The sequence below is a fragment of the Ursus maritimus genome, unplaced genomic scaffold (genome assembly GCF_017311325.1).
Source record: "Ursus maritimus isolate PB19 unplaced genomic scaffold, ASM1731132v1 scaffold_13, whole genome shotgun sequence".
Classification (NCBI taxonomy): Eukaryota; Metazoa; Chordata; class Mammalia; order Carnivora; family Ursidae; genus Ursus; species Ursus maritimus.
The window spans coordinates 35377207-35515607 of NW_024423675.1; the positions used below are offsets into that span (position 1 = coordinate 35377207).

Sequence of the window (138401 nt, forward strand, 5' to 3'; positions counted from 1 at the left end):
CGTTCAATAGACCTAGCTTTTTTTTTTCTTTTTTTTTTCCCCCCTTTTGCACATATTCCCCTGTGGAAGGCCTGCAGCACCCTATGCGTTAGAAAAAGGAAAAGCAGAGCTGTTCTTCCTTCAAAAGCAGTAACACTTGGTTCTTTTAAGGACCTGCTTCTCTGATCTTCCCATATTTAGTAAAGCAAGGAATAACAGAGGATGATGCATTAATAACACTGGCAGGTTTATGTAGCAATGCCTAAAGGTAAAAAAGAAAGAAATTTGGATATACTGTGCATTTTAGCCAGATCAGAGGAAACTTTCCAGATGTTTTTTCTGGACTATTTAGGTAGTTTTTAAAAAATGTACTCCTGAATTTCCGTCATATGGGACTTGTGACTTGATCTGTCTCTGATCCGTGTGGCAGGCTTGGGTTTACTCTGGCATCCTCAAATGGCTTCAGATCATGGGGTAAACATTCTTCTTGCCCCCCTCTTGAGCACGGTGGATGGGGGGAAGGAAGCATGCCCTGCTTTATTTCAATGAAGTACATGCCTTATATTTCCTCTTGTTTGAGTAGAAAGACTTGGAGCCATCATGCAAGAGTATCCAGGTGGGATTCAGAAGGGAACTCAGAGGACCTCACCTCATAGCCCAGAGCCAAATAACTCAGCAATATCATTGTAGTGCATATCTGATGCGCTTTGGAATTTTTATCAGCTTTTCTAGCTCTTCTTGGTAAGAGGGCTAGTCTACAATGAAATTCTTTGTCAATACCAGAAATGGGAATACTATATAGATATTAATAAATATGGACAAAAATAACTTTTTATTGTGAAGAGTCTTTCAGCAGGAATGGATATTGAACTTTATTGAATTTTGTGTTGGTTTCTAGTGAGATAATTACATATTTTTTGGCTTTGACTTATTGATTGAATTAATTATATGAATATATATTCTAATATTAACTTATTCTAGTATTTCTTAATAAGAGCCACTTAAAATAAGTGTTACTTTTGGCATATGACCGAATTAATTTTGCTTAATTTTTATTTAGGGGTTTAAGAATGTATGTTTATAAAGAATTACGGCTTTAATTTTTAAGTGCAAGTTTGATTTCTTCTTGGATGAAAATGTGATGAAACCCCCCTGAGTTTTAAATTTTTAAGTGATATTTTTGTTCATACTTTTATTATTACATTGGTTTTATTGCATTATATTCAGAGAATATGGCCTATGCCATTTATGTTTTTTTTGTAATTTGAAACTTCCTTTGTGGCCCCATAATCAATTTTTGCAAATTTTCCATTGTTATTAAGAAATAAGTTGTATTGTTTATAAGGCACAAATTTGGGGAAATTAATAAATTCTATTAATTATATCATCAGATTATCTAGAGTTATAATTTCTGCCTACTTTTTCTTTCTTTTTTTTTTTTTAAAGATTTTATTTATTCGACAGGATAAATACAGCCAGCGAGAGAGGGAACACAAGCAGGGGGAGTGGGAGAGGAAGAAGCAGGCTCATAGTAGAGGAGCCTGATGTGGGGCTCGATCCCATAGCGCCGGGATCACGCCCTGAGCCGAAGGCAGACGCTTAACCGCTGTGCCACCCAGGCGCCCCTCTGCCTACTTTTTCTATCAAGGACTGACAAGTAATGTTTGTATTTTCTATTAATATAGTGCTTTGGGTGGTTTTCCTTTCAATTAAAATAGTTTTGAGGTTTTGTTGTTTGTTTGTTTGGTGGGGGGGTGCCTGGTGGCTTACTTTTCAAATATGATGCTTTGGTTAATTTTGTCTCTATTTCTTTCATTTGTCTAGCTGATTCCTATGGTTTTCTTCATGTTATTCAATATGCTGATGATAGCATTGTTGAGATCAATTCTGATCTTAATGTGAATTAATCAGACATTTCGCTAGTAGGTGTGGTAAATTTCCGTAAGTTTATAGTAGATTCTTTTTATGAGTAAAGAAGTTTTCTCCTATTCCTAAGTTGCTATGAATTGTGATAGTAAATGCTGAATTTCACTAATGCATTTAATGAGATGATCAGAAAACTTTTCTTCTTCAAGATATTAACATACTGAACTCATAGTAAACTTTTAAATGCTAAAGTGTTCTTGCATTCCTGCCTGGTATTAATCCAATTTGATCATGATGTATAATTTTTAAATGCATAGTTAATTCAGTTTCCTGATACTTCTTTTTAAAAAAAGATTTTATTTATTTATTTGAGGGAGAGTGAGAGAGAGAGAGAGAACACAAGCAGGTGGAGTGGCAGGCAGAGGGAGAGGGAGAAGCAGGCTCTCTGCTGAGCAGAGAACCAGACAAGGGGCTCAGTCCCAGAACCCTGGGATCATGACCCAAGCTAAAGGCAGCCACTTAACCAACTGAGCCACCCAAGTGCCCCAGTGTCCTGATACAATGATTTTTGCATCTATGACTCATGAAAGGCCAGAAGATTTCCTTTCTTGTTCTGTCCTTCACTAGTTTTCATATCAAATTTTTCCTATTTTCTGCTTTCTGTATATCTTGATTTTTATGTTTCTCTTTTTTCACCATTCTGAATTTCTTTTGGATTACTGTAGTTTTTTAAAACACTTCTACTGCCCTCCCACACACACACTGACTTGGTAATTATAAATTCTATTTCTCTTGGTTTTTCCTTTGAAAATTATAATAAATATTACACATAGTTCTGACTAATTCCATCTTACTATGTAATTGTCCACTATTTTTTATCAGATCTTCTTTTCTTGCTCCCTGAGTTAGACATTGATATTATTGTTCAAATTTTTAAGAAAAATATATCTTTTTCTTTATTTTTATCAATTACTTCATCATTATTCCTTCTCATTTTTCTGGGACGGTTTTCTCTTTTTTGAAATATACTTTGGAATTTCCTTTATTGAGGGTTTATTGGAGAAGAATGAATCTATTTTTGGTTGTTGTTCTAATATGTTTTTATTTTGTCTACATCCCTGAATAATAACTTATCTGTATATATAATGACAGGTTGAAATTAATCTGTATCAGTACTTTGAAATGTTCTGGTTTCCACTGTTGAGATTGAGAAGTCTGCAGTGAATCTAATTATTATTACCTACAAAGGTCATCTTTTTCTTCTGACTGCTTTTAATATCATCTCTCTGTCTTTGCTTTTATTTTTACTATGTATGTTGTGGAAGAATTTTCCTTTATTTATTCTGATTATGAGGATTTGTCCTTTATTAATTATAAACATTTATTAACTATTATCTCTTGAAATATTGCCTCTTCCTTTTTCTATTTGCTTCTGTCTTCTAGAACATCATATAAATACATATATATAAATGTGTGTATATATGTATGTGTACATATATAATATACATATACACACATATGTACATGTATATACATACATATATTTTATCCTTCATGTGTCTTAATCTCTCTCATATTTGTTCTTTATTTTTGTGTGCAATTTTTTAGAAAATTAATTTGGATCTGTCTTCCAATTTCCCAATTTTTCTTATAAGTTACATGTAGTCCATTATTTAAAGCACATTGAATATTTAAATTCAATGATTACATTTTTTCCTACAACTTCTATTTGTTTACTTTTCAGATCTGCCAATATTTGGAAACAAAATATCTGGTTAATTGCTTCATTTCTATTTATTTCTACTTCTTCAAGCATTTAAACATTTTAATTTTGTGACTTTCATAATTCTGAGATGTGAGATCATGTTTGGCCTGATTTTATCTGCTTGACTTAGACTTCTGAGAGCTTAGATTAAATGTATGCCCTTTAAGGAGAATGTTCTGCCAGGTACCCAGAACTCTGCCCATGAGGACAGCTGCAAATTTATTTCTCAAGCTTGGCACTTCCCATGCCATAAAAGTAGTTTAAATTAAATCCCTAAAGCTGCCCAAATCATGCCTGTGTTTACAAATCCCCAAAGGAGAATTTTTCCTTACTCACAGCACAAATTAAGACAGATATAGTTTCTGATTGTACAGATTTTGCCTTATTTATCATTTTACAGAAGGCATAGGCCTTCAAAAACCACAGATTTGTGTGGGGGTAGGAGGGCTGGATTTAATTTTAACTCTACCTGGAATGGTTCCAGGCCTTATTTGTTTTTTCTGTGTGTCATTAAACCCTGATCCTCTAGATAACTCAGATCAGAAAATACCCTGAGGGCTACTTCAACTCACCAATATAAAGCACAAAGAAGAGTAATCTGTAGATAGAAAGCATTATGTATAAATACACATTAAATAAATAATGGAAAATGTCACATAGGAAATGGTTGGTGGGGCACCTGGGTGGCTCAGTCCATTAAACGTCTGCCTTTGGCTCAGGTCATGATCCCAGGGTCCTGGGATAGAGCCCTGCATTGGGCTCTCTGCCCAGCGGGGAGCCTGCTTCCCCCCACCCCCCATTGTGGTCTCTCTTTCTCTCTCTCTGTCAAATAAATAAATCAATAAATCTTGAAAGAAAAAAAAAGAAAAGGAAAGAAAGAAAGAAAGAAAGAAAGAAAGAAAGAAAGAAAGAAAGAAAGAAAGAAAAAGAGAGAGAAAAAGAAGAAAGAAAAGAAATGGTTGGTGGTACCAGAAATGTTTAATTTCGACAAGTTGTGACATTTTGTTAGGGTTGAGGATGAGTGGGCAGATCATTTGGTAGCTTTCCATACTTGTTTCAAGTATTCAAATGTTAGAGAAGTTGAAAGAGATTTGCTCTGTATGACCTAAAAGAACAGTATTGTATTTAGATTGATCAATCAATAAATATAGCAACCATTGCTGTCTGGCACTAGAAACTATAAAGAACTGAAATAGCATCATTTGATTTGTTTTCTTACTCATTTTTCAAAAATTTAACATTAAATCATAAAACTTTAAAAATAATTGAAAGTTTTCAAAACATGATTATTGGCTCCACAATATCTTGTAATTTGGAAATGACATGATTTATGTAATCATTCTCTTGTAGAGTTAATTTTTGCTCTCAAGAGTACCGTAAAAAACATCCATACTACCTTTTTAAAAGATCTCTGATAATCCTTGGATAGATTGCTAAAAGTGTCCAAAGGTCATGAATAAGTTTTAAAGGCATTTGATATTTGTTTTCCAAATTGTTTTCTGGGAAGGTTCTGGAAAGTTTAGACCAAGTTACACTCCACCAGCAGTACATGATCGTATTTGTCTCATTTCTGTAATTTCTTTTCTGGGTGTATTTACTACAATTTTAAAACCAGGATCTCATGTTTGCAATCTGTAATACTTAAACTACAAGTGTTTCTCAGAAATTATTCACCAGATTTGTAATGATAAACAGTTGCCAAATTGATGGCTATGCAGGTATTATAGTTATAATAACTTGACATAGCCTCTTTCTGCTGCTTCTGTTGAACAGTCCCCTTGTTTCTTTTGCCCAAAGGAGTCTACCTATAGTTCCATATGGGATATGTTTGAAACCTTCATGGTTTTAGATGCCAACTGTTAACTACCATTAATTGCTTTATTAAATTTCATAATATCTAATACAAATCTGGATATAATAGGCCCTTTGTTTTAGATGCTAACTGTAACTACTTTTGTGGCAATAGACATAGAATCTAAAAGTAAATCCATTTTAGATTCCTTCTTATATGACATTTTCTCTTCCTACAATAGCATGAAGTCCTTGATAGCAAAGAAATGATGTTTATTAAAGGTCAGAAACTATCATCTTTAGAATATAAATGTTTTTATTTTTTAAACTTTGAAGGTATCAAGGTTGCAATGTAAATTTTACTCAATACAAAATTATATTGTTATGGGTGGTGTGAAAACTGAAGCTACATTGGCTAACGTGTTTCAGTAAGTTGTTTAAATAAGTAAATCAGTGATCCAGAATATTTATTGCTATTCCACACTGAGATATACTATGCAAATTTTCCCTGGGCAAAGAGAGTTGGGATGACATGATCAACTTATTGCATTAGATCAAAAGTAAGTATTCTACTGGCATGACTGAATCAACCTCATTCATTTAAACCTTGAAGTAAACTTAAACCAACTCCTTATGTTCACAAAACATCTTCGTTTAGAATTTCTTTCTCTTCTTTTCTTTTCTTTTTTTTTTTTTTTTTTTTTTTTTTAGGATGAAAGCTTTCATCCCTTGTAAATGTGTCAGGAGTCAGTCAATAGAAAAGGAAGTTGATTTGGGTGGCAGGCAGCCTTCGTGTTCTCCCCAAAGAAACATTGCATAGGGGCTCCTGGGTGGCACAGTGGTTAAGCGTCTGCCTTCGGCTCAGGGCGTGATCCCGGCGTTATGGGATCGAGCCCCACATCAGGCTCCTCCACTAGGAGCCTGCTTCTTCCTCTCCCACTCCCCCTGCTTGTGTTCCCTCTCTCACTGGCTGTCTCTATCTCTGTCAAATAAAATAAAATAAAATCTTTAAAAAAAAAAAAAAAGAAACATTGCATAAATAGCGATGACTCATTGGACAGGTATCTCAAGGCTTCTTGACCTGGTGGCTATATCATATTTGGAAATACAAGCCATATGCAACTGGAACTCTTCCTGTGAAATCTTTAAAAATTGAATTTCAGGAAAGAAAATATCATAACTGGAAAAAAAAAAGCCATACTTGTAGGAAAACTGTGTCTGTGCCATCTGCCTTTAAATTAATCACCAACTGGTTTTGTCTAGGTGAATATAGCAACTTATATTTTAAAAGACAGGACAGCAAGACGCAAACAGAAAACATAATAGCCACCTACTTTGAAAATTAATTAAATGGAATATTATCCTTTATGATCTTTCAGAAGCTGAAGTTTATGGTCTTTTGTTCATCAGCCTCAAGACTTGTAACTCAAGTTACATGGCTGCAGAACTGGGGCTGTTCACCACTGTGTAATGCCACTGCCCACTTTCCCTCCCTGTTGCCTCATCTATAATGGCTTCTGATTCCTTGTTCCATGACGTACTTCTCAGGAAGACCTCTCTCTTTCTTTACTCTCCCCTGTACAATCTTCGTTCATCCTGTTCTCCTACTCAGAGAAGTCTCCCATCTTTTCACTGTCAGTTGAAATGCTACACTGTCTGACTAATGTCAAGTGGCACACTGAAATTTTACCTTACATGTATACAGAAACTTACCTCTCTATCTTGCGTATATCACATAATTTACCTTTAGAATTATATTCAGGCTGTTAATTTTGTTTACTTTCTGTCTTTATTGTTTTGAACTTATTTATTAATTGCTTTATTAAATTTCATAATATCTAATACAAATCTGTATATAATAGACCCTTAATAAGTACTTGTTGCCTAAAAATAGATCATTGTAGTTCATCCTAAAATATGTACATTTTGCAATGATGTAAGAGCTTAACCATTATGAAGATGAACTTAGCCAAAATTGCCTAAAATATGTACATTTTGCAATGATGTAAGAGCTTAACCATTATGAAGATGAACTTAGCCAAAATTGCCAAGTGCAACATGGTAAGGATGACAAGATGTCTATCTCATTAACTGCTTTACTCAGAAATATCGGCACAACTCCTAAATATCAGGCCTTGTGCTAAATGTATGGGATTCATTAGTGTGCAAATCACTAATGTTCCATTTCTTCATAAAGCTTACAGTCTAGGGGGGGATCTGATAGTGAAACAATTAAAATATTGTGTGTGGTTAGGTGCTCTGATGGAATAGTACACAATGACTGGTTCATGCTTTCACTGAAAAACAGAGAATGTTAATTCTACCATGCAACCTCCAAAGAATGTGTTTTTCTTTCACTTCAAGTTATTTCAATTGTAACATCATTCATAGAATTTTTTTGGTTGGGAGCAGTAGGAACCAATTGTGACTAGCATAAGCAAACCAGGGAATGTGTTGGAAGACAATGAACATATCTCAGAAAATCAAAAGAAAAAATCAGAATACAAGAAAGGAGGGAAGAAGGCAGATGCAGGGATCCAGTAGCAGGATACCATTAACATTTTTTTCCAGATATTCCCTGCCATTTAAAGCATTCAGGTGAACTAACTCTTCTGGTTAACCAGTTGTCCTGTGCCAGTCCCAGCCTATCAATAACCAATGTGTGGCTGGACCAGCCCTGTGTTTCTTACTATCATTGTGAGATGCCTTTCAGCAATAACCACCAAGAAACTTTGGGTAGGGGAACAAAAGTTTATTGTTCATATATCCTGGAAAGCACATGGCATCCCTGGGGCCACACAGTGAGATTTTGCGGGAAGAGAAAGAGAAGGAGAGAGAGAGAGAGAGAGAGAATTCACAGGCTGGAGTTCTGGTTTTATAGTCATTAAGGGTGGAGGACTAGGGTTTCACTGACTCACTCTGACTCACTCTTTATTGGTAAAAATAAAAGTTAAGAATGGAGAATTTATTTTTTTTTAAGATTTTATTTATTTATTTGACAGAGAGAGACAGCCAGCAAGAGAGGGAACACAAGCAGGGGGAGTGGGACAGGAAGAAGCAGGCTCCTAGCGGAGGAGCCCAATGCAGGGCTCGATCCCAGAACGCCGGGATCATGCCCTGAGCCCAAGGCAGACACTTAAAGACTGCGCCACCCAGGTGCCCCAAGAATGGAGAATTTAAAGCATGCGAAGAGAAAAAACAAGTGGCCTAGATGGATAGTTATTGAAACCAGCCAAGATCTGTAAAACAAAGGAGGTTCAGTTGGGGGGTAGGCAGCCTGACTCATTTTCTAGTTGTGTAGCTGGAGATAGGTATATTTGAGATAGCTATCTTTGAAATGGATGCCTCTTTGAACTGGATGCTTCAGTAATCAAAGCTTAAATTAGGCACTTGCATTACAAAAAAGGGGAAAAAAAACCCCACAACTATCAGAGTTTACACCACAGTCCACCTTGTGCTGTCACAACATCAGAGTTTACGATGAGGACACTAACTGCCTGGGTAGATGATATACTAAAAGTCAGGTGTAGGGCTCTGTTGTAACCCAGACATTGCACACCGAAACAGGATCAGAATAGCAAATTCTATAATAATTCTATAGGCAAGAGCCTGAAATCCAGTCCATAGTTACTGTCCAAATTTAAAGGTCCAAACATAAAAAGGGGTCAGTGATCTCAGAAGTCTTGGGAATCTGTTCAAGGATTTGGATAATATTGTGAAATATTTTAACACCTTGGGCCAAAGGTGTAAATAGTATTAAGTAGGTTTGAACATGTCCTGCGTTGGTAGATTACTCATCTAAGGAACAACTAAGGGAACCAAACTCTTAATCCTGAGGATAAGTCAGTTCAGTTAAAGGGTTGCGTCTCATTTTAGGAGGTGACAATGCAGGTTTCTCAAGTTAGGCCTATATGGTACAACAATTTGCATCAGACATTTAATAAGAGGCACCAGGTATTTAATAAGAGTTTCTATGGAAACAAACAAACAGGAAACAAAGGTTAGTGATTGGAGCACATTATAAACCCAGTTTTAGACTTTCTGAAGGCAGCCTGTTGATAAGATTTCTAGACATTGGGCTCAAAGTGCCTTCAGATGGGGTGAGGGTAGACAGTGGCAATCTGATAGACTTTCTTGGCTTGCAGTTTGAATGTCTCTGGTGATCTTTCTGAGTGGTCCACACAGCAACAGGCATGAAGACTGTCCATATATGAGCTATTTTGGTGATTTCTCTGAGGTTTATATAAAGTTACCCCATTTTAGCTTGCATGGCTTCAGGAAAAGGGAAGTTCTAGTTCTCAATGATTCCAAGTCAGAAGGTGGGAGAAAAGAATGGAAATGTTAGTTTGGAGAGTTATAGCCAGATATTGGAGGAAATGAGAAGAATTCAGCATTCATTTTAGTTTACAAGGAGAAAATAAAACTTCAAAGACAATTAAGAGGATTAGAATCTGATATTCACAAGGGTGTACTATAGTTTCCATTGACACATAATTTTTTTCTCTCTGTAGTCATCCCTACTTCTAGCTATCAAAGAAGCCACACCAAGGACTGGCCATCAGATTTCACTGGCAATACCTAAAGATTTGGATAAAGTCTTCTCTTTCCGAGCTCTCCAAAATATCCTGAGTTTCCTGGGCCCACAAGGAAATGACCTTCCTTGCTCATCTGATAAGGCCGTCTGGAACCCTGTAAGTAAGGTCCCAGGCTGGTTTTTCCAAGGGGCTTTCCCCGCTCCATAAAGTCAACCTTAGATCCTTAAAGATGTCTGGTCATATCTGAGTCTATGCACATTTTTCTCAAATATGACATTCCACGCAAAGCCTTATGAATTTAACCAATGCTTCTAATTGTGTCCTGTTACAAGGGAAACAATTGTTATTGAATTTATACAAATAACTATATTGTCATTAAAATAAGAATACTTATGGAGAATTTTTTAATTCTGGGATCAGGTGGGGAGAAAAAGTAATGGTTTCATCTTTGTTCACAGAGATATAGTTTACCAAATTGCTGTACATTATAGATAATTAAAGAGAAATATGTAAAAAAACAAAACATGAAGAATCAACAATGTTTCAAACAAAAAATCATAAAAATTATAAACACCCTCATCAGTTCATTCACCCTCATGTAATTAACTGTTGTTGATCTTGATCTTTTGTCAGTTCTATGAAGTCATCGATTTCTCTGTTTGTGTCCTGTAAATTCATACCCAGTTTAGTGGTATGACCTGAAAACTATAAGAAACCTGTACTTATCAGAGTTCTTTCCATGAATCTCCTTGAAGACAAGCACTTTTGCCAAAGCATCAGAGTAAGACAATAACTGTGAATGGCAAATGTCTTAAAAATGTCTATGGCTAAAGATCTTGTGAGATTCATTATAATGCAATTGACAAAGAAATTCAGCTATTTCTTTGACCCACATTTTAAGATAATGGAATTATGAGTGATAACATTACATATCAGATTTTTAGAAATTTCATATAATTTCCAAGAGACTTATATTAATAACATATATTCATACAAGGATAGCCATAAAGAAGGTTTCCATTATTTTTTAAAATAGATTTTATTTAATGGGGCGCCTGGGTGGCTCGGTCTTAAGCGTCTGCCTTCGGCTCAGGGCGTGATCCCAACGTTCTGGGATCCAGCCCGGCATCTGGCTCCTCTGCTGGGAGCCTGCTTCTTCCTCTCCCACTCCCCCTGCTTGTGTTCCCTCTCTCGCTGGCTATCTCTCTCTCAAATAAATAAATAAAATCTTTTAAAAAAATAGATTTTATTTATTTGAGAGGGAAAAAGGGACCACGAGCAGGGAGGGAGGGGTAAAGGGAAAGGGAGAAGCAAACTCCCTGCTGAGCAGGGAGCCTACCTGGGGCTCCTGACCTGAGCTGAAGGCAGCTGCTGAACCAATTGAGCCACCCAGGTGCCCCTTCATCAATTTTTCCATTATTTTTATGTGACAATGATTCCCACATAATTTAAGATATTAAAGAAGCCTAATTGGTTTAATGTTTCTCTTTTTATAAGAAAAGAGAACAAATCTTTTGAGATGTTTTAGGAACTCTCTGGAAAATCCTAAAGGTAGTTCCAGTTAGAGTAGTTCAAAAATATTTCATTTAGAATTTGAAATATTGGGAAGTTTGTAAAAAAAAAAAATCAAAAGGTTTTAAAACACTTGATTAAAAAGAATCAAAGGTCACTGGGAAACAATACTTAGTTATCTGTTCAACAAAGTGGTACTTAAAGACTTTGCAGGCAAATACAGAAAGTTACATAGTTGTAAAAAACCAAACAAAAAACTTTAGCTCATAGTAGGGAAGACTCAGTTTTCATAAATAAACCTGATAAAGAGTGATGCACAAAGATTATTTTGATAAAACAGAATCTTTGTTTTTGAGGCAGATTACTTTAAAGACAAATAAAAGCCTTTTATAGTTCATCAGTATTGGGATCACAGAGGCCCAATAATGAATTGGGCCCAATAATGAAACTGGACCAAGGCAGGCAGTTTTATACATTTCAGACAAAGAGACAATAGATTTGTGAGGAATTTATAGGATAAGCAAAACAAGTGTTTGGGAGCTTTAATTAGCAAGAAATTTTAAGTGGAATTTGGGCTGATGTAGTAGATTAATAAATATGTAACAAGGCTTGTTTTTAAAGCTTTCTCAACTTTAAAGTCTCTTATCGCTGATGATTTTTGATGAGGTTGGGGAATGTAAGTGAGGTTCAGTGGGGTGGAGTCCAGAGCCGACGACCGAGAAAGAATTCTTGAGACGTCTTTGGTGCAAAATGGTGGTTTATTAAAGCACGGGGACAGGACCCATGGGCAGAAAGAGCTGCTGCCCTGAGGTTGTGAGGAATGGCCATTATATACCCTCAAGTTGGCAGGGGGTTAGGGATAGCGTAAGTCTCTAAGGAATTTTGGAAGCAAGGTTTCCAGGACCTTGAGGGGGCTAGCTGCTGTTGGGAAAAGGTCATTTACTACTGTCTAATAACACCTTAGTCATGAGACCCTTCAGATGTATATCGGTGGGCCATAAGCTTGGGGTATGATTGCCAACACGTATCCTGGGGAATGTCACCATGCCTGTTTCAAGGACTTGTCAATGGGCTGTGGGTAGTAAGGAAATTTCATTGTGTCTACATACATTCCGTCTTGGAAGCTAGGTTACTGAATGCTTTGTTCTTGTAAACTGCTAAGACATTTGTAAAGTGAAGGAGACTCAAGTCTTGCAAGATTGTGGTATCTATAGGTTAACTGTTTCTTTGTCCTTTAGGGCAGCCAGGAGTGCCTGAGGAATGTCACACACTTCCCATGGAGGGGGGGAGTGGGAGTGTTGTTGCAGGGTGTCAGCTTCTGCTTTGTCTTCAGCTTGCCTTCCGTTCCCTCATCAATTTTTACTTCTTAGTATAGGAAGGATGCCTTTTACATGGGAGATATATTTCCTGCTTTTGATGAGGGATGTGCAGATGATGAGGAGCAGAGGGCGGGCTGGGGACAAAGCGGTAACAGACGCCCCACAACTCCCACCATGGGATGTACGTGGCATCCCTTGGGCACTCCTGGCTGCCCTGAAGGACAAAGAAATAGTTGACCTATAGAGACCACAATCCTGCAAGACTTGAGTCTCCTTTAGTGTACAAATGCCTAGCAGTCTACAAGAACAAAGCATCTCTGTCAGTAACCTAGCTTCCAGGAGGGAATGTAGATACAATTGAATGTCCTTGTAGTCTGCAGCCTCCAGGAAGTTCCCGACTATCTTCATGTTGATGCCTTACAAGAGGGGTACAGGGCCTTGACTTGACAATGGCAAGGCCTCGGTATCCTGTGAGTCTTCTTTAACATATGAAAGTCCTTTCTCAATCTCCCTTTTTCCTTTCCTCCCCCAACCCTGTGGTATATAATCAGCCACCCCTCACAACCTGGGGCAGTATCTCTTTCTGCCCACTGGTCCCATCCCCATGCTTTAATAAACCACCATTTTGCACCAAAGACGTCTCAAGAATTCTTTCTCAGTTGTCGGCTCCGGACTTCACCCCACTGAACCTCACCTGTCCCTCATCACTTTCAGGGGGACAAAGGAAGTTCTCGGTGACCTTCTTGCATAAGTTGTCTCCTAAGTAACTTATAATTAAAATAACTGTTGAGGAGGAAGAATTTCCTATGCCCTTCAAAGTCCTTCTAGCTGGACAAGAGTCGAATTGACATGAGACAGATTAACAGGAGAAAATCAGATGTAATAGTGTACGTATGGGGAATCCACAGACATGGAAATTCCAATGACAGTGAAGCATCATGATGCTTATATGAACTAAGGTGAGGGGTAGTGGTCTAAGGATAAAGGGAAGCAAGATCATTAGTAAGAAGATGAAAGATGTTTGCAAAGCAAAGATTGTCCTGTTATGTAGATAAGCTTCTTAGGTAAAGGGTAGTCTCTGTTAATAGCTCTTTTCCTGGTACAAGCAGGCAGTTGGTGGGGAGAGAAAAGAACTTTTTTTCTGAATCTACTGGCTGTGGATTGCTTTTAACTCAAAATAATGTTCTTGTCATAGTGACCCATCTTGGTGCAGCCTGAACTTGGCCAGCACAGAAAGCAACTGTAAATTGTTACACCAGCACTTTTTAGATTGGCAAATTTATGAATACATTTCGCAATTTCAGAAATGTACATTTACTCATAGCACAATTTCTCAGCATGGCATAGACATTTTTACTGTCAGACCCAAATATCTTTCTTTCCTCAGTAATAAGAGGTCAACTTAAACTTGTGTGACAATTACTGTTTTAATATTGTATCTTATTTAGAGATGATCTAGATAAGTCAGTAAATTTTTAACATTTAACTTAACCCAGCAGAACTCTAAGGATGGGGGCGCCTGGGTAGCTCAGTCGTTAAAGCGTCTGCCTTTGGCTCAGGGCGTGATCCCCGGCGTTCCGGGATCGAGTTCCACATCGGGTTCCTCCTCTGGGAGCCTGCTTCTTCCTCTCTCACTCCCCTGCTGTGTTCCCTCTCTCGCTGGCTGTCTCTCTGTCACATAAATAAATAAAATCTTAAAAAAAAAAAAAAAAAAAACTCTAAGGATGTAAATCACCAAAGAGGTTTAGGAAACAATTTAAGTAGATGTATCATAAAACGTTATTGTTGAAAATTTCACTTAAAAACATTTATCACACTTATATTTATTTACTTGTTCCTAAAATCCTATCTAGATTACTTATGAAAATTTTTATGAGACATTAACATAGCTAGCCAGAATTTTATAACAGGTATCAATGAGTTTATTTGACTAATAAACCCAGATAGAATATAAGTTGTAAGTCTACATTATATTTAATGCTGATAACTCTGAAGACATGCTTATTTTAATTAAACTAACAAACTTAAGCTAGCTTTTATTTACCAAAGATTATCTTGGCTCTCATGAAATTGAAACACGTTTGGGTTAGTTTCTATTATATTTCTGAGAGTTTAGAAATATTTAATTTGATAAGCACTTATTTTTCTTTAAGCCAATTAAATAGAGCTTTTTCATAAGTTAGTTTTGGCAATACCATCCAGAGGTAGAGAAGGGGGGAAAAAAGGCACATACATATAACATAAATCTACAGACATACAGAAACACACAGACAGACACAGACACTCTGTAACTTCTACCTCCAAATTTCAGCCAGGAATCAGGTATAACAACATAAAACTCACTAGTTTATAAGTAACAGTTGAATTCAAATTTTGTCTCCAGCTAATGGAACAAGTTAAGGTTACCTGCTCCAATGGCTAGAGCTTTTAAGAAATATCTGTGCACACAACTTTTGTATCTGTCCTTGACAACTAATCTTTAAAAACAAAACAAAAAAAAAGATTTTATTTATCTGAGAGAGAGATGGAGGGGGCCGGGGGGAGGACAGAGGGAGAGGGAGAAACAGGAGCAGGGAGCCAGCACAGGTCTCCGTCCCAGGAGCCTGAGATCGTGACCTGAACCGAAGGCAAATGCTTAACCCACTGAGCCACCCAGGCACCCCTGTCCTTGACCAAAAATCTTAAGGAGTCTGCAAACTAGATTTGGGGCACGAGCTTTTACAACACTTTGTATTTTAACAGCCCTCTTCCCACCACTTCCTACCCCTCTTTTCTTCCTTTAGTCTCAGGAGATAGAGGGCAGTGTTTTAGTTTGCTCCTGGGACGTTTACATTTCAAAGACTTGGTAAGATTTACATATTCAAGAGACAGAAAAAGAATGTGAGTTTTCTGTGGGAGTTCTATTGCCTCTAGGTTGGTTTCGTCAGTCCCCATGAGATGTAATTGTGCTGCCCTGTAATTGGGAGGAACAGCTTGTGAAAATAGTTTTCTGGGTCAGAGGGGGCCTCTTCGGAGTTAGAAATGAATAATGTGGGGCGCCTGGGTGGCACAGCGGTTGAGCGTCTGCCTTCAGCTCAGGGCGTGATCCCGGCATTATGGGATTGAGCCCCACATCAGGCTCTTCCGCTATGAGCCTGTTTCTTCCTCTCCCACTCCCCCTGCTTGTGTTCCCTCTCTCGCTGGCTGTCTCTATCTCTGTCGAATAAATAAATAAAATCTTAAAAAAAAAAAAAGAAATGAATAATGTGTCCTTTGGGTCACTGTGGTCATGGAAATGTGCCACTGGACTGTGCCAGTTTTGTGGCACAAGATACGGGTCTCATCTTAATGTCTTCCATGCATTGTGAGCCTTAGCAGGGACTGTGATGGAAGGATGGGCTCAAACATTGCCCTAGGGCCTTTTGCCTTTCCATTTCCTCCTTCTTCTCCCCTGGAGAGCCTCGATAACCCTGTCAGCTTTTCCCTTGCTTGCTCGGACACTTTTTGAGGCATGTTGCTTAGCTCTGCCCCTTTCAGAGGAAAGGGGGGGGGGATTGAGGAGCTCTGGTATGTTGGAGGAAATGAGCATATAGCCTGGGTAGATCTTTAAGGAGGCTATGGATTTTAGGGTCTTTAGAGATCCTGGCCGGTGGAGACATTTTGGCAGCCATGTGCAAAGGTTCCCAACCAATTGAACAAAATCCCACAAAGGCCAGGTAGCTCCTCACCTCCTTCCTGCTGCATAAAATCTTTAAGAAAAATTTGAATTTCAGTTAAGAAATAGTTTCTGATCTCACTTCCTACTTCTTGATTTTCTTCTGTTGCCTTATTTCTTATGGTTATCAGAAAATTTTGACTGATGCCCCCTTGTAGGTGGCCACTTTCCAGAGCATCCCAGCTAACCTCTCTAGAACTGAGGTCTGCTGTGCTACCGGGATACACACATGGTCTCTGGGAAAAGCCCCGAGCCCTCAGGACTGCAATAGCAGAGATCTAGCACGTTTTCATGCCGAGGCACTACAACACCCAGGAAGCTCCTATGGGGGTCCGCTTCTTTAAGGAGCTGGTACACCTCCACAGGGCTCTTAGGAGGCACTAGCACCAGAAGTTCAGAACATTTATATTTGTCCATTAAGCTTTTCTTAGCAACACTGTGCCAGAGATTAGACCCACAATATTCCATTGGATCAGAGGACAAAGAGTGACAGTGTTAGGTGAAACAGGGACCATAAACCTCTGTTTTATTTTTCCTCTGGTTGTGCCAGTAGTTTCCAGGTGCAGGATTATTTTCACTCTTATGGGTTAGGACACATAGTCTCGGTACAGCCCGCTGACTCAGTAGTTACAGATAAAGATCTTCTATTCCCTTTAAAGGAAATCCTTTCCTGTGCCTTTAGCCCAGAGCCTTTCCATAGGTGGTGACAATAGACTAGCAATCCAGTCTGCCTTCCTTAGCTGTCCTTGGCCTTGAGGTATGGACATTAATCATGCACATTAATCATCAATTAAACCTTTTATAATTAGTGGTCTTATTAGATAGTTCTTATTCTCATTGGACCATGTGGCCTTGATCACGCCACTCTGGGAGAAATTGTTGGATTATTAAGGCAATCAACCCTTTGGGCAGACAATGCACAACAGGGGCAACATGCCAAAGTACATAGCAGCATGACAGGCTCCCAGCAAGAGGTAGTTCTTTCCCAGGTGGTGATTCCCACTTGAGTTGGGTGGTTAGTAGCAAGCTGCAGGTAAAGGACATTCCCCTCAGTTAATCGCAAGGGCAAGCATGCAGTCCTGCTGACTGCGCCAATTGTTTTGTGCCAGGCTCAGCCTAATAATAAACTATGTTCTGGCTGGACCAGTCCTTGGTTCTCATCATGACTGCAAAACCCCTTCAGCAATAACCATCAGGAAACTTGGAAAAAGAAGTTAGGACTGGCAAGTCCTGATGGCACACTTCGGGTCACACAGTGAGGTTGGAGAGCGAAAGAGGGAAAGGGAGAGAGAATGTATGGGATAGGCCTGGGATTCTGGTTTCATTGGGGTGAGGGGTGGAGGCCTAGAGTTTCATAAGCTTACTATTTGGTGAATTTAAAACAGAAGAGTGGGAATTTAAAGCATGGGAAGCAAAATAAACGAACAAACAAATAAATAAATAAAAAGTGGCCCAAATGGTTAGTTATTGAAATCAACCAAGGTCTCTAAAATAAAGGAGGCTCAGGCTGGGTAGGTGGCCTGACTCATTATCTAGTTGTATGGTTAGCAGTGTGCTTATTTGAGATAGCCATCTTTGAAGTGGATGCCTCAGCGAACAAAGCTTAAACCAGGCATCTGCATTACACAAAGGAAGAAAAATACCCAACTGTCAGGGTTTACACTACCCCACTTTGGCTCTAGAATACATCTTTGGATCAAATAGTCTTGGCTGTGGTCGTAACCTAGGGGCTACTAGTCTGTACAGCTTGGTATTGCATCAGTCCCGTTACCTAATAGAAAGGAGTTATTAGCTTGCATATAATACTCATATTTTATTTTATATTATTTTAAAGATTTTATTTAGTTATTTGAAAAAGAGAGAGAGTGAGCAAGCTTGTGCCAGGGGAGAGGCAGAGGGAGAGGGAGAAGCAGACTCCCTGCTGCCTGCAGAGCCCAACGTGGGACTCTGCACAGGGCTCAATCCCAGGACCCTGAAACCATGACCTGAGCCAAAGTCAGCCGCTTAACTGACTGAACCACCTGGGCGCCCCTGTAATGCTCAGGTTTTAAGTAACATCTCAAGATACAACATTCAAAGGCAAGCAACATTTTCAACTTTTTTACCCCTATTAAATTAAATATAAATAATTACTTCGGCTTGTTAGTGTGCCCTATCCGTGGGTACAAATTAGCTACGATTTGGCAGAAAACTGTGAAATGATCATTTTCCGTATATGTTTTATATCACATACAGATATTTTTGGATTTATAGATTTTTATTTTCTATGCCCATTCAATGGATATAAATACACTTGAAAGAGAATTTACTTCAGAGTGAGTTAGAGTTCCCCCTGTTGTTCAGAAAGTGATCAGAGCGTTAAGGAGTTAATTGTGAAGTCCTACAGAGAGGTCTTGCGTCCTGCCTTGACATGATGGATTACTGGAACAGCCAGCCTGTCTTATTCTCTGAATTGCATCAAGAACAGTTGGTTGCAAAACAAAATGAAGCAAAAAGAATAGTGTTAACAGCAGAAAGAATAGTAATAGTCTCTCTTCTACCGCTATCTCTCCATTCTGTTGGGAGGCTCATGACTACTCTTTCCCTATAGAGCTGAGTGTATCTGTTTAGACAAACAACATGTTTCATATTCTATCTTTTCCAGGTCAAAGGTAAATTAAAGGCAAATTTGTACAAAGAACATATTGTATGGAAGGCTAAATGAATAACTTTTGAAACACGTTCTCACTTAATAAGGCGATTAAGTATTAATAAATTGGTTTTACCGAGCTCTTGGCCAGAAAAGAATAACAACAACTTTGCAGGGAAAGCCTCTGGCAATGTTCCCAGTTAGAGGGATTCTAATTGTCTCTCATTCTCCGTATTGTTCAGCTACTCGATAGGACTGTGCAAGTAGAAGCCCTAGGTTCAGTTCCATTTGTGAACTGGTCCAGAGGCAGTTCTCAACAGAATGATGACCCAATGTTCTCTAGGGGCAACTTCTTGGCACCCTGCTCCAAACTAGTTTTTTTTGTGAAATACTTTGGAACTCAATGAAAGAATGGGTAAAACCTAACATCCCACTGGATGCAGAAATTAAAAGGGATAGAGAGATTTCTTTTAACAAAATCAAAGGCTACTAAGAAGAAAGTAGGTGGGGAACAAATATTTACTGGTGCCTGGTCTGTGGCTGACTGTGCTAGGAGCTTGACAGTCTATTACATTAAAACTTCAAAAAGATTATACCCATACAAAGTATTTTAACATTTCAAAAATGATGAAACAGAGTTTCCTATAAGTGATATAATGAAATAATCCCTCCCATTCCTAGTAAGGAGCAAGCTTAGAATTCAAAGCCAGACATAACTGATTTTAAATATCATGCTCTTTTACCATGTGCCTTTATTTAGTTTTCGTTTTAGGTTCTTTTTTATTTTATTTTATTTTATTATTTTTAAGTAAGCTCTACACCCAATGTGGGGCTTGAACTCATGACCCCAAGATCAAGAGTCACATGCTTTACGGACTGAGTCAGCCAGGAGCCCTGTTTTTGGTTTCTTTAAAAAACTTAAAAGCTCACTTAAAATTAATTCTCAGCATTTATAAATTACCACCCGTATGAAGCAAAGGAAAATGAATAAAGCACTATTTCTAAGAGCTGCGTTCTGATGTCACCAGTGGCATACCTTGTTGAAAACAGAGAGGAAACTTGAATCGATCAGTTTTTTAAGATGTTGTAGAAAGGCATATACAGCAGAAAACATATTCCTAACTTATTTAATATTTCCATTATATAAAAATGTACTAACAACACCTCTCTTATAGTTTAATTCAACACATCAGACAGATTGTAAAATTCTGTTCTCCACTAGAACTAATAAGATAAATTACTTGAAATACCTTTTGTGAAAAGAGGACAGAGACAAGCCAGAAATTGTCTTTGAATGAGAACACACACTTTATAGGGCCAAGAAATCTCTGGACACTTCAATGTGACTGAATAAGGAATACAAGGCACTAACTATAGTGCAGGGTGGAGAGTATCACACATTTTTGCAATGCTGCAGCTATTTCCATGACCAAGAATGTGATGTGTCGGAGCCATCGTGCAGCCAGAAACCCCTCATGCACAGACTAATTGGCAGGACAAGTGTGTACTGCATCACAGTGACTGCATGCTAACAAGTTTTAGGTGGAACTTTCTAGCAGGAGGGGAAGGGCAGTGCCACCCTTGTCACAGACAAACAGTTCACCACCCTGTCTCCCAAAGCTCATAATTACCTATGAGTGGTTCATCTCTGACAAAGCCTGGACCACATGTGTGTAATGTCAATAATGCTCCCTGTTGATGTGCAACGTTCTGTCAAATAGATAACTATTTTGCCTGTATAACATCAAGCCAATAGGCATTCATTCATTTTCCTCTTCATTTATCACATAAAGTTATCTTTTTTTCATTTGGATGCTTGATATCCTTTAAATATGATCCAGAACTTAGTCAGAAATGAAAAGCGCTCCTTTCTTATACAGCTCAAATTACCAGCATGATATCACCACCACCTGGCTATACATAATGGGCCTATCAATTATCCTGCTGCTTCCCTCACACAAAGCGGATGACAAACTCCTACCCCTTTACTCCGGAGGAAGATCTAATCCACAATGTTCTTCTATTTTTACATCTATAAAAACCGAGACTAGGAGACGTAGGAGCAATTTAGGATATGTTAGTTTTGTTGTCCACGTTGACTCAAGGACATTTGAGAGGCCTAGTCTCCAGCAGTCAAGCTGGGCACACAGCTTATTTCTGACACAGCTGTCTACTTAAGCCAGGTGGCTCACTAGGAGCATGGCTTCTCTCAGCTCAACCACCGTCAAAGTTATCTTGAGTCATTACGTCGCTATCAATCTCAGAGTCCATCATCCATGGTACAGACTAGTGATTTTTAGCTGGCAACTCACCAGCTAACTTGTGTTACCAGCATAACCTGATATTACCATTATTAATATTAGAATCACAGACTTTTAGAGCTAGAAAGAAGCTTCTGGATCATTGGTGTTCCTCTCCCTTATTTTAGAGAAAGAGACCAGATTAGGTGTTGATAGAGATAAAAGGCTCTCCCATGAACCAAGGTGAGGTTGTAGGATTTTATACACAATAAGGACATGAAATTCTTCAGTACATGACTCACAGTGGTAGGCAAGGAAAGATAAAAGACAGAGACAGGTTGTCTGCACTATAAAAATGTATGAAAACTAAGAATTGCTATTGGCCAAAAGGCAGCTCACAGTGAGATGCTGAGCAAGAGGGGTATCATCTCTGCGAGGAAGGCCTTTCCTGCCAGGACCTGGCTGACTGGCTTTGCTTGGTAAACCAAGACTCTCAGGCCTTCTTTCTGCCATTGAATTGAGTCATTCCTAAGTTTGATCTAAGAACTCATCTTCTAGACCTCAGGGAACTTCTATTCGAAAACAAGAACAATACACACATATATATCTATATTCTGTAAATTTGAAATGGGCGAAGATTGCTAGCTCTTATTTCCTTAATTTCTTAACTCCTCCCCTATGCCCCCATAGTGGCATAGGGGAGGTTAGCTTTTAAATTTCATTCTACTGTTATTCATTCATTTGTTTGTTTGTGTGCCTTCTTACATTCATTCATTCCAGATTTATTAAATACGTGCCTTGTATGGTGTACCTTCCACATCCTGGATGAGATACAAAGATGTTTAAGTTATGTTTCCTGTTCTGAAGGATTTCACAGGCATATGGAATTATGAAAGCAGAATACCACAACAATGACAGAATTGCTGTGGGAGCATAGAATACAGTGTTACCTACTATTCATGAGAACATCTGAGACAGAATTTGAAAGAGGAGAGAAGTTGTCATTGGTCAGATGGAAAGAAGGAAGATCCTTGCAAGTAATAGCATGTACAAAAACACAAAGTTATACAAGGAACCTGTGATGTTTGCGAATTGATAAGCAGTTTCATGGGGGCAGAATAAAGAGTAGATCTGATGTAATATTTCCAGAAGTTGTTTGACTGGATGGATGTGGGAAAAAGGAAGTGCCAAGGTTTCTAGTTTAGGAAACAGAATAAATAGTGCATATAGTAGAAACATCTTTGTGCAAGTCCAAGATGGCACGGAGTTCAGTTTGGGATACGTAAAAACGTGTAAAACCAGGCCATTTGCAAAACGATTATTATTCTGCCTGTTCAGTAGTTTTAGAAAACCGGTTTTCACCAATATAAATGGTCTTGTTTTGTTCTCAGTAATCAGGAGATAAAAGAATACATAAATATAGTGGCGAATACTAACTTAAAAAAAAAGACTTTATTTCCTGCAATTGATAATAATCCTGAAAAACTGGACCACATTTCTACTGCATGTAATTTATTAACATTAGAGATTTAGTTAGAAGTGGGGCCCACCTTTCCAGTATTGTCCATTTTCTAATTAATTAAAACAGTTACACGTGTAACTTGCAATACTAGTTTTTAAAATAATTGAAATTAGAATGGAAGCAGATGTATAAGACCTAAAGAAAGTGGGAAAATACATATCACAAATACATTAGATCACGATGAAGGAAATAAAGCCAATATATTTTTTAAAAGGTAACTGATACACATCAGTAAGTGATTTGGTTTCCGTTTCTTCTTTTTTATTTTGAGAAGTAAGTGATTTGGTTTTCTGCTAATTTGTTTCAAATGTTTATTGTTCTATGAATATATCTACAGATTATCTACATAATCTATAATAGAGTGCTGTGAATTATTGGAATAGAATAATGTAGTATATTTCTCATATGTTCTTTTCTTTTTTTAACTTTTTATTTTATTTATTTATTTATTTTTATTTTTTTTAAAGATTTTTTATTTATTTATTTTGACAGAGACAGAGACAGCCAGTGAGAGAGGGAACACAAGCAGGGGGAGTGGGAGAGGAAGAAGCAGGCTCATAGTGGAGGAGCCCGATGTGGGGCTCGATCCCACAACGCCGGGATCACGCCCTGAGCCAAAGGCAGACGCTCAACCGCTGTGCCACCCAGGCGCCCCTGACTTTTTATTTTAAAATATTTTCAAATTTGGGGTGCCTGGGTGGCTAAGTCAGTTGGACATCTGTTTCTTGATTTCAGCTGGGTCATGATCTCAGGTGGTGGGATTGAGCCCTGCATCAGGCTCCACGCTTGGCGAGGAGTCTGCTTCTTTCTTTCTCCCTCTCCTTTTACCCCACATGCTCTCTCTCTCTCTCTAAAGTAAATGGATGGATCTTTAAAAAATAATAAAATAAACTAAAATCTTTTCAGATTTATACAAAAGTTATAAGAAAAATTTAAATAACTTAAATTAACACAGTACAGTTAACAAAGTCAGTAAATTGAGCTTTGATACAATAGTTTTATCAAACGCACAATCTGTATTACAATTGACAATTTTCTCATAAAGTTTGGAGTATTTTTTTTCCTTTAGTGCAAGACCGGTCTAGGTCACACATTGCAGGAAGTTGTCATGTCTCTGGAAGAGTTCTCCAGCCAATGACAGTGGTATTTGAAGGAATACAGGCAAGTTATTCCACAGAATATTCCTGAATTTTTAATTGTTTGATATTTCCTCATAGTTAGATTTAGGTAAAGCCTTCCTGGCCAGAATGCCACAGAAGTGATGTTGTGTCTTTTCCAGGGTGTTGTATCTGGAGGCACACGATGCCTTACCTACGCTCCTTGGTGATGTTTTTTGATCACTGGTCAGTGGGTTGTCTGGTTTCTTCACTATGTAGTTATTAATTTCCCCCTTGAAGCTAATAAACAATATGTGGAGAGACACTGTGAAACCATGCAAACACTGATGTTCTTTATCAAATCATCCCCTACCCCCTGCCTCCATATCTATCCATTGATTATTTTTGGCCCAAACCAGTGTATACTACAATAGAAGCAAAATGACCATTTTACAACTCCAGGATCCTTTTCAAGGTTACTGCTTCTTGTTTGACTCTAAGGAAGAGTCCTTTACTCTCCTCTACCTATCGCCATGTGGACCCATCGATTCCTATTTTATTTGATTTTACTGTCCTTATTTACTGAAAGAATTAAAATATCTCAGATTGCCAAAGTGGCAGTTTAATTTCTGGGACAACAATGGGTTCCAGGCACATCTTGTACCTTCCTTGCCCCAACCCTGGAATCAATCATCTCCTTTTATTAGCTTTATGAAGCCATTTAAAAGAGTTTACATTTTAACATTTAACACAAAACCCAAAGACATTCTGGCATTCTGGATATATTCCCTGTTATTGCTTGCTGTGCTAATGAGAAAAAAATATTAAAACATTCTCTTTTTAACAAATATGCAGCTCATTAAAAAAAATCTAATCAAACTTCTGTGGACTAAAAAATAATCAACACTAAGAAATTTGTAATAGAGGGGCACCTGGGTGGCACAGCGGTTAAGCGTCTGCCTTCGGCTCAGGGCGTGATCCCGGCGTCCTGGGATCGAGCCCCACATCAGGCTCTTCCGCTATGAGCCTGCTTCTTCCTCTTCCACTCCCGCTGCTTGTGTTCCCTCTCTCACTGGCTGTCTCTATCTCTGTCAAATATATAAATAAAATCTTAAAAAAAAAAAAGAAATTTGTAATAGAACTTGTAAATCAGAGCATACGATGCTAGATGAGAATATTTTCCCCGACATGTAGGGCATGTTAATAAGGACAGAGGTGCTAGTTATGCAATAAAGTATTATTGAAATGATTGGAACTTGTCCAATCAGTGTCTACTGTCACTTAGTACATCGATCACTTCTGGCAACAGTTCTTGATGTTCTGCCACGATAAAAATTTGCTTTTCATCATGGATTATTAAGCAATCTGAAGTGACACATGTTGTTTTTCTTAATATGACATTTTTGTCATATGATTCAATAATGACTTTCTGTTTCTCAAAATGAAATACTATATATTCATTGATCAAGAATATTTTGTTAAGTTACATTAGAATACAAAGATGGAGTAAGTTTAGGAATCTATTAATAGACCCTGATTCTGAGACAAGCTATTACACAATGAAATGAAATTGCAGTCTTCTCCAGTTTTCTTTCTTTAGTGCATTTGTAGGTTATAGAGGTCACACTGTAGTACTTTAAGTAATATAAGTTATATAGCTTAAGATGCACATCTGAATAAAGTCCTATGATGAACAAAGAGCAATTTTTAAATGAATGTTGAGTTTTTCCATGAGTACTATTTTTTTCTTTTTTAAGATTTTATTTATTTATTCGACAGGATAGAGAGAGCCAGCGAGAGAGGGAACACAAGCAGGGGGAGTGGGAGAAGAAGAAGCAGGCTCATAGTGGAGGAGCCTGATGTGGGGCTCCATCCCAGAACGCTGGGATCACGCCCTGAGCCAAAGGCAGACGCTTAACCGCTGTGCCACCCAGGCGCCCCAATGAGTACTATTTTTCATTCTAGAAGACTTTTTGTCTTTCTGGACCCGTTTCAGGAAAGCAAAGGTCAAGAATTATCTTATTTCCTTTGTAGTATTTTCACCAGTATTTCTAGAGAAACAAATATGATCTGGTATGGTATGGTGTGATATGATAAATATCGTATACTCTTCAAAGCCTTTTCCACGATTTTGATGTGGCATCAGCATCTCTGGGGACAGTTTAGAAGACCCAAGGCTTCTACCTAATCAGTTGAGTTATAAGTTAAGCGAGGGCTGACTGGTGGTTTATACAGTGGTTTTCAGGGTTACCTTCCAGATTATTCCAACGAGTGAGAACTTGTTTTGTGGTAGTAGAGGATGTCCCAGCATGCTACTGGGCAAAGAACACAGAATTGGGAGCCAAATGGGTCTCTGTTTGAGTTTTGACCACTCCAAAGATGTGTGAATTTAAAACATTTAAACTCACAAATTTTACCCTCCTAGAGTATTAAATGGGGGCTGATAATAACCACTTCATAGGATTATTTTTAGGTTTAACTGAGATAAAACAATAAAAGTGCTTTGAATTTTGAAGTGTTACACATGCTTCGTCTTCTTACTATAATAAGATATAACTATATATATAACTATATAAACTTATATAACTATAATGTTAGCATTATAGGCTTGTCTTCATCTTTTCTGGATGACCAGTAAATAACTTGGAATCAATGTACTTGGATAAATACTAAACAAATGAAAACCATAACAGGGGCACCTGGGTAGCGCAGTCGTTAAGCGTCTGCCTTCGGCTCAGGGCGTGATCTCGGCGTTGCGGGATAGAGCCCCACATCGGGCTCCTCGGCTAGGAGACTGCTTCTTCCTCTCCCACTCCCCTGCTGTGTTCCCTCTCTCGCTGTCTGTCTCTCTGTCACATAAATAAATAAAATCTTAAAAAAAAAAAAAGAAAACCACAACAAAATACCCCTATTAAGAACCTTATTACATCAAGCATTATCAAAATACTTTTATAAATAGAAATTTATTCTTAACAATCCTATAAATTATAACTTATAACTCATTTTGCAAATGAGAAGAATTAGGAATGGAAATGTTAAATAATGTGCCCAAAGTCTTTAAGTTATAAAGCTGGGATTTGAAGTTAGATCTGCTGGACTTCAGTCTTCATCAAATGTTGTGTTCAATATTAACTTTTTTATGTGTCTTGCTAATTTTCATTCACAACAGGAAGAAAGCTGAGTTGTTACAAGAGGAAAGAATTTTCCATGGGCTATAATAAACTGTGAGTGGGACCGGGAGTGCTCATCAGGTAAACTTGGTTGTGAACAACTGAGAATATTGTCAAAGATGATCACAATGAAAGGTGAAAGGCAAAAGAGAGCCTGAAAAAGAAAATTTGCTTTTTGTTTTTTCAGATGGAGGACTGAACCTAGAAAGAAGTATGGGAGGAAGATCTGGAAAGGTTTTTTTTTTTTTTTTTTTTTTTTTTTTTTTTAAGATCACTGAAGAAGTACAGCTCCTCTTTTTTCATTTTGTAAATTAAAACAAAACAAACACACCAACCAACAACACAACCTAGAACCAAACAGGTACAAGTTACTCTGAAAACAAAAAAATTGAATTGATCTGTTCTACTGTTTTTCTGGTTTGTATTTCATTGATCTCTTCTCTAATCTTCATTATTTCTCTTCTCCTACTTGGTTTAGGTTTTATTTGCTGTTCTTTCTCCAGCTCCTTTACGTATAAGGTTAGCTTGTGCATTTGGGATTTTTCTAATTTTCTGAGAGATGCTTGGATGGCTATGTATTTCCCTCTTAGGACCGCATTGCAGTATCCCATAGATTTTGGACTGAAGTGTTTTCATTCTCATTAGTTTCCATGAATTGTTTAAGTTCTTCTTTAATTTCCTGTTTGACCCAATCATTCTTTAGCAGGATGCTCTTTAACTTCCAAGAGTTTGAATTCCTTCCAATTTTTTTTTCTTGCGATTGAGTCCCAGTTTCAAGGCAATGTGGTCTGATAACATGCAGGGAATAATCTCAGTCTTTTAGTATTGGCTAAGACCTGATTTGTGACCCAGTATGTGGTCTATTTTGGAGAAAGCTCTGTGTGCATTTGAGAAGAATGAGTATTCTGTTGTTTTAGGGTGGAATGTTCTGTATATATCTATAAAGTCCATCTAGTCCAATGTGTCATTCAAAGCTCTTGTTTCTTTGTTGAACTTCTGTTTAGAAGATCTGTCCAACGCTGAGAGTGGAGTGTTAAAATCTTCTACTATTGATGTATTATTGTCAATCTAATTCTTTATTTTGGTTAGCACCTGGCTTATATAGGTGGCTGCTCCCATGTTGGGGGCATAGATATTTAAAATTGTTAGATTTTCTTGTTGGATAGACCCTTTAAGAATGATATAGTGTCCCTCTAGATCTCTTATTACAGTCTTTGGTTTAAATTCTAATTTGTCTAATATAAGCATTGCCATCCTATTTATTGCCATCCTATTTTCTGTACAGTCCCTGTTTCTATGGATTATCTCTGTAAATTTCTGGTCTATATTACTCTTGGAGTCTTTCTTCTTTTATAGAATCCTCCTGAGTATTTCTTGCAGGGCTGACTTGGTGGTCACACATTCTTTCAGTTTCTCCTGGTCCTAGAGGCTCTTTATCTTTCCATCCATTCTGAATGACAGCCTTGCTGGATTAAGTGTTCTTGGCTGCATGTTCTTCTCATTTAGTACGTTGAATAGTTTAGTACGTTGCCAGCCCTTTCTGGCTTGCCAGGTGTCTGTGGACAGGTCTGATGTTGTTCTGATGTTCCTCCCTCTGTACATAAGAAATCTCATCCCCCTAGCTGCTCTCAAGATGGCTTCCTTGGTTCTAAGATTTGCGAATTTTACTATTACATGCCAGGGCATTGGTCTGTTCTCCTTGATCTTGGAAGGGTCCTCTCTGCCTCTAGGACACGAATGCTCATTTCATTCGCCAGATTAGGGAAGTTCTCGGCTATGATTTGCTCAAATATACCTTCTAGTCCTCTCTCTCTCTCTCTCTCCACCCCCTCAGGGATCCCAATAATTCTGACATTGGAAAGCTTCATGGCATCATTAATCTCTCTAAGTCTGTTCTCATGGATTTTAAGCTGTTTGTCCCTCCTGTTCAGGCCTCCTCCTGTTCCTTTCTATCAGTTTATCTTCTAGATCTCTTCTGCCTCATTTACCCTAGCCGTTAGAGTATCCAGTTTAGACTGCATCTTATTCATAGCATTTTTAAGTTCAGCCTGATTAGCTCTCATTTCTGCCCTTAGAGATTCTATATTGCCACTAATCGTTTTCTCAAGCCTAGCTATTGACTTCATAATGCTACGCTGAAGTCTATTTCTGACATTTTGCTTATATCCATAACCATTAAGTCTGCAGGAAAGGCCATTTTCTCCAGTTCTTTTCTTGGTTGGGAGTTCCTCCTCCTAGTCATTCTGTTGAAGGGTGGTTGAGGGGATGTACAGAGTCCAAAATATCAACCACAATTCAGGCAAGATGCACTCTGAGAAAATTCAGAATGGTTGGAAGCCACCACCAAAAAAACAGCCAAAATGAAACCCAAGAATAAAATTTATAAAATTGAAAAATAAAAAAAAATTTTAAGATTAAATTTTAAAAAGGGGGGTAAGGAGGTGGCTATAATCTCTCAATGTGGGCAAGGTAGGGTGTTTCAGTTCTTCCTGGGTGTATTTTGTTCTCTTTGTTAGAAGATACTACTTCTCAGAGTTACAGAGAAAATAAAACTGGTATATATATAAAGGTAATATTGAACAGGGAAAAAAGGACTACATTGAAGCTTATATCTATATATATAAAGTATATATATATAATTGTGTGTGTGAAAAGTACAAGTTAGAAAGCTACTATGAAATATGTTTTATTAAACATCTAGTTGAAATGAGAAATAGGTAAAAAGAAAAAAACAGAGAAGAAACATGAGAAAGAATAAAAAGAAAAAAAAAAGCTGTATCTGAGAAATACACAAGCTGTGAGGCAGCACCTGGAGCTCAATAAACTATTTTCCCCTGGTGTTGGGGTTTTACAGTTTTATGGGGACCCTAAAATCCTAGTTATAGGGTTGTCATACTCTTGTTCTTCCAGCTTGTTTTCTGGGGGAGGGGCTTGCCTCCCTGTTTTTCAGGCAACCCTGTTTGAGCAGAGTTGCCCTGCCCCCTATCAGGGCTGGGCTCAATGCAAGCTGGGATTTTTGGCTTTTGTTCTCTGGTGACTTTTGCTCTCTGGTGGCTTTTCATGCCATTTTGGAGGCTCAGAGCCAAGGAAAATGTCTGCACCGAGACCTCTGCCCCAGGGCAGAGAAGTCACAGTCTGCTCTTCTCTGAACCCTCCAGAACACACAGTCTTCCTTTCTGTGAGCATCGCTGAAAACCCCAGCCTCCCACGGTGGTGCACACCTCCGGCAGCCCTCTCAGTGGTGACTCAGGCTCCCCCTTGTCTCTGCCCTTTGTGCTTCTAAAATTTTAAGTGATCCGGTCTGTGCAGGTGGTGGCCACCGGCCCCAGATCCGTGGACGCAGGTCCACTCAAGCAGCCTCCCCGGGTACGTAAATGCACCCCCTCTGCTCCTGGATCCTCTTTGAGTGCTGTTACCAGGCCCTTCCCAACCTGCCACTACTGCTCTGCAAGTAATCACGGGTCACCAGCGCAGGACGCTTTTGCGCTCGGGTGTTAAATCAAGGTCCAGGGGCCGGCTTATGGCAGCTCCCTCCCCCTTCTGTTTATCTTCCAATATCCACCTGCAGAATCACTACTCTGTCCTTCATAACTGGCGACTGCAGATTTTCTGCTTTTAGAGATCCAGATAGATATTCTTACATCTCAGGCTGATTTCGTGGGTGTTCAGAATGGTTTGGTAGATACCCAGCTAAATTCAGTGGACTGGTTGAAATGGAGTCCCCTACTCCTCCACCATCTTACCCCCTTGACCTAAACATTTATATCTTAAGGAAATAAACATACTTATTTAAGTTTGCTAGAATTTAAGTTTTTTTTTCAGCCACTCTATGCTTAATAATAAATTAATATAACTCATTCCATAACCTCACTAAAGCAGTACATTCTTCCATTCAACAAATATCTACTGAGCACCAGCCATGGCCAGGCCCTGTTTCATGTGATTAGGATATACCAGTGGACATAGCAGACAGGAATCCCTGTCCTCCTAGAGCTAACATTCTGGCAGGAGATTATACCATTGCAATGTCTCTAAGAATTTATGAAGATGTAGGTCACTGAGCCCTAAAATGTTCAAGGAAGGCTTCATGGAGGAAGTAATGGTGAGCGGTGTATTCAACTGAGTACGATTTAGATAGAAGACACAAGGCTACAGTAAATGTATTCCTGGAATTTGGTCTGCATTTTTATGAATTAAAATACTAATATTTTAGTTGGTATTGGTAACCAAAAAAATCTGAAATCTGCAATTTAAAAATGCAAATAAGGCCAATCTTGATTTAAATCTTTCAAATGGCTTCCCATTGCTTACAGGATAAGATCCAACATTATTAACAGGCTTCTTCAAGATCTGTTTCAAGCCTACCTATAAAGCTCCTTCTTTACCCTTTCTTCTCTTTTGTCAATAAACTCTAGACACACTGATCTACATTTAATTTTTATAGCTGATTAAGCTTCATGCCAAGCTTTATGATCACTTTGCCTAGAAAACACTTTTCCCATCAATCTTGCTTAACTAACTCCCACTCACCCTCCATTTCTCAATCCAATGACATTGTTTTCAGGAAGGCTTTTCTGATGCCACAGTTATGCAAGATTCCCTGTTATATACTCTCAACATCCTACACTTTTCCTTCAGAGCAGTTAATAGAATATAATTAAATAATTATCTGTGTAATTACTGGTTGAACATGTGTTCTCCCACTTGATTGTAAACATTTTTTAGGGCATTTAATATTCATTAAATAAGTTAATGAATAACATGAAGGTGCTGTACCTGTTGAGACCTTTTCTTGTTCCAGGGACCATTTATTGTAGGCACTGCTCATGTCTGGGAACAAATGACACTAGACAGTCTCATGGTTGGATTTTCTAACAAGAGACTTTCCAGCAGAAAGTATCATCTTTTCAATCTCCTTGGAGGCATGGGGCAAGAGAGGATGCTTTCTTAGGGTACCAGTGAAAGATCTCCTTTTCTCTGTCCCCTCTCATGGGATGACTAGCATAAACCTACCCAGTTGGATGTTTGCTGAGTTGCAGGATATGCTGTCCCATTCTGTGCCTCTGGTGTATACAAAAATATTTGCAGGGTAAGGTGGACTAGTGGATATATAGGGAGCAATCAAAAATAAACTGATTTAAAGACATCAATCAAATCTATAGTGGTGAGTGAGATTTCCTGGGAAAAATATAAAAAAGTTTAAAAAGAAGAGAACTAAAAACCCCAGGACATTTACACTTAAGGGAAGATTAAAGGAAGAGAAAAAGCATACTGAATGGGAGAAGGTTCCAGAAGTCTGGAAGGAAAATAGGGAAGCTGTATGTCATGGAGGCCAAGGGCAGAGAATCTTTCAAGATGAAGGACCAAGTCAGTGCTTTAAATGCTGCAAAAGAGGTTGAGTATAATTTTAGAACTTTTCAGATGATTTCCAACAAGAAAATCATTGATGACTCTGGGAAAAGATAATTTTATGGAGTTAATGTGGCTTGTAGGCATGGGGCATTTTGAATTGGGGGCGTGTTTTAGACAGTATATCTAAAGACTTGTGAGAAAGAGATTATAGAGATAGAAAGATTTAAATACATCAATAAGGGAGGGAAAGTCCCTAAAGGGGACTCCCTAAAGGGAGTAGGCAGAGATTGCATCTAGGGCACTGGAGAAAGAGCCAGTCTTTGAGATAGGAGGGGGTCAAAGTTGGGTGGCTAGCATGGACATAGGGGGAAAGATGATCCTGTTCTTGCCAAATGACCTCTTCCCCCCCTTTTTTTCTTTTTTCAGTTAAAAATGAGGTGAGACAAATTGTTGAGAACAAGGAGGGTTTGGGAAGAGTGGAGGACTGAAATGCTCATAGGGCAATGGAAGGAAAATAAGAAGAAAACCGGACTAGTGCCAGGCACTGAGGCCCAAGTGAACTTGATGGTTAACCTATGTGACAACATACAAACACGTTCAGGTGTAGGATTTCCTTTCATTTGCTCAGCTGTCCCAACAGACTTGAGAAAGGAAACTACTGTGTTGGTATAAATCTTGATTTTTCCAGGTGAATGACATGGCTAGGCATAATGACATGGCCACTTCTCGCTGATCCTGTGATTGTTATTTAAATCATAGAAGAAATTCCAAAATTTAGAAAACAGAAGAAAGAGGAAAGATCATACCACATTGCATAAATAAACACAACAGTGGCACTTTGATATAATTGTCTTTTTAATACATGTTTTCATTTTTCACATAATGAAAATCAATGACTGTACAATGAGGTATGTTCTCTTTTTTTTTTTTTTTCAAATTTAAAATAATATTTTAGGTCACCTGGGTGGCTCAGTGGGTTAAGCATCTGACTCTTGGTTTCGGCTCAGGTCATGATCTCAGGGTTGTGAGACTGAGCCCCAAGGTGGGCTCTGAGTTGGGTATGCTGGGTGTGGAGTTTGCTTGAGATTCACCCTCTCCCTCTCCTTCTGTCTCTCCCCACCACCCCCACTTGCTCGAGCTCTCTCTTTAAAATAAGTAAACAAATAATTAAATTACTTAATCTTTTACAATGAAAATTATGTCTCAGGGGTGCGGAAAGGTCAAGTTAGAGATTTAAATTACTGGAAATGATTGGCAAGTGGCTCTGAACTCTGATCTTTTTTTCATAATGTGCTGAGTGGCCTATATTCTCAATTACATACCTCTCTTAAAACCACTTCAATAATCATCAAATGTCTTTTGCCCAAACACAATCCTGTAAATGCTTTTAGCAGTTTTATAAATTGTTCTGTTAGACTAGAATTTAAAAGCAAAATAAATATTCTCCATATTCAAAGGCTACTAAGTGTTCATGCAAATATCACCTCTTTTAGAAATGTTTAGAAGAATTATTTTTACATTATAGAGTAAAAAAGATGAGTCAAAAAATTAGAAAGCTTGCAGTTTAAGTTTTTCATTGTGATCTAGTAAGAAAAAGGCCTATAAACATTTGTTGATGTTTTTGTTAGACTTAACTCAAATTTGGACAAGGTTCTTAAGTCCTTCCTGATCTGAGCTTTTCCTCTCAATGGTCTCTCTACCTGCCTAGTGCAGCATATTAAATTTAACAGCTCAGGAAGAGGAGTCCTGTATCCTATCTTTTAGAAGACAAATTGTATTATTTCTTTGTCTCCCACTTGCACCAACAACATTCTCTTATACATTTGGTCAACCACTCAATGCCAACAGGGTTTCTCTCTCTCTGTCTGACACATCTTTGGCTGTTTGACCTCCTGGCCTCTGACTTGGCCTGTTACAAATCCCTGCCTGACACCCCTGGGTCTTGAATCTGATAAGTCTGCTTTCAACATCCCTGGTCACCTCCGTGCACTCCACCATGAGCTTTTCTTTAAGTACCTCATTACCACGTTGTTAAGGAAAATGGGAAGTCCTCCCAGCTATATCCCTTTAGACGAAAATAAAATCATGTCTTGGATACAATCCTGGCATTTAAACTCTCAGGAAGGACCTCTCCCACAACGTGTGTGTGTATATGTGTTTATGAGTTGGAAGGGGGGAGGGAAGACATTGAGAAATACATTGGCTTCTTTTCTCTTGTTATGATTTTACCTTCACCCCACTCAATGCTATTCTTGCTCTGCTCCGAAGCCATGTGGAGAAGCGAACATTGACCTTTTTTCTCCTTGTTTCCTAGCCTGCTCCATGAAAAAAGCAGACCCCACACAGGTACCTTAGCATGTCTCTCTAAAACTCTCCATTTTCAAAAAATCAACAAACAAACAAAAAAGAAACTCTTCATTTCTGGCAGGAAGGAAATTAACTTTACTTGCCTCTGTGATCAAACTCCCAGCTCTATTCTATGCCCACATGTCCCAAATGTTCTACATCTCTGGGTTACTTCCATACTCTAAAGAACCCAGATTAAAAAGAGAGATTTACTTTTTTAAAGCTAGATTTACTGAATCTGCTCTCTTTACTTGAATTAGCAAAATAATAATTCCTATCAGTGCAAAGCTTACAGATAGAATATACCTGACAGACACAATTTGCTTCTAATTACATTTCAGTTTCAGGGTTATCTGGGAACTCTGAAGTCCTTGATTTCATAAGATACTCATTGACTTATATAAAATCTGAAATACAGTTTTATGGGAGGTGACTTGGATGCTGTCCTTTTCTTCCTGTGACTTTAGAAAGCAATTCTTTCTGGTATCTCAAGTTTCTGTGAGGAGGGATGTTTTTCTGGGTATGGTTTTCTGGGGGCTCTGAGATCATGCCATGTTCAGGTGCTATGGACTCTTCCTGTTCACGGAGGCAATGTTGATTCCAAGTGCTCCCCACTTCGCATTTACACAGTCTAAGAGTCAGGCTCATGGTAACTCTGATAGGGAAAAATCAGGGCACAGCAAGAAAAAGGTGGACTTCGACTTAACGCCTCCCACTCCTCAGCCAGATTCTTGACTTCCAGCACTTGCTCCTGACATACTCCTCTTATGTTAGTTCAAGAAAAAGACTGAAGAAGCAATGATCACTAAGAATGTTCTATCATCTTTCCTGTCTCAGAAATAAAATGAAAAGGAAGTTATATCATATTAGTTTTAGACGGCTTAGTACCTAGTTTTGTCTAAAATATGTGAAAGTAAATGCGAGCTATATATTTTTTTAAAATTTCACTAATGTCTTATTTAATCTGGTATGTTACCATATCAATAAGTGATCAATGCCAAACTTATTAATGAGGTATTTTACATTCTTTTTTTGGTAACAGATCTTCAAAGTTTGTGTATATTCTGTGTGCACATCATTAGTGGTTTTGCCAAAATGAAGGCAAGAAAATTAAGTGTAATGGAATGTATGATAATTTATTAATTGGTGTTTGTCTCTATTTTATCACTCATCACAACACTGGTCTATAAGCAGAACACTAGACATGTAATTTAAGTCAGCCAACTTTAATATTTCTCATCGTTCAAGTTGTTTAAAAAACCATAGTTATAGGGGCACCTGGGTGGCTCAGTCAGTTAAACATCTGACTCTTGATTTTGGCTCAGATCATGATCTCAGGGTTCTGAGACTGAGTGTGTCGACACACTTATGCTCTGTCTCTCTCTCTTTCGGAAAGAAAAAACATAGTTATACACGTATTTTACAATTTTATTGTTATAAAGGTATCTGACATGCAGAATATGGGGCTCCATTTGTGCTCTTGGCCCAAGCCCCATAAATGTTAGGGGCGGGATTGATTACTTTCTCTCCACCATATGTATGACCAGGTACCTTGAAAACAGGAGAATCCATGAGTAGACTATAGACCCCTCTGTGATAGCACTTACCGCTGTGCTTCTTATTCCTAAATACCTTCCCATGTTCCCTCTATTCTCCCCAACCTTCCCCTTTCAATGAAATAAATGCTTATTGACTGCATAAATTAATGTGGTGTTTTGCAATCTGCAAGGACCTTCACATACATTATGTCTAGTTGGTATATAACATACTCTGTGAGGTAGGTAATAGCAGATAAGGAAACAGGTTGAGAAAGTTTAAGTGGCGTGACCAAAGTTTAGCAATTACTCACCCAGGGCTTCTCGCTTTACATTCTTGATCTTTCCACTTCATATTGTTTCTTCCTTTTGGGCCTTTTAGGAACCAGGAGAAGGGGGAATTCTGGAAGCATTTTAGGCAGAGCAAACAGCACAAGCAAAGAAATAGAAAACAGCTGTTCAGTTTGGCTAAAGCTCACTGTCCATGTTCAGGAAAAATAGAAAATGTGGGAAAGAAGAGCACTGTGTAGATGAAGCCTTGGATGTCAGGTTTGGGATTTTATGTGTTACTCTGATAGGTATATATAGATTTTTTGAAGTAAGTTCTATGCCCAATGTGGGCTTGAACTCTTGACCCTGAGATCTAGAGTTCTGAATATGTGTTATCTTTTTTAAAGAAAGTAATTGAAGAAAAGAAGTCTTACTTTTTATTAATAAAAATACTGTTTACTTGCTCTTGAGAGCAAGCTGACTTTCATCTTAGTAGGAGTAGGAGGAGAAATACATAGTGCAACTTGCATTTGCCAATAATAAGTTCCTGAGCCCACATCTTCCTTTCATTCTCCAGTGTGGGAAGGACGCACGTAATCCTGACCAGCTGGCTCCTCAGCGTGTACACCCGGTCATGAGGGCACCAAAGATAGAGAGGGTGGATGGATCGGTTCCAAGTTCGCCACCATTTTTTAGCCACATACCTAAATGAGGACGAATCAGCCACATCTTTGTGCAAAGGACAAGACATTTTCTGTTTCAATTCATATGTAATACTTTTACGGACTCCTTATTCCTAATGCTAGGGAGAATTATAGGTTTAGATTTTTAATTCTCAGCACAGCGGTTAGAGCACTCCCTTTGAAACGTGTAAGATCATATTATTCTTTTGCTTAAAACCCTGAAATAGCTTTCTGTTCTACTTGGAATGAAAGCATAATTCTTTAAAACATTTCAGAGGGCCTTAAACAATCTGGTTCCCCATTACCCTCCTAGTCTCTCTTCTCTCTCTCTCCTCCTCACTCTTCTCTAGCCACATTGGCCTTTTTGGTGTGCCTCCAACACACTAGACGCACTGCTGGCTCAGGACATTTGCATTTGCTATTGCCTCTGCTTAGACAACTCTTCTTCCAGAAGCCTACAAGTTCACCTCCTCACCTCCTTATGATCTTTGCTCAAACATCCTCTTCCCAATGGGGCCTCCCTAGTCACTCTATTTAAATAGAGTCCCCTTTCCATCATACCCTTTCCTCTTTCTGTTTCATTTTTCAACACACTACTTATAACCTAGCATCCTATGTCTTTTAGTTATAGGTTTGTTTCTGGTCTCTCTTCAGCCACTAGACTGTTAGCATGAAGCAAAGAAATTTGATCAGTTTTGCTCATGGTTAGATTTTCCAATACCTATAACAGTGCCTGACACATACATGTGCTAACAGATATTTGTTGAATGAAAAACTGAGGTCTTTTATTCTCTGGTGATTGAGCATAGAATTTCTTTGGATCTTTTAGTTTGTTAAAGAAACTATTAATCTTCTTTTTTTTTTTTTTAAGATTTTATTTATTTATTTGACAGAGAGACAGCCAGCGAGAGAGGGAACACAAGCAGGGGGAGTGGCAGAGGAAGAAGCAGGCTCCCAGCAGAGGAGCCTGATGTGGGGCTTGATCCCAGAACGCCGGGATCACGCCCTGAGCCAAAGGCAGACGCTTAACGACTGCGCCACCCAGGTGCCCCGAAACTATTAATCTTCTGATGAATTTCTATAAACCTAGATAAATTTCCTCATCCTGCTGAGTATTTGGGGTTATAGTGATAGAGGCTTCATTCCCCCCCCCCCCACCCCTTTTAAAGACTGGCAATGTCAGCAGGGTTTTAGTCTGGCTGAACAAAATGACCTATTTCTTCTAGGTCAGAGAATGGGCTTGTCAAAGCCTGAAAAAAAATCTCCATCTGCTGAGTGGAATGTGGGCACCATCTGTGGTCAGAAATATTATTCCCCAATCTGTCTAGTTTGTTATTTTCTTCTGATTCTGTTTTATATGTATGTGCTTAATTTGTGCTATTACAATATTGTTTTATGCTCACTGACTGCTAACTTTGGAAATGCTTTAAAGCATGTACGTTTTGGGGCGCCTGGGTAGCGCAGTCGTTAAAGCGTCTGCCTTCGGCTCAGGGCGTGATCCCGGTGTTCCGGGATCGAGTCCCACATCGGGCTCCTCCGCTGGGAGCCTGCTTCTTCCTCTCTCACTCGCCTGCTGTGTTCCCTCTCTCGCTGGCTGTCTCTCTGTCACATAAATAAATAAAATCTTTAAAAAAAAAAAATAAATAAAGCATGTACGTTTTTCTTTATAACCAAGTTTTAATAGTTGGGGAGGAAGGACGAGGTTTCTGTGATGTCTAAAGTGGTGGTGTGCACAGAAGTTCAATAAATATAGATTGACTGGGTACAGTAATGACAATCCTTTAATTATGAGAGTCAAATAATGCCATAGAAATTATAATCATAACCCATGCATATCAATTATACCAAGTTTTTCAAGATCTGTATCACAAATAAATCGTGTTTGTTCTTAAAATATCATGATATGTGAGATCAGAGAATGGAAGAAAAGGAATAAATGGAAGGATAACTTTCTATTATATTGTTTTCAGTGTTTTTCTTCAATTATTTAAGAATTGAGAGCATCTTTAGAATGTTCACTAATTTTATTCATCCTGGTATGTCTTGCATCCATATTGTTTTCTTTTTTAAAGATTTTATTTATTTATTTATTTGACAAAGAGAGACAGCCAGTGAGAGAAGGAACACAAGCAGGGGGAGTGGGAGAGGAAGAAGCAGGCTCCTAGCAGAGGAGCCTGATGTGGGGCTCGATCCCAAACCGCCGGGATCACTCCCTGAGCCGAAGGCAGACACTCAACAACTGAGCCACCCAGGTGCCCCTGCATCCATATATTGTTACAACATTAATTGGGATGGTATTCATAAGAAAAGTTTTAGTGAATCCTTCAAACCCATAGATTCTCTCCATGCTTTGCCAATAACGAACTTTGTAAAAAGGACAGAGTTCTACTGGAGAAAGTACTAGTGGTGTAGGCCTTTATTTTGTTGTCTCAGCAAAATGAAAGCTAACTCTTCAGCTCTGATCTGGAAGGAAAAGACAAAGAAGCAATGTTCCCTAATCCTAGATCTGAATCTATCCTTAGGTCTTAAAACTTCACTCCATATAGATTCCAGACCAGTGTCACTATTATGCCATTCACTTCCTCTCTGCCATTTCTCTTAGTTTCTAGGGAATCTCAAGGCTTTTGAGAGGCAACACTGTGCCAAAATGTTCAAAGGCCTTGAAACAAAGGCTGCTTATTAGAGATGATAATGACCCCAGTTTCTTATTCAAAAAATGATTCTTAGAATTTCTGGGCATTCTAACAAAGAAACGGTTGACATAAATGAATATCCTTTAGCTACTATCAAACAGAATGGAAGCATCTGTGAAAGGATTTTGACAGCCCAGTGATATCTGTAAAGTTTTTGCCAAGATTAGTGGTCTGAAAATTGATTTTGTCATAGTATGGCAGTCCGAGTTCCTAGAAATAATTAAGGCTTAATTAATTAATTAACCATTATGTATTAATAATTAATTAATAATCAATTAATTTAAATAATTTTTTATTTGAAAGAACTTCAGACTCATGTACCTTATTGAAAGCTATTGTCATTTTCTTCAGAGATATAAAGTCACTCGCTTGTCTTAAAATTTTCATTTTCATTAGTTACCCATTAATGTACCTAATAAAGTATAAACACTTTAGCCTTACTATTCCCGCCTCACCTGAAGCCTCCCCTCCAGGAAAGCTGGTTTACTCACTGTTCTCCAAATTCCAATGGAGGCCTCTAGCACTCCTATTGCCAAACCTTTGTAACAAACTTGTTTTGCACTTAACATGACTTATGTGTTTAGGCCCAGTCAAATCCAGCATCTATCATGAATGTTCCCCTGATAGGTCCAGGCTCTAATTTTGATCTTGTAGACATTTAGTTGCCTGGAATACTCAGAATCATGAATTTGATGTTAGACCTTATCTTTTATTACAGGTGAAATAATGGTCAAGTTCATGTCTCCCTAAATCCCAATTTCTTCATCTGTTGAATGGTGGTAATACCACATTCACAGAGTCGCTGGGAAGATTAAACCTTGTAAACCCTAAAAAGTTATGGAAATATTAGGTATATCATAATTTCTTTTCAATATCATGTATCATTTTTAGTTATCATTTTAAGTGTAAATATCTTATTTTTCCATCTACATCCTGAATCCTGTAGAGTTTAAAAGTTTCCTTTATAGTTGTATAGTTTTTATACTTTGTCTCCTTAATATGCATGGCCAGGTATCCTCTTTATTCTACATGAACAAAACATTTGTCAATTGATTGCCTGGATTTGATACAGTGATGAAACATTTCCATAGTAACTCACACTTGATATCTTATTTATTATATAGTGCTTAATTCATTTTTGTTGTTAATCATAGTGGATTTGGGATAATTTGAAACGATCACTGTGACTAAAAAGAGCTATGTTGTATATATTAAAAAAAATACGTACCCCTCCTTTTTGTCTCTACTAGAAAACCAATGCTGAATTTGGTCAAACGTCACCTGTTATTCACAGTTTTAGCTTTAAAAGTTAAGACACAGCCTTGAGTCTCTATAGAATGACTTGTAATTCAGCCTTGGGGACTGTGTATCAAAACGCAGTAGCTTTAATTAGAGTTTTCAAACAGCTAATAAAAGTGGAAATGCTTGAGGAGGGGTAGAACAAAAGAGAAAAAATGCTTTGTTCTAGGGACTTTTTTTTTTTTTAATCCAATGATCACAGGATATCAGCAGTTGCTTCAGAGCCTCTGGTAAGTGAAGTTGCCAGTGTGTAGTTTTGCAGGTCTCTAGGGCAAATGTGACAGTCTGGTGGAGAGCAAGAAAAAAAATTAATTGATTATTAATTAATTATTAATATATAATGGTTAATTAATTAATTAAGCCTTAATTATTTCTAGGAACTCGGACTGCCATACTATGACAAAATCAATTTTCAGACCACTAATCTTGGCAAAAACTTTACAGATATCACTGGACTGTCAAAATCCTTTCACAGATGCTTCCATTCTGTTTGATAGTAGCTAAAGGATATTCATTTATGTCAACCGTTTCTTTGTTAGAATGCCCAGAAATTCTAAGAATCATTTTTTGAATAAGAAACTGGGGTCATTATCATCTCTAATAAGCAGCCTTTGTTTCAAGGCCTTTGAACATTTTGGCACAGTGTTGCCTCTCAAAAGCCTTGAGATTCCCTAGAAACTAAGAGAAATGGCAGAGAGGAAGTGAATGGCATAATAGTGACACTGGTCTGGAATCTATATGGAGTGAAGTTTTAAGACCTAAGGATAGATTCAGATCTATCTTCATCAAGTATTCTTTCTTCTCTTACCTTTGATAGCTGCTACTGGGTTGAATTTATTTTTGTGTCTCACTGTGCTTCCAGTGGGGGCAAAGAGGGTTGGGATCTCCCTAAAAGGAGGGGAAAATTGACAGGGATATTCTTTCTCATGACTCCCAGTGATTTTGAATGTTTTAGAGTATTTAATCAGGACAAGAAGAAGGAATTTTAAAGGTCACTTAAAAACATCATAGGAACCTACAATTGCTTGAAGAACAAGGGGAAGACAAACTATTGCATAAAACATATTGTGCTACTTAGGAAAATAGGCAATTCAGTAACATCAGAACTTTAAAAATATTCATTCTTATTTACTTAGAAATTCTATTCCTGATAATCTTTCAAAAGGAATACTAGCAAATATGAAAGAATAAAATCTTTATTCACCAAGATATTACGTAACATAAATTAATTATAATGCAACTATTAAAATACTGCTATTAAATGTGATATTTATACTAACATGCAATAATGTTAGGGAAAAAAAGTCATACATAAAATTATGTTTATATTGTATGATTAAAGCTTAAAAAAACCACAATGATATATAAGATATTATAAGAAAATACCCCAAAATGCTAATGGGGTTATATCTAGGTACAGACTGTATCAAGTTAGCTCCTTAACTTTCCTGTGTATTATATAAGGACAAAGACAATTTAAAAATCAGAGGCTTAATTATTTCTGTTGAAATTAAGGGAAGAGATTGCTCTCCCTTCCTTTTTCTCAGAACATTTACTTTAGAACACTTGTAACTGCAAATACTTTCTCTTCTCTTCTAAACAGATCTAATTCCTTCTGAAGGCTAGCTAGGACTTTTGTCAGCTTTATTACCCAGAGTGTCTCTTTCAAGGATCTGAGAACTATCTCTTTTGAAATGCAAACATCAAACCTTTCCACCGTGTGAGCACACAGTGAGAATGAACCTAGATGTATATGGACCCGGAAGTGGGTTCTCATCAGACACAGAATCTGCCAGTTTCCTTGGTTTTGGACTTTTCAGTCTCTAGTCCAGAACTATGAGAAATAAATGTTTGTTGTTTAAACCACACCTCCCTCACCACCCCAAAAGAAAATGCAATCATCGAAGAAGATAGATGGAAGGGCAGGATGCTAACTTTAGTGGGCACCTTGTTCCAAGTTGCAAGACTACATTCTATTATAAAAATATAACTTTGTTTTTCCTGTGGATAAGGCCAGTTAGCTAGCACAGATGGCCATTTCAGTTACCAGGGGAATTTAGGGTGAGCTATGTGTGACAAATGGTGCTGTCTAGTTATTATCATCTTGAAAACACCTATGTAATGGGTTGAATCAGCTGGCTATATAAGGGGATGATATTCCTTTCTGTGTCTGCAACCTCTTAGCAGATTATCTGTGATGTACATTACATTCCAGTTCAAAGCTTACTCCATAATAGAAGTGCTTTCATTCTCCATTGCTGGGTTTTGGGCTGGGAAAACATTGTGTTTTAATTATATCTCTTCAACAATGCCAAATTTTATATAATAAACTTTATTATGCTTGTGGTGGAAAAATATTTTATTTTATAATTAGCATTTTTCCCCTAAATGATGACTTCTTTATCTTTTTGTTATTAGTTTATAACTACTTTGTTGGTTTACCCTACTCTAAGCTATAAGTTCCTCTCTGCTCCAAAATCTCTTGACTTGGACGCTATTCCATTTTTTTCTGAGCTGCAGGTTGTAGAGCTTTAAGCCTGGAGAATATGTATCAGTACCATCTTGCTACAACTAGGAGCTCCATCAGTCTTCTATGGAGATCAACTTAAAACCTTCCCTGTTTTTCAAAGCATCCATTGTCCAATCTTGCCACTCTTTTTCACCATTGTAGTGGATGATATCCACGTCAATTAGTGAAGACAAGGAAATAAAAGACATCCAGATTAGAAAAGAAGTATAATTATGTCTACTTATAGACGTAGACCCCGACTTCACACCATATACAAAAATTAACTAAAAATGAATAATAAACCTAAATGTAAGAGCTAAACCAACAACATGTTTATAAGGAAATATAGAAGTAAATCTTTATGACCTTATATTAGGCAATGTTTTTTAGATATGATACCAAGCATAAGTGTCAAAAGAAAAAAATATCTTAATGGACTTCATCAAAATTAAGAATTTTTGTGCTTCAAAGGACACCATTAAGAAAATAAAAAGACAACACACAGAATAAGGGAAATATTTGTAAATCATATATCTGATTAGCACTTGTATCCAGAATATGTAAAGAATTCTTACAAGTCAACAATAAAAGAGAGCATAAATAAAAATTGAGAGAAGATTTGGACAGTTCCTCAATGAATACATACAAATAGCCAATAAGCACACGAAAAGATGCTCAGTTTCATTAGTCACTAGGGGCATGCAAATCAAAACCACAATGAGATACCACTTCACATCCAGTGATGTGAATTCAAAAAGAATTGTTAAAATAAAAAAGCCCGACAATAACTAGTGCTACCAAGCATGTGAAGAAATGTTAATCTTTGTACATTGCTGGTAAGGATTGTAAAATCGTGAAGCCACTTTGGAAAAATATCTGGCAGCTCCTCAAAATGTTAAACATAGACTTACCATATGACCCAGAAATTCCACTTCTAGGTATCTAGAGAAATGAAGCACATATTTTCATGAAATCTTGTGTCTGAATGTTCTTTGCAGCATTATTTATAATAGCCCCAAAATAGAAACAACCCAAAAGTATATCAACTGATAAGTGGAAAAAATGTATACCCATACAATGAAATATTATTTGGCAATAAAAAGAAGTACTGATACACCCTACAATGTGAATGAACTTTGAAAACATGCAAAGGGGGAAAAAAGCCAGTTAAAAAAGCCATTTATCCTATGACTCCATTCTATGAAATCTCCAGAATAGCCCAATCTCTAAAAACAGAAAGTAGAATTGTGGTTGCCAGGGTGTGTGTGTTTGTGTGTGTCGTGGGTGAGGTAGAGACTAACTGCGATCAGTCTAAGATTTCTTTTTGGGATGATGAAAATGTTCTAAAATTAGATAGTGGTTATGGTGATACAACTCTGTTAATAGACTAGAAACCATTGAATTGTACATTTTAAAAGGACAAATTCTGTAGTGTATGAATTACATCTCAATAAAGCTGTTATAAAATAAAAAAGAAATTGTTTGGAGGAAGACTGCTTGTTCTGGCCAAGATGCAGTAGCCCAATCCTTCTCAGGTCCTTCTTTACAAACGCTGGGCATGTCACTATAAACAAATACCAGCAGTCTCTGAAAACTGGGCTGAAGACAGAAGTGACCAGTACCCAGGGATGGGAGGCACGATAAAGGGTTGAATTCTCTGGATTTTCCTTTTGCCTTCCATATATCCCAGACAGGGCACTGGGAAAGCCTCCAGTCCGAACCACTGATAGCATGCAAACCAAAAGAACTCCAAGAAAAGCCTATTCACCCTGGTTGAAGAACCAGGAAAAAGACAACCTAACAGAACAGAAAAAGCTTTTTAACAATACCTACCACTACTCGAGCAAAATACCAATACAATATTCAATATTCTGTCCACCTCACCCACAGCACACATTCCATGGCTTTGGCAGAGATGAGGGAGGAGCCAATTCTACCTCCTACTCAATGGATACAGGCCACAATGGTCTGATATTCCTGCCAGGGTAGTGTTAGTGGGGTCCGGCTGGGAGCTAGCCTCCATTCCCAACCTGGCATAGATGAAGCAGAATGAGGAAGAGGAGCAGGCTGGGCTGGTCTTCACTCTGTGGTCCACCCACCCTGTTGTCATCCGGACCCGGCGGGAAGCAGAGCCTCCACCCTTGCCTGGCATCAAGGTGGACCAAGGTGGGAAGAGGTGGGCTGGGTGGCACTCTGGTTTCCTCCACTCTGGTGCATCAGGGAAATGTAAATTAGAACCACAATGGGATATCATTACATGCCTGTTAGACCACCTAAAATAATTACAAATATTGGTGAGGAGGGGGAGAAACTGGATTTCTCACACATGGTTATTGGGAATATAAAATGGCACAACCACTCTGGAAATAATCTTCCAAATTTTACAAAACTAAATTGTGCACTTACCCTAGGACCCAGCAATGGTACTCTTTTGGGGGCATTACCCCAGAGAAAATTTATGTTCACACAAAAACTTGTACAAGAATGTTCAGAGTGATTTATATAGTAAAATACTGGAAGCGACTCAAATGTTTTTAAGGGGCTGTACGGTTGAGCAAACTCTAGGACATCCATACCATGCAATACCACTCAGCAATAAAAACTAATGAAATAATGATATAGGCAAATAAGTGGATGGACGTCAAAGACGTTATGATTAGTGAAAAAAAGTTAATTTCACAATGTTACATTTTGTATGATTCCAGTCATATAACATCCTGGAAATGATGCAACTGCAGAGATGGGCAGATTAGTGGTTGCCAGCGCTCAGGGACGGGGGGAGTATGGGAGATGGACACAAATACAAAGAGCTAGCACAAGGGAGTTCTTTTTGGTAATAGAAAATCTCAGTATCTTGATTGTAGTGGCAATTATATAAATCTGTACATGGAAAAATGCATAGAATGGCTCACACACACACACAAATGAATGCATGTCTTAAAACAGTCATGTACCAATGACAATGACTTTAGGCTACAGCTTCATAAGATGTCATCATCGAGGGGACTGGGACTCATTCTATTTTCAAATGTGCAGGGGACTCATTCTATTTTCTTAGCTTCCCATGAGACTATTAATATTTCAAAGTAAAAAGCATAAAAAACCATGTTTTCTGCTTGCCAACAAAATGAAAAATTAAAAATCTACTTCTTTGGGGTGAATATTTTGTTAATTTTGTGGGAAGCATAAGGTTCTCATGCACAACTCTTGATTGAAAAATGTGGTAACTCTGTGATGGGGGAATAAAATACTGTCAATATTGCAGTTCCAAGAAATTACTTTGGACATGCTACCAGAAGAGTAAAGTGTGCTAAGCTTGCTCATGGCACTGACTGCTGGAGTGGAAAAGCTTAATTGTGATTTCTTCATTGGTCCTCAGGGACTTGCACAGTCATTTTTTGGAGAAATTATTTTGCTATTGTTGCAATCAGTGTTTTTTTTTTAAGACTTTGGCAGAGAGAGAAAGAACAAGTACAAGCAGAAGGAGCCACAGGCAGAGGGAGAAGCAGGATCCCTGCTGAGCAAGGATGTGGGGCTCCATCCCAGGACCCTGGGATCATGACATAAGCCAAAGGCAGACGCTTAACCAGCTGAGCCACCCGGGCATCCCAGTGTTTGCTTTTTAACTTTAAATTATATCACCACACCTCTACCCACAGCTGGGCAGTCATTGATTCCAAAATAGAATTTAAGGATTTCTAACAATTATTCTCATCATATATTTTGTTTACAAGTGCTTGATTTCTTTTAGTTCTACTTTCTGCCAGTAGCAAATAAGTATCCCAAAAGTCTACTTGTGTGTGTGATGTTACCATTTTTTTCACTGACGCGTTTAAAGTATAATAATTTTAAATAGAATTAGATTTCCAACAGGAAATACATTATATGATTTAATACAGGAAGTTTGGATCACAAGCTGGATATTGGGCAAAATAGGAATGATCGTTAAAAATTTTTCGTACAATCAGGAGTCAGCAGTCAGCCTTACCAGTGAAATTGGTGGTAAAAAAGATCATAGACCATTCTCTTCACTACTGAACTGGTAGTAGGAAGCTGCCATCTAAAAATAGTAGGATACACTTAGAGGCATACTTAAAATAGGAGCTATAATATTGTAGAACTGCCAAATATCTAATCCTTTATATCTTTCAGCGGATAAAACGCTGAGAATAATTGCATAAACCATCATTGCTCTTTTGGGTAACATTAAAAATGAACTATTTCAAATAACCAGAAAATTTCCAACAAAGGAAACAACAATATTGGCTATGTATGAAAAGCACACTTAAAAAGATAAAACTGCTTGATGGTCAATTTAAAGTCAATTTAAAGAAAAAAAAAAAAGCTTGATAAAACTCCATGCTACAGTTATGGTCAAATCTCTTGGGAGCTTAAAGAGGTGCAAAAGTTACCCATACTGACTGGTGCTCAACAGTTCTAACATTTCAAAAGAATATCTTAGAATGTACTGGCTGAGAGATGAATGCTAACCTCGCTCTTTATCTTAAATTGGAAAGCATGGACACTAATTTGCAGAAATAATTATTTAGATGCTTATCTTTTTAGATAAATTTGTAAAGAAATGGCAATTGAGTTTGGAAACTTGCTATTTGACATATGTATGTGTCGATTTAGGCGGAGAAAAATGCTCATCAAATTTTCAATTTAGTGAAATTACTTTTTTAATGGAGAATTAATACTATAACAATGGCTGAAACATTGTGGTTGTTTTAGGTTGTTTAGAGAGGATGAATTGTGGTTTTGCCTAATGATAAACAGTAGTTCTCAGAGTTGGCTTATTCAGCAAAAACACTTGAAAGGTGAATTGTTTGCAGAAGTGAAATTGTGAAAGCTTTCACTGGGTGTGACAGGACACAGAAGAATTAAAGTGTGAGAGTTCTCATAAGTTGACTTTATTGACAATGAAATTTTGGAAACTTAACTCAATTCTGTGTGATAAAAGCCCATATAATGTAATTTTTTTTCCTTCAAAAAGGCCCTTCAGGATGTGAGGGCAACCTGGCCGTGACATCTGTCACCACATTGATCACCAGGATTGATTCGGCTGATCTGGCTGGCTAGGCGGTGTCCCCTTCCTCCCTCACCTCTCCCTGCGGGTCCCTCCTGAAGCTGTGTGCTCGATGGAACTTGCACAATACAGGAAGACCCGTCTTCAGTCAAGGTTATAGGAGTAGCTGCATTCTGAACCTCCCAACAAGCTCTCAAGGTCCATTTGTAGGAGAACGCAGGCTCGTCAAGCTTCCAAGATTCCAGACACATCCACATGAGACACCGCATGTGGCAGTCTGCCTTTTCAAGAAAGAAGAAAGAAAGAAAGAAAGAAAGAAAGAAAGAAAGAAAGAAAGAAAGAAAGAAAGAGAAAGAGAGAGAGAGAGAGGAAGAAAGAAAGAAGAAAGAAAGAAAGAAAGAAAGAAAGAAAGAAAGAAAGAAAGAAAGAAAGAAAAGAAAAGAAGAAAAGGAAAGGCCCTTCAACTATTTTCCCCTTAAGAGAATAAGAGACATCCTCACAATATTTTCTATAACATGAGTCACTTGACTTTTCAGCTAAAAAATACTTAAATTTTTCACCAGCAAGCATCTCTTACCTTAGTATACTTATAAGGTTTGCCCAACAATGAGAAAAACTATTTTGATTTGTATGCACATTTTCAAATGGATTCATAGTCTCAAAATACCATGACACTATGACAAGAAGAGAAATAACTACACACGTAAATTCAGATTGCCTCAATTCTATAAAATAAGTACATTACCAGCTGTGATTAAATTGGAAAGCAGAGAGGAAAACCTTTTGTTTCTCCTGATAGCAAATGATTGAAGCATTTAAAATTTGCATTAATTTATTCAACAAATATTTATTGAGCCTACTATTTGCTGACATTTTCCTAAGTGCTTGGCAAAATCAGCAAATAAAGCAGAAAATATCCTTGTTTTAGAGCTGAAAAGTGTTCAAGTCGCAACCCTCCAAAATTCAGGAATTGTAGACACCATCCCAGACCTTGAAATACCCTTTCTTTTCTCTGCTATCAGAGAATTTTCTCACACATGTCAAAGAACCAGTGGTCTAGATGCTCTTTTACTTCTGTAAATACCTAAGTAATTAATTTGAGATTCAGAAGGCTGCTTGAGTGCAAGTGCGAAAAGTGAGCCGCTGCAATGGGTGACCTTGAGGGCTATCTGTGTGGTACAGATCAGTCTGGGGGAACCAACCCCTCCCAAGACGGAATAGAACAGGCCATAGCCAGGAATTTCATCTTTTCAGGCCCTGGCCTTTTCCACTGGAGGGCAGTGGAACAATACTAAATATTCTTGCCCTGGGGCTACCTTTTCTTTGGCTCCGTGTGGCCCATCTCCTTTCCATTCATATAGAGCTCAGAGTAGCTGATTAAATTTGCCTTTAGTTATAAACACATTGCATTTCTTTTTCTTTGAGACAAATTCTATTCTCAGATGCAATTCGGCATTCCCTATGCTCACCCACGTCATACATACAATTTTGTATGATTTTCTAAGTTCTAAAAATGGGCTCACTCTTTGATTACGCTCCTGTTATATATTACTATTGGAGAAGAACATCACTTTCCATTTCTGGGATACCTCCTTTTGCTCTCATGGTCTATTTTATGAAGATGTGGGTGGCTTATTTTATGAGGCTCTCTGGATAACGTTTTTAGATTCTGTTGATACAGTCACAAGAAAATAATAAAGCAAAGGTGGAGAGCAAAGAATATCTGTCCACATGTCATCATCTTTACCCGTCTTGTTAAATTCTTCACAGCGAGGTCTTCTGATGGCCTCCTATCAATTCTAGTTCCTCAAAATATTTCAGTGCTGACCCTCCATGTATTTCAGCTTTGTGGTGGTTACACTGCTAGTTGCCTACTAGCAATTAGTGCGTTCCTCCCTTGCTGCCCACGCCTCCTCAGCTCCCAACTTCAGTAAAGATATGGTGTGCTGGTGAAGACCTCTCTGTTCCTATTCCCACTGGAAATCTCCCAGCCCACCTCTCCCTACACGTTGGTTCCCAGGACAAGCCTTCTTGACCTAGTATCTTGCTTTTGACAATTTCCTTCCCTGATTACTTCATTCCTACCCTGGGCCTGACCTCAGTTTCAGGTCCTAGCTGCCTTATAAAGAATCTCCTTGAAGATGACCACTTGCCTGAATCCTAAACATGGTGCACCCTCGAGTCTTTGATGTTGGGTTTTCCCCAGGCCCTCAACTTGCCTGGGAAAACATAGTGCTTGCTTTTGCCGAGTTGAGTGAGTCGTGAATCCGTGTAGCTTTGGCTCCCTGGGCTATGCTTCCACCAGCTTCTTTTTTTAACAAGGTGACATGCTTGGTCTCAGCTCCTCTCTCCTTGCTTGGGATCTCCTAGGAATTATCTCTATTCCCAATAATTTACCTCCTGAATTTTAGCATACAGAAACTATTGCCCCCTTTTACTTCAACATGTAACTTCTTTTAAAAATATTGTAAATGGTTCTCTGGCGTTCATTGTGGATTAACTATTTCACTCCAGATATCTTTAATTCAGGGAATCTCTTAACTGGGTTTATTATAACACGAAATTTTGTGCAAAGTTTAACATACATAGTTCAGATTAGATAATTTAGCATTATTTTGAGGCTGAACGGTATTATATAGAAAGAAAAATCTGCAGCTCCCAAACAGCTAGATTGAATTTGTTTAATGATTTTTATAAAATTACATAAGTAAATAATTGGAGAATAAAGCCTCAAAAAGAAATTGGCAGATACAATTTAATTTGGAGTAAGATTATTGGAAATAACTACAGGCTCCAAGGGAAATGTTCTCATTTATTCTGGAGTACATTTAAGCCATATAGTGTGAAAATTTTCTGTGATTCTTTTGAAGGGTGAGGAGATCAGGACTCACTTAGTACTATGGATGAGGATTGCTTTGGCTACTTACTAGCTACTTACTATCTTCAAGATTTTGGCCCACAAACAAAATTTATAAATATCAGAGCATAGGCATCAAAAAATGAAACATATTTTGATAAAGTGAGCCTTCTTCATGACTTCTTTAATACTATCTTTTGAAACCATATAAATCATGATGAACTTCGGTTAAGAAGATGGAAAGGCAAAATTAAGAGAAACTCTCAATGAAATCAAAACAAACAACTTGTCATGCATAAAATGTAAGTGAAAAAGAACTGTTCACTCTTTGCTTCCTTTTCCTCTTTTTTGGAAAAGAGGCAGAATGAGGAGTCTGTAGAACCACCTATTTATTTCTCAGTATTGTCTTGAGAAATATTTATTATCTTGGTTATTTAATTTTTCCATCTGTAATTAGAAATCACAAGGGCTGCCTTGAAGTCTGTTGGAAGAAGTAAACAAGTCAAGGAATCAAACCATCAGATCATAAATGCATGCAGGTGTACAGGGAGGCAGGACACTGGTGTTGGAGCCCACCGTGGTGCCCATCCTTATAACCCTGGCAGTCATACAGACCTCTCTGAGTTTCGGCTTTCTCCCCTCTGCATGAGATTGTTCTGCACGACTTTTATGGTCCTTCCTATTCTAGAATCTTCTCTATTTCTAGATTCCAGCATAGCTACCCATAAGCAGAATTTTTTTTTTCCAGAATTTGCCAATCATACACATTGGATTCAAAAGATCATTGCAATATGTATCAGATTTTAAGTCTTTTGATTTTTTTCCCACTGGAACGAAAATTATTATCAATGATAAGAAAAATTCCTACCCAGTACCAAATGTTGAGTAGACACTTGCCTGAAAGCTGTCCTCCACCAACTTTTGCTTTTTGTTTGTTTTAATTTTTTACTTTTTGAAGCCCATTTTCTGAGAGCATATTCTGGGCTATATTAAACAAGTAAGTCGTTGTCATACATTCTAATAAAGATACTTGCTACTTAAGAAGAAACATGCAGAATTTGAAGCAAAATAATACTATAACAGAAATCGAAGTCTACCTAAACTCATTAAACTAATTTCACATATAAAGGCAAATTTCAGAGGAGTAACCTTTTCTCAAACAAAAATTAATCAGATTGAATAAATGGTTTAAATGGGCAGAGTGGTTATCAGGATATGAGAAGCTATTTGGGGTTATGTATGGTCAGGTGCAGGAATTCATGCAGGCTTTTAGATTTTATTATGTAGAGATATTTTAGGAGAAGCTCGGCCGAACTATGGACATATTTGATTTTAGACTTCATAAAACTTTCAGCTTTCCTGGAGATTGCTACAGAAAAGAAGGAAAATCAAAATGTTCTCAATGTCCACACATGCCACAGCAGGTGTCTCCATGCCTATTTTATTTGGTAACTTCCAATCAGTGAAGGAGATTCTAATATGAAGTAGTTACTTGTCAGCAAATGTGCCTGGAAATAATTTTAAAAATCTCTGCAGGGAAGCAAATTCTTTTTCTTAAGTCCAGATATTTTCTCAGGATAACATGGGGTTTGGCTGCATCCTCTCTTTAGAGGTAAATCATGCATCAAAATATCTAATCATCTTAATTGTCTATGTAAAAACAAATGAAAGTTAAGGTTAATTTTTGATAAGTGAATTATGAGAACTTAACATATTTTTATATTTGGCTTTGGTCATAAGGCAACATAGAGAACTCGTGCAAGGGTTGTGTGTGCCCACACACACAAGCGTGCACACACACACACACACACACATGCACAAAAACTCAAGCACTTTTTCTGCCTTGTTCTTATTCCTTTCTGAGGTCAGACTCCTCAGTTGAAATAATATGAGTTTTCCCCCAAAAAGTCTGCTCAGCAAAACTTCTATTAATACAAGTGTTTCCAATCAAACATTTCTGAAATGTTTACAAATGTCTTAAATCCAGCAGTGACGGCATAATGAAGGGTATGTTGTTGGGAAGAAAATGCCCATCCAAAGTAGAAAAACTACCAATTAAAAATCACAATACATAAAAAAATAGTTTTGAAGGATAATTTCCATTTACCTGATAGGTTTTTCCATAAAACATTATAAAATATTTTAAAAGAGAAAACAGAATATTTCAATAATCTTTGTTTTAGTTTCTTCGTCTTTACAATCAAGGAGTTGGACTAGATACTAAGTTTTTTTTTCAACTCTAACATTCTATGATTTTAGTCAACATAGGAAGATGTTAAAATGTGTCTCACTGTTTCATTCAAATGGTAATAGAAAAGGTGACTTAAAATTGTATGCCTGATAATATAACCCTTTTATTTTACAGGTAACAAAAGCAAGTCCCAGGGAAGTAACATGACTACCCAATGGTGCCCATCTAAATAGATGGGCTTCGATCAATGTCACTACTTCCAAATCTCTTGAATCATCAAATATTTTGCTTTCTTTTTGTTGTTGTTGTGGTTATTGTTTTATTAAAGACTCCAGATCCCTCTCTGTACCCATGAAAGGTCTGCCTTAGTAATTATGGGATGAGGTCAGGAATCTAATTTTTGAAAAGAAATCCTCAATATTTTGACTTGTAGTTAAAGGTAGGAACCATAGAGCCCCATCAGACTACCTGGGATACAGTGATGGCGGGGAGCAGGTATGTTGACCAATTCTTGGGCAGTCTCTCCATGTAACATAGCAGCACCTTCCCAATGGGTCCATCATTGTATGCCACAGGCTATCACTTTCCTGATTTCCTCCCCACCCTTCTAGATGAAAAGCATATAATATAAGTGACATCACTTGGTGTCTATGTTACTTTTCTCTGATAGGTTTCCTATGGAAAAGGATATTCCTGAAAGAAACAAGAATTAAAAGAGTGGATCTAAACACCACAGAAATAGAAACAATTATGAGAGTATTATGAAAAACTATATGCCAACAAACTGGACAACCTAAAAGAAAGGGACAAATTCCTAAAAACATACAACCTACCAAAACTGAAACAGGAAGAAATAGAAAATTTGAACAGACCAATTACCAAAAAAGAAACTGAATCAGTAACCAGAACACTCCCAACAAACAGAAGTCCAGGACCAGATGGCTTCACAGGCAAATTCTATCAAACATTTAAAGAAGAGTTTATACCTTTTCTTCTCAAACTATCCCAGAAAAGAGTGGATCTATAGCCCTTACCTATCATCTGTTCCAACTTCATATTCTAGAAGTTTAATTCATCTCAACTCCTATAAACTCTTCTTATTGGAAAGCATGAATCTATTACCATGCACAAAACAGTCTCGAGCCTTTTAAGGCAGTCTGGGATTTAAAATCATTTACTTTACCTCAGGTCATGATGTATAATGCAATGAATTTCTCTTAATTGCTAGAATATAATAAGAAGAAGGTCTTTGAATACTTGTGTCACAAGACTTTCTTAACCTTTCTGGTAAGAAAAGAAAAGCTTAAATAAAATTCGTATCTAATACCAAAGTTGGTTTTATAGAGAGACAGTGGAGAGCAGAGTTGCTTCTAAGATCTTCCATGTAAAATTCCAAGCACCTCAACATTCATACTTCCTTCAGTTCTCAACATAGATCTTACGTGCTCACTGGATGCAGATTGTGGCCAAAATACACACTTCTCTTCCTTATGCTACTCATGGATGCCAAAGTTTAGTTTAAGGCTTTTGTTACGTAGCACACTATAAGAAATATATTATAATTCAGTTCTCAATGAAATATCATTCCTAACCTTCCTTGTTAATAAAAAAAAGTGAATTTGTTTTTTACCTACTAATTTTAGGGAAAAGTTAGAAAAAAGAAAAAGGAAATGACTTACCTCTAAATATGCCTTCAAATAAAAGCTATACAATTTAACAAAAAAGTAGAATTCAACATAACTGCATTTCTTTTCATATCCTATTTAAGGATTATTTTTTACTGAAGTTGACAAAATAAGTTCATTTTTAAGTCCTGTTGTTTCTAAGGCAGTCTTATGATATGGCTCTGGGGATCAAGTACACAGTTAAAGCCATAATAGACTACCGAATGATATACAAAAGATTTTGTGAACATTTTATGTTTGCTTTAGAAGCCTGATCTATTAAAGCTGTGACAATTTCATTTATTTAAGAGAGTAAACAAGGAGATCAATGGTATTAGTCCATTCTTACACCGGTTAAGAAACTATTTATGAGTTGCATTTAGAAATCTACGAAATGTTATTAATGTGTATAATTCTTATTTTTCAATGTAGTTGGGGCCAAGAAAGTGGTTAGTTAATATATGTACCTCAAAAGCCTTAAGTGGATACCTATTAAAAGGTATACAAAATATAAATAGTACTGTATATTTTCAAAAATTTTAAATAAACAGAAAGATACATAGGTATACATGTTATAATTTCAAAGTCAACACTAGCACATACGTTTTTCTTATCTAAATACATACTAGGATACTTCCTATTTCAACACATGCATCTACAAGCACATGGCCATGCACATAACCTTGCTTTCTGCTGCTTGCAAGAAAGTTAGAATATACAGTATAGTACATTGCTTCAACTTAAATCATATTGGCAAATTAATGAGGATGGCATTAAAAAATTCTGATCTAAGAAATCAAAATACAGGAAGATAATTATTCCATAGATTAAAAACACTGAAGACTGATGGGAAGTTAAGATTTAAATTGTTTGTCCCAGGGATCTTGAAAGACAGAGAAGAGACAGGATTGGCTGTAAACACTCGGAATGCTCTGTTTGGCAATTAGGACTTTTGTCATCTAGCAATCCAGGCCAGAGACTCAGACCATCGATGCTGCGGTTCGCAGAGAAATGCTATAGCTGGGGGCAGTTCTCCGCAAGGCAGGGGGCGCTGATGGAGATCTCGAGGCCCATCTGGATGGGAGACGGCGATTTGCTGGTCTAGCAGGTCGGGAAAACCCTCTTCCATGTGAAGATTTCACCGCCATGGATTCCTAAGAGACAGAGGAAGACATCCATCTTAACATACAAGCACCAACAACAGGCTTAACATATATTATGGATCCCAACTACAGGGTTAACATATTAGTATATTTACAAGCCAGTAAAAGCATGGATAACTGAAGAAAGTAATTGTCTAAATTTGTGATCTTGAATCAAAAACAACTCACTTGTAATGAGGAATAAGACATTTGACAATCTGGCAGATCTTTTCACACTGCCAAATTTTAATACAACTGATCTCTTTTTACAGCTAATTATGAATTCAGGATTCAGAAGTTTTTGTTAGATAACTTTGATGAGGGAACTACATGTTTCTTAGTGGGATATTAGGGTGTTTTAGTGTTATTAAAAAACAAAAAGATAATTTATAGGAGAAATCGTGCCCCTTTATGTCAAGTTATCGGCACTTCAGAGGTCATAAGCAAAAGGCTCACAGATCACCAAACGACTTATCTGATGCTATCTTTTTCCCCCACCAAGAACCACTATTACTATTTCTCAAAAGTTTCAAAATTATCACTAAAATATTTTAAAATATAACTTCATTGTAATTGCTAATACAGAATCATTATCTATATTGGGCATCATCAGATGACTCAAAACCTTTCCTTCCTGTCCCTTCCTTTTCTTTCATTTCTTTCTTTCTTTCTATTTTAATGGAAGAAAAACATTCTTAGACCGTTGCAATTAAAAAAAAATTAAAAAGTTTCCACGACACATTTTATACCAGTATTATTATTGACTTTCTTCACAGAGCCTGTGCTCTTTCATCTGAGATGGTAGTGAGCGTGGCCTCTAATTCCATGACAGTAACCTGCAATTTCTTTCTCTCTCTTTAGAATCTTATTTTTTTAGATTTGCTCCCGTGGCAGGGTGGGGGAGGGGATGAAGAACTACTCTTAAGAATCTACGGTAGAGGACCACTCTCAAACCATCAACCAATGCAAAAATGTAGCTGATGAATATTTAGCTGGTTCTTTTATATGTGTTTCCATTTGCCATCTGAAGCTTATAGGGCCTCCCAGGTATTTATGGACTCAACTAAAAAACGGAGAAATACAAAACCAGGATAATTATTTGTACCTTGTACAAACAGGCAACGTTTCTGGTAAAATGGATAAAAACTGGTATTTTTATGGGGTTTGAAAGCCACATAAAAATAATTTTTTTACATCAGAAGGAGGCTACCTGCATAGATTAAAACTATATGGCATACACACTACATTTTGCAAAAGTATGATTTTTTGAAATACTAGCTCATTATAACAATCTGTCACCCTGTAACTTTTTGCAAATTATGCATAAAAAGGGATTGTTGGAGAGCTCTGTGTTGTAAATACCAATCTCTTCAACATCTTTTCCTCCTCTAACTAATGAAAACTATATTCTTTTGCAAACAGACTGGAACAAAAAAAGAATAATAGTTTATTTAATATTTTCTAATATGAAAATAACAATTTTCATGTTAGGAATTTACAAATACGAATGACCTTAAAATTTTTTAAGCTCTAATATCATTTTATTTCCATGTACTGCCTTTCTGCTCCACAAATAAGAGAACTTTATGAGGCATTATTTTTTGATGTGTTAGACCCACAGTCACATCCGTGTGACTAATTCCCTGAGAAAGAACATGAATCAAATGCTTGGAATGACTGAACCAATCATAGCCAACAACTGAAAAGGGTAAGAAATTATTTTTAAAATATTTCCAATACTCTTTTTAAAATATAAACGCTAAAAGAATAAAATTCTATAAACCAATAAATGCACATTTGGAATGTTTTTTCAAGAAAGAAACTTACAACAAACGTTGGAATCTTCTTGAGATTCTTGAGTCCATTTATTTTACTTATGTTGTCCCATTTCAGAATTTTAAAAAAGTTATAATGTACTATTGCCAGTCTTAAAAACTGTATTTTAAGAAGTTCCTGTTGAGTTACAGTCCTTAGGTTTACACTTATTCACAAATAAAGGGTCAAGAAGTTAAGAAGATGCCAAACCATGTGCCTACATTCTATTTATATAAATGGGCAATTGACTGAACTCTGAGTCAGGGCTACATATGGACGCAGTTCTACCGACATATGTTAATTGCTTTCTCACCTCTGTTATCTTTCTCCAATCTACTCCTCGCTTCACTTGCTGTGCTCCACACATAGCTGGCTTTTGCTGAAGCTCTTGTTCTAGCGGAAGTACTTCTAAATACTGACTTAATGCGGGCCCACCGCTGACCGCAGAATTACATCTGGTCCAGTTATCCTGGAAGCATTTAGAGTTTTGCAACGCAGACCCTGTTGATGTCTCATAGGTTTTCAGCAGCTTTTCCACAACACCATAATTTGACTTTGGATCAGCTGATCTTGGCCGGCCAGACAAATTACTGGGTCTCCAGTCATGCTCTTGGAGCATACTCCGATAACTGCTGGGGCTCATGTGTTCCTGCATTTGTCTGAGGAGGCCTGTTGTGGGTATTTTGGTGGGATTGTCAGGCACCTTTTCTCTGGGCACAGGCACGTGGGCACTGGTTTTCAGAATATCAGACGCACTGTCATTTTCTGATATGTTACCTGTATGCGGAATTAAGGTATCACAGGGCTTAAGATCTTCAGATGATTCTGAATAGCTTTGGTTTTGCTGTATTGCCCGACAATTTCTATCTGTTCTAAATACAATTCTGTTAAATTCATCCGTCTTTGCTGCCAGTTTTTCATTCCTAGTTGTCCTCTTAACGCCACAACTGAAACTTTTAAGTGGGCTACTGCTCTCTGTCACGGAGGAGCTATAGTCACTGCTTATATGAAGATCGGGGCGAGACTTAGTAGGGTGATCTGGAAACTCTTCACACTGCGGCTGACTGGGAGTTGCGCAGGTTTTCCGAAACCACGATGGAGAGGAGCTACTTTTTGCACTGATCCCAGTGTCATATGACCACATGCTAAGTCCGGTGTTTTCATTACCTGGGGGCTTGTTATCTATTTTGGCTTTGGGCGCCAACGAAGGAAACATGATACCATCTTTCAAAGTCTTCCCTTCATTTAGACACAGCATAGACATCTCATTGTGCCTCGAAAGGCAATGAGGACTGCAGTTCCTGTCACCCTGATCCTCCTGGGCCACCTGGCTGTTGTGGTTTAAACCTTCCTTCAAACTTTCATGAGCTTGTTCAGAATATGAGCTGGGAAAATTTCGAGATGTGCTTCTTGGAGGAGGAAGTGGTGGAATTTCATTTCTTTGCAGATCAATTGTATCAAGTTCATGTTTTTTCATAGAATTACTTTGGAGCACGCTGGTGCTTAGATCCTTTCTATTTTTCTGTGTTTCTTTTTCTAAATTGATGGGAAGAATGCCCTGGCCATCCTTGCTCATGTGGTCTCTGTGAGGCATATTAATCACATTTGGCATTTCCTGAAGAAAAGAATCTGACTTCATCCTAAACAATTATAAAACACAATACATTGGTGATGATTTTATTTAGGACAAGTTCTCAAAAGAAACCATGGCTTAAGCAATGAATTTCTACAATAAGAAAAGGACTCCCAACTTCCTCAAATAGCATTTTCATATCAATTCTCTAGTCAAAACCTCCAAGTCCTTCTTCCTGTAGGATAAAGCCCACTTCTCGGTGTTGCATTCACGGTCTACATGCTCTGACCCACACTATCTTTCCATTATATTCTTACACCCACACTAGACTGTGTGGTGTCTTGGATGTCTGCTTATTGGCATTCCCATTTCTACAGGTTCTCTCCTACCATTTCCTCACCTCTACTCTACCTACTGAATTCCTACTCATTATGTCATGGGAGTTCAACTTCCTTCTCTTGAATTTGAATTGACATTCTAAGGTAAGAAGTGAGACAGAAATCTGAATACAAGCTCAGTGAAACATGAGTAATACCAAATGGAAGGTGTCATTTGGGCTTGAAACAAAAGTAAGAATTTTTTTGGGATGAGTAAAAGGCATATAGGCAAAGTGATTCACCATAAAAATAGTGTGGCTCTTAAAGGAATAGAGAGTACTTTGACATGGCTGGACCATAAAGCAGAGTGGGGAGAATGACAGAAACATTCGGTTAAATTGTAATGTATTTAATTACATACTAAGGATTTTGAAATTTTTTCTAAAGTGTATGGAGTAGTAAGGAAAACTTTATACCAGGTGTGGTTTGTAAAAGAAAATTGGCAAATTAACTTTTGGCAAGAAATTGTAATTGGCAAGAAAAGTAAACTTTTCTAAGTTTAATCAAAACAAAAAACCTAAATAAAGCAACAATATAAATTCACAAGTTAAATTGATCATACTGATAAATATAAATCATCGTTATCATAGTCATAAATATAAATCATCTTTATATAAATATAAATCATATTCAGCTTGTAAAATGTTACAAGATAGAATACAATAAAGTGTAGATAAATAATAATAGAGAATGGTAGGAAAAGAAAAATGGGCAGTTGGAGGGGGAAATTATGTATAAAATACGGTTGAATAAAGAAGTCTATTGTAAGTCAATACAAAAATTCTTTCTGAGTTTCCTAAGAGCTAAAGAGAAATAAGGGTACACACTGCTGCTGTTTCTAAGAGGAACATACTCCCTCACTAGGAGATAAATGTTGATCCTAGAACAGTCCATCTTTACCTACCTTGTAGAGAATCCCAATTTATTTTTAGTTTTTAATTTGGTGAAAACTTACTTTTACAATTATATAGGTGCTTCTAAACTGAAACAACATTTTAAGATATCATTGTATGTATGTGCAAACGTATTTACAATATGTTATTCTGAGAATTATCTATGCTTCCATTATATACATAAAATATGTAGAGAAATAAATGACTCTTAGGTACAAAATACTTCAGTAGAACATCATTATATAATGAAAACTCCACATTGTTAAATTTTAAGATACATTGAACTGGATTAGCCCTGCTGTGTACTCGTCCACTGGCCAAACACTCAAAATGAAAAAGAACTCCACTAGAAGGTACTTGTTACTTTATTCTGGAGAGTGTACCTTAACCACACACAAAAAGATGACGGCATTCCTCACAAATGATGGAGAGAATGAGATTTGGTTGAAGAATTAGTAAACAAGGAAATATTCAATTAAAGTCTTTCTCCCTATCTAAGATAACAGATTTTAATAACTCATTGTTATTGGCACTAACCAAGGATAAAGAGGAGGCAGTTTGGATTCATTCACTGAAAATAATACTTCTCTTGATTTTCTGATATAAAATAATCATAGATGTACCAGCCCACCTTCTGTGGTTAGACCGCTTTCGGATTTCCTCTTGAAAGCTGCATAATTCTTCACTAACTTTGGCAAGTTCTTCAAGAGCCTTTGTACATAGAAACAACAACATGTTAGCACTTTGAAATGTAAATATTTCTTTAGAAACAGTTCTAGGCCAACCACAATCTTACTTACCAAGTTGAGGGCCCCAGAGCAGCTCCTGCTCTCTTCCCTCGAAGTCCTCAGACCAGGGCAGGCCTCACATTCTTTTTGGTTATTTATGGCCAAAGGATCCGTAAACCCTACTTTCGATTTTTTTGTTGCTTTTGGTTCTTTACACATTTGATTTCCTTCACAGAGTAAGCTTTGCTCTGTGTTATTTTCTTTTTCCCGACCATCCCTGTGATTCATCCCTGTAAATTCACATCGTCCTGAATTGGGGTAATTTGGAGAAGATTCCAGCACTTGATCTTGAATTGCTTTCTCGCGATCATGACTGATGATCTTGGCACGTTCATTCATGTTGATTTTCCTCCGAAGCTTTACTTCTTGGCAAAGCTGCAAAGAAAACAAAGATAACACTTTTTCTCCCCCTAACTTACCTTGCCAATATTTCTGATACTAAGCACACTGTTTGGAGTTCTCTTTGCCATATCATGATGCACTAACTACCCTGAGGTATTAATGCTCATACCTCTGCTAGTGCTTCTAAAATCTGATCAGCTGGAACAACTCTGCTGAGCCATAAGGACTGCGCTTAGTAGGTCAAACTATGGATGGCTATTTCTATACCTCTGTGTAGAAATCAAATTCATTCAAAACCAAAATAAGCCTGCTTCTGTAGAAACATGTCACGATGATGCAGAAGCACTGTTACCAAGTTGGAATGTCCTGAATCAATTACTGGTCATGCTCTCTAATGACTTTCAGAGAAAAGCAAGAGTTTAACTGACATTAAAGTGATGTTTAAACAAATACATGATTCCACTTGCATGCCCACACTGAAGTGTCTCAATAGATGACAATATCATACAGTAGGCCGGTTCACTCCACTCCCCAAGTGGACATTGTGCAACCAAAGGATGTTTCCTTTGGAAGTTAGGCTGGTGTTATTGAGGTATGGCTAGGTATTACTGAAATTTTTTTTTTAAGAACAGATTTTTTTTTCAAAAAGGATTTCTCATACTGATTAAAACAAATGTGACCCTGTCCTATGTGATATTAGACTCTAAGGCTTCCATCATTTATTAGTCTATGTTAATAGACTTAGTCTATGTTTAGTCTAATAGAATTAGTCTATGTTAATAGATCCCAAATTATTTCTTGATGAGATCTTAGTTTAACCTGCAGGCACTCACACAACTCACCCCTAAATAGAGGAAGTAAGAGGCCTTTCTTTTTAGGCTTGAGCTGTGGGAAAGCTTGGCAAATTTCAAAGGAGTCTGTCGGATAACTATTAAAGCAAATGACTAGATTTTATGGCCACAACCTATATTTACACCACATCTATTATCCAAGGAGTATAATAACAGATTTATTGCTGTTCAATATTTACCCAAATCTCAGAGAGAAGCACTATGCATAGTTGGTGCCTGAAGTATATACAGTATGTATATTTCTAGAGATACTTACATATCTATCATTGGATGATCTCAGGATAGCATCCAGTTACAACTGCGGATCAATTGTTTGGGTCCTCATAAAATTACTTATTCTGAGCTACTGTGGGCATTATGATTTGGGCTGACTTTGAGAGATATTATATGAAGTCACCCTCAAAAATTCATGTTAAATATAAGGATGCTGCTGGTGACACTGTCCTCTTTTTAAGGAGCTATGGGGGAAAATAAAATTGCCTTATTTTGGAAATCAGGGACAAAAGTGCTATTCCTGGGAAACAGGTTTGCCTTTGTCTTCTGAATATTGAGAAATACACATCCGCTAATTTTTATGTTAGTTACTAGAAAGATAGACCTGCTGCATCCAATTCACATAAGGTCCTTCCTCTTGTCTTCATCTCATCTTTTTTGTTTGTTGTTTTGAAATACCTTACCTTATGTAAAATTTTATATACCATCTTAAATTCTCTTGGGATTTAAGTGAGGTATGGCTAAGCAAATACTATGCTATTGATAGAAAACCAATTTGTTTTGTATAAGAAAATCTGTGTTACTTCATACCCAGCACTTGTTTATGGTTCTCTGATCATTTGAACAAAGCTGACAAGCAGAAAAGATTGCAATGTGATTAAAAAAAAAAAAAAGAATTCCCAGGAACCTAAGAACTCTATCTATGGTTTCTATCTGGATTATCCCAGGTTCCAAATACTTCCGGGTTTTAGCATGTATATCTGGGCTTTGCAGTAGCAAATGCAATGATTGTGGATAGTGGCTGAACAAGGAATCATTAACATCTTAACCCTCAACCCTGGATCCTCTCACTGGGAAATATCTCTTGCAAACAAGTCACATGGGAACATTTGGGAATCCACAATTCTCTAGTACATGGCTTAATAACTTGTGTCTGAGTTAACATATACAACTTAGTGATATATGTTAAACAAATACAGTCTATTATGCTTGTGGCATGTTATAATTTTTTCAAGTGGTGTTGTGTAATTTTAGTTAAAAAAAATGTCTTGATTCTCTGTGACATGTGAGGATACTTTCCTCCTGTTTTCCTCAAAATTTTCTACCCTTGTTTGTAGCCTATAAGACGGGCATTTAATTATAGGCTACAAAGCTGGGAGTACAAAAGAAATATGTATTAGAATGATAAGGGGAGCACAATACTAGGATTCAGGTATGAAAGAGGACCAGCTATGGGTATTCTGGGTAAGCACATTATCCAAACATACTCCCAATAATGGAGCGGTATATTATAAGCCATAAATAGCACCATGGCTACTATCCAAGAGGAAGAAAAAATATTACAGCCCTCTATCTCCTTGATGCAGAAAGAACAGTATTTCTACAAACTATCATCCTATGTTTAAAATACATTTAATGCCTGCTAATGGAAAAGGTTAATATTTACCATAGACAGAATCTACAGAGTTGTTAGAATAATTATTTGACAATAAAATATCTAACCGGACGACAGATTATTTTAGCCACATGGTTTAACAATTGGCTAGTCTAATCCTGACTCCTTTAATTTTTTTTGCTTGGATACTAGAATTATCTGGCCTTCCAAACCTTTGGGAAACAATGACCCATGACTTCAGGTTTCTGTTTGGAGTTTTGGATTCTGATGTGACTTAGACATTTCCTTGTTGATCCGCCCTTAGTCTTTGGGTTAAGGAGTTAAGAGAATAAGCAAAACACATTTTCCAAACTACAGAGGTATGAGCCCTGGATTCTCGTTTCAGTCGAACCATACACTACAAGCCTGCCTTCCCAGCTCTGCTACAGGAACAGTTCAATAGTTATTCTTTGAAATTTTTCCTCGTAGCGTGCTGATTTATATTTTATTCACAACCAATTACACGGCTGTTAATAAGAAAAATATTTACACTATAAACATATAAAGCACCAGCTTTGATTGCCTGTGAATAAAGGCCAAGGAGTCTGTTAAAAGAATCACTTTGGCAATGTGCACAAGCCACATGACAGCACGGATGTCACCAGAAGAAGGCAAGATAAGTAGAAATAATTTTCAGTTGAAACCAGCTCAAAAATACATCAATGTAAATACTTAAAGGAAATATTCCAGGGCCAACGGGGAGGGATGGTTAATGGGAATAAAATGACTATTTGTATCAGGGTCATGGCACGTTGTTTTTCATAACCCCTTTCCTAAAATGTGCCAATAAATGTGGTACAGTCTGCCAGAATAAATATCATGTCCACCGTCACTTTGAAAAATGACACTCCTTTGGACTATACTGAACGATCTAATATGTGATTTCCTTTAGTCGACATGATTCATAAATTGCTTCAGGAAAAATCTGTATTTTAATGCCCGATTGTAATTTTGCTAATAGATGTTCCACCAATTATGTTTTTCTTACATTTTCCTCCTGGACCTTGTGCTTGAACACTCATGCAAAATTAAAAAAAAAACAAAACTCACTTTTGATACCAAGGCACTTTAGTCAGAAAATACTATATTGCTACCCTTTAGAATGATGTTTTAAGTTTCAATTTTCATGCGGGGTTATTAAAAAAAAAAAAAAAGCCTAGTCCCTTCAATACCACTGGATAAGGTTCTGCTATTTTTGGTCTAGTAAATGGCATTGAGACACGATACGTATCTCTTAGGTAGAATACGGAAAGCAGAAATAGTTTCCAATACAACACAACAGGATTTTCATTCTGAGCTTTCAGTTTCAGTGTATTCAAAACAAATCAGTTTGTACCTCTTCTATCTTCTTCTGCATGATTTTCCATTGACTCTCCCATTCCTTCCTTTCATTGTCAAACTGGTCCAGTAATTCCATCTTTTCCTTGTGCCAGTTAGCCTCTGTGTTCTCCCATTGCTTATGCAGGTCCATGGCAACCGTGTGAGTGTTAGTGAAGGGGTATTTCTGCTTGTCTCTGCCTTCTTAACTGTTTCTTCGAAGCTTGGAGTTGTTTTATTTGAAGCAGTCTAACTTGCCTTTAAAATAAAGCCTAATATAAACATAAGGAGAAAGAGTTCCAAATCCGTTGGCTTTTTGGAAACATGTTATCATTTTGTTAAGAGCCATCGACATAAACAAAACTATAGGAAAACCGTACTTAAAAGAAGAGAGGAGATGATTAACAATCTGCTTAAGAACAACTAGCACAGTTGGGACACACAACCACACTGACATTTGATCTCCTCCCAGGTCTTGATCTCAGGGCTGTGAGCGCAAGCCCTGCATTGGGCTCCATGGTGGGCACGGACCCTACTTAATTAATTAAAAAAAAAAAAGAACTAACACAATCAAAAAGTAAGTATTGCCCAAAGAGTTCTTTTCTCCTTTCTCAAATGGGTTTTTCCTCCTTTCTGAAACCAGACAGCAAAATTAGAGTTAAATGCATATGTGAGATATAAGCATTCCTTTGACCAACCACCTAATCTGAAGATAGAATTTTTGTGTGACTATCTAAGAGGAGAAGTATGAAATTCCACTGTATGGTCCTAGCTATACAATCGCAGTAGATTCTGCTGCAACAGAATTACTCCTGTTTTGATGCAACCAGACTGTGTGTTTCTGTGAACTGAAGCTCTGAAGCAGTGTAGGACCACAGTCTCCATTTTATGTTCAGAGCTGCAAGCCCAGGCCAAACGCGATGACTGTATCAATAAGACCGCTGGGTTGGTAGTCAGTGTGAGACTGATGTAGCAGCAAAAAACCAAACTAAGTCCTAAAAATAGTTTCATTATTTTAGTTCATCAAATAAAATGTGAAGGCAGCAAAGCCATCCTGGGAACCACATGCTAAAACTCACCCGTTCTCTCTTTTTCTTCTAATGGACCATAGACCAGAATCTGTTAGGCTGTTGAGTACAGAGCACTGCAGAAAACACTTCGCTCCCTTGCAAGCAGCAATATCCTTGATCACACTAAGCAGTGACTGAAATAATTAGATTTCTAGTATTTAGAGTATGCGTATTTAGGGTTTGAAGGTGCCATTTATTTATTTATTTAATTTTTTTTTTTTTTTAGATGGTGTATGCGTGTGGTTGGTGGGGACAGAGGGAGAGAGAGAATCTTAAGCAGGCTCCACTCCCAGCATGGAGCCCAACGCAGGGTTCAGTCTCACGACTCTGAGATCATGACCTGAGCTGAAATCAACAGTTGGACGCTCAACAGACTGAGCCACCCAGGCGCCCCTGAAAATGCAACTTAAAATACCAGATTGGTATCACTAAGTCATCTAAAATTTCTGCGGTTTAGTTTATTTACATTCAAATGGAGGCTACTTAAAGGGTTACAAAGATTAAATGGCATATGGTATGCAAAATAATTTGAGAAATTTAAACATTTTCCCTAGTTTTTCCTTTGAAAAATCTTGGTCTGACTTTTACCAAAAATAATTTCTATTAAGAAGGTCATATGGGGCACCTGGCTGGCTTGGTCGGTGGAGTGTGTGACTCTTGATCTCAGGGTCGTGAGTTCAAGCCCCACGTTGGGTATAAAGCCTACTTTTAAAAAAAAAAGAACAAAAGACGGACTGATATTTTTTAGTGGGTGGGAAAGAATATTGAAAATACTTGAATCACCATCGAAGATAATTATGTCTATTGGAAGTCTAGCTCTTCAGTTTTCTAGGCCATGACCGAAATGGGTTAATTTACCAGGTGGCAGCTAATGCTGATTATGAGCACAGTGCCCCCCCACGCCAATAGCTGCTTGGGTGCTGGAGCTGTGGGGTGAAGCTGACGTAACTGTGCAGGCAAACCCCATTCTGCAGGGGCAGAAGATGGCCCCCTATTTCGGGTCCCAAATGTAAGATAAACATTGAAGACGAATTTCGCTATTATCAGACTGTTCTGAACATGCATATCCAAGGTGCAAACTGCTCCAAACATATTTTTTGAGCTGCAATCTATCAAAGAATTACAATAGACTAATAAGGCTAAAGAAAATGTTAGGGCTATATGCGGGGCTCCACCTTCAAAAACAGCCTATAAATACTGGGATCTACACATTGTTATTCTCTCAAGTAATTTGCTACAGACCCCGTGGTCATTTTTACCTACTTCTTTGACAGTCATAATACTGTGACTAATTGAGTCAAGAAAAGAAATAATTTCAGATTTGAGAATGCTCTCATGTCTCATTTTGTCCACTTAGCCATGCTCTTTTTCTAGTCTCATTTTCCATCTTCTCTGTCCATCCTTCTGTCCTTTTGCTACCTTCCCTGCTGTGAGCCGGTGACCAGTGACCACAGCACCTGCCATAGCCAAAGCAAGTTGCCTAAAATAAATACGTCAATGAAGACCTAACAAAATGAAGGAAGTAAAGAATATATGCTATTTTGGTTTTTGTTTTGTTTTGGTAGATCTGTCATTAATTTTGATTACCTAGTAATCTTTTAAGTTCATCTAATAACTATTCACAGGAAATGCAGACAGTGCCTATTTCTTGACTGGGAGACTGCTTTAAAACTGTATGTAATTAACTGTGAGCTGAAACTGTCTTGCTTACTAACTGGTACTTAACACTGGGACTTCTTGGGGAGAGTGGAGTGGTTTAAGATCTCAAGAGGTAGTGGCAAAGGTAACCAAGAAAATTACAGAAAGGGAGCAGACTCATTTCAAGCTACCTGGAAAAGAGGTGCTCTGACAGTCCATGTTTCATCCTGTTTCTAAGCGCTGGAAATACTCAAAAATCATCATAAAGTTTCTCCTACAGTTACATACCAAATAGCTTCAATCAATCTTCCTTCCTTCCTTCCTTCCTTCCTTCCTTCCTTCCTTCCTTCCTTCTTCTTCTTCTTCTTTTTCTTTCTTTCTTTCTTTCTTTCTTTCTTTCTTTCTTTCTTTCTTTCTTTCTTTCTTTCTTTCTTTTTCTCTCTCCCTCTCTCTCCCTCCCTCCCTCTTTTCCTTCCTTTTTTAAAACTATCTTTTTACAAAATATATTTATTTATTTGAGAGAAAAAGAGAGAGAGAGAGAACAGGAGTGGGGGCGGGGGAGAAGGAGAAGCAGGCCCCCTGCTGAGATCCCAAGACCCTGAGATCAAGGCCTGAGCTGAAGGCAGGGGCTTACCCGCTTAATTGACTGAGCCATCCAGAGGCCCCTCCAGTTTTTCTTCCTATTGCTAACTCTTCTTGAACCACTTCCAGACCAGGGTTAAAAGGAATAGGATTCTTCCTTTTTTTTTAAAACCTACTCGAAGATCATCCAGGAAAACTCTAACTCAGGCTTGCTCCTTGTAACAGCACTATACACGAACCCAGGTAATGTTCCCAAAGCAGACAGAATCCTGCACTGAACTGCAAAGAGCCAAACTCATCACTTACTATGGATCAGAGCCAATCTACAGAGCTTCCCCTTTCCAGGGCCAGAGCAGTATCTAGTGCCAGGAAATGTAATGCTTATGGATCAGAAACAAGCCTTTGAAAGAAAATTCCTGTAGAGCAATAACCGTGCCAATTTTTGTGGGAGGATTTATGTTCCCTTCCTAGCAACTATGTTGTGCCATAAATGTCAAGTGTAATATGACTGAATGTATTGCTTTCTCCTCTAGAAATAAAACGGGGTCCATAGAGTATTCGTGAGGATGACACGAACAAAAGAGAGAGAATGCTTAATAAAAGAGCCTCACATGGTTTTGAATCATAGCGGGTGCTCAGTAAATGCCTGTTTCTTAGTTTCTTCTTTCTGTCCTTCCTTCTTTTTCTTTTCCTCCCTCCCTCCTTCCTTGCCTTCATTTTTCCTTCTTTATGTTTTCTTTCTCTGGAATTAAACTGATGATTTTCATCTTTATTTAATTAGAAAATTAATAGAAGCAAACCTAATTTTGCACACTCTCGCATTTTCAATGACTTTCTTTTGCCCTCCGTATTTTTCAAGGATTTTAAGAATACATGGCAAGTTGAACATTTAGGCAATTTTTTTATTGTTAATAAAAATCTGAATAGACGAATCTTACATAAAACTGCTTTTATTATAATTCTTCTTAAATATTAAAAAATCCAACTAATGGGATTGTAGGGACATAATGTTGTATAATGAGAAATTATGGAGTAAAGTGGTTCGGCAGATTCTGAAAGTCAGTTTCACTGCTGTCTACTGAGGCAGATACAAACGTGCTCTTTGTTCCTAGCTGTCACTCTTTTCGCCCACAGATACTGGCATCTATGTGGGAGAGAAGGAAGGATTTTTGCTATCTGCATCCCTCCCTGTGTCTCTAACTCTGTATCATTTCACTTCGTGCAGAATTTCATTCAGGATACAAATTTATTAGAGCAAATCTAAAGGGGTCGAGTGAACTGCATCACTTAGTCACGCACGTGCTCTCCCCTCAACGACGCTAAGGTAGGATTACGCAACCCATGTAACCTGCTTCTGCGCCCCAGAAGCCAGAATCGCTGGGTTGTGAGTGGGTTGCCTAAACATGGCGATGGGAGGGAAATAGTTCTGCTTATCTTCTGCCCTACTAGCAAGCAGCATTTAAGAGCAACTCAGGTGTCTCACAATAAATTAATTTCTCAAATTAGCCTCAATTTGGTCATGGTAACACTTCTTTGAGGAGTGCTCCATTCTTCCTGCACTTCGGTCATTACCATTTTAATCACCACCCCCCACTATTGGAAACTAGACATCAGCTAAACAAATGAAACAGTGTTACGGGAGCTGACTCTATGGCTACTTCTCTCTTCTGAGGTTTTTGTTCTGAGTATTTGTTTCTTGCTCTCCTATTTATCCTTTTTCTAAACATGCTACTTTTCATATAATCAAAGATCTTTCATTTGTAGGAGGTTACAAAGGAATGCAGGAATCCTACACATGGTAGATATAGTCCATCTCACAATTCCTAGAAGAATCATTGGCCCCAGAGATGGTTTGCTTCTCTTTAACCTTGAGGAATTAGGAATCCACATGCCCACACCCACGAGCCTTATGCTCCATTAGCCTCTAAGACTCTCTAGCCCTTTCTCCACTTGGCATCATTTCAACTAATTAACAGATCTTATTCCTCCGCTATTGTTTCACTAGCAAGTGCATCTTTCAAAGACAACCATGATTTGATTTCATGCAGTGCAAAAAGTATTTTTTCATTGCTATTTCTTGTTATTTCACCATGTTCCTCATGCTCTAAAAAGGCCAAAGCAATACTACTACATGCAATTCTGAAGAAATCCTTTTTGCCTTCTCATTTGATTATCTTCTCCTTCCTTGTTTTCCTCCATTTATACACTCACACTAGAAAACATCCAAGATTAAAAAAAAAAGAAAGAAAGAAAAGAAAATTTCCAAGATAGAGACGCACTGATTTTACTTCTCTTAACTTAGAAAACCTTTGAAAGAAACTTCTGGCTTGGGTAAATAAGTATCTAAAATTAATCAACTTAAACAACAGAAGATGTAGTGGTAAGGTTCCTGCTAACCGCAGATTAACCGGTTATGAATGGCACGCACTTTTACTCAAATTACAGAAACACTAGCCATGGAGTGAGCAAACCATCATCTTGAATGAACTACATTTACTTTTCATTGAAATCTTCAAATACCAACAATCTCAAGGGATGTGAACTTTACTCTGTAAATGTAAACAGTCTTCATCCTAATAAAAAATCGCATTCTAATAAAGACATTTAGTGAAATCCCACAGTAGGCAAAGTGCTGCTCGAAGGACTGAGAAGCAGTGTTTGAAAAACACAGTGTCGGAGGGGGGATGTCACTGTCAGTCCCGAGCTGAGAAATCCACTCACAGCAGCTGAACCTTCTCCTCCCTGGGAGTCAGTAAAATCCGCTATGCACCCCGCCCACTGTGTTTTCAGCCCAGACACAGACACTGAAAGAGGCAGAGGTTGAATTAACCCTCCACTTGAACAGTGCCCGTCATCTAAACCACGTCAGCAGCAGCCCCTCTCTATTTTGCCACAATGAGTCACTTGATTTCAAGCTGCTAGAAAGAAACATACCTTTTTGCTCTGGGGAGAAATCCTAGGGATGTTCCACCACTGGTCAATCTAGCAATGGAAGGATGGCTAGTTTCTTTTTGTTTTTGTTTTTTAAAGACGAAAGTCTCGGCTCGGTGAATCTTGCTTCTTTGCAAGAAATGGGAATGCAAAATCCGTCCAACCATTCAACAGAGAGGTACTGACAAGTCCTTTTGAAACTTTCACCCCTTTCACAAATCAAAAAGCTGCTCAGCTCAGTGTCACAGCAGCAGCTGAGACTACTGTGACGTCAGTTACTTGGAGGCGGCCTTCAAGCCACTCTTCCAACCAGAGCTCTGTAACTTTAGAGCCGCTCATACTCTGGGTAAACAACTCCAGGTCCAGGACATTTTTAGCTTTTATAATGGAGCCCAGTATTTTCAAACTTGCCAAAAGAGCTGGTGTTAATATCACACAATGACAATGGCCAATTTTAGATTTCATTTGGAAAAGTCAACTCGTTTTTTATAGGCAAGAATTATCTCCTTGTATATCTCTCTCTTTCCCCTTTTCAGCTGGAGTCAGAAAGCACTCTTCAGTGCCTTGGCAGGCAGGTGTCTGCATGTGGCAGAACAACATGGGTAGCAGTCTCCAGAGATTTGTGAAAACGTATCAAACTTCTGTCTTTAAATAAAGTAGAAGTGGGGCATAGAGAAAGACGAACCTCACACGCTTTGTGGTTCTATGACAGCTTGCTGTCTGTATCGACAGTGTTAGTGATGTCTTTCCGCCAGAGGAAATCAGAGACCATGGAAAAGAATGATATTTATCATGGGAGGAAAATAACAAAAACAACAACGACATGCCCATGTGCTCGCTTTCGGTGAGGTGTACCACAGCCCAAGTATATGGAGAGGCTCTCTAGACCGTGGCCAAATCGATCTATCCTGGAAACGCCAGAAGGGTTACCTCCCCAGCAGCATTTCCAGGCTGTGCGTGAACTCGTACATCTGTGCCTCTGTTCGCGTTCAGTTTAACTGAGATATAAGAAAGTGTCTAAAACAATTTTGTGTGTATTTCAGCAAATAAGCCAGTTAAAGGCTTAAACACTAAGGTCTTACCCTCAAGTCGGAAGAATTTCCTGTGTGGCCATTAAACCATCACATATTCACTTTCACATGATTTTTTGCCTGCTTCCAGAGGAGTGTTTCGTGGGGAGCTCCAAAGTGTCGTAATAGTAACCTGCTCATGGTAGCACTTTAGTACCTATAGTACAATTGAATGAAATCGTGTTGTGTTTTGAAAACCTGGCATCATGACTTCAAAAGTAATTACAACATGATAGTTACAGCAATAATAGTGATTGCTCATGGAGAGATCGCTCTCTGCAAAGCTCTATGCTAAGTACTTGGCATGTATCTTTATCCTAGTTCACCCTCATAGCAAATGTATCTGTCGATACTATTCACCCAGCCTTAATGATAAAACAATAGGATACAACGTATCTTGCTAAAGTTCATAGAAAGATGCCCGTGTGGAGGAGTAGGGCTTGGAACTGGTTACTCTAACTGGAGGCCAGGGAATTTTGTCACAGAGATCTTGGTTTCAATTCTGCTGCCATCACTTATCAGTGTGAACTTTTGAGTGTATCTCTTCTGTAAAGGGATAATTATATTTACTTCATGAGGTTGTTGTCAGAGTATGAGGGGATACTTTTAGTGCCAGGGACCCAAAAAATGGTAGCTTATTTCTGCCTCTATCCTGACCAGGACAGGAGGAAAATCCTGGGGTGGGGAAAGCGATTGCCCCAAAGCACCTGTATAGAATTATCTGGTAACGTTCTTCCGCCTACACTCTCTTCCACTCCAGACCTTTTCATTTCCATATGTCGTTTGTAAATAAAATTAAGACTGTTTTCTAAACCCTATCGGAACTTCAGATAATATGTGGCTAATTTATGGGAGAAATGATGTTGGGCTATCCTCTACAGTATTACTCAGTAGGATCCACCCCAATGCCCTCTTCATGGAAGTCCTAGTAATTATTTATCACGGGGTTTTGTCTGCTTCTCGTCATGGTAAAGCTCACCTGAAATTAGGCAGAACCAAAAACTAGGAAAAGACTTTGACAAGAATTTCACCCACGTCTATCACTTATTCTAGTGCTTACCAACACTTTTTGTTGAATAATTTTTATATGTATTAAGTTCAATTTCCATGCACTATATATATACATACATATATATATATGTATATATATATATATATATCCCCAAAAGATGAAAACATAGGAAGGCAATAAATATTCAGCACAAGTGCTTTTGAATCTTTCCACTAAAAATGTTTAAGAAAACTTTAAGAAAAGTTCCTACTGTTATTTACATAAAAAGACCGATGTTGGTGTACTCAGTCCTTCAGGGATATTCAGATATCTTGAAGCGACTGACATTTTCAGGCAGATGTCAAGATGGCTGAAAACCTTATGGTAAAAATGCAATTTGTGGTATAATCTAGATTGCTTTTAAACCATTTCTATATTTTGCCTTCAAATATGAAATTGACCCAAATCAATGCTGTGTGTATTGGAGAGAATTCAGAAGAATCGTGCCTATCTTGTGCCACACTAATCCTGTCTCGATGTAGAACTAATATGTAAGGACACGAATAAAAGAACACTTCATGTAAAGTAAATGTAGCAACACCAGCTAGGTATTGAGAAACAAAAAAGGAAAATCCTGAAAAGGACTTGAAAATGTCTATATGCATAATAATCTTAGACCACAGACTAAAACATTTTGGAAAGGGTGAAAGAAGAACACTGAGTGCATAAGTGTCATAGCAGGTGTTTCTAGATGTAGAGAATTTTAGAGCCAGAAAGGACCTCTGAAATCATCTAGCCAACCCTCTCATTTTACAGCTGGGGAGAGAGGCCGTGATGCTACGTCATCTGCTCAAGGTCACAGAGCCACTTACTAGCAATGCCGGGAATAGAATCCCCGTCTTCTCATTCTTGGTGGAGTGCCTCGAAGTTTAAAATTCCAAGGAGTTCAAGGGAAGGGAACAGAACCCAGAGAAAAGGATTTGGGGCATGGGAGGTTGATTTCTGGCCTGGTCAACTTCTAAATTCATTTTTCTTCTAAGTCTGTATGAGGGAGATGATACTCCATCTTCCAAGTATAACATAGGAGTCAAATAGCAGAGAATTTATCTTGATGACTGCTATCTGAAGAGGTCTGTGTCCTGAGATAATCCACATCTTGGGGCCAAATGCAAAGATAAAAGGATTTTAATTTAGTGGTTGAAGAAAATCTGGGGTAAACGTTCCAACTTTGCCTCTAGCAGGCCAGTACACATTTAATTTATAGTTTTCACCTGAATGATGATCTTGAAGCTTTGCAAAGCAGTCGTTTATTTAATCTCTTTATGCTATGACAACTCTGGCTGTGTATGAGCCTGGCTGGCTTCTGACTTCTGGTTTGTATAGTTTTTTTCTGTCCCTTTTCTTTTATTCTTCAAACATATTTACCAGGAGAAAGGGTATTGAATTTCTATTATCCTTGGCAAGGAAATGGAAACAATTGGAAAAGCGATGACTTTGAAAAACTGAACTCACTCTTACGCACATTAAAACTTAGAGGCTATTATAGGAGACATATTTAAAATAATCCTTCCTTCTAGAATAATGTCTTTTGCAATTTTCAAAACACAATATGATACATGATCTGGGTTGCTTAGTAGAACTCTCCTGACTCTTAAATTATCTTCCATTCTTCAGGGCGAGGTCTTGGGCTCTCCAGTTAATGTTCCATTTAACAAATATTTGTGAGTGCCAACTCTGTACGAGGTATACTGTCAAATCCTAAGGCCCAGAAGAAGAATAAGACAAATCCTTGTTCACAACAAGCTTGGTCAATGCTGACGATTCCTGAAATGTAACCTGTGGCATGACTGCCCACATCCTGAGTGGTCCACTACCTAAAAATAAACTTACAAACAAATGTGAAGAGCCTCTCCTCCTTGTCCCACAGCATTCCATCAAGGGGACTACACTCCCAGCCTTGCTGTACTCTGCAATCACTCAGAGAATTATTTAAAAAAAAAAAATCATGAAAGCTGGAACGTTCCCCAGACTTTGGAATCAGGTGATGAGGCCAGGGTTTCTTGATTTTTCTAAAGTTCCACAGCTAGTTATGTCCAATTGGGTCCTGTGTTACTTTAGCCCAAGAATGACAGGGTTTGGATTCCGTCTTAGCAAAAGCAATATAATTTTGATACTTACAAGTATCTGTTTTGGGTTATAAGATTATGAGAGTTGCACACAGAGCGTTAGATTGTCCCATATTTAGACTGTTGTGTTTCGGTGAATGTACTCTTTCCCTAGTGCTGGATGTTTTCCCCCTAGAATCATGGGATGTGGGCTCTGTCTTCTATTCTGAGGGCTAGTGGCATGTCAGCAGAGTTTTTAGCCAAGCAGATCTGTCATGGGGCTTATGTACAGGCACTTCCAGATGACAGAAATATTCAAAAGAAACAGTCTTAAACTAACCGTTCTTTTTAAGTACTGGTCTGTGTTCTGAAGAATAAAACAATAAAACAATAAAACATTTTAGGAGTATGAGCTATTTAAAATTAGAGACAGATCTTGTTTACTGTTCTCAAATTATTTTTTTAGTATCTCATTATATATATTCCAGCTTCTTGACTTGGGAGCTTTTGATAATGATGACAACAAAATCTAATAACAGGACAGATTGTTCTAGAGCTACCTCCTTCCAGAAAAAGACCTCGGGAATGCCAGTCCACCACAAGAGGGCCCCCCAGCGTCATTTCTCTCTGGGCGGAAGTTCTAGCAGTAAAGCAGGGCCAAGAGAGAGGCCCTTTAGCTGGTTAAAGTTGAAGACACAGCAATAACCCCCTACTCCCTACTCCCTTTCCCTTCCCCACTGGCCTTCCTTGGGGTTGCCCCCCCCCCCACCTGTATCTTCTACCACAAATGTTAGACTTATCATCATTATTTCCAGTTTGTAATTGTCTAATAACATTTCATTGACAGAGGAAACAGTTACTGGCTAGTCCCACCCTGGCACATAAAAGAAGAGCTAGCACACAGGAAGGACTGGGAGGGACACATAAATATAGATAAGCTTTGATTGGAGCTCGGGAAAAGAATCGCTTTCACGGGACATGGAGCGGGGGAGAGGGCGGGGAGATCAGAATGGGAGACTATCTGGGTGGCTGCTAACTGTATGGGTGGGGGCCCAGGTGAAAAGAAATGTGGCATCATGACGTGGGAAGACTATGGCAAAGAATCTAAAGACAAGGGTGCGGACAGCGAGGCCCAAAGCCGCAGTTCAGGGCAGCCCTGTGAACAGCGATCAGACCACTCCGCAGGGCCAGCCAGACCCATGGCCCACACCAAGGTCTCTCGGGAAGTCCACATGAGACGAAAACACGGTAGGTACCCCAATGGCTGTCCTCGGCCCTCACCCCGTATTCTTTTGTTGACGCTGTCGCCATTGAAATATTTTGCACAGGATGAGTCCCACGACTTCATTCTTTCTTATCTATTTTGAGTTCACCTTGCTTTTCTGAATCCGTCTACTTTCTACAAATATCAGGACTTCAAACAAAGAGCTTGTGACATCCAAGGCTGGGGGATCCTAACTTTCGGTCAACTACCTCCTTTGGCTGCTTCCCTGTGGCTTTTTTCACTATATGGAGCCTAAGCAGTTAGAAGAAGGCTAAAAAACCCCCCCCCCCCATCCCATGCAATGACTCAGGCGCCTCAGCAGAGACACATTTTGCATTTTTTTTCAGGTAAAGGAGCTCAGATTCCTAAGAGTCACCTAAAATCCAGAAGAAACTAATTTTGCTGACTTGTGATGTTACATTCCTCCTCTGAAGTTCTAAATGACTGACTGAGGCTGACCCACGGGTTGTCCTATTTAAAAAGCTGAGCTCTGTTTTATCTGTCCAGGAGTTAATGATACAGAGGAAATGACAAGGATTGTGCAAAAGCTGCACATATTTGTGAAGAAGAAGAAAGGAAATTACAAACTAGATGCCGAACTGAGTTTTCTTACTTTAATAACCGACTCTATAAGGTATCTTTCAAAAAAAAAAAAAAGTTCTTAAATTCTCTTCCCTTCCTAAGCCATTGGAGGCCAGTGGGCAAACTGATGAGCTTCTCTCTCCCCCTCACACCCTCTTAATTTTCAAATGCATAGGTTAAGACAGGTACTTTCGACATGAATTTAAAGAGCGGACGTGCTGACTTTCACAGTATGTTATGTTGGACCACCTCAGAAAGGAACAAATATTATTTGCCAGCCTTTGATAATCACGTAACGAGTTTTGTTTGTTAACATAGCTATATAAGCAGCTCAACCCACACACTCAGCAGAAACTACAGAAAATCAACAGCTTTTGTCACTTTCTGCTATCACCCTCCGCCACTTTCTCTTCAATCCTTACCCTCCATTAGAGGATGTGCCCATGACTACCAGATGAAAGTGGCTGGAGTTCTACAGGAAAACAGCACAAACAGTGCACGGGTATTTGGAGTTAGGCTTTGAGACCAAACTGACATACCAAACTTCACTGGCAGCTGATTAAATAACCGTGTCGCAACTCTACCACACGGACTGAAACGAAGGTTGCAGAATGCAGGCCAATACACATTCCAGGCTCAGCACTGAATTTTCCTTTGTTTTATGAGTTTGAGTCAGTTATGCTTAAAAATAGCCAACTAAAATTTTTTTTCTTAAATCCTGGCCAAATTACCAAAGACACTTCTTCCTACACCCAAGAACGTGCATGCAAGGGAATTTTCTACAGTAAGTTTTGCTTGTTTGAATTTCTCTTCAGTGTCATGTTTAAATAGCACAGCTTCAAAGGTAAAAAAAAAAAAAAATAGGACAAAATTCCTTGTCTATAATTGGGGGACTTTGTTCTCTTGATGAACAAAGAAATCTGGGTGTTCCTCTTTCAGAACTAGCTTTGTACAACAAAGATAAAGCAAGTAACAGTATCAAGGGGAGGGGAAGAAGATACAGAGGACTCTCTTTCTGAGGTCTTGGGTACCATCTTTGTTGACTTCTGTTCCCACATCTATAGCCTGTGATGTAAGGGAGAGATGTACCACCGACTGTGGGTACCCACAGAACAGCTTGAAGTTCCAGGGAGAAGTTAGCAAGGGACTAGGTTGCTTTGTGCTTGTTGGCAGTTTGCTAAGACCACCTCGCAAATACCGGCCCCCAGCAGTCCCGTGAGATAGAGGCAGGTCTGAATCCCTCATGCTGGATGCATGTCTCATTGTACACCACAGCGTGAGAGAGGTGAGTGCTTACATGCAGGCACAAATTGGAAAGTGGGTTTTGCAGCGGGTGGGGTAGAGCTGGAAAGAGTCTCCCTGGAATTTAACTATATGGTAAAATTGCCTTGTCAATTTCAGAGAGGCTGTCAGAGTGACCCCAGTTCCTCCAGAATCCAGGAGCGGGAGCCAAGTCAGTCCTGTTTGCCCTCCTCAGTTTCTTCCTGGGGTCTCATATATGGAGTGCCTGGATGAAGATCAAGATTCTCATGAATTCTTCTCTAAAACCAATGCCTTAGAAGTTCATACGTGAGATTAATCTCCCTGTTACCAGGATGACTTTAATTCCTAACAAGATATCTAAGGATGAGGCTGGTGTTTTGATCAGCCCAGACCTCCCTTGGCAAGCCTCTCCTTTCTTATTCAGGCCACAAGATATTGTGGAAGTATATGCAGCACCCCTGTATTTGTTTATTTACTTATGGTATCATTCCATGCAAGAATGTCTTGGGATTTTATGGTTTTCTTAGGGAAAGTCAACATGTTATCAGGTGTCCAATAAAAATCAATGGCAACCACGAGCCTTTTTGTTTGTTTTTACACTTCAGTAAGAGTACCTGTTAGAGTTAGCTGTTTACATGTCCGCTGGGGTCCATCGGCCAATTGAAAGTGCTAAAAAGAGTAAAAAACCAAACTTCATTTTGTCCGCACCTACCAGCCGCCACATTACAATGTTCGTTAAATACACAGGGATCCATGCTCTGTGTTTTGCTGCATTCTCACATCTCCTGCATATGCCTTCTCATCTTGGTTTGGCAACAGCAGAGTCAGCTGGTACTGCCATTTCCGGAGGATTTGTGGCACACCACATGGGAAGCTTTGTGGCGTAGATAACTGTATACGAAGCCACAAGATGGTGGATTGTCAGTGTGTGTGCATGCGTGTGCATGTGTGTGTGGTCAGCTTGAGTCTCTAACTGAGGGTGTGCATGTGCCTACATCTGCAGGTGTGTGCATGACCCCGCACCCACGCACTATTCATCTTGGTCCTCCTTCCCATCATGTATCATTCCTATTTGTCTTCTCTGCTTTTGTTGGTTTCGAGAACCTGTATTAATGAAAGGAGAGTTTTCTAACACTGCACCACTGTGGAATTAGAACTGCTTTATCATTAGAAGCAAAGGCCGAATAACAAAGATGGAAATGCTCTAGAGAGGATGTGGACATCCACTGAATGGCTGAAACTTTAAGGTTTCCTGAAAGCTAGACAGCCCAGGATTCTAGAGAGCTGGCATCACATCGTTCACTGTAACCCTGGGGCAGGCTGCGTATACATATTTTAGACAACTCAAACATCTAAAGAAATGGTTGTTGGCAGTTTAAGAAAATACAAATGCCTGGATTCAAAAATTCAGTGTCAGTTGGTGAGGTAGGGGCTCAATTCTAGAAACATCCCAGGAATTCTGGTGTGCAGCTAGGATTGAAAATCACTGATCTAGATGCTGAATTCTTAATTTCTTTCATGATAAAGAAAGTTACAATTCTGAAGCCTGTTTCTTAAAGACACACAAGGTATGAATACCCAGGATACTTCTGAAGTGAACAAGTACGCGGCATACCATGCTTCATCAGACGGACAGTGTTAGCCATTTGGGTGGGACAATTATTTGAGATTTTGACTCCTGTCCTCTTACTGCCATTAGAGCTTCCCAGTCATTGCGGCCACCTACAACACTTCCATGAACCACCAAATGTTCCATAGGTAGCTGAGAATCCTTGCTTAGGTGGGTGTATCTGGCTTCAAAGGCAATAAACAGTTCAGATAAATTTCAGCCATCAAACATTGACTTTCAGTTCTGTTACCAAATGGTCCCTCTGAGATGGCAGTCTGGAGGCTTAATCAAGGATCTAACAGACAGACTTTGATTTTTAAAGTGGTTGCTCTCCCTGAGATAATTAAAAAAAAAAAAAAGTAAATAGTGGAATAATTGATTAAATACAGCACGTAGATTATTTCATTTCTTTTTGTCATAAAGTTCTGCCTAGCCTTTTGAATCTCTAAGATGAAAAGCCAAGTAGATAGTGACAGATTCCAACTGTTGGTTAACTATTCCTCATTCCTGGTCTCTCTTCCCTCCAGAACAAAACAAAAGAAAAGCCAAAAAGAAAAATGTAAATAACAATGGAGACTAAGAGCAGTTATTTTAAACTGAATTCTGAAGAACTGTGAAGTGTTTTCTTTTCTTTTCAAAAAATTACTACTCAAAGGGAAATGGAGGTACTGGGGGATGAGGGTTCAAGAGATTGTTACTAGAACCAACTTTCACAGTAGAGCAAAGATTTTCCACATATTACACTTGATGCTGAGGCGTAAGATACCTCACTTTACCACAGATTTTCAAATCCAGCAGCCAACCTGCAAAGCATTTGTGAGTGCATGACTTCCACGAGTGCTGGTATTTCTGAATCTTGGTGGCAGTGATGCATTCCAGCTTTCCACTGGGTAAGTTGTCAACAAGATGAACAGAACGGTAGGTTTTGGGTACACGGAACCTCTCTGGGCCACTTTAAGGATGAGAAGAAAGGGAGATGCCCGGTTCACCAAAGTGAGTTTATATCTAGAGAGCAACTCCCACTGGACCTATGCTACTGGCCTTGGACTGCGACTTAATGAAATTCTAGAGAATGACTATTTTTTCCCTACTCTACTACCTGCTCTGGAAGCAGTTCTGTGTGATAATCTCTGAGAGAAGACAGAACTCCAGGCAACAAATCTGATCGGCAACAAATGTCCAAATATAATAGGTAAATGCAGAAATGGCTGTTTTGCTTAGAGCTGGTCATATGCAGTAAGAGGGATATAATCACTTTCTCAATGAACTAAGGCCTAATCCACTCTCATGCTTCCAAACACATCTTTTTAAACAGAATACCGTCAGCAAGCATCACGACAAATTGCTTACTTTCCATGATGGTCACATTTCATTTGTTCCCCATAATTTTTGCTAACATTTACTGGATATCAAAACTATCTTGTTAGTCTGATGCAACCTAACAAAGATACTTTATAAATCCATCTATCTATATTTTGAAATGTGACCATCTTGTGAATGTCCAGCTTTTCAATTATCATAATAGTCAACTACTAAGAAATAACTGAAAGATCTAGTCAATTTTTACAGTCATAATTACTTATCAAGAAGAGTACAGATTAAGATGTAAAAGAAAGAAGCAAAAATTAAAGTGATTTATATAAAAAAGTCACAATTACTTCCTTACCTGAAATATTTTAATGCTTGGGCTTCTTATTGAATTTGGTAGTGGTAAGATGTGTCTTTTTAAAAAAATAAGCAGTCTTCAGTGTTTTTATAGCATTGATTACTACAGAAATTATACTTCTTTTACTTCTTGTCTTGAAGGGTGAGGAAAATAAATGAACTGAAAATACTACAATGAATGGTAAATGATGAAAGATTTACAGTACAAAAAACAGTGTAAAAAGGAAGACAAGTTTAAATATTGTTGTGTAAGAAAGTGATGAAAATAATACAAGAATGAGAATAAGCAAAATGATAGGCTGGAACATCTGGGAAGGTAAATGCAAAGACAAAGAGAAGAGTTAATTAATAATAATTTTTAAAACTTAAATTTATATTAACTAATCTAAGCATTCATTCAATTTAAGATGAAGAAGAACCCTCCCTTCAGCCTGTATTTACAAAATCTGAAACCTATTCGCAGCACAGTGCCTTCTCTCACTCTGATTTCTATTTTTTCCCCTGATGGTATAATTGAAAACCCACATGCTTCGAGTATTCAAAAATCTGCTACGAAGAAACTAAAAACAAACCATTTGACGTAAGTAGAGAAACAATAAGCTTTAACATTTCAAAATTCAACAAGTTTTATCATAAAACTTTTTTTTTTTCCAGAGCAAAGCAGAGCAACATGCAAGGTAAAGAAGCAATAGGGTTGCGATTTTTCTAGTTGTGACTAACAGGCAGTTAATTTAATATCATGCTTCTGCGTATACACTGATTTTTAAATTTAAATCTCTTGCGTGTCTTAAAAGCCATGCATGCTGTTGTACTTCCGTGTGTTCTCCAATGGATACAGGACAGGAGGCTTGCCAGAGAGGCTGTGCTGCCTGTTACGTTTTACAAATTCTCTCGTGTGTGGTTAATTCTGACAAAATGCATGGGTCTTTGGCCACCATACCTGGCTAGAGCAGCTCAGTCCAATTCATCAGTTGTGCCTCTACAAATTAGGATGAAGGAAAAATGCTGGTTTTCCCTGTTCGGGAATAGTTATTACTATTTCTCTGAATTGGTGTTGCGTTAAAGTTAAACACTCCTTCCCCAGTCCTGAGAGTCTCCTCTAGAGAGCTGGCAGTGATTTTTTTCCCCTAAAAATAATGATCCTCTTACTTCCGCTTGTGGTAAAGGACTGACTTCCATGTGTTCCTTTTGGTAGGGCTGTAGACACAGTTATCCTCTCTCTTTATTGCTGGTTTGTACATTTGTCAGTAGTTATACAATAATCCTGGATATTTAGTAATTAAAAAATGTTTAAACCCAATTTCAATCTTGGTTCAAAACCTGCAAATGCATAATCGAAGATTCCCATCTGGGATTTTCTTTCAGCTCGATCCATTGAATCAGTAGAGTAATACTGAACATGTTGACAAATAATAATATATCTTAAAAAGCCCTTAATATTTACACAAAAACTGAGGGGGGGGTGTAAATTTCCTTTTTAAACAAAACAGAGGGGAGGGACTTACTAAGTGGGTTACGAAAACCTGAGGCCTGAAGAAGGACCGTGTGAGAGAACAGGTGTGCTGTGGGGCTACGAAGCCCAGTGAGGCTCTGAGCGGGGACTTCCCTAAAGCGGGGCGCGGAGGTCGGTGCGCGGAGACGCCCCACCAGGGACCACGAATCCGCGGACCAGCCTCGCCATCGCCGTGGCTCGCAATAGGCAGAACTGTACCTGACTCACGGATATGGGCTCCTCCGCGCCGCGGTCGTCCGCAGACTTGGGCACCTCGAGGCGGTCGATGAAGGTCTGCAGCTCCTTGCGGAAGGCTTTCATCTGCGCGTTGATGCGGTAGAGCAGCTCGTGCTCGCGGATGCGGCTGCCGTCGTCCTCCTCATCCATCAGTCCGAACAGGTCCCCGTTGGCCACGTAGATGCGCGCCTCGGTGATGATGGTGCTAGTGTCGGCGATGAGCCGGTCGATGGTCTTGCCCAGGCGCTCGGCCTCCGAGCGGATGTCCTTCATCTGCTGCCGGTCGGAGAAGCTCTTGGGCCAGGGCCCGGGCGCGGGGTAGAAGGAGCGCGTGGGTGTCAGGCAGCGGATGTTGCGCACCTCCTCCGAGTCGCTCTCGCCGCCGATGGGCCCTTCGCGCTTGCGGTGAGGCGGCCGCGAGTCGTCGTCGCTCTCCTTCTTGCCCGCGTCGCTCTCGGCGTCGCTGTCGCGGGGGCTGCCGCGGATGCCCAGGTGCGAGGCCAGGTCGTAGCGCTGCATGTTGGACATCAGCACGCGGTTCTCGTACTGCAGCTGCATGACCTTGCCGCTGAGCTCGTTGATCTGCAAGCGTGCCGCCTTCAGCTCCTCCTGCAGAGCCTCGGTCTTGGCGCTGTCGTGGTGTCGCGCGCTCTCGTGGCCGCCCGACTTGTACTTGTACTTGTTGAGCTCCGCCGTGATGCGCTTGTTCTGTTCCTCCAGGTCGGCCACGTTCCGCCGCAGCAGCTCCGTCTCGTCTTCCACCAGCTGCAGGTGCTGCCGCAGCTCCGACAGGGATTCGCTCTGCTCCCTCATGAGGGGGTTGGCCGAGCCGTTGAAGTCGTCCCCCCTCAGGTCGTCGAGTTCTGCCTTCAGGCCTCTATTTTCCACCTCCAGTTCCACGATTTTCCTGCCCAGGATGTTGGCTTCTTCCTCCACCAGCCTCAGCCGCAGCTTGAGCTCAGCCTCCCTGGTGCTCGGAGGCCCCCCTGCTTCTCCTTTCGGCAAAGGACTGTCCAGATCTCCATAAAAGGATCTGTACTTCTGAAGCTCGTGTTCGAATCTGTCCTTTTCTTTATCAATCTTGGCCATTTTCTTTCTCATCAAAGCAGCTTCTTCCTTCACAAACTGCAGCTGGCATTTCAGATCTTCATTGTCCTCCTCATTTGGGAGAAAGAGGGGAAGAGGGTAGGAGATCATTTTTATGTAAATCAAGAAAACAAAAAAAAGTACACCTGCAAAAGTAATTGCTTGTTTCTCGTAATTAAGATTCAATGAGACAGACAGAGAGAAGTAGATGCTGTATATTTTCTCCAAATCGTTTAAATTATTTGGCAGATAAAAGATTAGGACAATATCACATCCCGGAAACAGAAAGAGAAAGAAATATAAAAAGAGAAACACTATGGTCATCACTATTCAGAAATTATCACATATTGTAACTAAGCACAACTGTGGGGCTGTCATTTCGACAATGTTCCTTTTGTATGATTTGTTTTTTACATGATTTGAATTCCCCGGACTATAATAAATGTGAACCTATTCCTCAGAAGGAACTTTCCACCTGCTGTGCACTCACTGCTATTTATTGGGCATGGGCTCTCAGATAATTTCTGTAAAGTTCTTTAACGTATGACCTAATTGAATGTTTAGAGTAAACTTAGTAATAGATATTAAAATACCTGGTTTAAAGATACTCCAGAACTTTTTCAAGGTTAACAGAGCTAATAAGTGGCAAAAGACAAAGGCGAAATTTGAATTCAGTTCTGTCTGACTCTAAAGTTCATGATCACTCTGAAAGAGCAAAGAAAGTAATCTCTCCTCCATTTTTCTTCAAGGCAGAATTGCTTATTTAAAGGCCTTATTTCAAGTAAGGAAAATTTAGCACTGAAATGGCCCATCCAAGGAGAAACTGCCAAGTGTTTCAGCCAGATCGCTTTAAAAATAAGATATATTCCCATCAGTCTGAAATGAACAAAGTGGGTTCTGCCCGGTAAATGGATGATGGAGTGGACCCTATAGGAGCTCTCCTCTTTCTTAGGACAACCTGCAAACACTAATCATTGACTAAGTTGAAAAGTACAAACAAAAATTGGAAAATAACTTGCTGAGAACTAACTAATATCAAAGTACATTATTATGCCCAAGGACGCATTTCCTGAAGACATTTTCCCCAAATTCTCTTTTAAGTATGTACTTTGGGTCAACCGCGTAACTTCTGTGGATTTTTTTCCCTTATTTAAAAAATTTTTTTAAATTTATTTATTTATTTATTTGAGAGGGAGAGAGACAGAGGCAGAGAGAGAGAGCATGAGTGGGGGTGGGGAGAGACAGAGGGAGAGGGAGAAGCAGACTCCCCTCTGAGCAGGGAGCTGTATGGGGGACTTGACCCCAGCACCCTGATATCATGACCTGAGCCGCAGGCAAATGCTTAATGGACTGTGCCACCCAGGCGCCCCTTCTCATTTTTTAAATGGAGATAAAAATGCCATCCTTGCCTGGCAATGAGTCAGCTGTGCTTGAGATGAATTGTGGTAAAGTAGCAGCAACTACTGGTATTGAAGGTGAGAATAATGAACTTCTGCCAGAGCTGCTCATTAAATGTGGCCCAGACCTTTGAGATGGAAGAGATGGAGAGCAGGGCACAGGTCTTTTGTTCTCCTTTCTGCTAATGAGCATGAATACGGAAGGGTTGAGGGCTGCCTAATGCACAGAGCCTGACATCACATTCTTTATATCATTAGACCCTGACATTAGCCCTATGGGGAAGGTGATGTAGGTCTACTTTATAGATAAGGCAGATGAGCTTCAGAAAGGTTGATTAACTTGGTAGAGCACAAGTTAATAAGCGACAGAGCACATCTGTATCCAGACTGATTCCAAAACTCATTCTTTCCACCATTCGTGTTGCCTCTAGAAAAGCAGCACAAGAGAAGGAAAGTAGGACAATGGGGTAAAAGAAAAGAAATCAGATGTGTTCGTTTGCATACTTTCCTCTAGAAGGGGTTTAGAAGAAAGGGCAGAAGCACAGAGAGAAGAGACGAGATAATTCCCAGGAGCACAGTGAGAGAGAAGGACAAGAATGTATGTTACAGAACGATTTGACATGAAAATCCATTTCACAAGGACAGAGAGAAGCGGCTCTACAAGAGACTATGTGTTGAGCCCTCAAATGAATTCAGCGAGTATGAAACCAAGGACACACAACAATATTTAATATCACATCAGCAGAAGACTCAAAGGTAACCCTGATGTTTCCAGCATCAGTGTCTTGATGGACGGTGCTGCTGATGACAGGACAAAGAGTGAACAAAGAGGAGGAGGCGTGAAGAAGATGTGTCTAAGTATTAAACTGCTGTCTTTGAGGTGTGTCAGTGGAGGGATATCTAGTGAAAACATCTATCAACAGGCAAGTGGAATCGGAGGCCCAAGATTACAAAGATTACACCTCTGGCCCTGTAGAGAGTTCAGGTCCAAAGGGGAGGACGTGAGAATGAGATGTATAGAGGTGATGGTTGAAAAAAACTAAAACAAAAACAGAGGTGATGGCTGAAGCTATGGCAGTGGTTTTGAAAGCAACCGAAGAGAAGAAGAAAGGAAAGAGAGACACATAAGAAATGGTTAAAGGTGTGGTGGGGGCAGGAGAGTCAAATATCATGCAGAAATTAGAAACAATGTTTGAATAGAAAGGTGACCAGCAATAAGCAAATCCGATATGCTTTTACATAAGCTAGGCTTTGTTAGGCAGTAAGAGTAGGAGAGACTGGGAAGTTAGGTTGGGCTACGTGTACGGTAGAACTCCTTGATTGCAAGGCTAGGCCTTTATTTACTAGTAAAAAAAAAAAAAATGTTAGTGAAATGCTGCAGCTTGAATGTAACCAAAATAGCGCTGGTTGTGGTCTAAGTCACAGACTGGGGCAGAATCACACTTCACCAGGCTATGTTAAGCAAGCATGAAAGAGAAGGCTACCTGATTCGTGTATATGTAAACTCTCCTGCCTTAAAGGAATGAAAACGTAAGCCTTATTTTAAGACTTCGACATACACTACATGTAAGAAAGTCACTACGAGGAAAGGAGAATGACGGGCACCATGGTAATTATTTTGTATTCGTTTAAAAAAAAGTCTTTGCAGTATACAAAGAACTTAAGAACCCCGTAGGCCAATGTGCCCTGTGTGCTCAGCCTGTCACCTAAGTATGATAGCTGCATTTGCAACTGAGCATGGAAAGACTGTATATAAATGCTGAAAATGTCAACTCCGAGATGGTATGGAAAGTGCCTGGTTGACAATGACTGGGCAGTACATGCTTGCTCCTATTTTCCACAGTGAATGCTGTGGAAAGAAATATTACAGATGTGAAGCAAGTTGTCTCTTATTTTTGTGTATGTTGAAGACTCACTCTTAAGAAGATGCGAATGACATGCGAAGAAGGGGACCAAAAGATGATGAGGGGCCAAAAGAAGGGAGCTGAGCCCAGCTTTGACTTAGCCACTACTAGATGCTAAATTAAACTCATTTAATTCCTACAACAGCTCTCTATCATGATCCCATTTTACAGACGAGGAAACAAAGGCATGGAAAGAATAAGTAAGTCACCTAAGGCCATACAACTGGCATGTCACTGTTCTTAATTGTTGTGCAATACCATTTCTCAGTAAATAAAGTCACTGTGCTGCTGAAGCAACATGTAAATAATACGTCGAAGAAGCTGATGCAAATAAAATGAAGTACACCGCTGTACAAGTAACAGTGGGTTGAACCACATGGAACTGCCATTTGCATAGGTCAAAATCACAGCATGGTGGCAATTTCATTTGGCTCAACCTAGATAAAGGAGACAAGGGAGTATTCAAAAGTGCACATCGAACACGTTGCAGTATCAGACACTAGACACTGACAAGTCAAAGCTGAATAACATGACCCATGACTACAATCTGCCCTGGCCAAGTATGGGAGATGAATACGTAAACAATAGAATGGGACGCTTGCAGTAATCTAAGAATCAATGGTCCTCAACCTTGACTGAGCAATAGAACCATCTGTGGACTACTTTATAATTGAGATCTCCCATCCAAGACAGTCCCGATCAATCTGCTGGCGTGGGTTTTTGAAAAACTACGGGTAATAATCTCTGCAAATAAATGAACTGGAAACACTAGCAGGGACTTCAACGGCCACAACAGCGCACTTATAAATTTCCCAGGCGTTTGGGCCATGAAATAAAAACTCGTGGACTGCAGTGTTTCTTGACTGTTGTAAGGTCCAAGGTCCCACTGGGACACGGACGAAGGCTGTGGATGTCTTTTGCAGAAAGGTGCCCACGTGCACATCGAGTGGGAGGGTCACAGAGCTAGAAACAAACTCTTAAACATTCCTGAATAAGAGAGTGTTGTTGGAAAAATAAATAAACTTTAACACAGGAAGTATAAGAATAGGCCAAATGTGAGTTTTAAAAGAAATATACTCCTGATTAAAGCTGACTTAGGATTTTAGAACAGGGAGCATATAGCCCCTTCTCCATTAATGAGGTGGAGAAGAGAACTGATGGCAACATTTGAAATGATCTGTAGCAAAATACATACAGACAGGTGGCTACAGTTACGGCAAAGGCAGAGTGAGAAAGCTGTAGGACTGAGCATCTTTGAACTTAGTAAGAGAACAACGAGAAAGATACAAAATGGAGTCATGATCTTGGTCTGAGACCCTCCAGGATTTTTGAAGTGCTGACACCTCTCAATATCCTTTTGCCAGTACCGGGAGAAAAGTTAGCCAAGAACAGAGCAGAGAGAGGAAAAGGGAAGATAAACATTCAATATGTTGTGTGTTATGGGGCTCCTGGGTGGCTCCGTTGGCTGAGGCATCCAACTCTTGGTTTCAGCTCAGGTCATGATCTCCTGGGTCATGGGATGGAGCCCTGCATTGGGCTCCGTGCTCAGCGGGAAGTCTGCTTCAGATTCTTTCTCTGCCCCTCCCCCCCCCCCACTTGTATGCTCTCTCTCTAAAATGAATACATAAATCTTCAAAAAAAAAACATTTAATATGTTGTGTTTTTAAAAAAATTGAGATCAACTTTTCCAAATTTTGGATATTTCAATATTGCTTTATTTAAAATTATTTTCTAATGAAAAAACAACTTGTAAGAATAAAAAAAGGTATGCTATAGTATGAGATTTCAACTGACGCATGCAACATTCAATAACTAGCCAAGTGTTTTTGGAGAGCCATAATGTCACTTCTGCCCCCAAATATGTCCTCTTCTGCTTTAAAATCTCCCTCGTTAACATCCACCAGCGCATTCTGNNNTGCTGAACCTGAAGGCAGAGCTAGTCTACTGTGGCTGTGTTTCTAAAGTTCCTAACAAGCCCATGTTGAATACATCTTTTTTTTTTAAGATTTTATTTTTAAGGAATCTCTGCACCCAGTGTGGGGTTCAAACCCACAACCCCGAGATCAAGAGTCACACGCTCCACTGACTGAGCCAGCCAGGCCCCCCTTAGTGCATCTTCTAAGTTTTATTTTTATGCATTTCCTTTCTTTTGTTTCCCCAATCACTGCCATAGAGAATTGGTTCTTCTAGGCCCTTCTCATCAGAAGGCTCTCTCTCCCCTCACCATCCCTTCCTACAACATTCCTTTCTCTACTCATTCCTGATGCTAGAGGAACAGCCATTCTATTGACCTTATTAATTATGAGTGAAGAAGATTAGCAGTATGTGTACAGTTGTCAAACACAGCACACATAAGGTACTAATGACATTTTGCCATGTGCTTACGACATAAAAGCAATAATGGGGTGTTGGCGTTAGCTTTATCAGCAAAGACGCTGAATGCTTTATACGGCCTGTCTCTACAGCTACAGAGTGAATATGCATAATTAAACTTTTTTTTTTTTACATGAGTGTATATCTGGCTACTATGTCCACTTACAGATATAGCTTATTATTCTATACATTGAGAGGAGTCTGATGTACTAGTTGAAATTTTCTTTCCACATACCTCTGTGGGAGTCTGTTGAGTCTTTTTTTCAGATTTTGGCAAATCTTTGCTTCCTCTTCTTTTTAAGGACAGCTGAAACAAAGCATGAACATAATTAGTTTGGTAAACTATCATTTTAACCCAATTTTATGGTTTTAGAAGTGCCTAATGTCATATGACAAAACCAAACCAAATAAATCATGTTAGTTCAATAATCATACAGAAGGAAAAAAATTCAAACCAGATAAATTTTAATGTATTTTTACTTTGGACTGGGATACACGTCTCAGTAGAAGAGTAACTGGCAATCATCTAAATAATTTGAGGAAGACAGGAAACCCACTGTGAAACTGCAGAAAACAACTTGGATAAAATTTAGATTGATGACCCAATATATTAAATACTCTACACAAAAGCAAATCCTTTCCTTGTTAGCATTCCTCATCGCTTAAAAAAAAAAAAGGAATAGGGTATTTCCAGTTGAAGGCAGGGTTTCATAAGCTTGTAAAGACAAGCTTTCAGTGGGTTTATGTAGAATTTGAAGAATTTACTCTTCCCTCAACATACATCTATGCAAACAAATACAATACCCATATTCACATGCACACGTGTAATACAGGAGGGAATCATTCCAGAGAACTGGAGAGGACAGGCTCCATCTCAGGAGCAGGGTGAGTGGGAATTAGCTGCAGCTGACTGGTGCAATACAGAAATGCAGGCTTTTTGTAGAGATGCTAGAAATCTGGTTGTTATGTATTGATTGGCCCTAATTGAAATTCAGACAAACAACACTTTGTAAGTAAAAAAATACGTATCTCGCGCCAGATCCTTTCACGGACCCGCAATACATGATCTCTGGTACTCTGTTCCATTTCTCAGCACCAATATAACAAGGAGGGCCCTTCTGTATAAATACTAATCCATATGTATGAATACCTACCATATACCTGATATTGAACTGGATATCCAAAGATCAATTAAATAGTGCACCCACCATCAGGAAGCTCACAATATACCGTGGGAGACAGAGAAGCAAACAATTATTGTACAAGTTGGTAAATGCCCTGCTTTAGGTTCTGTGAAGCAGGGGCTTTGTCTTAGTGTGGTATCACCACCATCAGAATAGTACTTGGCACATGGCAGATATGGGATAAAACATTTGCTGAACTAATGAAACATATTCATAATGAGTGTATTCATAAAATATGAGGTTCTGAGGTCAGAGAGGAGGATGGGGGTATAGACGGAATGTAAAAGCAGAAGAGGCTTCCCAAAAGAGGAGGCTTCATGAATTTGCAAAGAACTCCAAATTACATTTTCCCCATGTTAATTTCTAACCCATTTCCAGTGTTAAATGCAGGCGAAGGTTTAGGCCCCAAAGGCAGGGGAATACATTGTTGCAACTGCTTCCATTCAGTATGAAATCCAGACCACAGAGCCAAATGAATCGCCTGTGTGCTTGTTTATTTCTACTTCTTTACAGAAAGATGTTCTCTATGTTGCTTGTATAATCTTAGAAACAAAGGCTGTGAAGACTGATTCACCATAACCAAAAGTGGTTCAGGAACCAATCAACAAAAGCAGCCCCAAGAAAACCCACAAATACAGCAAGCTGAACGAGGGAATTCTGGAACAGTCTGTGTAGGAGCTACCTACAAAGAAGCACCCAAATTCACTTTATTAAATATTTATTGAACATTTTTATTTTGAGTGTATTTTATTATATGTTCATTTAGTGCTAACTAATGCATTTTATAGGGCACCTGTGATACAACAATAATAAAACCGGCAGAGTCACCGCTCATTGTGAGTTTCCTAATTTACTTGGCAAGTGGTCTATTCGGTCTGCAATTTAAAACAGTGTGATGAAAGCAGTGATAATGTAAAAACAAAAGTAACTGGCCATGATTGAGCACTAATTCATGTCAAACATTTTACATATATTATCTCAATTAATTCTTAAAACACCCCCCCCCTTTTAAAAGATTTTATTTATTCATTTGGGAGAGAGAAACACAGAAAGAGAGCATGAGCAGGGGGGAGAGGCAGAGGGAGAGGGAGAAGCAGACCCCCTGCTGAGCTGGAAGACTGACATGGGGCTTGATCCCAGGACCTGGAGATCATGACCTGAGCCGAAGGCAGACACTTAATCATCTGAGCCATGCAGGCACCCCTAAAACACCCATTTGATTTAACAAGCTCTCCAGGTGATTCTGATGCATGATAAAATTTGAGAAGGGCTGGTCTAAAATCAGTGTTCGGTAAGCAGCAGGATCAGGTTTTGACCCAAGTCTTTTTTATCTTTATTACACTAGATCATAAAGGAGAAAGGCTTAACCCAGCCTGGGGCTGGAGATGGTGTGGGGAGCTAGGGACAATTTCCAGAAAGAAGTAACATCTTATCTTGATTCTGGGAGAGGAAGAGTCAGCCGGTCAAAGAAGAGAAGAGCAGAAAGGGAAAAACAAAGTGTTCCATGTAGAAAAACCATTTCCGGGACACAATTCAGTACGTCTGCAACAAAATGTAAGAAGAGCAAATGATACTGATGGCATGAGTCGGATCTTGAAGGCTACTGAATAAGGCTGTTGCAAGCAAAAAGTGTCCATAATCAAACTGTCGTAGAAGAAATACATAGACACAAAAGTAGAAGTCCAAACGGCCATGAGGTAAAGGGACATCACGCAAGGGAAATGAGGGAAAGTATGTTCTAAGATTCTGAGAGCTTTTTTGAGGGGGGTCTTTATTTTTCATTCATTCCATTGATATTTGTTGAGTTCTGGCATATGTATGATACTATATGGTTATACAAATGTGACTGAGGAATATTTTACTCTCCTCCCCACCAAAGAGCTGTTTATGATGGTTAAGAGAATGCGGATAATTAGCTTTAACAGTAGACAGAATTAATGAAGGGCAATGAATGAAGAACAAACAAAAGATTGAGAGGACAAAGAGGCAACTATGATTCCAGATCTGAAGAGATCAGAGGAAATCATCTGAGATGGCTGATCTTTGAAGGATGTACACAATTTCAACAAAAATAAAACCAAATAAAAGCAGCAGCAAAAGCTCAGGGGAATAGGGGAGCCTTTATAGACTCAGAGACTTCAGACAAGAAGTAATGGAGGCAGAGACACCACAGAGCTCAGGCAGAGGAGACACTTCTAAAGCACTGAGGTCAGCTTGTGCAGCTGAGAAATTTAGACTTTATCCTGTGGGCAATGTTAAAATGAGCCCTCTAAATTAATATCGGAGAAAGGCTGAAACCAGGCCATCCTTTCCTAAGAGGCGTTTTCTATTTTACTCTTATTTGAATATCACTCAAGCGAGGTGTTAAACCCAAAGCTCTGAAAAAAGATTGCTCCTTGAATAAAGGTAAACTGAGCGTAAGGCACCTCTAAGACAAGTACTTCCAAGTATCACATTTAAATTGTCAATACATATTTAATCATCTTTTCATATTCCAGTAAGTTTTTATTAACTTTCTGACTCCAATAAAACAGATAGGACTCATCTTGGGTAGAGAAAGTTGGGAAACTAGTGTAAGTCCAGTCTCTTTCTTGTGAGTGTAAACGTTCATCACCAACTGTCCCCCACCCGCGTTATCCTGCCCCACCTGCATGCATGAAATTCAGGAATCTCTTCAGGGAAGTGGTCTGGGACTCCAGAACTAAATCTCACATCTTCATCTTTGTTCTCAAAGTAGGAGCTTCAGATGGTTCTCTAGATAAATGTGTTGAAAGCATGTCTTCTTGACCACATCTTAATTCTTTTCCTTCCCACCCTCAACTAGTCCAAAAAGAGGATGCTATTCTTTTTCATCCATGTCAAGGCCAGGAATTAAAGGGTTTTTCCAAAAACACACGCTTGTACAACAATTAAAGAAAGTGGATTGTTCCTGTTCTAAAAGTATTTTGAGACGGCCTTTTTTCCCTCATTTGAAATTTAGTCCACTTCTTAATATGTAGGATCTTTATGTTTTCAGCAATTAAACAACAGAGAAAAGCCTGTCTAACATGGCACTGAAAGTCATGACATGTATAATAGTCTCCTATGTGTTTGCTAAGAGACCCATTTGTCCTGTGATGAAATCAGGAAGGAAACTATAGCTGTACTAATATCTAGGATATATTGAGCACTAACTGTTGTGTCATGCACATTTCTAATTGCTTACTATGTAACTAGTCGTTTGATTTTACAACAGACTTAGAAGGTTGACCCAATTATCTGAAGCACACAAAGGAGAAACCAGTGAGCCCGTAAGTGTTAGAGTCAGGGTGTAAGTTATCCAACTTCTGTGTTCTTGTTTTGAATAATTACATTATAATGTAACTTCAAAGGACGAAAAGGCTCGGATTATTTCTGAGCAGTGACACAACGCAGCATGGGCTTGGGGCCTTAGTTTACGTACATTACACACAAGCAATATATTTTTCTATTTCAACATAGGACTCACCAGCAGTGACACACACACTCACAGTCATCCTCTAAATCTAGGGCAACGTTGGGAAAGAGGCATGCGGATTTCCAACAAAGGCTGGAGGAAAACTGAAAGGCAGGAACTCTGGCTCTGCTGCTGTCTGAATCTGAATGTTTATGTCCCCCCCCCCCACTTTACCCCCCCAAAATTCATATGTTGAAATCCTAATGTCCTGTGTGATGGTATTTGGAGGTGGGGCCTTTGGGAGGTGCTTAGTTCATAAGGGCGGAGTCGTCATGGATGGGATTAGTGCCCTTACCAAAAGAGCCCCAGAGAGCTCCCCAGCCCTCTCTACCAGTGAGATACACGTGTGCAACCCAGAAGAGGGCCCTCACCTGGCCATGAGGACACAAGTCGGATCTCAGACTTCCAGGCTCCAGAACTGTGAGAAATAAATATCTTTTATCTATAAGCTGCCCAGTATGTGTTTTGTTACAGCGGCTTGAATGGACTAAGACAAACTTCAACCCATTTTGAAGGGAACAGGAGAGGCTCTAGAAGTCTTCCTCCCTCCCTCCTATTATATCCTTGACACCTCTCAGGGAGCGTGGCTGAGAAGGGGCCACCATGAGCACCCAGAGGTCTCACTCATGACCACATTCTCCACTCTCCCTTAAAAGGGGAAGGCAGGATCCCAAGCTTTATACTCAGTCATGACCTTGGGGGCCAAAGGGAATGTGGGTGAAGGAGGCAGGCTAGGGTAATCAGGTCGTGCTGTGCTGTGCAAAATCGTCCAGCAGTTTTCTGTCTCAGAATCAGAGCAGAGCTTTTCAGAGGCCTAGGAGACCTCAATCACACACTGGGTTTATCCTGGGAATGTTTTCCAAAGACTTCACCAGGCTCAACCCAGACCCATTAAAACAGATTCTGTGGTTAGGCCCAGGCGTGTTTTCAGAGTTCGCAGAGTGAGTACAACATACTCCGAGAACCACCTTCCACTGCCTGCGGTCGGTCTTCCACACCCCCCCCTCAACAAGCTCTTGTACCTCGTCAGCCACTACACCCACCCCTGCTTTCCTTGTGCTCATGTCACAGACAGTCTTGTGGTTCCTCAAACATGCCAGGCATGCTCCAGAGACAGGCCTTTCCTCGGCCCGCAACACTCTTCCTTCCTGTGCTCTCACACCCACCCCTGCAACTCCTTCAGGGTCCCTAATCGGAGACCTTCCCCAACCATTTCATATAAGATAACAGATAACACTACATAAAATACCTCCTCTACTCCCTTGCTCCGTGCACTCTTGTCTTCCAACCCTGCCTTATTCTTCTCCATAGCTCCTTTCACTCTCTGACGTGTGTAGTTGATTCCTGTCTATTCCTCATTCTAGAACGTGAGCTCTACCCACACAGGAACTTTGATTCTTTGTTAGAAGTCCACCTGGTGTAAGGTCATTGCTCAGACATCAACTGAATGAAGAAATGACCCCTTGGACCTTCCTTCTTACATAGATTTGTTTTTTGAAGCATTCTAACCCAAGCAGTTGGTAGAAGGTCAAAACAAACACATAAATAAAAGTCCATTTAAAGCTTGTAAAAATAAAAATGTCTCATCGTTTTCTACAGAAAAAGTCTGAAGAGCAAAAAAAACGTATGAGCTGAAAAGTATTTACAATAGGACATACGATATACCTTCACTGTGCTCTAATCCTTCTCTTGATTTTTTACCTAACCCATTTTCCCCAGTGTCGAAAATTAAGATTCTGGGTCTCAAAATCATTTTGTCAAGGATATCTGGTACCAACACTCTTTGATGGGCTGTCGGCTTTTGTGGCTTCTACTCATCAGCTCCTCTCACACAGTTTCTCTTCTGTCCCTCACAGTCTCCAGAGCCCGGGCTTCTCTTACTGCCTTCAAACCCAGGTCATGGGGACTCTTTTCCAAGTTGTTTTCTAAAAGTGCCCTCTGTTTAGGATGCATGGGTGGCTCAGTCGGTTAAGCATCTGCCTTCAGTTCAGGTCATGATCCCAGGGTCCTGGGATCAAGTCCTGCATGAGACTCCTTGCTCAGCAGGGAGCCTTCTTCTTCCTCTGCCTGCCACTCCCCCTGTTTGTGTTTTCTCTCTGATGAAAAAATAAATAAAATTCTTAAAAAAAAAAAGTGCTCTCTCTCTGCTCTCAGTCATGGAGAGACCAAGTCAGTGACCCTCCCAACTCTTTCACTTTCCCTAGCCTTGGAGAAACATCAGTGTGATTACTCTGATGTGGACTAAGTCGTTTTCCATGTCATATCACTCACCAAAGGTCTACAAAAAATAGTCTGGAAATTACTGGCATAAAGGCAACTGACATTTGGGCTCCAACCACTATCTGTTATATATTAGACTTAAGACTTTTTTTAGTGATTAAGGTTTTCCACATTAAGACTCTACAAAACTGGGTGTATTCTTCCCCTTCCCAATAGGCAGCCTATTTGCAATGTGCCCCATTAAGAGGCAGAGTCTATTTCTGTGCCTCTTCAAACAGGGCTGGCCCTTTGACTTGCTTTGAGCAATAAAATGTGGTGGGAGTAAAATGTGGTGGGGGAGGTGACATACTAGTCTGATGCTACGCTCAAGGGATCTGGCCCACTTCTGCTCATTCACTCTTGGACACATGCTGCCCCATACGACAAGTCTAGGATAGCCTGTTAGATAGAAAGAGTCACATGGCTCTAGACAATAGCCAGCAAACTTTCAGAGGCCGAGCCTTGATTGTCAGGGACCCAATAATAATAATAATAAATGCAGGGACCCAATTAAGACAAAAATAATCCAGACAGAGGACCACAGAATTAAGTAAATAAACAATCATTGTTTTAAGCCACTAAATTTTGGGATGGTTTGCTACCCAGCAAAAGCTGATACATTTATCAAATATTTTTTACCACTAGAATTGAAAAAGTTCCAGTTGATATTTATGAAAAAAAATCCCCTATTCAAAATTCCAGAAAAGCAAAAGACGCACATAAAATGTCAAGAAAGAGAATTGAAGGCGGTTCTCAAACATAGGAAAAAATAAAGCTCAATGTACTTTCCTTGTTTTTATTTTTCTCCCACCTTTGTCAATATTTTGATTCCATAAAGTATTTTTTAATAAAACTGAGCTTTAAATAAATTATTATAAAGGCTCACCTTTCAGTTCCAGATTGCAGATGCTACTTTTAATAAAAGTAGGTGTTCAATTAGCACCAAAGGTGTGATATGAGTTAAAAGCTAATAAAGTTCATCCTAACAGGCTTATTATAGGGTCTGGCTCAGCACATTTTCGAACTTAACACATTTGAACTTAGCTTTTATTCTTTCTTTTCAGGAAGAAGTGATGTATACACATTTATAGAGCTTCCCTAGATTTAGGTTTCTTATTTATATGTCAGTTCCACCTTTAGTTTATCAAATGTTGATTGTCCTTTTGTTTCTATAAATTTCCCAGGCGGTGGAAGAAAATAACTTTAATTTTATAAGACTTTCTACTTAAGTCAATTTTCAGAATTGAAATGTAAAGAATTAAAGGAAGCTGTACCCAGAAAATCCTCAAGTGTAATGTAAGGATTAGATTTTTCAAATTTTTACTGATTGTTAGTTAGGAAGACCCGAATTTGGAAAAGAACAAAATGGAGAATAGAGGGAAAAAAAATCACCACTAATGAATCTATTCCAAGAAACAACCTTGGAAGATTCTGGAAAGGAAACTGACCAGCAGTTTAAATCTGGATTTGTTCCCAGAAGATATTAATAAATAAAAAAGCTGTGAACTTTTCATTCTTAAGAACGAGAGTGATGCCCTTCTGGATACTGATACAGAGATGCCTGTCGCGAGTGTGGGGAGGTAGACCTGGCGTACAGAGGTGGAGCCCCACATCTGCAGGCATAAGTCAACCCTCTTCTGCCAGAAGGCCATCTCCTTTTCTGTCCTACAAGCCCAGGCCCCATTCCTATCTTCTGAATTATGAGGCTTCCAAACTTTGTGGTTTCTCTTTTTCTTCTTTCTTTCTTTCTTTCTTTCTTTCTTTCTTTCTTTCTTTCAATGCCTAAATAAACACTTTTTAAAGCTGGAAAAGCTACTTTTCTTGCTTAGTCCCTTGATATAATGCTCAAGAAAATACACTTGTGCACATGCATCTTTTTTATATCTACATGGAATGCAGGCAATTTTTTCTTCAGGATGTACACACACACACACACACACACACACACACACTCCCCAGTTTTTTAAGCATTTATCATATTGTATGTTCTCATATCTAGCTTTTGGTCAACTAAACTCCCTAAGTGCCTCTTTTTGTGTAAATAGCTATGAATATATTTCTATCCTTCTGTATTTGTGTACATTTTTTAAAAATCACATCATAGGCCATCACATTTATTCATATTAAATTTCATCTTATTAATGTGGGTTTAGCACTCGCTTCTGTTGACATTGTTTTGATTTTTTATTCTGTCTTTGCTTGTATCTTTCCTGATTGCTATTAAGGAGGATTCTGCTTAGTTTTTTTTTGTTGTTGTTTGTTTTATTTTGTTTTGTTTTGCTTAGATAGGCTTTAAAGTATACTAGGTATTTACTAGAGACATAGTTGAAATTATTTGAAAACAAATGGCAAAGGAGACTGAGTTAACTTCCTGTAACAAATTTTTGAAAACATTTATGAATAAAGCATGACAATCATAATCTTTGCAGTTTCTATCATATACCAAGTAAGTAAAAATCATGAGTAAAGTATGATTATAGAATACTTTCTCTGCAAATCTTAAATGGATTGGGAAAAAAATCTCCTTTCCATGGTTTAATTTAGTAATAATCAACTATTCCTGAGATACTGGCCCTTTTCTATTTTTAAGGATAGAGAAAGTAGGGGAAGCAGTAATTGGTTTAATTAAAAAAAAAAATCACATGGTATATTTAAAAAGGCAAAGAGCTGAACCCAAGCTTTTAAGATGAAATAACATATCCATGGTGTGTGTTTTGTTTGTTTGTGTATGTTCACCTTCACAGAGCAAATGAGTATGAGTTTGTGTGCATGTCTATGTGCGCATGTGAATATACGTATATATGTGTTGGAGCACACATGTGCATATACGTATGTGTGTTAGGTCCTGGAATTTCAGCATATCTTAAACACTGCTCAGTGAATTCTAAAACACAAGGACAAACAGAATCTCTGTAACCTCTATCTATATACTGAACATATAATCTGAAATCTATTATAGATATCACTAGAGAACACATGCTCATTGAATTCTTACAATCTTGGGGCGCCTGGGTGGCACAGCGGTTAAGCGTCTGCCTTTGGCTCAGGGCGTGATCCTGGCGTTATGGGATCGAGCCCCACATCAGGCTCTTCTTCTATGAGCCTGCTTCTTCCTCTCCCATTCCCCCTGCTTGTGTTCCCTCTCTCGCTGGCTGTCTCTATCTCTGTCGAATAAATAAATAAAATCTTAAAAAAAAAAAAGAAATCTTACAATCCGATTTTATTTCATATTAAGACGTATTGTAATGTCTTTTGGAAGTGTATTGTATTTGACCAAATTAGTCAGTTCATTTCAAAGTAATTTTGGAATAAATGGACAATCACTAAATTTCTGAAATTTTAATTTGAACAAGAACAAGTACCTTATTGTAGGCTAAATAAATTTACTTAGTCCCTTGATATAATGCTCAAGAATATACATACGTGCACATGCATCTGTTTTAGACATATGAGAACAACTTGATAGCTACGCATACGGTAGTGCCTTTATAAATAATAAATAAGTACCCAGGGGGAATATATGCATCAATCTAAGAGCATGAGATATAAATGGAATAAAAATAAAATATTCCATATATTAAGGAAGCTATGGAAAGTAATCGCAGATGAATCAAATTCATTTCCTAAGATATTATATTTTAAATAAAATTTACCTTTTACATTGTTAATCAATAGAGAGAATTTGGGGCTAATAAAATATGAAGCTATCACTTTCTCCCTATTAAAATATACTTGAAGGCAAAGATAAAAATATAGATGCGGTAACACTGGAAACTAAAGTTAACAGTCAAGCATCTTCCAGAATCTGAGAAAAATTTCCCTTAATAACAGTATCAGTGGATTTCAATGAAGAAACATACTATATCTTACATGTAACGTTAACTGTCTGAAACAGAAGAAATGGAGACCAATCAAAACCAGACATCCCTAATTCTTAAAAGGTTAAACACAAATTTACCATATGATCCAGCAATCCCACTTTTAGGTGTACACGCAAGAGGAATGAAAACCTATATTCACAAAAGGATTTACACAAGAATACCCTTAAAAGCATTATTCCTAATAGCTCAAAATTGGGAACAACCCAAATGTGCATCTACTGGTGAATGGATAAATATGGATAAATAAAATGTGGTACCCCCCACAATACTATAATATCCAGTGATTTAAAAAAGAAGGAATGAACTACTGATACATGATAAGACATGGATGAGCCTCACTTATGTTAAGTGAAAGAAGCCAGACAGACACATACTGTATGATTCCATTTATATGAAATGTCCAGAAAAGGCAAATCAATAGGTAGAAGAAGTAGATTCGTGGTTGCCTGGAGTAGCAAGAGGGAGGGAAGGAACGGGGATTAACAGTAAGTGGGCATGGGGGATCTTATAAGGTAATGAAAATGCAAATTTCTTGTAGTAATTGTAAGCCTTGGAAATTTTACTTAGAGATCACTGAACTGTACAGTTGGAATGGGTTAATTATATGACATGTAAAACATGGCTCAATAAAGTTATTAAAAAGCAAACAACTGGGCAGCCAACACTTCTACATCCCAGCCCTACTTTCTCCAACACACGCATAAATATTGCACAGATCCTGCCTTATCATGTATCTGGAGAAAGGGCCTGGCTGATTTGCAATCAGCAGCTCTCAGGTTATTAAAACTCCAATGCTCCAATACAAGCAGGAGCCAAGCAGTGAAGGAGCTAGATGATTAATTGTGCGATGAATCATTAGCTAGGTTCTTTTCCTATCCAGGGCTTCGTGGATAGAACCACAGGTAGAAAAGCCTTGGGAACACCCAAATTGAGGTTTGTTGGTTTTCACATACTACTGGTAAAAAAAAGAACAAGATTTTTCTAAGATTCAAATTTTCCCCCTCGTCAGCATGCCTGAGTGCTGCAGTAGTAGAATTTCTCATGTTCCTTCCGAACAGGCCAGAACTAGATAAAGGTCTACCAGCCATCAGATGTTGGATTGGAGCTGTGTGTACCAAGCTGTGCGACAGCTTTGCATCTGAAAACAAGCAGTCTCGAGAGGGACTACGAACTAGTGACACAGTGAGTGTGTCTTGAGACAACATTGAATTTAAAAGGAAAGTCTGACATTCAATGATATTTTTTAAAAAGAAAAAAAAGTAGAAAAATAAAAGTACACTGGACAAAGGCATTTCAGTGGGGAAAGGATAGTCTTTTCAAGAAATGGTGCTGGGGTCATTGGAGATCCATACGCAAAAAGATAAATTTAGATGCCTAACTCATGCCATACACAAAAATTAACTCGAAATGGATCATAGGCGTGAATGTAATCGCTAAAACTCGTAAAACTCTTAGAAAAACAGTAGAGTGATTTTCCTGTAGGTTAGGCAGAGATTTCTTAGAAGTGACACCAAAAGCATATGTGATAAAAAAATTCATAAATTGGACTCCATCAAAATCAAAAACTTTTGCATTGCAGAAGACATTACAAAGAAAGTGAAAAGGCAAGCAACACAGAAAACATTACAAATCATACATCTAATAAAAAAAGTGTATCCAGAATATATATAGTTTAGATATCTATTTTTTTAAGAGTTTAATTAAGCCCAGTGTAGGGCTTGAACTCACCACCTGAGATCAGGCCCTGAGATCAAGAGTTGGACACTTAACCGGCTGAGCCACCCAGGCACCCCCAGAATAAACAGAGTTTGAGTTAGAACTCAAAATAAGTAGACAAAATAAGCCAATTTAAATGAACAAAAAATAGAATAGATATTACACAAAAGAAGATACATCAATGGAAAATAAGCACAGGAAAAGATGTTTGATGTTGTTAGGGAAACACAAATTTAAGTTATAATGACATACCACTTAACGTTCAATAGAATAGCTATAATAAAAAAGATAGGCAATAAGGTTGGCAAGGATGTTGATAAATTGAACCCTCTTTTGCTGGTAGAATGTAAAATGGTGCAGGGGCTACCAGGATGGCTCAGTCAGTTAAGCATTTGACTCTTGATCTTAGCTCAGGTCTTGATCTCAGGCTTGTGATTTCAAGCCCAGTGCAGGGCACCACACAGGGCATGGACCTTACTTAAAAAAAAAAAAAAGAAGACAATCAAATGGTATCACACCAATTAAAAAAAAATGGTGCAGCCACTTTGGAAAACAGTTTGGCAATTTCTTTAAAAAGTTAAATATAAATTCATCATATGACCCATAAATTTCTCTTAGATATCTACCCAAGAGAAATCAAAAGATAGGTCCACACAAAAACTTGCACGTGAATGTTCATAGTAGCATTATTCATAAAAATGGAAAAAAACACTAATATCCATCAACTGGAGAACGGTGAAACAAAATGTGGTATATATTTTAACTTTTTAAAGAAATTGCCAAACTGGCAATATATACATATATATATGTGTGTGTGTATATATATATATATATATATATATACTCATACACACAGAATCAAGTATTATTTGGAAATAAAAAGGAATGAAGTATTGATAAAAAACATTAGGCTCAATGAAAGAAGTCAGATGCAAAAGGCCAAAAATTGTACGATTGTAATTGTATGAAATATTCAGAAAATATAAAGCTATAGATTTAGAAAACAGATTAGTGCTTGATTGGGGTTACGAGTGAGAACCGGAGGTGACTGCAAGTGAGCACGATAGATAAATGATCTAAAATTGTACTGCAGGGATGCTTGCACAACTCTCTGTACACTTACTAAGTCATTAAATTATATACTTAAAACGAATTGGTGGTATGCAAATTATACCTCAGTAAAGCTGAATACAATAAAATGTATTAGGTAAACTAAGAAAAATGTATTCAGCTAAAAAGAAAGAAAAAAACCCAAAAATATATGTTTGAAAGCTATTTACTCTGGACAACAGAAGGCAGGTTTAAACATATTGTATTCTTAATAAGATAATGAACATGGCCTCTGTGAACTAAAAATAGAAGGTCAGAGAGGAGATTAAGATCTGAAGACTGAGAAGCTGTTGGGAATAAGAAAACTCACAGAGGACACTACACTTCAATGCAAGAATTACGGAGTCCCTGGGTAGCTCTGCTGGTTAAGCATCTGCCTTAGGCTCAAGTCATAACCCCAGCGTCCTGGGATCAAGCCCCATATCGGGCTCCCTGCTCAGTGGAGGGCCTGCTTCTCCCTCTCCCACTACCCTGGCCACCCCACCCCCTGCATGTGCTCTCTCCCAAATACACAAATAAAATATTTTAAAAAAAGAATACTTGTATGTGCTTGAGAATATAACCTTAAATTTAATGTAAAAATTAAATTTTGCACTGGAGTCTTCAAAGAGCACAACTGACACAGCAGAAAATTAACTTAATGATACTGAGAACAAACTTGAGAATTTGTCTGAGGACACAGGTGAAAAGGACAAAAAGAGGGTGAAAGGATGAGAAGTAGTAGGGGGTACAAAGTGAACAAAATAGAGCACATGTGATTGTCAAGCCTGTACTACAAGAAAGCTTCTCTGAGATAATTAAAAATAAGTGTTCATTTTCAGATCGGAGAGTCTACATGTTCCGGACATATAAACAAAGACCATCACCTAGATATGTCCTGGCGATATTTTTGAACTGGTTATTCTCCTTAGCTGTCCAGACTCATTCCTGCCCCTTCTCGGTCCTGCTCTGTGCTTCAGGAGGCTGACCTCTGCACACTTCTTTACCTCTGTTCCCTTCCCTGCCAGTTGCCTTCCAGCTGGGTTTGGCCAATAGAAGGCACTGGCAGAAATGCTGAGGGATGGAGAAGAGAGAGTCGAGGGTATTTCTCCGCACTCCCTCACTTTTTCTTTTTCTTTTCTCTTTTTCTTTTAACTGTGCTTATATATTTTTTAATTTACTTTTTTATTAACATATTATGTATTATTGGTTTCAGAGGTACAGGTCTGTGATTCATCAGTCTTATATAATACCAAGTGCTCATTACAATCCATGCCCTCCTTAATGTCCATCACCCAGTTACCCTATCCCTCCACCCTTCTCCCCTCCAGCAACTCTCAGTACTCCCTCACTTTTTCAACCTGCCATCTCAGCAGTAGCTACATGTCCAGATGACAGCTCCCACCAGGGGACCCCCGCCACAGTCCCAGTCTCACCAGCCCCTGGAACACCATTCCCTCACAGCGTCTACATATCTAGAGGTGGTGCCCACATTAAGGGCGTGTTTTCTGAATCCTGCCCACGCCACTGTGAGGAATCCCATATATAGTATCCATCTAGGGTGACTTTCCTTTCCTACTGGACGACCGTGATTGATACAGAACGTAAAGAAAAATATCCATAACTATGTAGCGAGAACACAATCTGACCTACAAAGGATTCAAAGTCAGACTGATCTCATATTTCTCCACTGAAAAACAAATGCCAATAGATAATGAAACAGAATATATGATGTGAAAAGAAAAAATTTTTACTCGCTAGTGCCATTCTGCCATTTCTGTGTGAAGTCAGCCACATGCTATTTTCAAAAGTACAAAGGGTCAAAAAGTATAACATCTACAATTTTCCTCCAGTAAAAAAAAAGTCAAGATCCTTATCTAGTCCAATTAAAGATTATTTAAAACTGAGGTTTCAAAAATGTGGTCGTGGTTTAAAACCACTGATAGTATTGAAGTTGGAGATACATTGCTTGAATTACATACGAAGCAAAAGATACTCTTTAAATTGAAACTATATACTATAACCGTAAGTAATAGTAACAATCTTAGTTCATAATCCAATGTTAGATTAACAAAGACCAAACAGTAATCCAAGAAAGAATTCTTAATTCCTTGTTTTATTCTTGAATTTGGTAATCGGGAAAATTGAGAATCATACATGTATTACCAAAAAACCCCACAAAACCACTTTAAAGTTAATACTAGTAGAATTAAAAATAGAATAACTACCTTCCAAATCATTACAGAACATAATTATTCTATTTTAAATGTAGCCAGAACTCTAAAAGAAATGAATCTGATAGCTATATTTTATCCTCAAAAAACAATACTTTCCATAAAACAGATCCTTCTAAACACACACAGATGGCTATCATTTGATAAAGTTCTATGAAAATCTCTTCTTCCATATGCAAGGAGGCAGTTGATACAACCACATGTCAACATGTTAGTCGCTTATTATGCACGTGAATACAATAATCAATTGGGCTAATTATTTCTGCTATTTATTCAGGGTTCCTGGCCAATAGAATGGTAAGAACGTTTACTTTGTGAAGGAAAGAAAAAAATAATGTAGTTAATTTTATTAACCACTTACCACCATGATTAATTGGCTAGACAAATTGGAAATAACTGAGCTAGCCAGCAGAGGAATATAGAATACTTTGAATTTTTAATTTTAAGTGCTTCTGAGTTGAATCACACTGAATATAAATGGTCCCATTAAGTGAAATATATAAGTATAAAATGGAAAATGTCAGGAGAGAAGCTAAATGACATCTTTAAATGTCATCTTCAAATGTCATTTACCATCTGGATAAAGATCAGTTTAACTGACCCTAAAATGTAAAAATGGAATTAGAATGGAGACATCGAATAAGTGACTGTATTTCCATTAAAATGCAATGAAGTCTAAAATCTTCAAGATATAACTGAATTTTCAATTTAGAAAATACTTCCTAATATACAGTGAAATTGCATGTTATATTTATGCAAATGTAACACAAGTATTAGAAAACAAAGGAACCTAGTAAATTCTAATTTAAGAGCTAAAGATGAGCTCCTCTGACAGCAATCACATCTTCCTAAACGCCTCTTGCCCAGGCAGTTACAGTTTTGTACATATAACAGTCTCTCTGTGTGAACAAAATAGAAATACAGTTAAATTCAGAGAGCTTAGAATTACCTATGGAGGCACTAAAAGGCACAAAACAATCTAAAGTATCTTGTGCTTGAAGACAATAGCCCTCCTCTCTCTGCTAGGATGTTTCTCTTTAAGAAAAATACGTGTAGGCAGCCAAGGTAGGAGAGACATTCATCCAGACACATCAGCGATCAGCGCTGCCGGGGAGTGTAGGGGCAGACGGTCTAGCTGCACTGTCCGCACGTCCCTTCAGACCTCTGCAGATGTGAAGTGCTGGATGGTGAAGCAGTCAGGTCTGAGGACATGCCTCGTGGGAGAAGGAATGGGACGAGTGGAAGAAGTTAGAATGGCTTTACAGTGAAGGCACCTATAAAGGGGAACTTCACGGTCGTACGCACTCATGGGGAAAGAAAGCAGAAGTGTTTCAAAGCCCTGTGTAAAAGAACTGGAGTCCTGGATACATCTAAATTTCACTCTCATGGACTCAAACATTCTAAGAGTTAAGTCTTAATCAGTGAATCTAGAACCATGTGATAATGACAAGAGCATCTGATGTCTGATGACTATACCACCTTATGGTTTATAAGGCACGCCACACATAGTCTCCTCTGTTGTCCTTGCGAATGGACTGAAGAGGGTAAATAGTTATTTTCCTTTAAGAGGCGATTAAGTTGAGAGTCAGCTATTACTGATCTATCTGAAATAACACAGGAATGAAACTCTGTAAAAAGAAGAGATGATATCAACAGACCCGAAAATTCGTTTTCTAGCCCTATGTTCCCAGTTCCTTCTTTTTTTTTTTTTTCCTCCAAGAATTTCCATTCTATGAGATAAAACAGAGTTTGCCTTTGGATACCTTGGAAGTATTCTCTCAATACTTGCTTAGTGCATTTTCTAAATGTGTGCTAGAGGCACAGAACTTGGGAGACTGTAGGAGAATTGAGGTCCCTAAAGAGGGAAGGGTATTTGCGGGTCCGGAAAAGATAGAGGTGCTTGTGGAAGGGGCGCCCTGAGTCCCAATAGTTTTGCCAGTGGAGACTATGGGCTTGGAGGCAGGCGGATCAGTGTGGACCCTGCCTGCTTACCAGTGATATCAACTTTGCTGAGCCTTGAGTGTTTATCCCTAAAATGAAACTATTTTTTAAAAGATTTATTTATCTGAGTGAGAGAGAATGGGGAGAGCGGCAGAGGGAGAGAATCTCCAGCAGACTCCCCACTGAGCACAGAGCCAGATGCGGGGCTCGATCCCACAACCCATGAGGTCATGACCTGAGCTGAAACCAAGAGTCGAATGCTTAACTGACTGAGCCACCCAGGTGCCCCTAAAATGACACTATTAACAACATCATTACACATAAAGTATCTGGACAGTGATTGGCTTCTAATTAGCACTCGGTGTTGGTAGCGGTTGAGTACCTGCAGGCCTAGGGTAGTTTTCCTTATCTGTTCAGCCAAATTAACTGCTGACCTGACTATCCCAAACATCGAAGATTTAAAGCAAATAGCTGGATAGTCTTTGGGAATGACAAGATCTGCAGTCTTCTCTCATTCTCTAAACCTGCATTTCGTATTGTCTCACCAAACAATATAGAAGTCAAACGCAGAGCTGATGTGTAGGGTGTCAGGGTTGTCCTCTGGTGGTTGTGCTCCCGTCCTCATTCCCCCTCCCAAAAAGCCTATGAGACCTTGTTCCAGGGAAGACTTGTTGCTTCTGGGGAATAACGGGTTTAAGAGAAGCAAGGTAGAGGACTAGAAGTTTCTAGGAGATAGCAAAGTCTCAAGAGAGCTCTAATTCTGGACACAGGGTGAGGCTGGATTTCCTCATCATTTCCCTCGTATCTTGTTTGGATTACACTAGGCACCATGGAAAGAGCTCTGTTTCTGAATCATATTTCTTGTTCTCCACAAAATAGGGCCTGAAACGCCTCTCCTAATTTCCATACATTCTCTCACTCAAAAGTATTTATTGTTGGCGGCCTTTGTGTCAACAATTTCTGGTTGTTGTGGATGCGATCATGAGTGAGACAAGATTCGGTTCTTACTCCCAGGGGGTTTACAGTCTAGTGTGGGGAGAAAGATACATACCAATTAAATATGGAATAACGGTTGTTCTTATATTGCAGAAGAATATGGTCAAATTGATTAAGCGCCGGGCACTGAACTGGATGTTGAGGGTGCTGCGGTGATCAAACCCAGGGTCAGCCTCAGCCTCATAAGTTTTCCATTCTGAATTGTCAACATTGAGGTTATTCAGCATAGTAATGCACGTGTTAAGTATTGTCAAAGTGCAACTTCCACAGGGCTGTCTTTTCTATCAGAAAGTAATTAACTGGAGGTCAGCGACTACCCTCATGGTTACGCTATTATCTTGTTATATACACGATATATATGCTCAAGAAATGTTTGCTAAATTACAGTCAGATCAAAGTTTTTGGTTTTTAGCCTCGAGGAAAATGCTGAGGCAGAGAGATGCTATTTTCTGCATCACTAGAAGCAGGGCCCTGCTCAGGCAGTCAAGGGTAGAGGGGAGTGGGAGAGAATAATGTTGTGAATTACGGCCCCAAACCTAAAGGCACCACAGGGACTGGCTGGGTCACAGCGATACCCATCGGAGTCCCTTAAGGAAAGGACTAGGTTGTTTAATGGAGGTCAGTTCTATGTGAGGACTGGCTGACGACTGCACTCATTTAGTAGAAACTCTGAGGTTAAGGCAACACCCTGATATCCGTGCCTTTGTATCCTCTGGGTGGTCTTTATGCCCACACTTCAGTAGGCAATATATTACTATTCAATAAATATCTGTTGACTGAATGAATGAAAAAATAATTACAGTAATAAAAGTAATAGTAGTGAAACTGACTGGCATACCTGACTATAAATAAAATTTTGGGGGAGAATAGAGATGAATAACAAAGTAGAAAATGACATTTTTATAGGAATTTTTGAGAGTATTTAGTTTAACTTCTACATTTATGAACAGAGACTATGCATTTCAAGTTAATTGCTCAATGTCACAGGGAATGAGAGGCAGGCGTCAGAGTCAGTTTCCAGACGCCATGACGTGTGCACTTTCTAATAAACCACACTCCAATTCATAGCTAATGACAAAATGTCTAAATGCTATTTTCTGCAAAAGTGTAATTCTTAATTTATTGATTGTACAGATGAGAACTGACAGTTGTTACGAAGGCTCAGCCACCCACCGGTTGTCATGTGAGCCATCCACTGGCTGGTTATAATTGTGAACATTTTCCTGTACTAGGATTAATTTTCTTCATGGTTGCTCGGAAGGCCTCCTATAAAATTTGGTATTGCCTCCATATCCAGTCACAGTCAGGAAGTAATTTCTCTCAATTTTTCTCTCCTGGCCTCGATTGCTACCGAGCTCAGAGCTGTTTCACAACAATGCACATCCCTTAGATTAAGTTGTCCTTCCTCTTCCCAGAATTCTCATGTGACCAAAATTGTAAACTCTTATTTCAAGGGTTATGAATTATTGAGAACTGTTTCAAATTCCCTTTTAAGGTAGGTTAGAGAAAGAAGTTGGAGAAGTAAACAACTCCTTAATATCTGTGTAGGTAAAGTACTTCCATGGAGATATTTAACCATATATAAGCTGTTCATCTCTCATACACAGGTCCCTCAAAGTTCAGCCTAGAGCCCCAGGACCTCTGTTAGATTGGCAGAGTCCACAGTTGGAGACTTAGCTCCTATCAATATGGTTTACCAGAAAATGCAACAAACATTTCAACATACTTTTTTTTTTTTTTTTAAGTAGGCTCCATGTCCAGCATGGCACCCAGTATGGGGCTTGAACTCATGACCCTGAGATCAAGACCTGAACTGAGATCAAGAGCCGAGTGCTTAACCAACTGAGCCAGCCAGGCACCCCTCAACATACATTTGTTGAACAATTTCTACGAAGCCATGTCATTGAAAACATCAGAACTAATAAATATTTGAAATGGGAACTGAATAGATAATCAAAAGGAGATGCTTAATTAGATAAAATTCATATTTATATAGTGCCTTACTGCTTTAAGAATATAAAGTTCAAAATGCCAGCCAAGACACAAACTGGCTATAGGAAGAATCCTTACTCTCAAAGCTTTGAAACCCTTGCTCTCTTCATTCAAATAAACAAAAATTTGATGTTTACAATAAAAGTTCAATATGTTTCAGAAAATACTCCACCAACAGGGACTGTCTCACCAACAGGGATTTGCTTTTACTGGGGGCTTGGCATGTGGGTAAAAGAAAAGAGCCACTAATACACAACTGAGTCTTGGGAATCACTTCAGAGTGCCTACAACTGCAGATGCAATTTCATGGGAAAAACTCCAATGGAGTTTATAAATTCTGAATAAATACATCTTTGAAAATACATTCACTACATACAGTAACGTGGAAAACAGGTTTCCTCTGTTTACCAGGCACATTGGTTTTTGCTTTTAATTTAGTCCGTATTATTCCTGCTCAAGTTACTCAAACTACAGCCTCTGAGAAGATGTGACTAAAGTAATAGTTTTTAATTGATGCCTTTAAAACTATTTATGACAATTTCATTTTAAAATATCAATGACTGCTGTCCTGTTTTTCAAATTACAACTACCAGAACCAGGGGAAAAAAATATTTGAATGTCAAAGAAACTCCCCCTTAAAACTGTCTCTTGGGTTGCTGCTTTGCTGATTTATCATTTCATTTTTGCACTTAATAACTTAAATATACCCTATCGACACCAAGTAAAGTTATACTCATTTCTTAATTTTACATCAAAAAATAAATAGGCCATAGTAAACATGCGGGGACCAGCATTTGTTTAGTAAAGTGTTCTGTCTGTAAAGAGAGTCTGAGTAAACAGATATATTCTTTGTGTACTTAAAAAAAAGAGATACTACTGTCGAAATTTATAGTACTAATTATTTTTGTGTTCTAGAATGAGAGTTCACTGTAATAGATAGGGTATATTAACCAAGTGCACAGAAAATAAAAGTCCCAAGATAAACAGTGCTATTGTAGTAGGCGAGTTAAGAGCCCTCTGGGGCAAAGACCAAGGAAAGTTAAGAAAATTATTAAAGACTCTTGCGTGATATCAGGGTGTTTTAACACAAAGAGGATAGATTCTGAAATAAAAAGGATCAAATAAACATTTATCATTATCATCATCATCACCATCATCATCATCTCAGTTACTCTTTCTTCCTTTCCATCTTCAAAGGTCCTTGTTGGTTATTTCTTTCCTCAAATGTCCGTCATCAATGCTTCTCCAATGGTCAGATCTTAAAGGCAACATGAGAAGACCCCTCCCTTCTGAAGAGCACATGGGTTTCAAAGTTCTCAAAGTAAAGTTTCTTCCCACAGCAGCAGGACTTTATGAAGGGCAGTGACCTTCAATTAACTGTAGCAGAGACTCATCCCTCACAGAGCCTCCTCCATATCCTCACTTTATGCTATTTGTGCGTTAACTTGTCCTGGCATTCACACTACGAGCTAGTTGCAGTTTCCATGAAATAACTTTTGCCGAAACCTGTCTCTGATTGCTCGTGATGCTAAAAGACCACCATTTCCCCTGGGTTACATAAAAGTAAAGGCATTTTTCTACTGCAAGAAAGCATAGTGGTAGTAGCAATCAATGTTTTGTAATCGGATGAGAATACCATTAAGATTCTAAGACTGCATCCTAACAGGTCCCTCTAGTTTGCAATTGGCAGAATACCAACTGTTTCAGTACAAGCAATGAGTTGCAGTAGACTCAACTAATTACCTCTATTCTGCCTCTACTCAACTGTTCTTACCCCCGGTGCCTACTCTGTGCTCTCAGAGGAAGAAGACAAGCAGATGGATGTGAGCAGGTGCTTAGGACCTTGTGCAGCCACTAGCCTCGAGAGCAATTGGTCAACACCCTTGAAGCCAATTAAACTCTTAGTAAATGGTTTCCAAACTCCAGCAGATGGTCTATTGGTCCCAGTTGTGCTTTTCAACATCTATGTGCCTCCATGTAAGAAACTAAAAACTGAGAGTTAGAGGATTGCTTCTCTCTAGTATATTCTACTTAACATTTTATGATTTTACTCCATAACTAGTGTCTTTTCATAATGGAAAGTTTGGCCTCGTTCTGTTTTCTCCACTGATTAGAATGCCACAAAGGGATGACAGTTGTGTGGTTAACACTCACCAAGGACTTGAATATGTTTTCATTTTACAACCAAGGAAGCAGATGATTAACTGAAGCTGTCACAGTAATACAAGGCCAACTCAGGCTTCAAACTCACAGCTCCTTCCCCACATAGTGAGACACTTATTACTGCAATTCAGTTTTAATATTGATCTTCTTGGAAAATAACAAAGTTACCCTTCCAAGAATCTCATTTTAATGAAACATTTCTGATTTCCAAATATATTTTTAAACTATCTTTTCTATTCCCGACACTTTTCTGAACACTATGAAGGTCAACCTCAAATGAATGATTATAGAGCTTCCCTGACAGAATATTTTTCATTTTTCTTTTATTACATTTAGAATCCCCCAGATCTTTATCTTCCACTCTCTTGTCCTTCCTCTCTATTTCTATTTCTTTTCTCCACTCCCACCCACCTTCTCAAACTGGGATGCTAAAATTGTAGAGCCCATCTTTTTAATCAAAGGTTACTTTAAAAGCTGATATCCTGAATACATGCTCCTAAATTCCCTACACTTTTTTTGTTGTTGTTGTCGTCTCTAATTAGGGACTGGAGTTTGGCTTTTAGAACTCCAAGGAGAATGTGAATTTCCTTTTTGGCATGAACAAATACCCACATTGCTTGATGTTATAAGAGTGTTTTCCCAAATCAGAGTCAGAGTTCTGAAGGAAGAAATAGTTATAGCGAAGGGTGTAGGGAACAGAATCAAGGAAATGCATCTACAATGATTCTCCTGAGGACATTATCAGGTTCTAGCCCTTCTTCCCAGTAGCCAGACTATTCTTTTTTTTTTTTTTTAAGATTTTATTTATTTATTTGACAGAGAGAGACAGCCAGCAAGAGAGGGAACACAGGCACGGGGAGTGGGAGAGGAAGAAGCAGGCTCATAGCGGAGGAGCCTGATGTGGGGCTCGATCCCACAACGCCGGGATCATGCCCTGAGCCGAAGGCAGACGCTTAACCGCTGTGCCACCCAGGCACCCCAGTAGCCAGACTATTCTGGCTTTCATTTTACAAGGGGAGAGGTCCCATCTCTCTGGCTAATGGACAGTTAGTCTGCAGGCATTTTACCCTTTTCTGGACACAGTATGAAATCAGAAAACTCTTACGCCATTCTTAAATCCAACTTCCAGATATTTACTAAAAAAACATTCACATGATACCAAATCACAAAGTATTTCTCTTTTATTCCTGGTAGTCAAATGAAGTTTGTTTTGACTTAAATGCTCTTAATTGTATAAACAAGGAATATGGGAGGAGGCAAGTGAGGTGTGAATGTGGAATGGAGCCTAACGCAACTGACAATGAACTTTCTCTTTGCTTGCCTATAGGAAGGTGTTTAATAGCTATGGTTATAGGATGAATTGGGTCCCCTCAGTTCACATGCCGAAGTTGTAAACCCAAGTACTACAGAATGTGACCTTTTTTGGAGAGAGGGTCTTTACAGAGGCAGTCAATCTACAATGTACAACGTATGATTAGGGAGGTCCTAATCTACAATGACGGATGTCTATAAAAGGGGAAATTTGGACACAGGCATCTATAGGGAGGATGCAACGTGAACATGAAGATAGCCATCTACAAGCCAAGGAGAGAGGCCTGGAACGGATCCTGCCCTCAAAGGGAGTAAACCCTGACCACACCTTGACTTTGGACTTCCGGCTTCCAGAACTGTGAGAAAATAAATGTCTATTATTTATACTACCCAGTCAGCGGTACTTTGTTCTAGCTCCCTAGTGAACTAATAGAGCTGCCTGTTTCATTGTTTTCCTGAAAATTAAACTTTCATTTTTTGACACATTTCAACTGTACGTTATTGTTTAAGAAACATATACTTACCTAATTTCATAGTTAATCTTTTAACTTTAGGGAAAAAAATCTATGCTACTCTTTAACGATAACATCCTGGATGATAAAAGTCAAGATAGCTGCAGGAGATGTTGAGAATCATTGAAACAACATCTTAGAACTGAATTAACTGAGGAAAATTTGAAGCCTTTTAAGTCACCCAGTTAGTTACTGGTAAAGATGGTCACATGGCTCCCAGTTTCCATGTTTTCCTACTGTAGCACACGGCCATCCTTAGGTATCAGCCAAGAATTACATATCATGAAAATGGTTTTGCCCTAATTTGTCATGTTAAAAAATATTTAAAATCAGGATAATATAACAATAAGTAGAAACTCAGATCACAAAATAGTTTACTCCACTGAAACTATTTAATACAAATTCCTGGCACATATTCCTAATCAGGCTTGATATTTTCACTGTTACGTGGTAAATATATTTTTATACCCTATACCATTTTGAGATAAGTATAGCAATGAAAGGTGTAATATCTCAGTTAGTCCATGGAAAGATTAGGATTATCATTTAAATTCTGCATATTTAAGCAGAGGAAAATATCCAGAGGACTATGTGTGCATTTGCTAATTCTCAATAATAGTTTTCACAATTCACATTTCACATTTGTGTGTACATTGTCAGCCAGTTTTCAAAGATGACTATTCTAATTCAAATTGCTAATTATCACAAAACTAATTACTTCTTGATAAATCTTTTCTGTTTCTTTTCTTCTCCAATTATTTTCTTTGCTACTAATCTTGTTCTTTGAGAAACTTTAGGGAAAACATGGTAGAAACTTCAAATACCTGATGTGGAAGAGGACCCTTGACAATTCTACCCTGAAGGGTAAGAACTAAGATGAATTGGTCAAGGTTACAATTAACTAGATTTCAACTCAAAACAAAGAAAATGTTTTAACAGAGCTATGCTGTGACAGAATCGGCTAATGCAGATGATCTTAAAGGTCAGTCACTGGTGATGTTCTAAGCATTAGATCATTTGGGGGTTTTGTCATTACGAAGATTCAAGCAGTGATTCGATTCAATTCAATTTGATCTGATTTGATTCAATTAAATGGTTTTTATGGCCGTTATGTCCTAAAAGTCTGTGTTCTATGAACTTAGTAGTAATCACAGGACTAGCTCTTCTTTTCAACACTTAGTCCTTCATACTCTTGACATCCTTTGTGTTTGGTATAGCTGTATAATTTCTTTAACATAAATTTATGTATTTATTTGAGGGGGCTAGGGGCAGAGGGAGAGGGAGAAACCCAAGCAGACCCCAGGCTGAGTGCAGAGCCTGACGCAGGGCTCAATCCCACAACCCTGATTTAACATAAATTTAGAGGACAGGATGAAACCTCAGTCTGAGCTCGTATATATCAAGTTAGAGGCAGTGGTGAGGTCAGTTTTTCTTTGCTACATATTAATTTAGTATGAAGTCACGTGTCTGTTAGTATATTGGGTGAGAACAACAAACTGTTCTATAATCATAAAAAACGGAATTATTTTAACAGTCATATTAGTCCTGGGGATTCTTTTCTAAAGAACTAAACGTATATGTAGCATACCGTGAGGTAATAGAATACTAACCTCCTTCATTTTTTCCAGTTCATTCTGTAAAGCTTGCTTTGCAATCTCAACTTCTATAAGCTGTTGCCTCAGTTTTTCATTTTCATCTTCTGTTGTTGTTCGCTTTTCTTCCACATTTTCCAATTCATGGTGAAGTCTCACAGATACATCCTTTGCAACCTAAATTAAAGTGTTTTAACAATAATATATAACTAAAGACAATACAATAAGTGGGCTAAAGTTATATTCACATTAAAACTACTAAGAGCCAAAAATAAATAAATAAGAGTCAATACATAAATTGTTTCTACCATATACCAGTAAACTTTCCAGATGCTTTATCTATAAGTCATTCACATATATAAATTATTTAACCCTCCAGCAATCCCATGATATAGGGACTATTACTATTCCTACTTTATAGATGAGGAAAAGGAGTCTCAGAGATGTGAAGTAATATGCTCAAGGTCACAGAGCTAACTAGTGGTCAGGTAGTCGGGCTCTCCACTCTGTTCCCTTAACCTCTGCACTCACCACGGTCATAGATGTTCAACTGTGATTTATCTTGTGTAAAGAAATGTCACATATCTCCTTTAAGTCTACAACAACACTAGTAATTTCCATTATCACTCATTTTAAAGACTAGAAAACAAAGTCTTCCCAGGAGAGATGTGGGGCTTGAATTTTGATCCTATGATGTCAGGCGATTACTTTTAGGAAACATATCAGTCCTTGAGATTAACTATTGTTTTGTTTTGTTTTACAGGATACATTTCAGCCTTTTGCTTTGAGATTATCTTGGAAATTTTAGGGTTTGGAACAAAACCCTTTGGTGTAGTATTATGTAGTGGCTCAGAACATAGACTGTGGTTTTATACTGGCTGGGGAGACAGCCTGGCCACCTATTAGCCGATTCCCAGGGCTGGGGGCTGGGCACTTTACCTCTGTAAAAGGTTCAGCTTCCATACAAGATGATCAAGATGATGCTATTAATAATCCCAGCCTCGCAGGTGCTTTTTTTTTTTTTTTTTTGGTCTTGAGCTAACATTTAGAGAGATAACTAACTCACTGTTAATATATATGAAAATGCTTGCCACAGTTCCTGGTGGATAGTGAGCACTCAACAAATGTTAGGAAAAGAAAAAAAAATAATATGACTTCCATTAAGTTTTTCTCACAGGTTTCTTTAAAACAAATATAGGATAATTACACTTGATTTTCATATCTTGAGGAAGTTAAAATACTTAAAATTATGTTTGGTTGTCCAAGGTTATGAAGATAACATTGATTTGCATTGTCAGTGAATCTGCCTACAGGCAAACTACACTGAACAGACCACACCTACTTAAAAAACGTATTTCAAGGTTAAAATTTCTCCACTGGGGGAAATTCTAAAGGAAGAGCTTCACATTAAGAATGGGGTTCTTTCATTTACTGCACTTGCTCTTTACTTTTCCAAAAGGGGCGGCAAGTTGGACAGATTTTCTTTCAGGCAGTTAGCAAAGTACCGAAAGGAAGGAGTCCTGGAGGAAGGAGGTTAGGGGGCTTTGCAGCGAGAAACCCAACTCTAATACCTTCCCAATGCTGTTCCTATTCTGGCCTCCAATTTCTCTTCCTTCAGCAGTCTTTATCGCTCTGCTCTTGACTGCCTGATTTCACCTGCCCTCTACTTGAAGACAGCCTCTGGAGGCCGATCAACCAACGCGAGTCTGCGCTCGGCCACGCCCACGTTTCTGCCGGGGGAGGCGCCCTCCTCCCACCATCTCTGGAGGAGTCACCTTTACTCCCAAGAAAGCCCACAGAGCTCGCTTTCCGCAAGCCTTCCACGCGCACTAGACCCTTTAGACCCACTGGTCTGTTCTTCGCTTTCCCCTGCCTGGAACCTGATATTTCGTGTTTAGCGCTGAGGAACTCTGTCTTTGCTAACGACCAGCGAAGGCCTTTCCTCGCAAAGAGGTCCCACCTGCCGCCCCTGCCCCCCCCACCGCCACCCCCAGCTCCGGCGCTGCAGACCTTGAGGTCCTGCTCCAGGCTGCGCAACAGCTCCCCGTCGATTTCTCCAGTCTGTGCGTAGCGGAGCCTTTTGCGCTCGGCTTTGCGGAGGCGGTACTGCAGGATCCGGCAGTTTTTGTTGGCTCTCTCCAACTCGTGGCGCATTTCCTGCAGTTGACAGGCATCCTCCTCGAAGAAAGTGTCCCTCATCTCGTCCATCTCGGTCCTCAGCTCATCAATCTCGTTCTGAGGCGGTGACAGGCCGCGGGTCAAAATTAACCTCGCCCCCTGCCACCTGGACATGCACCGTATGCACCCCATCCCAACTCCAAATTCTCAGTTTTATCGCCCCCTCTCCATGAGACAAGAGTGACAGACATGAATGAAGAAACTAGAAAAACGGGCCTTCTTTTGGCCTTCTCGAGCTCTCCTACTCTACCTCTCTCCATGAAAAAGTGGGACAAATCATGGTAATTAGAGAAATGAAGGCCCAAATTTGGATTTAAATTAAGACCTGAGGCTACTCATCTTAGGCCGTTTTAAATCTAGAAAAGGCCTAGGAGGCCCCTCCTCTTCCTTCCTGTTCCCTTCCCTCTTTAAGGCCCCCTAACAGGTTAACAGCCTCTCACCCTCGCGGGACACGCCCTAATTCTCCGAGGCCCACACCGCCCCTCCCCCACCGGGTTCCCCCCACCCTTCTCACCTTGAGAGTCTCGTTCTCCTCTCTCAGCTTCTCCATCTCCTCCTGCATTTCTTCTTGCTCCTGGAGCTGCTGCGGGTGCGGCTGCGACGAAGGAGGCGCTGCCGCCTGCATGCCCCCTCCACTCGCGCTGCCCTCGGCGCTCTGCTGGGGGCCCTCCGCTGCCGCCGCCATTGGGGAAACGGAAGGGACTGCAAGAGGCTCGCAAATGGCAGGGGCGCCAGCGACTGGGGAGCTGCGGCTGCTGCTGCCGCCGTTCTTAGTGTGCATCTGAGCCGCGGCTGCTGCCGCTGCCGCCCGCTCTTTCTTGAGGTGGAACTGGATGAGCTCAGACTGCAGACATCCTTCCTTCCAGTAGCTCCCTCCGCCACCGCTGCCGCCCCCCACAACACCGCTTCCGGAGTTTCTGCTGCCTGGGCCTGGGGTTTTGCCCGCAGAGGAGGATGGTGAAGGGGAGACCCCCTCCCCGCCGCTGCCGCCCCTCTGCTGAGTGCGTACGCCTTTCCCTCGCCAGCCCCTGGGCGGCGGCGGCGGCTGCGGAGCGCCCCCCTCCCTTTCCCCGGAGCCGCCGCCGGCTCCTCCTCCTTCCCCACCCCCTCCTCCTCCTTCCCCGAGCGGAGGGGGTTCCCCGAGTTTGGCGGACACTGGCTCTAGCTCCCGGGATGGCTCCTCCGACGGGCCAGGCCTCCTGCCGCCCACTGGGGCCAGGGTCGCCGCGGGGGCCGCTTCAGCACCAGCCGCGAGATGGACAGCTCCCGGAGCGGCCCCTTTGGGTGCCAGGGGCGCAGCCTTCTCCGCCCCGCCTCCGCCTCCTCGGGCGCCGGTCGGAGGCACTGAGCGGCTCCCGGTCTTGTTGCCCTGCTGCTGCTGCAGCTGCTGCTGTCGAACAGAATTGAGTTTAGTGCCGGGCCCCACGGGGGACCGGGTGGTCGCTGTTGTCTGTCGGACCGAATTGTCCCTTAGTCTGGCAGGTGACTGGGCACGCTGCTGTTTTCTGCTGCTGCCCTCTGGGTGCAGTCGAGCCTCAGTGGCAGAGGTGGCCGCAGAAGCTGTGGCTGTGGCAGGGGCAGCGCCCCCCATCGGTGGCTGACTCATGGCGATCTAGGAAGAATCTACCAGATGAAATTTAGAATGGTCCATCACCAGATCATTCCCCTCCATCCTCAAATCCACCAACCTTCCTTTCTAATCTGGGATAGAAACAAAAGAAAGGAAGTACACAACATGTCTGTATTGTTACAGAGCGAAGGGTGATTTCCCCATAAAAGAGAAGCCCTAGAAAATGAGATTTGGAAAGCACTTAAAATAGAAGCCTCGAATTTAGGAATAGGATGCAGAATAGTCGATTTTCATTTTGCCCAGGGAGGCACCATCTCCTTCTCATTCCATCTCAGTAAAATGATGATGATCTGAAATCAGCTGAACCTCTAACATTCTCACGGTAGCCAGTTCTGGCAATGGTAAGATATGGGTCAGGAAGGAATTGATGGGAAGGGAGATAAAAAAAAAAAATGAGGGGATAAAGTCAGGAAGAAGCTTCAGAAGGAAAAGGAGATGTCCACATGCTAGAGTTGAATACCCTACGTTTTCAACTTCGGTTTTCCTCCTTATTCAATCCGCATGTTAAAGCCTACTTTAGTAGAGAACGTTTTATTTAATTACTATTCTCATTTAGAGGAAAGAGGTTATGATGTAGGTTCCTGGAGGAAATTTGCTGTGGATACATGGTACTTTTCTCAGACAGCTCTAACTTTTATTGTTGTTCTTTGTTAGAGAAATGCACCCATTTTCCTTTAGAACTAAAAATAAATGTAATGAATGACTTTAAATCAACTTCAGTTTCAAGAAAGTAATGGCATTCAGAACCATCTATATCCTCTAGTTATTAGTAACCCTAAAAGTATTCTTCTTTAAGCTTTGGTAAATCATTTTAAAAATACTTTGGGAAAGTTTATTGGTGGCTCTGCACAAATTCTTAAATTACAGGTGATGACTCTACGTTTATCAGAATTTTATTGTTCTTGTGAGTCATTTTAGTTTTAAGTGTAATTGCTGGATAGAAAATATTTTCATTCTTAAACATCTTATATCATAGGTAAAGCTTATATCATAGGTAAAGTTGTACTTTTAAAGTGCCTGGTTCCTCCTATGGAGCCAAATTCTGAGACAGAATGACCCTGCACCTGAGAACCTGGTGCATCCTCACTTATGGTGGCAAGATAAACCTCCATTGTGTATTTTTTCCAAGATAAATCCATCACTAGCTTTTAAAATCTGAAAATAGCAAGCCGTTGCCTCCTGGGCTCTTCTCCCTAGTGATCCAGCTACTTGGTCAGCTGTCAGTTTGGTGCTTTTTCCTTAGACCTATCATCTCTCTTTAAAGCACTGAAAGGGTATGACTAGGCAGAAAGTTCTGTTTTAACAAAAACCATCCTATTAGGAGAGGAGATGCTTGCCAGTTATTTTACTAGCATTATTCCTGTTATTGTCCATTTTAAGTATCATAACTTAGTGGAAGTGCAGCAATTCCTCATTTTATGAAGAAGTATTACTGGGAGTTTCCTTCTGTACCTGCCTTTCTCTTTTTGGGATCTCCTTCCAACTGCTATTATTTGAAAAATAATAGCAAACAAAGAAGACACTAAGGGGGAAAAAGTTATCCATCAAATTATTTTCTACATGTTCTCCAGAGCCACATGCACCTAGAATGTCTGGCCTAGTTCAACAGCATGGGTCAGTCACACTAATGTGGACCTCTTAAACAAGCTATATTGCCAGTGCAACCTTATTTTTGTTTTGAATTAGGCATAATCACTCAGGAGCTGAGAACCACCTGACAACGTTTAAATTCTGCCCCCAGACTGCTCTAACCCAGGAGAAAGCTCAGGTTCCAGGAACTCGGCTCCCACAATCAAAGGTACCATGCTGTCACGTGATTCTCACCAAGTGACAAGATGCTGTGCCTCTTCAAGGCTTCCCCTGTGGAAATCGCCAACCAAGCAACCCCGGATGGGCACAAACCAACAAATTTAATCTCCAATTTTATCTGCCCACTGACCCACCCCATCTCTCATCCCCATCCCTTTAGAAATCCAGAACTGCTCACTTCTCTGCAGACGCGATGTTTCGAAGTTGATGCAAATCAACGGCGCTTTCCTTCTGATCCTCCGGCGACCTCAGGCTTTATTTTTATGTCTTTTAAAGACAAGGAAAGTTTAACTTCGTAGTATTATATGCGACTTTTTGGCTGAGCACGACTTTGGGCCCTCTCGCCCCAGTTCCACACCCACTGGATTTCTCCAAACAATGGCGATAACGTGCAGGCTCGGCGGCCCTCAGAGCCGATTACTTCCCGCGGTCGGCGACTCGTCTGGAGCTGCGGCTCGGAGCAGGCGAACACGCGAGGTACCAAGCGGTGCCAGACGCTCCTCAGGAAGTGCACTGATATTCATGAGCTGACCTCACCGGACTGGGCAGGGGAGAGGGCGGGATTGCAAAGGAGGATAGGGTAGAAGTAACCAAAGAGAGGCTACTTTCAAGAGGAAAGAGAAGGCGGGGACGGGCCGGGGGCTGGGGGTGATAGGGTAGGTGGCAAGAAGACAAAAAGGCCTGAGCCACACCCGAGATGGAAGATCGTAGCCGCACTCAAAGTCCGCGCTGCGCTCCCGTGTCCTGTACTTGGCAGAGGATTCCAAAACCGCTCGAAATCGGATGCACTGGTTTTCTGCAAAGCTTTGTCCTGAACGGATCAATCTCCATCAATTATTTACTTGAGCTCTTTTCTCTGGGAGGCTTATTCGAACAGCCTTCCGGGTGTGACTGACGTCTCCTGATGCAGCTGCGAGGAGCCGGCGGGCGGCTGCTGGGAGTTCTCTTTGTTCGCTCACTTTAATTCTCGTAGAGCTCTCCACGCGGTGCACCCTCCCCACCCCCAGCCCGGGCGGAGTCATCAGACGTCGCTTCCCCGAGTAGATAATGGTTGCCAGACCCACCGTCCCACAGACAAAGGGCTCTTCTGATGCCACCACCAATTTAGTGCAAATCGAATAAATATCTGTTTACAGAGATCGTTTACAGCCGGGGTTGCCCTCGGTATATATTCTTCCCTTTATTAAGTTCTCGTTTCTACTGTGAATACAAGAAGCAATTACTAGAATCCATAATCTTTATAGTAGGGCACATGGTTAACAGCAATCATCGAATGTTTTTATAAAACAGGAGATTAAAGGACATTCGGGGAGGAAAGGAGGGAATTCAGAATATATGTCTTTACAATGTACACTAATCCGTACTGTTCCACAATAATATTTTAAAAATCAGACTGGAAAATTTTTTTCCTTCCAGTCTTTTTTTTGGGGGGGGGAAGGGGTGGTATGAAGGTCTCTGTCGTACCTCAAAGAATTCCTTGGTGAACCTGAAGATAAGAATAAAAGTAAACACTACTTTAGAAAGGGTATTTAATGTTTTAATTTTTTCTCATATTAATATGTGGTTTTGTAAGTAAAAGGTCAATATATTATTTTTATGCTAACATGAATTTTAGTGTAAGATTTTACTTTCTGAGTGTAAGATCTTGCATCAAAAATGAAATAATAATTTAAGAGTAGTTTGCATACAAGCAACATAATTACAACAAAATAAAAAGATGTTAAAGCCCTGGTGATTAGTAGCTCCAGCGATCTATAAGACAAAAACATTCCTGTACTCATCTGCTGTAGAATACATAAATGCCTCTTTTATGCCCGGCACTGTCCAAGGTGCTAAGGACGCAAAGATAAATACTTCCTGTCTGGGAGGCTCAAGCATATTGAAGGGAATTGGGATAATTTCCATATAATCCTTTGCATACTTTTTAAAAGTAGAAATGTGGTGTCTGTGACATCTATGATGAATAGCTCAGACCTCAACTAGGCTACAAAAATAAAGGGGAAAAAAGCAAAGTAAAATATAATCACAACTTCTTTGGAATTATATTAGACAACTTGTCATTATGTACCCAAACTTGACTTGTAATTTCCTTAAGAAATACCAAGATTCACAGGTCTCATTTAACCAAAGTGGATAAATTGGATAAAAATACTTTTTTTCAGATTAATCTTTACAAATAAAATAATGATATTGTAAACGTAGTCTATGGACATAAAATGTACCTGGTCCTTTTTCTCTGAGAACTTGTACTCTGTTTAGTCATCTATATTTCAGTTTTTTCCCTAAGGTAGTATTATTTATTTCAATGTAATTAATAACTTTAAAGTCTAATAAAAACCAAGAATTTATTATCATGCATGCTTAAATCAAGTAGTCACTGTGCTTAAATATGTCATTTCATAATTTAGTATTATGCAGTTTCAATGTTGAAGACTACTAATAAAGAATAAGAATAAGCAATATTAAGGTGCTTCTCTACTCATGTAAATATGCCATAAGAACTTTTGAACTTGAAAATCATTCTTTTATTTGCTAGTTAGAATTATATTTACTCAATTAAGCAAACCCCAAAGATGATTTTTCAAAGATTTTGTCAGAATTTAGAAAGGCTTCAGTATTATTTTTACTGTGTTTCAGAAGTGGACAGGCCAACTGACCTTTTAATTCTGTAATAATGAATCATCGCTCTGAGGACAGTATCATGTGCATCTTCAAACAAGGGAAGAAGGCTAAAGTCTCATTTTCAAAGTCCTTAAATACATCGCTTAAAATATCTACCCTTTGATTCTCAAGACTTTAACTATATAAAGGTATCTTTATATAGCTTTACAGTTTGCAAGACCCTTTCACTTTGTATGCTTAAAGTACTGTGAAGGAGATACTATTTTCTCCACTTAAAACATGGAGTAACTCAGTTTGAGATGGTAAGTGACTTATTTAAATTAAATTTCACAATCAAAACTTGAACTTGGGTCCTCTCTTTTATCAAGTCTGCTTTTTATATTCTTCCCACATGCCTATTTTTCATACCAGGACTTAAAAAAAAATCAACGCTGATTTTGTACCTGTATCCTAGTCTGATCTTTTCACATAGGTACAAGACCGTCTACATTTGGAGGTAAAACTATCAACTCAAACTCCATGTGAAATTTCTCTCTCTCATCCAGCTGATATCAAGTTTTATTTTATTTTCCTTTTAGTGAAGAAAAGAAAACTATATTCTATATCCATTTTTTAAATGAAGTCATCATTTGATACATCTTCTCACTAAACATTTGTTTCTTTATTGCTTAATCTTTTTCCTTCTCATCTGTATCCATTTTTTCCTTTCAAAATATTTCTTAGACTTGTCTTTTTTATTTTTGGTGTAATCAATACCAAAATCCAGAACGTAATTCTGTTTAGACTATTGCAAATTCCTCCTATATTAAATAGATTCTTCCTGCCAAATCCATACTGCTTAATGCTGCCACTTTACACCCTTATTAAGCAAAAATTTCCTCCTGTCACTCTGCTGACAATCACTGCATCATTTTCAAACTCTTCTTCCTAGACTTCAAAGAATTGCACGATTCTCATCCTATACCAAAATGTACTTTCTAATACTTCACCACACATACTCCCTTCCTACTTGTACTTATTGTCTCTTTGCCCCTTAAGCATGTAGAGCTCATTCTGCTTGTGTACTATTTTTCTTGCTATTTTCCATACTTAGCATGTCTGTCTTCCTCTCCTGTTCAAAAGCTACCCTTACTGGGGCTCCTGGGTGGCTCAGTTGGTTGAGTGTCTGCCTTCTGCTCAGGTCATGATCCCAGGGTCCTGGGATCAAGTCCCAGAACGAGCTCCCTGCTCAGTAAGGAGTCTTATTATCCTTCCCTCTCCCCCTCCCTCTCCCTCCCTCCCTCCCTTCTCCCCCTCTCCCTTCCCCTGTCTCTCCTTCCTCACCCTCTCCCTATCTCCTCCCACTCCCTCTCCCCCCCATGCCCTCCCTCTCAATCTCTCTCAAATAAATAAATTAAAAACAAAAAAAGCTACCCTTAAGGCTCACCTTAAGTTTCAAATTCTTCTGTCATGTGAACTTAGGCAGGTTATTTAAATTTTCTGAGCCTCTGTATTTTTCCACTCATTCATTCATTTATCTATATATTTAACGTATATTGTTGAGTTTATGTGATGATTATTATAAAATGGTGAAGGTAATTCTTATCACTGTGCATTCTTATCACATGTGCCAATCGTGACAAATTAAAAGTGATAATTACTATGCTCCTGACACTGTAAGCTACCAATGAATGTTAACTATTATTCTTATTTTTCATATTATAGGAATATTATTACATTAGTTTACACCTTATTCTCCCATTCTTGAGTTTCTATAGAACTAATAAATAATATCACACTGTTAGAAATACTTGATTAATCTTGGATTATTTTATAATTGTCCATCCAAGCTTATGTAATACTATATGTTAACTATACTTCAATTAAAAATTAATTGTAAATATGATAAATATTTTCAAATAATACACTTGTATCTCTCATTGCCTCTAACAGGTAGTTAATCAGCATAGAGGCTGGATTTTTATTGGTAGACTTCAAGTGACAGAGAAAACCTGATACTTTCAGATCCATCCTCTGTTTTTAGAGAGTAATTTAACTTGGAAATGTGCCATTGTCTTGACCTTTACTGACATGTATGCAGTCACAAGCCACATTTGTTCCCTGGATTGCATTTTAGATAATGATTTATGAATCATAGGCTCCTTGGGTTGTAAACATCATGATTCATCTTTTTATGTCTGTGCAGACTACCCAAGCCATATTATATATTGTCTTTTGCCTAATTTCTATTCTATAAATTCTCAAAGTAAATGTACATATGTTGTAACAACACTGTGACCAAAAACTAGTAGTTAATTCATATATTGGATTCAGGCTGCTTTATGAATGGCAGAAATTGCTACTGTACTATGAATGCTTTAGTTACTCATGCATTCGCTGCTGTATAAGTTTGCAGTTAGGTATTACATAGTCAAAATTCTGTTGCATTACTTCTACAAATACTCATGAATATTCACCCTTGGTAATTCAAGCCAATGTCTAGGCACCCACCATAGCCAAAATTCTGTCAGACATTAGATTTCAATTTAGTCCCATTTTCAATCTTAGTCTTAGTGGAAATTTTTTAACAAGTCTGCAAGTTATTATGTAAATGTTATATATATTTAAGATTACCATTAAATTTCCCCTAATATCAAAATTGTTGATTATTTTTGGCAGTGTTTTAATAACCCTTTATCTCACCTCTAAATCCTCCTTCATCAATAATTAAACTGACCTAATATAAATATAGTAGGCTAATTCTCATTATGGCAGACCAACAAGAATGGCATCCTAAGTTACCATGTACTTCACTAGTAAATTTTAGCACAAGTTTTAAATTTCTACCTCCTACCTTCCCAAAAATGTATCTAAGCATCCTCCTCTGCATAGACATAATCAAGCAAAGATTCTACTAATGGTAAATGGGTCTGCTTGTTTTTATATTATATGCCTGAGTATGTGTTAAATAGGCTGCAAAGGTAATATTTAATATTTAGCTGATCCAGTTATAGAAAAATAAGCAAAATGCCACCTATATTTTATATTCTAGTATTCTGTTTCCTTGTTGTTCTTAAATATCTGTGAGGTTTTTATTCAATGTCTAGTCACTGAAGTTTTGGATACTATAATTTGCTACACAAAGATCAGGGTACTCTTTTTTTTTCTTTGAAGATTTTATTTATTTATTTGAGAGAGAGAGAGCAGTGAGGGGCAGAGAGAAAAAATCTGAGCAGACTCTGCACTCAGCAATACAGGGCTCCATCCCCAACATTGAGATCATGAGCTGAATAGAAACTAAGAGGTGGGTTCTCAACCCACTGAGCCACCCAGGTGCCCCCGGGGTGCTCTTTTATCTGATGATCCTAGATTACTTTGACTTGATTTATTCTTTTTTTTTTTAAAGATTTTATTTATTTATTTGACAGAGATAGAGACAGCCAGCGAGAGAGGGAACACAAGCAGGGGGAGTGGGAGAGGAAGAAGCAGGCTCCTAGCAGAGGAGCCTGATGTGGGGCTCGATCCCATAACATAGGGATCACGCCCTGAGCCGAAGGCAGATGCTTAACCGTTGTGCCACCCAGGTGCCCTGACTTGATTTATTCTTCACTCAATGATATTTATTGTATGTGAATGTTCACTCAGACATACTCAATTTAAGATAATTTGAAGAGGGCTTATTTACAATGGGACTATTTATGAGATGTAGGTTGGATATAGGACAAACCACAATGGATACTTCAATAACTTGGGGTCAAATACCAGGGAGGAGCTATCAGCACACTTTGTTAAAAAAAAAAAAATGACACCATTGGCAATAGTATTAAAAAGATGAGGGGACAGAGTGGTCATTGGAACCCAGAAAAATAAATCTATGTAGAGCATGCCGCTTGAGAACAGTGATTTTCTATTGGCTGACATAATCAGCTCAAGATGACCTCACTGTCCTGCCTGCTTCTGGTCTCCTGCTGGGGCTTTCCATTGGTTGATCCAATTAAATCCAGAAGCCTATGGAGGTATTTGATGTGATCCACTCAGGCCAACCTCCTGGTTGGAGAACAAATTTGAAGACGTCAAATATGAGATATTCAGCACAGAGTGAAGTACGTGAGACAGAGAAAGACACATACCATATAATGTCATTTGTATATGGAATCTAAAAAACAAACAAAACAGAAATTGAGTCAAAAATACAGAGAATGAACTGGTGGTTGCCAGAGGACAGGGGTGGGGGAATTGGAAAAATAGGTGAAGGGATTAAGAGGTACAAACTTCTAGTTGCAAAATAAATAAGCCACAGCGATGAAAAGTACAGCATTGGGCATATAGTCAATGATCTTGTAATAATTTTGTATGGTAACAGATGGTAACTACACTTATCATGGGGAGGCTTACGTCATGTACATAATAGTTGGATCAATATGTTGTACACATGAAATGAATCTAATGTTATATGTCAACTATACCTCAATTAAAATAAAAAAGATATTTATCACAATAAGCAACAGTATGATCAATAACTCAAAGACTTTAAAATTACTATGTTTCTCACAAACTCATGTTTTTCATGTATGATAGGGATCTTAAAATTTCTACTTTCAGAAAAAGCATACGTTTTGAGGTATTTCTTTTAATACGGATAATGAATTTTCTCTATGGGCATTTTCATTGGATTGCATATTAATCAATTGAAGGGTTTATCATTTTTATGATAGGAATTTTATCTCTCTGTTAACGTGGTACATCTTTTTATTCAGTTAGATTGTCTTTCTGAACCTGAATGCATATTTTTTGTTTTCCCAAAGAGCTTATACATCCTTTGTTAGATTGGTTCCTTAGTATTTGATATTTTTATGTTGTTGTTAAAAGTGTCTTCTTTTTAAGCACTTTTTTAAAGTTTTTATTTAAATTCCAGTTAGTTAACATACATTGTAGTATTAGTTGCAGGTGTACAATATGGTGATTCATTTCCATACGTAACCCGTAACCTGGTGCTAATCACAGCAAGTGCTCCTTAATCCCCATCACCTATTTAACCCATCCCTCTACCCCCTTCCCTTCTGGTAACCATCAGTTTATTCTCTATAGTTAAGGGTCTGTTTCCTGGTTTGCCTCTCTCTCTCTTTAGCTTTGCTCACTTGTTTTGTTTCTTAAATTCCACATATGAGTGAAATCACATGGTATTTGTCTCTCTGACTGAATTATTTCACTTAGCATAATACTCTCTAGTTCCATCCGTAAGCACAGTTTTAAAACTGTGTGTTGTTAATGTATAGAATGGCCATGGACTTGTGTATAATGACCTTATATGTATGCACACATATTTCTGTGTTCTATTGCTTCCATTTTTTTTGTAGAATCATTCTGTAAGTAGATAATTATATCATGTAAAAATAATGATGTTAATTTTCTTCTTTCCAATTCTTTTGCCTTAAATTTATTTTTCTCATATTATGATACTGGCTAGGACTTTGGCACAATATTAAATAGAAATAGTGATAATGGAATATTGCTAAATTAAGAATAAATGAGAACATTCTCATCTTGATATAGAGTATCCACAAAAATTATCTATAGCAAACAGCATGCTTGATGATTTATTAAAAACGTTTCATTTGGGAAATTAGAACAAAGACACAAAAGACTACTATCACTATTTATTTTCAATATTGTACTGGAGATGCTACAGTAAAACAGTAAAAGAAAAATTTAGTTTAAGAATTACAATGGAAGGGTGCCTGGTGGCTCAGTTGAGTGGCTGACTCCTGATTTTGGCTCAGGTTATCATCTCAGAGGGTTGAGATTGAGCCCATGTCAGGCTCCACACTTGGCTTAGGTCTGCTTGAGATTCTCTCTCTCTCTCTCCCCTTCCCATCACTCACGTTCTCTCTTTCTAAAATAAATGAATAAATCTTAAAAAAAAAAAAAAAAGAATTGCGGCACCTGGGTGGCTCAGTCATTGTCTGCCTTCAGCTGAGGTCATGATCCTGAGGTTCTGGGACTGAGTCCCACATTAGGCTCTCTGTTCAGTGAGGAGTCTGCTTCTCCCTCTCACTCACCCTCTGTGTTCTCCCTCTCTCTTTCTCAAATAAATAAAAAATCTTGAAAAAAAGAATTGCAATGGAAGTAAAAATAATAATCATTTTAGATAATATGATAATTGATATTATTATTGACCCCAAAAATGTCTTAAAGAATGCAGATAAATTATTGATTCTAGAGTTAGGAAAGATTGTTGTGTAATAAAAGAATCAACTTATAATCCATGTCATTATACCAATAACAAACAGAAAACTTATTTAAAGCGATATGTATTATTATAACTACAAAATAGACAATATGTGTGTTAATAAATCAAATAAGAAATATGTAATACCTTTTTGAAGAAAATGATAAACTCTTATTCAGAAAAATTAGATAAGTCCTAAGTCAACTAATAGATTGACATTAATAAATGTTGCTAGGAGGACTCAGTATCCTAAATAATTTTTTTCTAATGGATTAATAGAGAATTAATGGTTTATTATAGTTCAGAGATTGCCAATCAAAACCCCAAAATTTATTTTTTGAACTTTAACAACTCGATTCTTATATGTGAAGTGTCAGAGTCAAGAAATCCGTGATATCATGAGTTAATATGCCCTATGAGATTTTGTTATTTAAACTTTAATATTTACTATGTTATTAGCTCAGGGATAGAGAAACAGAGTTGGTAAGTAACAGAGGTGGCATTAAAGTCAGCAGGAAAATGATGGATTATTCAATAAATTGTACTAAGACAAATGACAAAGTCTATGGAAACAAAATAAATTGGATCACAATATTGGCTCATAAACAGAAACCACCTGACAATGGATTTATGAGTAAAATATGAAAGGCAAAACCTTAACACTTTCAAAAGAAAGTTTAGGAGACTGTATTTTTTTAGTCTGGGATAAAGGATTAAAAAAATAAGATTAAAAAAGTGCATAACACAAACAGAAGATTAGTACATTAGACTTTATTAAACATAAGAGTTTCTGTTCATCAAAAGATAATGTGAAAAAAGTTAAAAGCTAAGTCACAAGAGTTTTAAATATATGACAACAAAAGATTAACATCAGGTTATCTCAAGGTGTTCCTCCAAATCAATAAGAAAAAGATTGACAGCTTAATAGAAAAAAAAAATGGCCAAAATACACAAATAAGCAATCACAGAAGAGCAACATGAAGGGCCCATAAACATAGAAAATACACTCAACATTTTTAGTAAAAAAGGAAATATAAATAAATGCATTTGGACTACCATGCCATGCCCACCATTTTTTTAAATATTAAAAAGTCTTGGGGTGCCTGGGTGGCTTAGTCAGTTAAGCACCCAAGTCTTGATTTCGGCTCAGGTCATGATGTCAGGGTTGAGATTGAGTCTTACGTTGGGCTCCATGCTCAGCGTGGAGTCTGCTTGAGATTTCCTCTCCCTCTACCCCTACCCCCTCAAATAAATAAATATACAAAATCTTGAGAAAAAATCTGATCAAATCATTTAAATGGATGTGAAGCAACAGGAAGTTTTAGTATGGCTGGTAGGATTATAAATTGGTGCTATCACTGGGCACCTGGGAGGCTCAGTCAGTTAAGCCTCTGATTCTTGATACTGGCTCAGGTCCTGATCTCACTCTCATGAGATGGAGCCCCATGTTGGGCTTCCCGCTAGGTGTGGAGTCTGCTTAAAATTCTTTCTCTCCCCATACATTATCTTGGAATTAACTTAACCAGAGATGTAAAGGATCTATATTCTAGAAACTACAAATCACTCTTGAAAGACATTGAAGAAGACACAAAAACATGGAAAAATATTCCATGCTCGTGGATCGGAAGAATTAACATAGTTAAAATGTCTATGCTACCCAGAGCAATCTACATTTTCAATGCTATCCCAATCAAAATACCAATGACATTTTTCAAAGAACTGGAACAAACAGCCCTTAAATTTGTGTGGAACCAGAAAAGGCCACAAATTGGCAAGGAATTGTTGAAAAGGAAAAACAAAGCTGGGGGCATCACAATGCCGGATTTCAAGCTGTACTACAAAGCTGTGATCACAAAGACAGCATGGTACTGGCACAAAAACAGACACATAGACCAATGGAACAGAATAGAGAGCCCAGAAATGGACCCTCAGCTCTTTGGGCAACTAATCTTTGATAAAGCAGGAAAAAGCATCCGGTGGAAAAAGACAGTCTCTTCAATAAATGGTGCTGGGAAAATTGGACAGCTATATGCAAAAGAATGAAACCTGACCACTCTCTCACACCATACACAAAGATAAACTCCAAATGGGTGAAAGACCTCCATGTGAGACAGGAATCCATCAAAATCCTAGAGGAGAGCATAGGCAGCAACCTCTATGACATCGGCCAAAGCAACCTTTTTCATGACACATCTCCAAAGGCAAGAGAAACAAAAGATAAAATGAACTTGCGGGACTTCATCAAGATAAAAAGCTTCTGCTCAGCCAAGGAAACAGTCAAAAAAACTAAGAGGCAGCCCATGGAATGGGAGAATATATTTGCAAATGACACTACAGATAAAGGACTGGTATCCAAGATCTATAAAGAACTTCTCAAACTCAATACACAAGAAACAAATAAACAAATCATAAAATGGGCAGAAGATATGAACAGACACTTTTCCAATGAAGACATACAAATGGCTAACAGACACATGAAAAAATGTTCAAAATCATTAGCCATCAGGGAAATTCAAATCAAAACCACACTGAGATACCATCTTACGCCAGTTAGAATGGCAAAAATTGACAAGGCAAGAAACAACAATTGTTGGAGAGGATGTGGAGAAAGGGGATCCCTCCTACACTGTTGGTGGGAATGCAAGTTTTTACAGCCACTCTGGAAAACAGTGTGGAGGTCCCTTAAAACATTAAAAATTGAGCTACCCTATTATCCAGCCATTGCACTACTGGGTATTTATCCCAAAGGTACAGACGTAGTGAAGAGAAGGGCCATATGCACCCCAGTGTTCATAGCAGCATTGTCCACAATAGCTAAATCATGGAAGGAGCCGAGATGCCCTTCAACAGATGACTAGATTAAGAAGATGTGGTCCATATATACAATGGAATATTACTCAGCTATCAAAAAGAATGATTTCTCAACATTTGCTGCAACATGGACGGCACTGGAGGAGATAATGCTAAGTAAAATAAGTCAAGTAGAGAAAGACAAATATCATATGATTTCTCTCATCTATGGAACATAAGAAGTAGGAAGATTGGTAGGAGAAGAAAGGGATAAAGAAAGGGGGGTAATCAGAAGGGGGAATGAAGCATGAGAGACTATGGACTCTGAGAAACAAACTGAAGGCTTCAGAGGGGAGGGGGGTGGGGGAATGGGATAGGCTGGTGATGGGTAGTAAGGAGGGCACGTATTGCATGGTGCTACTGGGTGTTATACGCAACTAATGAATCATCGAACTTTACATCAAAAACCAGGGATGTACTGTATGGTGACTAACATAATAAAATAAAAAAAAATTCTCTCTCTCCCTCTCCCTCTGCCCCTCCCTAGCTCTCTCTCTCTCTAAAAAAAATTAAAAAATAATAAATTGGTATAATCACTTTGAGAAACAGTGCAATCTTATGCAGAAATGTTGAAAGAATTCAGTTTCTACAATCTGGCACCTCCATTCATAATAATAGAATTTCTTGCATGTTTACCAGGATGTGTGTTCTTAGAGACATTTGTAAAATCAATAACTTAGAAATTACACAACTTCAGTGTTGGTGTATTTATTCAATGGGTTACTGGAGAACAGTGAATATGCATGAACTATACTTACAAACAACATAGATGATTCTCAAAAATATGGAGATAAGCAAAAGAAGCAAATTACAAAATACATGCACAAAAAATTTTACACATATAAGCTTAAAACATGTGAAACTAAGCAATCTGTTATTTAGGGCTGCATGCATAGAAATGAAACAGTAATGCAAAGCAAGGAAATGAGAACAAAATTCAGAATAGTGGATAACTGAAAGCAAGAAGAAAAGTAGTTTAGAACTAGTTTCAATAACAGTTGGTATACCTAAATTCTAATGTTTGAAGTATATCTCCTATTTGTCTTTTTCCTCCTATATCTCTGCTTTCCTTTGTGTTAGCTTCCACTTTAGGCAGGCTCTCCATTTATAGGGGACTACCATCAGCTCCAGGCTTAGCAACCCCTGGAGCATAAAGACATCTGTTTTCTAGTAGTTCCAATGAAATTTCTGGATGTCACTCCCGTTGTTCCACACTGGGTCTTTAATCCACCCGTATGGTGTTCATAGAGATGTGCAATTATCACTACTAGTTCTGGGCCATGTGTCCACTGCTCAAACTTAAGTGGTAGGGTCAATCCCACTAATCTATGTGGACAGGATGGAGGATTCATGGTCTTGCAAGGAAAGTTAAGGCCCTATTACCAAAAGCTCTGTTACTGAGGCTGAGATGCCAAAATAACAGATGTTTACTTCAGTCTTAAGGGAAACAATGACTCTGTCTTTGAATCAAGTACCTGACAACTCTTAAATGGAGGTTGAGAATGTGGGAAGTCTCTAAGATGTTCAGATGCTTTGTTGGATTCTGACCAGAAATTAGCAGGTGTAGACTACCATCTACACAAGACAAGATACTACAGCTCTGTGCAATACACTTCGTAAAAGCTGACTCAACTGGAGAAAGTGCTGGAATCAATTGACACCAAATCCTGAGTGTGAAAACTCAAATTTCATGAAAGATTCAAAGGACCCCTAGAATTCTCATCAGTTATGAAGATTTTACTGCAGGGAGAAAAAAGAGAAGAGACAAAATTGGCGCTCTCAGAGAACAGAACTGAATGCTAGGGATAGATCTCGAAGTATCAATTCAAACTGGGAGACCTGGCATTGACAGAGCCACTACAAGTTGAATTCCTGATAAGCATGGGCTCAGGGAGTGGGTAAAACATGCTGCTAATCACAAGGGTCCTGAAAGGAGACATTCAGAATGAGGGGCCTGAGACCATGCAAGGCAGGTGAGACCACTTAGGTACCCACTTCCAGCTTTCTTGCGCTCTCTAATCCATATAGGACAGGAATAGAACAACAATAGCAGAAAACCAACTTGAAACATGAAGTTTAAACTTTAAAATATAAAGCTCAGGAATTTGATCACTGGAAATACTACACACCTATTTAATACATGTATCAGTTAGGTTATTTTACCTATTTTATCTGCAGATTCCCAGAGGTAAGCAGTCCCCAGAATGGCCAATTTCATTGCTCAACAATATTAAGGTTTGATTCAATTCCTCTAACAACATTCCCTTAGCTTTACTTCTTGGGATAGCACGATAGTTGTCCTGGTTTAAAGCATCCCATCCTTGCAGTACAACGTCTAAAGGGAAAGAAAGTGGGTTGAGGGTTCTGAAGAGGGTAGATTGATTAGTCTATTACAAACCTGCCATGATTTTAATGGTACCAAGATACTTTCAGAGTAGTTATGAGACACCTCAACTACATGCTTTTAAAAAAAGGATTATACTACAACTTTGTTCGTATTTCTACTCATTGGATTTAAAGTACAAAATGAGACAGGGTTATTCCGCATTATGTCCTTGGGTGGTAGAAAATCTTCAATGGAGAAACATAAATCAGTGATACTGGGCACTTTGTGGGGCAGCAAAAGTGTTATATAGTTGACAGAGAAAGAGCTTTATAGAATAGGAAGGTCTACTATGGATTATTTATTCTACTTACATAAGTAATGTTAAGTATATTATTGTAGAATAGTTTAAAATCATAGGGGCGCCTGGGTGGCACAGCGGTTAAGTGTCTGCCTTCGGCTCAGGGCGTGATCCTCGTGTTATGGGATCGAGCCCCACATCAGGCTCCGCTATGAGCCTGCTTCTTCCTCTCCTACTCCCCCCTGCTTGTGTTCCCTCTCTCGCTGGCTGTCTCTATCTCTGTCAAATAAATAAATAAAATTTTTTTAAAAAAAAGAATAGTTTAAAATTATAGAAATATATTATAGTAGCCGAGTAATGGAAGCTACCCAAGTGTCCATCCATAGAAGAATGGGTAAAGAAGATGTGGTATATATATGTACGTACACACACACACACACACACACACACACACACTACTACTACTACTACTACTACTCAGCCATAAAAAGCGATGAAATCTGCCATTTGCAACAACATAGATCTGTTGAGAGGATATAATGCTAAGCAAAGTAAGTTGGTCAGAGAAAGACAAATACTATAT

The 138401-nt window shown here is 38.8% G+C and overlaps 2 protein-coding genes and 1 long non-coding RNA gene across 6 annotated transcripts; 1 reads left to right on the forward strand and 2 right to left on the reverse strand.

Moving 5' to 3' along the window:
- The first annotated feature begins 1536 nt into the window (after positions 1-1536).
- Positions 1537-27380, forward strand: LOC103663425. The gene is made up of 3 exons (XR_568771.2): positions 1537-1636; positions 9913-10092; positions 27119-27380. It is a non-coding gene; the product is annotated as an uncharacterized LOC103663425 (long non-coding RNA).
- Positions 27381-55191: 27811 nt separating this feature from the next.
- Positions 55192-83177, reverse strand: KIAA0408 (KIAA0408 ortholog). 4 transcript variants are annotated; one of them, XM_040627786.1, is made up of 6 exons: positions 83065-83177; positions 66313-66565; positions 62148-62510; positions 61979-62058; positions 58818-60144; positions 55192-56701 (listed from the first exon to the last, which is right to left on the reverse strand). In XM_040627786.1, exons 2-6 carry the CDS (start codon positions 66445-66447, stop codon positions 56528-56530), a joined length of 2079 nt encoding a protein of 692 aa, XP_040483720.1. In that variant the 5' UTR covers positions 66448-66565; positions 83065-83177; the 3' UTR covers positions 55192-56527. The 4 variants fall into 4 exon arrangements, with proteins under 4 accessions (XP_040483720.1, XP_008689344.1, XP_040483719.1 ...); XM_008691122.2 differs by lacking the exon at positions 83065-83177 and adding an exon at positions 72518-72729 and having other exon boundaries at positions 66313-66551; XM_040627785.1 differs by lacking the exon at positions 83065-83177 and adding an exon at positions 72518-72729.
- An 83-nt stretch (positions 83178-83260) lies between these two features.
- Positions 83261-121681, reverse strand: SOGA3 (SOGA family member 3). Its single transcript, XM_040627787.1, has 6 exons — positions 120590-121681; positions 119908-120132; positions 117916-118074; positions 91788-91859; positions 84775-85950; positions 83261-83371 (listed from the first exon to the last, which is right to left on the reverse strand). The coding sequence occupies exons 1-6, from the start codon at positions 121679-121681 to the stop codon at positions 83261-83263; spliced, it is 2835 nt and encodes a 944-aa protein (XP_040483721.1).
- Between the last annotated feature and the right edge of the window lie 16720 nt (positions 121682-138401).

Bases quoted from the DNA above. Each gene is read 5' to 3' on its own strand.
- KIAA0408 (XM_040627786.1), bottom strand. From the start codon at position 66,447: ATGGACCTGCATAAGCAATGGGAGAACACAGAGGCTAACTGGCACAAG. The intron at 62,511-66,312 runs GTACAAACTGAT...TTTTCTTTGCAG, and splicing joins TGCAGAAGAAGATAGAAGAG to CTTTGCCAAGAAGTAAAGCT. The intron at 62,059-62,147 runs GTAAGTAAGATT...CTATGTACAAAG, and splicing joins GCTCTGGGGCCCTCAACTTG to GCTCTTGAAGAACTTGCCAA.
- SOGA3 (XM_040627787.1), bottom strand. From the start codon at position 121,681: ATGAGTCAGCCACCGATGGGGGGCGCTGCCCCTGCCACAGCCACAGCT. The intron at 118,075-119,907 runs GTCTGCAGCGCC...ACTTTAATTTAG, and splicing joins GCCTGGAGCAGGACCTCAAG to GTTGCAAAGGATGTATCTGT. The intron at 83,372-84,774 runs GTACAGTTCTGC...TTACCTTCCCAG, and splicing joins AGCCCATATCCGTGAGTCAG to ATGTTCCAGCCTATCATTTT.